The 125,813-nt window shown below is 31.1% G+C and overlaps 5 protein-coding genes and 5 long non-coding RNA genes across 12 annotated transcripts; 7 read left to right on the top strand and 3 right to left on the bottom strand.

Annotated features, from left to right (window-relative positions):
- The first annotated feature begins 693 nt into the window (after positions 1 to 693).
- Positions 694 to 3,887, top strand: LOC112710471 (uncharacterized). The gene is made up of 11 exons (XM_025762707.3): positions 694 to 953; positions 1,147 to 1,243; positions 1,335 to 1,405; positions 1,531 to 1,580; positions 1,673 to 1,746; positions 1,837 to 1,899; positions 2,222 to 2,309; positions 2,971 to 3,033; positions 3,107 to 3,186; positions 3,283 to 3,354; positions 3,448 to 3,887. The coding sequence occupies exons 2-11, from the start codon at positions 1,212 to 1,214 to the stop codon at positions 3,527 to 3,529; spliced, it is 675 nt and encodes a 224-aa protein (XP_025618492.1). The 5' UTR covers positions 694 to 953; positions 1,147 to 1,211; the 3' UTR covers positions 3,530 to 3,887.
- A 9,290-nt stretch (positions 3,888 to 13,177) lies between these two features.
- Positions 13,178 to 14,918, top strand: LOC112710472 (uncharacterized). Its single transcript, XR_003156847.3, has 2 exons — positions 13,178 to 13,548; positions 14,538 to 14,918. It is a non-coding gene; the product is annotated as an uncharacterized lncRNA (long non-coding RNA).
- Positions 14,919 to 37,868: 22,950 nt separating this feature from the next.
- On the bottom strand, positions 37,869 to 40,843 carry LOC112710473 (28 kDa ribonucleoprotein, chloroplastic). Its single transcript, XM_025762708.3, has 4 exons — positions 40,417 to 40,843; positions 40,246 to 40,344; positions 39,057 to 39,341; positions 37,869 to 38,289 (listed from the first exon to the last, which is right to left on the bottom strand). Exons 1-4 carry the CDS (start codon positions 40,726 to 40,728, stop codon positions 38,176 to 38,178), a joined length of 810 nt encoding a protein of 269 aa, XP_025618493.1. The 5' UTR covers positions 40,729 to 40,843; the 3' UTR covers positions 37,869 to 38,175.
- An 8,751-nt stretch (positions 40,844 to 49,594) lies between these two features.
- LOC112710474 (isoleucine--tRNA ligase, chloroplastic/mitochondrial) lies at positions 49,595 to 62,493 on the top strand. The gene is made up of 23 exons (XM_025762709.3): positions 49,595 to 49,679; positions 49,773 to 50,260; positions 50,458 to 50,656; positions 50,773 to 50,927; positions 51,008 to 51,109; positions 51,274 to 51,343; positions 52,591 to 52,703; positions 52,860 to 52,928; positions 53,153 to 53,260; positions 53,830 to 53,977; positions 55,142 to 55,373; positions 55,509 to 55,795; positions 55,907 to 56,043; positions 56,153 to 56,300; positions 56,573 to 56,704; positions 57,087 to 57,215; positions 57,602 to 57,729; positions 57,845 to 58,009; positions 58,937 to 59,062; positions 59,492 to 59,565; positions 59,712 to 59,961; positions 60,592 to 60,771; positions 62,074 to 62,493. The coding sequence occupies exons 2-23, from the start codon at positions 50,102 to 50,104 to the stop codon at positions 62,311 to 62,313; spliced, it is 3,351 nt and encodes a 1,116-aa protein (XP_025618494.1). The 5' UTR covers positions 49,595 to 49,679; positions 49,773 to 50,101; the 3' UTR covers positions 62,314 to 62,493.
- Positions 62,494 to 63,203: 710 nt separating this feature from the next.
- LOC140175280 (uncharacterized) lies at positions 63,204 to 65,603 on the top strand. Its single transcript, XM_072202576.1, has 4 exons — positions 63,204 to 63,343; positions 63,659 to 64,376; positions 64,464 to 65,036; positions 65,123 to 65,603. The coding sequence occupies exon 2, from the start codon at positions 63,659 to 63,661 to the stop codon at positions 64,226 to 64,228; it is 570 nt and encodes a 189-aa protein (XP_072058677.1). The 5' UTR covers positions 63,204 to 63,343; the 3' UTR covers positions 64,229 to 64,376; positions 64,464 to 65,036; positions 65,123 to 65,603.
- An 11,047-nt stretch (positions 65,604 to 76,650) lies between these two features.
- Positions 76,651 to 80,471, top strand: LOC112710477 (uncharacterized). 3 transcript variants are annotated; one of them, XR_011865420.1, is made up of 6 exons: positions 76,651 to 77,209; positions 77,718 to 77,748; positions 77,886 to 77,986; positions 78,562 to 78,595; positions 78,699 to 78,754; positions 79,941 to 80,471. It is a non-coding gene; the product is annotated as an uncharacterized lncRNA (long non-coding RNA). The 3 variants fall into 3 exon arrangements; XR_011865419.1 differs by lacking the exon at positions 78,699 to 78,754; XR_011865418.1 differs by lacking the exon at positions 79,941 to 80,471 and having other exon boundaries at positions 78,699 to 78,839.
- A 141-nt stretch (positions 80,472 to 80,612) lies between these two features.
- On the bottom strand, positions 80,613 to 82,155 carry LOC112710476 (uncharacterized). Its single transcript, XR_003811638.2, has 2 exons — positions 81,921 to 82,155; positions 80,613 to 80,940 (listed from the first exon to the last, which is right to left on the bottom strand). It is a non-coding gene; the product is annotated as an uncharacterized lncRNA (long non-coding RNA).
- Positions 82,156 to 83,044: 889 nt separating this feature from the next.
- On the top strand, positions 83,045 to 83,692 carry LOC112710478 (pectinesterase 3). Its single transcript, XM_025762712.3, has one exon. It carries the CDS (start codon positions 83,045 to 83,047, stop codon positions 83,690 to 83,692), a length of 648 nt encoding a protein of 215 aa, XP_025618497.1.
- Positions 83,693 to 106,756: 23,064 nt separating this feature from the next.
- Positions 106,757 to 110,205, top strand: LOC112710479 (uncharacterized). Its single transcript, XR_003156850.3, has 6 exons — positions 106,757 to 107,017; positions 107,144 to 107,356; positions 107,460 to 107,572; positions 107,839 to 108,051; positions 108,131 to 109,232; positions 109,310 to 110,205. It is a non-coding gene; the product is annotated as an uncharacterized lncRNA (long non-coding RNA).
- A 1,573-nt stretch (positions 110,206 to 111,778) lies between these two features.
- LOC112712918 (uncharacterized) lies at positions 111,779 to 113,806 on the bottom strand. The gene is made up of 3 exons (XR_003157970.2): positions 113,733 to 113,806; positions 112,996 to 113,092; positions 111,779 to 112,015 (listed from the first exon to the last, which is right to left on the bottom strand). It is a non-coding gene; the product is annotated as an uncharacterized lncRNA (long non-coding RNA).
- Between the last annotated feature and the right edge of the window lie 12,007 nt (positions 113,807 to 125,813).

Below are 125,813 nucleotides of genomic sequence, written 5' to 3' on the forward strand. Positions count from 1 at the left end.
ATCAATCCTAAAAATTAACATGAGTGACATTTATAAAATTTAGGAATTAAATAAAAATAATTAAAATTTTAAAGATTAAACTAAAATTTGTGTACAAATTTAGAGATTAAATTACGTATTATCTCTGTTATTATTGTGTAATAATTTATAAATATATATAGGAAACAAAAAATGTTTATCCACAATGTTAGTATTTAATGCAATGATAACTTTATAAAAGAATAAATATTATTATTTTTATTTTGATAATGTTTTTTTTTAATAAATTTATGTAAATATACAATAAAAAGAATTATATGTAAAATGACATCATCAAAACTTAAATAATATTGTTATTTTCTTTTAAAAATTTACATCAAATTAAACAACTTTTTTTTTTTTTGGATCATACACACTCACACACTTATTTATACACACTAAAGGTTCTATTACAATTAAGCTACAGCTGGTATTGCAACCTGGGATGTGGCTAATGGGCTATTATGAGGCTAACATATTGGCTTGGTACAATGTCTCTGCCACATCAAATGAAACTAATTTTGTGCTAAAAGTTTACCCTACCACTAGATGGGCTTTCAAAAAGGATATACAAAAGAAAGCCCAATTAAATCCATGTAATTGGACTTCAAGTGAAATATTAAATTGAGCTGGGCTTTTCTTTACTTTGGCCCATGTATGTTTCTTACAATTTCCGTAGATGTCGTTCTCTCTCTCTCTCTCTCTCTCTTCGAATTGCGGATTCTCCCTCATCCACCAATCCATGTATCTGTATTTATTGACTGTATCTATTTCAAATCTAAAATCAGAATATTCGAATTTCACCGCTTCGAAACCCTTCCGTTTATCACTTTATCCCCAAATTTTGAAATCCAAATAATCTTCGCTGTCCTCAAGTAATCTCTCCTAAGTCTTCATCTCAGCACCAAGCAATCTTCGTCGTCTTCATTTCTCTGGTACACTTCAATTCCTTCTTTCTCTCTTGTTTCTGCATTCCTGCTTCGCTTTCTCTCTTGTTTTCGCTTCAAAATTCTGGTTGTTGACTTGTTTGTAAGAGATCTTCCTGCACTTTTCACGCATTTGTTTTTTGTCATGAATTTTTTCGAATTTGCTTGTGATTTATTATTTTGCTTATCTCTGCTTTCAAAGCCACTAGGCAAAGACGGAATCTAGGGTTTGTAGCTGTAGTTCTCATCATTTGAAGATAATTCACTATGAAGTTCCTCGAGTGTCCTTCCTTGGATCGGTAATTGTGGTTTCAAACGAATTTGAGTTGAATTGTGGGATTTTATTACATAATTTTGGTATATTGTAAGCGTCTCGTGAAACTTGTCCAGGCTTAACGATTTCTTTGGTGATTTGAATTTGGGAGAACGTACTATAAGAGGATGCCTTGAAGCTTATACTTGTAAGGACTAATTAGTGACTTTTAAGTTTCAACAGAATTGATTTTGGATTTGGATTTGGATTTGCTCTCTGGGTTTGGGTTAGTAATAGTAATTAACAACCTATTTTCTTTTAATAATTCCGTAGGCAAACATGCTGGAACAGATAAAAAACTCTCTATCAGTTTGGAGAACGAGGTAAATGACTCTGATAAAGTTGGGTTGTGGTAATAGGATCTTTTTTTACAATTTGTTCATAGAATATTTTTTTAAAACTGCTTCAATTTCAGATGCTTGAACTTATTGAGAAATCATCTAGCCCTGATTCTCCCCCGCCGGATGACATGTTATTAACCAGATCCAGGTGGCCTTTACTGTGTGGAGAGGTTTCATAAATTGTATATACCAATTAAGTGCTTCCTTTTTACATGTTCTAATTATGTTTTCTTTCCAGTCGAAGGACATTGATTTACCTTATTCTTACCCTGTATCACATGTATCCGGACTATGACTTCAGGTATCTCAGTATCTTGTGACGTATAAAAATATGATAAAGGGGTTATGGGTAATGCTACTGTCAGCTTAGTTGGCGACATGGCAACCCACTATATAATCCTTTTGTCATTTTTTTCTTTTTGGGAGTGTTGTCAAAAGGCTTGACAGACAGTTCATAAAACTGTTGCTCTTGGAGCTGAGAGTTCAAGTCTCTCCATTTCCCAAGTCTTTTTTCCGGTCTTTTCTTTGGTTGTTTTTACCTTGTTAAACTTCTAAACTGAGTGTCTCTGTTGTTGCATTCTTTAATTTTTCTTATAATACCATACACCTGTAATGGTTTTTAGTGCAGTCAAAGCTCACCAGTTTTTCACAGAGGAATCATGGGACAGTTTTAAGCTTATCTTTGACACCTACATGTTTGAAGCCTCAAAGGTACTATGATTGATACTGTCTGTTTCTTGTTTTAAGTGTTACTTTTTACTTTTGTATTACTTGCAGCCGTGGTGTTTTGTGTCCCCACATCTTTAATGTCTGGGATTGTGATGTTTGGGCAGGTTGTAAAATATATGGTATCTACAAATTCAAGATTTCATTTTTATGACATTGTAGATCCCAGAGCGTGTTTGATGGGCTTGTCTAGATGCACCTAATGATCTTAATTGTGCAACGTTAAATTTCAAAATATATTCTTTCCTAATTATGTTTATTTATATATCACAATTAACACACTATTTATTCCTAGATTTTAAACATGAACTAATCAACAAAACAGTTTGATCATTAGATAACAACAGTAGTAATTATATCAATAATTTAACACATTGGTATATAGTAATATTTTTTATTGTTCTATATATCATTTCTTCATCAATTTTGAAAATGAAAAAAAACTGAGGTTGAAATTGGAAAGTCATAAATATTGTTAAGTCCCACTGCTTTTTGTTTGGCATCTTAGGATCTCAGGGGTTAGAAAAGGCTAAACATATTAATGCAGACAATGAACATCTTAGCTGTTGTTGTTGTTAGCAATAGTGATTACTTTTGGTATAGTGGTTTCCTTTCCTTGGTTTTGATTAACTTGTCAAAACTGCAGGAATGGGATGAAACTGTTGGGGATGTTTCTCTACTGGACACCTTGTACATGGCTCTTGATGAGGTGAATTACGCTTGTTTCCGAACGTGAATGTTGGTGATCCCAAAAGGCATTTTTTTGATACCTTGTCTTGCAGGTTGTGAAGTTAGGGGATTGTGAAATTTATGGTTATGTTCCTGACTCCGAAGCTGATCCGTTAGTGGAAAAAGGAGCAATGTAAATTATCATCACAAGCGAAAAATTAAAACTGTAACCTCATTCATTTTACCTGTTATATATTATTCTGATAATTTTCTTATCTATTTTCTGTAGATGGTCCTTTAATTTCCTCTTTTACAATAGAAAGCTAAAACGGATCGTGACTTTCCGCTTCAGTTGTTTTAGGTGGGATTTCATATTCTCTTTCAATTGTCTGGAACTACTTTTTACTTTTTGTTTGCATCTTATTCAGCCTTACAACAATGCTGTTTCTGGCAGTAACTTGGTTGCTGATGGATTTCTTATGGATGGAGTACTCAACGAGGATGATGATGAAATATTTGCTGACATGGATATATGAGACAACACTGCACGTGTTATGCTAGTTTATCAAGACCCCCTTGACGTCCCATGTGTTTATCTGATCAGTTTCCAGTTCTCGTGTTTAGTTCTGTAAAATAAAGCAAATCTATGTGAAGCTTGAGTGGTAGATCTAGCATTTGTATCATCTTATGTGCATATTGTAGAGTTAGTATATATGTGTGTCGTCCTCTTATATGCACATAGATTCCGAATCTGAATCGAGTTGTTTGTAGATAACTAATCGTAGTTAGCACATCTCTGGTGTGTAAATAACAGACACTTCCTTGGTTGGAAGTGGAGCAACGATCGTTGGATATTTGTTTATCTTCTTCTGAAAAGGATGCTTTCTTTGTTCACCTTGGATATTTGTTTATATTCTGATAACTTGTATCCGTTTCAAGCATTTTTCATGCACAAGTAAAAGCAGGACAACATTTATTGCACATTGTGGCAGTGGTGCAACTGTGTTTTGTTAGGGGGTAGTGATGTAAAATTATTTTGTTTAATAGAAACCTCTCATATACATTCGGCCATGTTATTTCGTTGAGAAAAGTATATAGGCGATAGTAAACGTGTCCTTCAGCATAGTTTAACTAAAATTATTTTATTTCCTTATACTTATGTTTTTTTCATGTTTAGTGCATCTGAGATGTAGCACGACATTTACGTTGTTTACATTTTCTGATGTCTACTTAGTGGAAAATAACATGCATGCTTTGCTTTATCCCTTTTTCCTTTTTGTCATCTCTTTTCACTATATATGTCCTTAGCGTAGCACTACCATTTACGCATTAAATGAAAAAGATACGATTAAGAACCTTCGACCAATTAGCATAGTTGGTTATGTATAAGGTGATCTCTAAGGTATTAGTCAGGAGAATGAGATTAGTTATGTTAGACCTAGTTATAGAGATGCAAAGTGCATTTGTCAAAGGTTGAAAAATACATGATGGGGTTCTTATTGCAAGTAAAATTATATATTGGCTAAAAATGAAAAAAAAGGAAGCGGCAATAATTAAACTAGACTTTTAAAAGGCTTACAACAGGGTCAAATAGAGCTTTGTAGACATTGTTATGCAGAAAATGGGTTTGAGGCGAAGGTGGAGAGAGTGGGTTATGGAGTGCGTAGGCACAACTTCTATGTTGGTCTTGATAAATGGTTCACCAACTAAGCCGTTCAAGATGGAAAGAGGTATGAGACAAGGTGATCCCTTATCTCCATTCTTGTTTGTACTTGTTGTTGATGTACTACATAGAATGATTGGGGAGACAGTTAGAAATGGCCGGATATTCCCTTTATTTGTTGGGAGAGATAACATAGAATTGTCACACCTTCAGTTTGCCAATGACACTATCTTGTTCTGTCCACCAGAGGAGGAGACTATTAAGAACTACAAGAGGCTCCTACGATGTTTTGAGTTGATGTCGGAGCTTAACATCAACTTCGATAAATCTAGCTTGATCCCAATCAATTATAAACATTAGTGGGTTCGAAGTATATGCAACTTGTTAGGGTGCAAGGAAGCTGCTTAGCCGGTCAGATACTTTGGAATTCTTTTAGTAGAGGAAAAGCTCAGCTTATGAAAATTGAAGGTTCTAAACAACGCGGGAAAGTTGGTGCTCATCAAAGCAGTATTAAATAGCTTACCTGCTTATTATTTAAGCTTATACAAGATGTCGAAAGCTGTGGCAGAAAAACTAATTTCATTACAGAGAAGGTTTTTGTGGAGTAAGAAGGATGGAAGGAAGGGTATGTCTCTAGTTAGTTGGGAAGTAGTCCAAGCTCCAAAGAAGCTAAGGGTTTAGGAGTTGGAGATGTGATGATTCGTAACACCGCACTCTTGTTTTAAGTGGTGGTGGAGGTTCTCTAAGGAGGAGTGTCCGCTATGAAAGAAGGTGGTATGCTCTTGTAATAATCTCTCCCCTAATGAGCTGTTGTCCACCTAGGTTTTACCTACTAGGAGGGTCTCTTGCCTGGTTTGTATTGATAGGTATGGTGAATACAAAGGAGAAGTTGTGTCGGCTAGGAATTGTTAATCAGGGAGATAATTTGTGTGTATTATGTAATAAGGATGTTGAATATGTTCACTGAATTTACTTGACATACAGGTGTGGTGTGCTTAATTAGCTGTTTTTGGCAGACAATGATCCTGTCTAGGTACTTTAAAGGAACATTTTTAAAGCTAGACAGGTGTTACAAGTAGAGAAGAGGAGCATAACAAGTGGTTCATAACTTACTTTGCAGTTGTTTGGAGCGTTTGGTTGAAAAGAAACAGAAAATTGTTTCAGAACATAAAAAAAAGTACTGAAGAAATCTTCAACATGTTTCTAATTCACTATAAGGAGTAGAGGTGTGGGAAAATTCCTTTTGTTGTTGATGACAATATTAAAAATGACATCGAGATAACTATTAATGTGAGATCTTACTAAATATTTTTAAGATGTTGTTTTATTTTTTTTTTTTTTAGTTTTTTTGCTCTATTTGTGTGTTGAGCTTTTCTTCATTTAAAAAAAAAAGTATGTGTCTAATCATCTTGGCTGAGGTTAAGTTTTTTGGATGACATTTGGTATTCTTATGAGTTATGACAACTAATCATATACTTAAACAAAGTCTTATAGGAGGATTGTGCCTACTTGATCTCTATATATATGGCATTTGACATAGGTTAGTGATTTATTTTGCGCCACTTGTTGCAATTTTCCCAAGTTTAGCTTTGATGTAATTGGCTCACACCCCAATTGCCTCGAGTGCTGGCTGCGATTATATTACATGTTCAAATGGCGTATAGAATATGTGCATTCATTATCTAAAAGTAATTTAATCAATATTGAAATAATTTTGTTAGCTTTTATATATGTATGTTAGTAACTCTGCATGTCAGTTCTACTAGCTGGCTAGCAAACTTGTTCTTCATAGCGTGGAGACTAAAGCTTTCATTAGAAAGTGGAAAAGTCGAATAAATTATATATTACTTGCACATTATCGTCACAAAGCCATCTGCTTCCGAAGAGTTTTTACTTTTTAATATTGACGTCATTTTATTCAAGATATAAATATCTAACAGACTTTTTCTTTTAAAGCAATTTCAATGGTATAAAAATGGAGTCTTTTTTCTGACATGAGACTTTGAAACATTGGAGTGAAAAGGAATTGAGTTCTTTTAATACCAAAGAGGAGAGTCTTTTTACAGAGAAACTCTTACAATCCAATGGAACTTTGATACATGATAAATTAATCAAAAAAATAAATTAAAATAATAATTAAATTATATTAAATAATTATATCTTTATTTAATTAAAGATTTATATTAATAAATTAAATATAATTTAATTATTTAATATAATTATTTAATTATTTAATATAATTATTTAATTAATAATTTATATTAATTATTTAAATCATAATTAATATAAATAATTATGTTAAATTAATATTAAATATTATTTATATTGTTATATTAAATTATAATTAATTAAATTTGTTTACATGAAAAAGACCTAATTGAACAAAATATGTAAATTTTACAATGCTTGTCGTCAACTATAGATCTCCATTATGTTTTTCTTTAGGGTTAAGTATGGTTTTGGTCCCAAAGATTTTCAATCAGAATCGAAACCGTCCCTCATCTAATTTTCGATTTAGAATCATCCTTAACATTTTTTTCGAATTAAAATCGTCCTTTTTATTTTTTTTGGACAAAAATACCCTCACTACTACTAACACAATTACCTCCTCCACCACCACCACCACCATCACCAACACCAACACTACCGCCACAACCTCCACCAACGGCACCACCAACAGCACCACCAGCACCACGACCACCACCAACACCACCCCCCAACGCCACCGCCATCCCCCTCCCCCTTTCCCCTTCCCCCTCCCTGCCTCCCCTCCCCCCACCCACCCCCACCCCCACCCCAACCCCAACCCCAACGTCCCTTCCCCCTCCCCGTCTTCCCTTCCCCCCACCCCCACTCCCACCCCCACCCCGCGTCCCCTCCCCCTCCCCGTCTCCCCTTTCCCACTCCCACCTCCACCTCCACACAGAGAAGTAGAAACAGAAAATCAACAAATTCAAACACATTTAATACAAGCAGAATCAACAAATCAACACGAAGCCAAACCAACAAATTCAAGCACAAAACTAAATCAACATAGAAGCACAAAGCCAAATAAGAAATTCAAAGCACAAAGAAGCAGATGCAGAAGGCAGAGACAGCGGCGGACCTCTTCTCCCTTTGCGTTCCCTTCCCCCTTTCCCCGAAGAGCAGAGCAGCAGCGGCAGCGAAGAGCGGCGGTGGTAATGAAGACCGGTAGCGGCGGCGAGGAGAGTAGAAGAAGAAGAAGAAGAACAAGGTGGTGGTGGTACGGTGATGTGGTGCGGTGTCGGAGGGCGGCAAGGCGGCGGTGCAGTGGTGCGGCGGTCCCCTTCCCTCCCCCTCCCCCCTTTTTCTCGCGCCCCCTGCTTTCTTTCTTTCCCCACCCTCTTCTGGTATCCCTTTCTTTTTTTTATTTTATTTTATATTTATTTTATTTTATTTTATTAAAATAGGGGTAGTTTAGGAATTAAATTAAAAATTTTATTAAAAATGACGATTTTAATATGAAAAAAACGTTAAGGATGATTTTACATCGAAAATTAGATGAGGAACGGTTTCGATTCTGATTGAAAACCTTTGGGACCAAAACCATACTTAACCCTTTTCTTTATAGTAAGTAATTTTACGAATTAGTTTAATCTCGAATTATATATTGTGTATTATTGTTATATATGAAGTTATTAATTTTTTTAATATTAATATTTTTAATAGTAAATTATTTTTGAATTTATAAATTTTAATAATATTATTGTAAAAAATAGTAACTATATTAATTTTAATTAATTAATTAATTAATTAAGTGGAGCTATAATAGAGACTAAAGTTAGTTTTTTCTAATAGAAAAAAGAGAGATGCTTTGAATTCCTATTTACTGTTTATGACATGTGAGCCATAAATAGGAATTAGGATGAGTTCCCTATAATATATATATATATATATAAAGTTTTGCATAATTTAAAATTTTTTTCTTTCTCTTCTTTATTTTTTGTTGCTTCTTCTTCTTTTTCATTATAATTAGAATAATTAGAATTTTTTTGTTAGAGTATAATTAGAATTTTTTTATTCATTTTTTCTTCTTATTTACCTTTTCAAATTTCTTCTTATTTTACTCTTTTAACAAGAATAAAAATAAAAAATTAAACAAAGAAGAAGACAAAATACATAATATTGCAAAATTTTAGAAAATGAAGAACCTACATTTATTTAACTAAAAGACAGAAAGAAATAAAAAAAATACAGCATTAAAAAAAATATTTTTGTGCATTTGTAGCAAAATTTCAGTGTAAAAACTACGAAATTTATGTGTTATTATTAAAAAATTTCAGTGTATTTTTATTCTAATTTCAGAGTTAATTGAGGTGCATTCTGAAAACAACCTCAAACCAAAAGTGCACCTTATTTAAATCCAGAATGCACCGAAATTAAATCTAGAATGTACAAAAATTACTTAATAATAACCCTCAATGCACCGAAATTACTTAATGATAACCCTCTTAAAACCTAGTGTCACAATTAAAAAATTTCGGTGTAAAAATTGAAAAGTTTCTGTGTATTGATTAAAAAATTTCAGTGTTATTTCCTGATAAACTCAAAACTTCTTCTCTTCCTTCTTCATCATTATCATCATTTTCTTTTCTTGTTCATCTTCTTCTTCTTATTTTACTCTCTTAATAGGAAGAAAAAAAAGAAGAAAAAATCAAATAAAGAAGAAGAAGAAACACATAATGTTACAAAATTACTAGGAAGAGGATGAACTTACATTCATTCAACTAAAAGAAAAAAAAGAAAAAGATACAGCATTAAAAAACTATTTTTGTGTATTTGTAGCAAAATTAAAATTAAGAAATTTATGTATTATTGTTAAGAATTTTCGATTTATTTTTATTCTGATAAGTTATGCGTAATTCAAAACTCTTTCTCTTTTTCCTTATCTTTTGTTGTTTATTTCAATTTCTCATAATTTTTTTTGGGAGAAAAAATCAAACAAAAAAGAAAAAATACATAATGTTGCAAAATCAACAGAAAGAAGAAGATAAAAAAAATACAGCAACAATAACAGTAATAAAAAACGACGATGAGATGAAACACGCGAAAAAGAAGAAAGAACGTGAAGAAAAACGAAAAGAAACACAATTAGCAGGAGAAGAAGAAGAAGGAGGAGGAGGAAGAATGCGGGATACAAAATGGTGTGATTTCACGCGCGCGAGCTATGTAAGCAGATGTTGTTAGATAGAATTAACTTAGTTGAACTTGTTTAGCAAAAAGGTTTATATGTGTAGGAAGACTGCATTTTTTTTATTGATCTAAAAAAATATCAGAAGTTGGTATAAGTATTCACCCTGGTTAATTTTTATGCCATGCATGAATCTTTAGCATTCTACATCTTACAATGATTATACTTGTGTCATAGATACCTTGTCATCAGCGTGGAAACTGAAATATCAACCAAATGGGGTTGAAATTTACAAGGCAGGGGCCACAAAAAAGTTGATGACTTGAATTTACAGAATCACATTATCAATTATCTTACCAAGAATTTTATTCAAAACTTGGTATCTAAGCAACGGAGACGGATGCTCATTGCCGGCTATGATCTTGACATGACATATATCCCGGGCAGAATATTGGCAATGTCATTTCCTGCAGAACGAATGCAAGCAGTGTATCAAAATCCTCTACGGCAGGTGAAATCTGGGTTTGACATAACACACCATGAACATTATAAGGTGCAACTTTCAATCCATGGCCATGTATAATGTACAATATCATCTGTCTCTTCTCTCCATACTCATGCATATGATTATAGCTAAAGCTTATCAATTTTAAATGTTTTCAGATCTATAATCTCTGTATAGAAGAAAGTTATGATCCGGCAAACTTTCATGGACGTGTCGAAGCATACCCTTTCGATGATAATAATGTACCGCCCCTTGAAATGATCAAAGATTTTTGTGAAAGTGTGCATTCATGGCTATCAAGTGATCCAAAAGATATTGCTGTCATTCATTGCCTGGTATGAGATCTCAGAACTTCACTTTGGAATGATGCCTCAACATCAAATAAATGTTGTTTAGCGTTATACTTATCCTATAGCTTCTTACATTTTAAAACTTAATGTAAAGTTCTTCTACTAAAATTTAAGCATGAAGTTGCACTCCTTTTAGTTATGTATGATGCAGTGAAATCAACCAATGAATGCACATGAGATTCTTTAATTTGATACATAGAAAGGAATTATTAAGAAGTTGAGAATACATACAACATAATTTTTTGTTGCAATTGTGTAGGCAGGGAAGGGTAGAACTGGTTTAATGGTGTGTTCATACCTAACTTATTCTGGCATGCCAGCAAATGAGGCTTTTCAATTGAATGCAGAGAGAAGGACAACAAATAATGAAGGAGTATCTTATGTTAGGTATAATTTCATCAATTTAAAAATATAAATTTGTCTTCAACAACAGAGAAATTTGGATATTGACTCAAAAAAAAAATATTATAACGAATGGACCGAAAAATCTAGACCTTTATGATTTTGATTTAGTTTTCTAAGAATATACTTTCTTAAGTTATTCTTTTACCCTTAACAAATATGAATGGTAAAATTCTATGTGATTTCAGGTATCAATACCAAGCCAACGCCGTTGGACTTATTTGGGTAAACTTTTAAAAAAAATATTTTTTGAGTTATTTGTCAAACACGCTAAAAAATTAAAAATATTTTTTTGTTTTATTTAAAAGTGTACTTTCTACCTTAGGGGCAAAGTGGGCTTGCCTCAACGAACCATGTAGCAGAGAATTGCATATTAAAATAGTTTATCAACTCTCATAGCAATACAACTGTAGACACTTAATGCTTACATAACCATGTAAATTCATTCAACTAAGTATTGTGTTTCAGATCATTTGTTTTTTATTTAACTATTTTGAAATTTAGACTTGAAAATTACTTGTACACTAATGTCATGAAAATAGAAGGAAAAAAGCCAAGAAAGAAAAGAAAATAGAAAATGTGGTAAAAGAATTTCCAATGCAGCAAAAGATTAGGAGTTTTTGACCTAATATCCACTTAATCTATCTATTCTATTATATAAAAATCATATTTCTGCACTTAATGTTAATGATGGAGCTTAATGATGGAGTTGACGTGATATACTTACGAGAGTGTTTAGCAATTTGTTTCTTTTAACTCATTAAATACAACTTATTATGATAAATTAACTATATCAACTAATTGATTTGATTATATATTTAAATATCACCTAATTTATTATAATTTATATCAATTTAATTTGGTAGTATTTTTTAATTTATTTCTTTTAATGTTCTCTTAGTATTTTTTTAATTTATTTTTTTTAATTTATTAAACCAAATTAATTATAATAATTATCTATATTAATTAATTAATTAATTAATTAATTATATTAATTAATCATTAAAATAATAAATCTATGAATAAAATAGGTTCTCGAGATATTTTTCACTAATAATTAAATCAAATCAAATAATATATATTAAACTAAATTTAAATCATGTGAATTACAAACTAAACTAAAATAAGATGATTTTTTACTTATTCAAATTAAATGCAATAAATAAAATTAATTTTGGTAGACAATCATGGTCTTCTGGTCTTCCTTATATAGATAGCCATACAAAATTATAAAAATCATAATTTTTATTGCTTTTGCTATTTTAACTTTTTTTTTTATGTATAAATGTACTCAAAATGAGAAGGTATGGATGAGTATTTCATTAATTGTTTGTTTGACAAATATTATAGTCTGAAGATGTCTCAATTTAGACATTCTACAATTGTTGATGGAAGTTGAACCTGTAATAATTTATGGTGACCATGATATTTTTTTATTATAGTATTACATACAAAAATATTTTTTAAAATGAATATACCCATTATAATTAATTTTCTTTGCCAATGTGTTATCTTTTACCTAACAAACAATATTCATATTGAATATATTATTTTCATCAGAAGCCATACATAATTGATTGATAATTCTATATATAAAAATATTCATGTGGTAACTAAATACCATATTGTTATCTCACTAAAGTTAATTCTCCTATGATTATGTGAATGTATAGCACTATCAGATGAAAATTGATTGGATTACGTTTATTTCCAACGAGGTAGGTGATCTTTTAGACCTAATCACGGTCAGAGTTGAGAAAGGCTTGAAAGGTGCTAACAATACAAATACTTTTTATTTTTAATATCTAATAATAAATATATAAATTAAAATTAATATTGTTTCGTATAAAATCATAAAATGTATAGCATACACAAAACATATCCAATCCATATTAACCATGGTTCTGAAAACTAGACCGGACCGGCCGGTTTGACCAGATTAACCGGAAATCGGTCATTTGGCCGGTCCGGTTGATGCTAAAAACCAACTTGCAAAAAATTGGAGGAAAAACCGGTTAAACTGACGGTTAACCGGCGAACTGTATGAACCGGCCGGGTTTTTGGACTTCCCGGTTCGCTACTATATATATTTAAAAAAAATCAAACGAAACCAAATAGCACCCTCTTCTCAGTTCTCTCTCACAATTCACAAACGAACTTAGGAAACCCTAGCAGAGCTGCAGCCACCTTCAAGTTCCAGAACGCGTGCCGGCCCCCGCCACTCTCGCCGCCGACAGTGACAGCCCTCTGGAAGGTCTGCTCGGCCCTCTCAAATGTCAAGCCAGTCGTCGTCGTCGGCCCTGAGTTGCTGATTTTTCTATTTCGTTAAGTTTGGTTCGTTTATGGCTCTCATCGGCGCGCCTCAACTCAGTCGTGGACTTCTCTCATCGCCGTCGCTCACGCGCGTTCGCTTCTCGTCGGCGTTTTTCTGCTTCGTCTCTGTTCTTTCTCTCTTTCTCGTAGCTTAGTCACTGTCATCGTTGGTAAGCCTCCATTCCTCTACTGCTTTTTCAGTTTCATTTTTGAGGGTTAATTACTATTTTTCTGGATTTAATTATGTTGATTGTTGATTTTTTATGGGTTAATTAGTTGTTTTCTAAGTTAATTGTCTTCGTTGTTCATTGTTGTTAACAGGGATGAATTGTTGTTGTTTTGTTCTGTCCTCTGGGTTAATTATTATTAATTATTGGTAATTTTATGAGTTATTTTTGTGCTATTTTCTTTAAATTCTGATTTAATTTACTCGTTGTTGGCTTGTTTCCGAGTAAAATTAGTTAAACTTAAAAACTTTTGTTATATTGATTCTGATTTCTGAGTTTTGTTAAGTTTTGTTATATTGATTCTGATTTCTAAGTTTTGTTAAGTTTTGTTATATTGACTCTGATTTTTGAGTTGTTGATTGCTGATTTTTTTCTAATTCTGAGTTGTTGATGGTACTTTACTGGGAATGAATGTGTCAATACACAATTGAGATATTTGTGTTCTTGATTTGATACTGGAAGAAGAGTTTTCAGTTGAAATCCCGGATGAGAAAACTGATAAGCTTGCTCGCTATGCCAATGTTGTGAAATACATAGCCTCAGCCATAGCCTGTAGACTAGAAAATTGTTGAAAAACGCTGAAACTTCACTCTATTATTCTTTTGGAGATGTGGAATTCTATGTTATATGAACCTGTGTTCAGTTTGCTTAATAGCATATATGACTTAATGTTAGTTTCTTTAACATTGTGCTTTATATGGTAATGTCTTAATTGGGTTGAAGAATACCAAATAATTGATCTTAGCTAATATTGAACACTTGTGTTAGTTTACTTGGTGCTGATTATGATCTTTGTTTTTTTTTTTTTGGTTTTTGGATTATTTGGCTTTGAATGGCTTTGGATGCTGAGAAGTTTTTGGATTCTATTAAATATACTGATTCCGATTTTTAAGTTGCTGGTTCCTGATTTTTTTAATTCTTCTAATTTTGAGTTATTGGTGGTACTTTGCTGGGAAAGAACGTGTCAATATGCAATTGAGATATTTGTGCTCTTCAACTGGATTTATCTCTGATTTGATATTGGAAGAAGAGTTTTCAATGGATGATCTTGTTATGAATGAATGATCTTGTTTTCAATTGAAGTGTGTGGTTTGTTTGTTACAGAAAGTACAAAAGGCTCTTTTGCAATTTGATGTCTACTCAAAATCTGCTTTTAGTTTTAATTTTTTATTTTAAATGCTATATAGAATGTAATTCTGGATTTTTGAATGTTATATTCAATTTTGTAATATGGGTTATCTTTATGATGGGAACAATGGAATACTTAATGATGATTATGATTACTAATGAGTAGTGTCTTTATTTAGTTGAAATTTTGTTTAATTTTTGAATGCTATATTCAATTTTTGATTATATATTGAATTTTTTTTATAATTTTACTGTATATTTAATTAAACCGGTTCGACTACGATTCGACCCCGGTTGAACCATTGAACCATTAAATCAGTCACTTGACCGGTTCAATGACAAATCTAGTTATTAAAAGAGATTATACATTAAATCTGTCAAAAAAATAATTAATACATTGGATATTAAGTTTATAATTAATTATAACCCAATTTTTAGTAATTAAAATTTAAATGATTGAAATTATTAAATGATGAATATTTTGCATCTATCTAATTTATTTTTTTTATTGAAATTAAAAAAAGAAGAGTTTTTAATCAAATTTAAAATTAAATTTAAATTTGAGTAAGAAAATAAAAAATACTTTAAATTTTATCTCGCTAACTAGAATTAATTTCAAGATAAGAAATTACTTTGTACATCATATATATTGTAGGATAGTATGGTCATTTGCTATTTTTTAATGGTAAATATTGTCAAATAAAATGGTGTAAGAAATTAAAAGAAAATATATTTACAAGTTTAGGAAATATTAATTTATCTTTCAATAGAATAAATTATATATTGAATAAAAAAAATTGTTATTAGTTTCTCTTTACACTGACTAATACTTAACGATGGTGTTTCAGTGTACCATGTTACCAAGAAATATTAATCGATCTAGTAACTTTTGTAATGACATAAGTTTATAAATTTAAAAATTTAAAAATAATTTCATAAAATGTAAAGTTTTAACAAATAATAATATTGATCATATTGTTTTGACTTCAAGAATGAATATGATACCAACAAATAAAATTGTCCCAAGTAAATTTTAACGAAAACAAAAGTCCATAAGTATTGCTATTAATGAAAAATTAATCTATTTTAAAGACAAATACAATTTTTTTCTATGGATTTTCTAATTCGGAAAATCGAGGACTAATTCACCACATATTGATACTCTATTTATTGCTAACTAATGGATTGTTATGCACACAAGACGATATTCGAATTCTAAATACTTAAATAACTTGCTTAAGCAGACAAATAAGATGATCATTCAACCAATTTAAATTGATTAAAATAAATATTAATTATTTTTAATATTTTTAAGTTATAAAATATTTATAATAATAATTACTATATATTTTTCATTTAAATTTTAATTTTAGTAAAAATTTATATATAATTTTATATATTATCTCGTGCAGGACACGAGAACATACACTAGTTAAATAAAAATTCTCTTTTTTTATAAGGCAAAAGTCTCAATCTCCTTAGAACAACATTGGGTTTAGGGCCCAAGTATATGATTTTCATTATTTGGTCATATTGCAATCAAACATTAAATTTTAAGGTGTTATTATTGAAAATGGATCCTTTTCAGTTTTTTTAATACTTGAAAAAATGTAGTGTAATCTCTCACCATTAATTTTATAAATAGGGCCAAAATTAAATATGAGAGAGAAAACAATGAAGGATAAAAAATCACAATTGACATCATCCAGTTTTTTTTTTCACTAGAGAGAATCTACTTCCGTTTTTATACTCCTTTTCAACTATTTAAAAAAATGATCAGAACTCTTACCGCTCTGAGAAACCACATTAAATCTTTGGTGCCCTATAAATACATATACCTAGTAGTGATTTTTTAGAGTTACGCTTCCCACATCATTTCAAAAGACAGCTTTGATAGAAACAAAAACAAAACATACAAAAGCAAGAATTTTGAGTAATTTTATTTCACCATATCTTCTAACACTACAAGAAAAATTTTGAATACTCTTAGATTTATCGACAAATTTTTCGTCAGAATTAATCTGATGGTATAATTTTGTCGATAATAATTACTGTCGGATTCTCCGACAGATTCTTTATTGAATCCACCAGTAATTACTATTAGAAAAGTCCCGGTAATCTTAGCGCTCTACTATTACCGTCGAATTTCGTCCCCAATAAATCCGACGATAAATTTATTTTTTAATTTTTTTTACATAATAGTTGATCAAATTCTGTTTTTATTTATTTATTTATTTAAATTTGTTTCTTTGCACAATTAGTTGTCAAAATCTAAATAATAGAATATATAATGAAACCAAATATAGTAAATTAAATATCAAGTATATAAAAAAATAAAAAATAAAAAAATAGAATATACAATGAAATAATCTACAACAAAACTCTAATAACTAAGATCTTGATAGTCATCATTGTCGTCATCCTCCTGATCCTACTGAGCCGACGAACTATGCAGTGATGTCGGTGCTCCTGTAGCAGTGCTGCTGTCACTGGTCCGTATTTGATCTTGGTATATCGCTATCTGTTCTTTATTTGTTAAAACTATTCCAGCTCCTACCTCCACTCCAATATGAGAGAATCAATATATCTAAGGCGCGTGTAAAGATCTCCTGATACTTCTTCTTAGACTGCTGCACCTGCTGAGTCTGTTGGTAAAAGCTCTGGAATCCGGATGAATTCTAGCATCTGCTCTCTCAAATCAATGTTGTCATCGGAATTGACATGCTGGCTGGTGGAACAACGCTTTTTTTGAACAACGTAAATAATAGATTAAAAAATGAAAGTTAATTTTAATTTTAAAATTTAAATTTTAAATTAATTATATTTTAGTGGACTTAATATGTAACCCATTATTCACAATTTTCGTTGTCTACCTAGTAAAATTGTTATCTAAAAGATGTGCTTTCTTGAATTTTCAACAACAAACTTTGATTTTATATATATTAATTATTGTTATCTCTTAAAATACAAATATACTATTGGAGTTTGGAAATAAACAAAGATGCATGCAACTGTGTAGTTATTGATCTTTCACTAAGAACTTTAAATCTTTAATCTACAAGAGCCACGCTTTTGTAGTTAGCAATTTTATTTATTGGGCAATGCAATTTGCAGCAAATTGTAAACTCTATTTTGTTAGAAATTTAAAAGCATTTTGTTTCTTAGGTATTATAGTTAGAAAGAAGACTTAATACAATGGTTGATGGTGTGAAAGTTTACTATTGTGGTGTTTGGTCTTACAAGCTGAAATCAAAGATGTTGTTGATCCTTTGTTAAGATTTCAATATCTCCTGCACATATATTAGATATAAGTGTTCATATGTAAGATTTGATGCACTAATATTATTTTAATTGGTTATTATTAATTTTGGAATTACTATCTCATCATTTCTAAACTGATTTTGATAATATTTTATTATTTTTAATCAAATTTACTTAAATATTTCTTTGACCGTTAAAAATATGATGAATTTAGGTTGATGGGAATTGGTTCACAATGGCTAAATTGACAATGATAATAAATATTGGTTCACAATTATTAGATCTCAAATAGTAGTTAACATTGCCTAATAAATTAAATACAACTTGTTTGTAAAATAGGATGACCTAACTAACTTTACTCTAATTTTGGTTTAATTACATAGATAGATTTTATAGTTTTATTAAATTTATAAATAAATTATTATTTTTTTACTGAATCTTTACATTATTTTTAATTTTATTATTAAGTCATATTTAATATAAAAGATACTAAAGATAATTGAATATTTTTCTGCAAATTAGGATAAAATATTAAATTGGTCTCCTACATTTAGGCGTAATCTTGTTTTAGTCTTTAAAATTTAAAGTATCCTATTTGAATTTAAAAAAGTTTTACTTAGCTTTAATGTAATCAAAGTTTTTTTTTTGAAATAAAAAGCTCAACACAACAAGGTGGAGCATCAACGGAATGTCCTACATAACAGCAGTACAAGAACAATGTCGATAATTTGGAGAACAAATACAAGCTCCAAAGGTACAAAATCAATCATGGATGTATCAATACATTTATTTATCATTCTCTTTAGTTCTATAGAAAATATTTCATTTAAATTGTAAGAAAAATGATAAATAAATGTATTGACGCATCCACGGTTGATTTTGTGCCTCTGGAACTTGTACTTGTTCTCCGTATTATCGACTTTGTTCTTGTACTGCTGTCAATCTGTCATATAGAACATTCTATTAATTATTTAACTTTGACCTCACGATGGAACTACATTGAAACTAAATAAAACTTTTTTGGATTCAAATAGAACACTTTAAACTTTAAAGACCAAAATAGGATTACGCCCAAACGTAAGGTAGGGTACATATGGTTCAGCCTGGCCTGAAATTCCGGTCCGACACCGAACATTTTAGGGACTAATTTGGTGTGATTTCACCGGGTCTATGACCGAGTAAGAGTCTCAAAAATAGACACTGTCATTATTTCGGACCGGGTCCGGATCAAGACGAACCCGACTTCACCCGACCCATGTGCACCCTAATAGAACTAAAAAATGTATATATGTTTTAAATTAATTTCAATATTATGTCATATTAATTATAAGCTTATTGTTTTATTTTTAATCACACTTATTGAATTAGAAAATAGATCAAAGAAGCATCTAATTAGAATGTATAGACAAATTCAAGTTCAAATATGGATATCAACTTTTCGGTAACAAGTTTCTTCTTTATAAATAAGTGCATTATAAATAAGTTTCTTTATAAATTATTGCTAAAACTTTAAAGACCCGGTTTTCACTCAGTATAGTTGTAGCCTGAAAATGTTTAGATTTCATCGGGTCTAGAGCCGAGTTAGGGTCTAAAAAATAAATCCGGTGTATATTTAGAGTCGATTTGAATATGAACGAACCTAGTTTCACCCAACTCATAAATACTCCTAACAGACCAATTTAATATTTTATTCCTACAAATTAAAAATATTTATAATTAAAAATTTAATTAGATTTTTAAATACATATTTTTTGATATATTAAAAAAATGTTTTATTAAATTTAATATTTTTAATATAAAAAATTTAATTATAAAATAAAAAATAATATACAAATTTAATTAAAAAAATATATTATGAAAACCTAATTACACAAACACTTCTCTACCAATGAATAGTTGTACCTAATATATTATTTCAATTAAAGAAAAATATTAAATAATTTTAATAATTATCTCAAAAAATAATAAAATCTTTAACAAAAAAATATTCAATCTGATCTCTAAGTATCAGTGTTTTTTATTTTTATATAAAAACTAATTAATCTTATACAAAAAAATTAAAGGTTAAATTAAATATTTTTTTATTTAAAAATCTTATAATCCTTTTAAAATAATTATTAGAGACCGAATTGAGAATTCAATCTTTCGATTATATACCAAAAATCAATGCACATCTACGTATAATATCGAATTAGCGCATCGTCGGTGCAATGAGCAAGTCCACTAATTCATTGTTAATGCGATGGTTCCAAACAGGAATGGGTGCACAATCCACTTGTCAAATATATGGTAATGTCTAACTTCAAATTATAGTATTAGTACTTAATTTTTGTCCACTAATAATATAACACGTTTTACACGGTTATCGAATTATTTTCGTACATTAGATTATTACAATATCAATGTAAAATATAATTAATTATTGTTATGTAATGAGATATACAATTAAAACTGTTCTAAACTAAGGCAGTTATTAAATAAATATTCTATATTGGATCAAAACAATACTAACAAATTCTCACAAGAATCTACGCAAATAGATTTATTTATGACTTTGTTAGGTAGGTAATGACTTTTATAAATAATATAAATAATAAATTTTAAAATTAGTCTAATAAAATAAAAATATATTATATTTTTAAATTATTTATTTAAATTTTAATATTAAGATAACTATTTATACATCTAATAAATTAAATATTTGATATATCTATTATTTATATTATTTAATATTTTATTATTTATCTATATTTTTTCTTTATTTTATCATTTTTTGAGGTGAATGTATCTATCTGAACTATTATCTTATCCAATATAAAATATTTGTTTTAATAGCCGCAAAAAACATTCCAAATTTCAGTTTTTAGTGCATCACAAATTCCTAAGATACCGTCTTAATTTTTATTTTTGTTGAGTTTGGCCGGTGTATAGTTCGTCTGTCGATAAATGTCTTTAAATTTCTTGTCGGAATGAGTTATACATCGACAAAAAAAAAAAAACAAGGGAGTGGGTACCTGTAAAAGACACTTTGACACTCAAGTCAGTAATAGTTTAAGAGGTATAAGAATAATTCTATGAATATAGAATGTAAGACATGAAATAGAAGTTATCATGTGTTGTGTGTAATAATTCTATGAATATAAAATGTAAAACATGATATGGAATTTATCATGTTGCTTTATGAGATTAGATATAGAAGATTCCTTTTATAGGTATAGAATTGATGAATGATATTCATGTTATGACTGTTTGGTCATTAAGATTGAAATTAAATGATGGTCATTAAGTCGGGAATGATAATTAACGCCGAGTTATAACTCATAATGCACAGTAAAGACCGAGTTATAAGGTGACGGATCACAGCCCCCCAAACTTTGTCTGCCGATCATATGATCCTGGCAAAGCTTAGAAAATAAAATGAATTATAACTCGGTTAAAGGATAAGTGAATAATGATATGGTGAGCCTCCAAGCTTAATCGAATTATTATGTCAGCAGTTATTCAAAAAATAATTGAGTGATAAGAGTCATTCAATCAAGATAGTCGTGTGGGGGATACTTTTCTGTTTAAGAACAATTTGCATTTGATTGTATGTGAACTGAAAAGTTCATAAATAGTTATCCATTGACGGAATTGATTGTATGATCCGAGGATATAATGGTTAATTGTCTTGAGAATTTTTCCGGCCCACAATAGCTTATTGATGAATTTCTTTCTCAAAGCAATTAATTATTGAATATTTACAATTTATAGTGAATGTCATATGTCATGAATAAGATAAATTGAGAAAATGACTATGTATAAAGTCGCAACATATATTGAATAATATATATTGTAAAAGTAAAAGAGTTCAAAGTAGAAAAATATACCTTAAAAGTTGATAATTGTAAAGAAGAAGACGACATATATGAATGTTATACATGCCAAATATGAATATCTGAATTTTGTTTTATAGAATATGCTTTAATTTGATAATAAAGCAATAAGATAACAGTCATACAATAATATAATAAATTTTGTTTGGCTATGAAGTATATTTTTTGTGCAAAAGTAACAAATTTACATGTTTGTAACTATTTTTTGTTTAATAACTTTCTGCATTAAACAACTAGTAAAATAAAATTTAATAGCATAAAATGAATAGTGTAACAGTTATATACAATTGATATATAATTAATTTTTGATGGAATCCAATTTTAAGATTTGAACTCATCATTACCGTCATTTAATTGTATAAATGAAATCATTAAACAATAAGAATATAATACATAATGAAATAAAAATGCAATTGACATGGTTGTTATATGTCATTATTGTATAGAACATATACTGAGGTCTGAGTATAACTAATAAATCAATAAATATTAGTTACACAAAAAATAAATGCAAAAGAATGTAGAATAAAATATATGCGTATATCAGGTGTAAATAGAGAACTTTAAAAAAACTAAGCAAAATTGATAAGTTTGTGTTTGGATTGATTAAAAATCGAGTTTATTCTCGAATTAATTGATAGCCGAGTTTATTCTCGGATTGGTTCATTGATCGATTATGAGATGTGAAATATTATGATACGTAAAAGTGAAGCAATTTGAAGGTATAAAGTACATACCTTATAAAAAATTACGATAGATTAAAATTTGATAAGAGGTATTAAATAAAATCTTAAACAAGATTGTTGAGATTGGTTAAAAAATTTGAATGTCATTCAAGTTTTATGAACCTGAGGATAGTAAGAATTATTTTACTCGTTCTCACGGTGGGCGCCAATTGTTTTTGCTGAGTTTGGCCGGTGTATAGCTCGTCCGTCGATGAATGTCTTTAAGCTTCTTGGCGGGATGAGTTATACGTCGGTAAGGAGAGAACAAAGGGGTGGGTATATGCAAAAGACACTCCGACGCTCAAGTCAGTAAGTGTTTAAGAATAATTTTATGAATATAGAATGTAAGACATAAAATAGAAGTTATCATGTGTTGTGTGTAATAATTCTATAAATATAGAATGTAAAACATTATATGGAACTTATCATGTTACTCTATGAGATTAGATATAGAAGATTCTTTTTATAGGCATAGAATTGATGAATGATATTCATATTATGACCGTTTGGTCATTAAGATTGAAATGATGGTCATTAAGTCGGCAATGAAAGTATCAGTTACAAGCAAAGAATGAATGATAATTAACGCCGAGTTATAACTCATAATGCACAGTAAAGACCGAGTTATAAGGTGACAGATCAATTTTCTTGTAAAGTTGTTCTCTTCTCTGTGCATCAATTATTCTGTGCCTTAATCGAAAAAAGTATCATTGTTATCTCAATGGCGGCGTTCCAATAATAAGTAGATGAATCACAAAGCGGTATGCAAGTAAATGGGCGAATTCATGTAACTCCATTGTTATCCTGATATATTTTCAAAGAGAAAAGAAAAATAACCGAATAATGATTAGAATTACATGCGGGTTATGATAATGAGTGCCTTGCTGTGTGACTAGCTCTTGCACTACCGGAAAATGACCTTTTCATAGCAATTGGGCCCCTGAATACAGAATGCAATACATGTTTTCTCTTATAGCTGCAGGACTTACTGCTTCTTTGATCTCCACGAGATCTGTATCTGCTCTTTGATGACGAAGACGACGAGGAGAATGAGTGGGGGTCTATAGAAACTGACTTCCTGATAGTTTTATTAATGGACTGATCATCATCATGACCCCCTACTTGAAGTTGATCATCTCTTATTATATCAATTATTCTGTGCAGGCTGTTGTTATCAACATTACCGTTATTATGTATGCTTTCTTCTTCTTCTTCTTCTTCTTCGGTAGTAGTGTCAGTTCCTGCAGGGAGAGGGAGGTCCACCACCACCGCGTATGGGGGAGCTACGGGGGCAGTGGCACGACGACAAAGAGGGCAGGTGGAGTGAGATTTGAGCCATGTCTGAATGCAAAGAGGATGAAAAGCATGGGTGCAGTTCGGCAAAGCCCTAACACTGTCTCCCTCTTCAAATTCATTCAAACAAACACAACAGCTATCGGCTCTGCTTTTACCACTCTTGTACTTCCACACTGCCATCCACTTTAACGCATCCTCATCTAAGTCGCCGCCAATTCTGGTTGTGGTGCTTGTTGAGACGTAGTATTGATGCCACCAAGTTTCGGCTTCATCATCGTTGGGGTTCTCTCTGCGGCGGCTATAGTAGTAACTTGCAAGAATAAAAGCGGTGGCCAAGATCCCCGCCATGGCAATTATAAGAGGGGAAAAATTTGGCCTTGAATTAGGTGGTGCTGTTGACGGTGGAGGATACAATTTATGTTTGTGACACCACTCTAATGAACAATCTTTGCTGTTCATATTTGAAATCCAACTTCTTGGATCTCCAAGAGAACCCATATCATCATATGGTGAATAATAGCACTTTTCAGGGGGTATATATACACACGGTGGAGTTTATGGTCAATATTATGTTTCTACAACGCTTTGTTTTTATTTAAACAAACGTTACTTAAATTTTTTTAAGTATTATTAAAGTTGTATAGCTATAGTTTCGCTTAACTCGACCCGACGTTGGGAATAAGTTAAACGCTAACTACTTTGGTTTATCTTGACGAGGTGTAGTAAATAACTAAATAGGCAACTACTCAAATGAAGATAGCAAAAACATCTTTTTATGAAGATGCTTTGTTCAAAAATGTGATTTATTTATTTAGCCACACTTTAAATAAAGACAACACTTTTATAAATATCAAAATCTAACCATCCAATCTATAATTCAAGGGTCAAAAGAAAATATTTTCACATGAAGACAATTATAAAGTCTTCATTGTAGTATCCACCAACTAAATATCCATTGTTACCACAATGATTGTCTTTGTAGATGATCAAGTCTCATTCCATTATATAACTACTTTTAATACTTCAAATATTTTTCATCCAACTTACACATTAAACTCCTACTAATTTTAAGCATCCAAATTTTTTGTAAGTAATTCTACCACCATTCAGGCGAAAACGAACTCGCAAAGTCGTTTGTTCACGACATCCAAGTCCATTCTCATTATTTTTTGTTGAGAAAGTATAAGTAGCCAATAAAATATTTATACAATGTGTACAATGGAGATTTATGGAGTATTAGAGATATAATTATTAGTGTTACATTTTTCTATCAGTTGAAGTTTTTGGAATGAGTGGTATCATGACATGGTATTAAAGCTCTAGATCCAAAAGGTGGGATGTTCATTTCATAACTCAATAGCCATTGTACACATTGTACAAATAGTCCATTGTCTCCCTAGCGGGATCCTTTTTTGTTTCAGATAACACCTCAGAAAAATATAGGTGTTATTATTATACTAAATTGAAAGCAGATGATACTTTAAACCTACTTAGTTTGTGTTTTGTTTTTTAATGATTTTTGTTTTTAAATTTTATGAAAAAAAATTGCAGCAAAATTTTTACATAATTTATACGAATGATAAATTTGCTAAATCAACAGCTATTTTGATGTTTTTAGTAGTGTACTTTTATCATTTTACGATTTTCTTTTTCGTCCATGAGTTTTTTTTAACAACTTAGAAATAAATATAAAAAATAAAAACACAAATCATACATAACTAAACTTCATAGCTTTTTTTATTTCTAATTTTTTTCCTTGGTTAATTTTCGTTGACGGAAGGACCAGTATTGATGTTGTTGGTTGGGGAATTTATTAATATAATTAGTAGACATAAGCCATTCATGAATTATGATGAACAAGTTATATGCGGAGCAATAATTTGGCCATCAAGTTAGTTGTAGGTGGAGTGATGCTACAAAGTTGATAATGACCACTTTCCGCTTCAATATGTCCCACTTACTTAGGGAATGCATGATCCAATATGATTTTATTTTGTGAAAATCATATGGTTCGTCTTGAGAATTCGTGAAAGTGCTCTTTAAATAAGTCACAGAAGAGAATAGTCAAAGGACGACGCTGGACTTTTGCTATATTCAATGAAGTATGGTGCTCCCATCCATTCTTATCTGTGCATCATAAACTTTTAATATTTTCTACATCCTTGTCTCTTTCTCCTCCCCACAACTTTTATATATATATATATATTCGAAGTAGATGCTATAATACTTAAAAAGTAGTGTTTATTTATTAAAAAAATTAAAAGTTATTATTTAATTTAAAAAATATAAAAATAAATAATTTTTAAAAAATTAAAATTTATTATAAAAAATCAGTTAGATAAAATTTAAATAAAAACTCATAGGAACCTTAGAATTGACCATTTCAAATTTACAAGTTTACTCATCTATCATAGATGGTTTATATGTTGACATTATTTCGAGTTAAAATAAAAAATAAGGGAAAATGTTACCTAGAAAGGTCCAGTAAAGTTAGTAGATATTCAATATCAAAAACTAACTACATGAAGGAGCTCCAATCCTAGAGGAAGAGTGCTTAATTTAAAGCTGTGCAACTTGCTGGTCCATGACCTGATCAACAAGGTTAACATACGATAAAACTACCGGGTAGACTTGGCTATATAAATTAAGTAATGTCATTGTTTGTTTATCATATATTATGTTTATAATAAAATCACATACATATTATATATATATATATATATATATATATATATATATATATATTAATTTTCATCACATTATTACTTTTCTATCTTCTATTTATTCTCTTTAATGTTTTATATTGATCTTCTTTCCATATATCTAGACTACATAGAATAAAATTTTTTACCATTTTTTCAACAAGAAGTAATATTTCAACTTTTTCTCTATTTTATTATCATTTTATAGTCTATCCATATATATTTAGCTACTTATTTATCTATCTACCAATAAGGTTATTTTAACAATTTTTTAAACTGGCTTCTTACGATAAATATTATAAGGCACATATTAAAGTTTGATGAGTTTAAGAAGATGAAGAGTTTTACAAGAAATAATAATGGAGCTGAAAGTATCCATAGAAATAGAATTGAAAATATTCATCCTATACAAAAATAACAAGATTTTATATAAAAAATTTAAACAATAAGAGAATGACATAGAATTAGAGTATAAAGTAATGGACAAAATGAAAATGCACAATAAAAAGGAGAATGGATACGACGACAGAATTGTAGAAAGGAACGCCACAAATATAGAGAACGGCGTAGTGAGAGTGATGGAGGAGTGACAATGCGGTGAGATTGGAGAATGATAAGGTGGTGGCTGTAGAGAGATTGGATGACGCATTAATAGAAATCTATGAATTGAAAAAGGGATATACCATAGAGGCCAACGATAGACAATAACTCCCCCCCGAACACAGCTTACAACTTTCATCGTACTGTGCTCTCCAAAGAGCAACTCTTCTCAAAATCTCGTAACAAGGTAGCCGTACTGGAAGGTGCGGCTGGATCACCTCCTTTTCAGGGAGAGCTAATGCTTATATATATATATATATATATATATATATATATATATATATATATATATATATATATATACGGGGCATGTGAAATGACTAAAAATCATATATGAGAAATAAACTATTAAGGACAATTAAGTAAATTTATAAATTTTGGGATTAGCGGAATGGGACGGAGATCCCCACTTAGGTCTTTGCGCCTGCCTTGGGAGAATTTTGCCCCTGTTCTCATCCCCACGAAGAAAATTCTCCACAGTCGGATCTTCATTTGGGACAGTTCTCGTAAGGATCCTTGTCTCAGGGAATTCTGTCATCCCTAACTTCAAGCACCTTTACTATCCTCTTTGACCTCTTTTGTCTAGCCCCTTCCCTTTTTTTGTTTTACCAAAGATAGGAAAACTCGAACCCGCAACCTCTAAGTAAGTATGGAGAGACTATGTCATTTGAGTTATAGCTTGTTGGCTTCGTCTAGCCCATTTACACACAACCGAAAATGTGTATTTTATAAGAACCGAAAAATAAAAAATGTATATTTTGATTTCTTATTAAAAACACGTGTTTTTGGACGAAAAAAATGTGTCTAATTAATCATATAATTCTTTTTTTTATAATAACATACTTATATATTACGAAATTTATTAAATGTTAAATTATTATTGAAAAAGATATATAATTAAAATTAACATCTTAAAAATATTTTATAAAAGCACATGTATTTAAATGATACGTGAAAAAATAGAATTGAAATTAGTGTATCTAAAGATATTGAAAATTTTGAATTTTTAACAAAAATGAGAAAAAAACTTGTTAAGGAACTAGTTTAGTATACGACATTCAATTTCAAGGACTAAAATGAGTTATTTAATGCAAAATCAGAGACTAATTTAGTGTATATACATTGATGACATAACAGATGACACGAGAGTAAATTCTATTGCGACATGTGGCACAAACTGACGCGTGGTCAAATAGCATTGTGACACGTAGTATAACCATTCATGTTAGCATGCCAAGTGTCACTGGTTATCATATCATTATACTATTACATACAGCTAAATAATAAAATGATACGTGTCACTAACAATCTACATCATCAAACCATATTATTATGTTGTTAACAGAAAATGGATCAAAAATTAATATAATGTACTTTTATTAATTTCATGAATATTATTAATGCAATTAAAATCTTAAAAATAATTTTAATGCACAATACCAATCTCAGAAATTATTTTAAAGTTTAACTCGGTGTAAAACACATATATTTCATGAATATATATGATACCAGTGAGAGACACATATATTTAGTGTTCATAAATAAAATTTAATTATACTGACAAAAAATAATTTGATAAGTCTTTTTTAAAAAAATTGTAAAAGATTCAATTATTTTAGTAATTAATTATTTTATTAAAAATATATAAAATAATATATATAAATTATACAAATATATAACAACTAATTTTTGTATTCATATTTTTGGACTTCAACCTATGAGTCTAGTCATCTTGTGGTCTACAAATATGCACTTCATTGTCGATCATTATTTTGTTTATCTTCCCCTCTTTACTGCATGCAACTTCAAGAATAATATCCCAAATCAATTTCTGTGAAATTTATAGTTAGACAATTTAATTTTCAATAAATTTTGATTACCAAACTAGTTTTTAACTTTGATTTTGTTAATGAAACGTATCTTTACGATCAATTTTGATAAAAAAAAATTAGATAAATTAGTTTCTGTTGTTATTTAATAAAAACATAATAATTTTTAACAATTTTAAAATTGTCAAATCAATTACTCTATATAAATGAACAATTTGATGTAAGAATTAATTTGTCTAACAAAAAAAAAATTAAAGACTAATTTAATAATTAAAATTTATTATAAGATAAAGTGTCTCACTAAAAATCTTTTATGGATCGATTTAAAATATTACTCTTTTTAATATATAAATGGCCCACCTGTTTAAGCATCTGCCAAACTAGTCCGTTTGACACCTTCAGTGGAAGAGAGAGAACCTCCAGATTTTAAGTATACTGGATGTATTATACAAGATAAAAAAAAAATCGAAGAAGAAGTAAAACATAAAAGCCCAAGTTTCTGGTGGTCATGCAGCAACCCATTGGCCAGCGGCAAACCCTTAAATGGAGCTCAGTACCGCGACGGATTAGTCCTTGACCTGCCGGGTTGGGGGATACCGTGGGAAACCAAAAAAAAAAACTAGTGATGGCTATAAAAAGCACCTTTAATAAAATTTAAAGATGTGCTTATGTGACAAAATCAAAACCACACATTCTAAAGTCACACTTTTCACTTAAAACCGTAACTCTTCACAAAGAAAAGCGTCACCTAATGGAAAAAAGTAAATTAGAAGATTTAAGAGAAAAAATAATTAAGTTATCAAAATTAATAGATCAAAAATTAATGATTTTAACTAATGTTAACTGTAATGACACCGAATTTTTAAAATCAATACAAAATAATTTTTCTCAAAATCTTTATTTTACTATAAGTTTTATTGAAGGACTTCAAAAACCTGAAAAAACTTATTTTTCACACGGAATTTCTAAAAAATGTTACCATGAAAATGATTCCCCACATTTATATCATACTTTTAACCCACAATTAAATTTTATAGTAGATATGCTTGAAGAAATATTAACATCCATAAAATTTCAAAGAAATAAGGAAAAAGAGAATCCCAAAGAAGAAAAATTTCAAAACATAATCAACATAACAGATTTAAAAGTAAAACCACCACTAAAATTATGAATATTGAAGAAAAATTAGAAGAAGTTACAATGCTTTTTAAACAATTAAAAATGGCTCAAGAAAATAATATTATGGAACAGGAATTTCAAATAGAAGAAGAATTAGTAAATTCTGAAAATATAGAAAATGAAGAACATATCTTAGATTATTCAAGTGACGAAGAACCAGCAATTCCAATACAAGTTAAAAATGAAGTTGGAACATCTAAGGATAATCAATCTCAATTTAAATGGGAAACAGGTTTTGATAATTATGCTTTTAAAAAAAGGGTTTATAAATAAAGATTCAAAATATACAAAAATACCATCAAAATACGTCCCTAAAATCCAGGAAATGGAAGGAGAAAGAATGCTTGACTTAGACTGTAAAAAGAATGAAAAAGAAATTTTCAAAAATTGGTTGAATTCCTTTTTATTAGAAGCTTTTACTAATCCAAAGCTTAGTGAATTGTCTGGAAGAGATATTTGGAATTACATAGGATTTCATACTAAAGGAACTATAAGAGATTATATGACATCAATAGAAAATCAAATAATAGAAGATTTAGCAACAAAAGCAACAGCTTATGATAAGATATTATATATAATGATGATTCTATATAAAGAATTTTTTGGAAAAAATATTATAGATCATAAACAAGAAGTCTATAATAAAGAATATCAAGAAGCAAAAAACCATTTAGCTAATATTCAGATATATGATCTATGTAATGTGGAATCTTATATATGCGAATATAGAATACATTATTACAAATTAAAAGAAGAAGATAAAAATCATTATCTTAGTATGTATATAACAAAACTTCCATATCCTGCTAATGAATTTATAATGGGAAGATTTATAAGAGAAATAAATAGAGGGACAATTGAAAATAATTTTGGTGGAGCAACCTCTGCAATAAGAGAGGAAATAAAAGAACGTTGTATGCAAGAAGCAACTCAAAAAAGATTTGCGAATATAATTAGAATTTGTTGTCAGGATAATAAAGGGATACCCCAAAAATATGGTCTTAATAAAAATTTTCAAAGGAAAAGAAAATATCAATTTAGAAAAAGAAAATACCATCCAAACTGGAGAAAAAAGAGGTATTTTAGAAAAAGAAATAACGATAAAAACAAAAGACAAAAAAATGACTATTGCCCGAATAAAAAAGAAAATTGTAAGTGTTGGTATTGCCAAGAAGAAGGACACTATGCAAATGAATGCCCAAAAAAGAAGGATAAAAAGGATCTTACTAAACAAATAGAAATTGCTAAGTCTTGTTTCATGGAACCATTAGAGGAATCTGATGATAACTTAGACTATATTTTTGAATATGTCTCGGAAACAGACTCAGAGACTGAGTAATAATGCCACATTTATTACTATAAAAATAACAGAAAAGTTTATAAATGCTTTCATAGATTCTAGAGCAACACAATGCTTTGCTAGTTCAAATATAAAACTTGATTGGAAAAAATTAAAGAAACTATTAAGAGTTAGAATAGCTGACAAATCAATACATAAAATTGACCAAAAAGTAGAGATGATTGAAATTTTTATTCAAAATTATAGGTTCATTATTCCATCAATATATATGTTAGATTTTGGAATGGATTTTATCATAGGAAATAACCTTTTAAAGCTATATCATCCATTCATTCAAGAATTAACATATATAGTTTTAAAAGCTCCACACGATTCTTCAATAAATCAAAAATCAAAACGTATAAAAATACCAACTACTACTATAGACAAGATTCTAAAATTTAAAATATTTTCTATCTTAGAGACATGTTATTTAAATTTATACTTTCAGATAAATATTCTAAAAAATAATCTTGAAATAAAGATAGAAGAACTTTTGGATGAAATTTGTGCTGAAAATCCTTTAGATGTTAAAAATACAAATAACGAATTAATAAGCATTAAATTAAAAGATCCTACAAAAGAGATAAATGTTCCAAATAGAATTCCTTATTCCGCAAGAGATAGAGAAGAGTTCTCGTTAGAATGTAGAGATCTTTTGAAAAAAGGAATTATAAGATTAAGTAAAAGTCCTCATGCGGCTCCAGCCTTTTATGTCGAAAACAATAATGAAATTAAAAGGGGAAAACGAAGAATGGTTATTAACTATAAGAAGATGAACGAAGCAACTATTGGTGATGCTCATAAACTTCCAAGAAAAGATTCTATTTTAGAAAAAATCAAAGGAGCAACTTGGTTTTCATCTCTTGATACAAAATCAGGATATTGGCAACTTCGTTTAGACGAAGAAACAAAGAAATTAACTGCTTTTACTTGCCCAACAAAAGAATCAACAAGTGTGTTGCTCTATGAATGGAATGTATTACCATTCGGATTAAAACAAGCCCCAGATATTTATCAAAGATTTATGGAAGAAAATCTAAAAGAATTAAATGAATTTGTTTTAGTGTACATTGATGATATACTAATTTTTACAAAACAGGATAAAGAAGATCATCTTCAAAAATTATTAATAGTTTTAGAAAGATGTAAAGAAAAAGGATTAGTTCTTAGCAAAAAGAAAGCAAGAATAGCAAAACAAGAAATAAAGTTTCTTGGATTAATTCTATCTACTCAAGGTAAGCTAAAACTTCAACCAAATGTTCTAGAAAATGTAAATTTATTTCCTAATAAAATAGAAGATAGAAAACAATTACAAAGATTTTTAGGGTGTATAAATTATATTTCCGATCAAGGATTTTTAAAGAATATAACAGAATACACTAAAAGCTTATTTCCAAAAATAAGTACTAAAAAAGAATGGAAATGGGATGAAAAAGATAGTATGCAAATTCAAAGAATTAAAGAACTTTGTGAAAAACTTTCAGAACTTTATATTCCAGAAGAAAATGACTACTTAATAGTAGAAACAGATGCTTCAGACATAACTTGGTCAGGATGTCTAAAAGCTAAGAAAGCTATAAAAAGTTTGGAACAAGAAAAAGAATCACTAGATTCTAAATATTCTCCAAAAGAATTACTTTGCAGGTATATTTCAGGGACTTTTACTCCAACAGAACAGAGATATACCACTCATGAAAAGGAAACTCTAGCAGCAATTAAATCTCTTAAGAAATGGAAAATTGATTTACTACCCAGAGATTTTACATTAAGGACAGATTCAAGTTACCTAACAGGTTTCATATGATATAATTTAAAAGTTGATTATAATCATGGACGATTGGTAAGATGGCAATTATTTTTGTTACAATATCCAATAAAAATTGAATATATTAAGGGTGACAAAAATGTTATTGCAGATACATTAACAAGAGAACGGAGTTCGTCTACAACGCATTAGATCAAGAAATTCAGAAATACGAACAAGAACTCGAAAAATGCAAGCATTGTCAGCAAATAAGGACACAGATCCAATCCCTCAAGAAGGCCATCGAAGCAATGAAATCAACACAACAACCAAAACTATCAGAGTTCAGCCAGCTAAGTGTGGTGGACAAATCAGGTGAAGAAAAAATTCCAGAAAATAAAACAATTGCTGAAATTATCAAAAAATCCACCCAAGATAAAAAATATTATGTAATTTACAATGGCCCCATGAAAGGAGTATATGATGCCTGGGAAAAAGCAGCACCATTTACACATCAATCAAGGATAATTCATAAAGGAGGGTTTTTAACACTGGAAGAAGCAAAGGAATCTTTCAGGGAATATGAAGCTCTTCATCCAGAGCAAACCCTAAAAAGAGCAGATAAAGCTCCAATTCAAACCCAGAGAACAGGAATAATAAGAAACATTCCTACAAAGGCTGAAATCAAGGAAAAGAAAAGGGTCTGTAGATCAAATCTCAGAGAAACCCTTAACATAGTCCTAAATTGGACTGAAGAAAAAAGGGCAATCTTGGGATATTATCCTACTGCCAAAGAACAGCTAACAAAGCTGGTTATATTTCCAGATGCTTCCCCATCTGACACCTATCAGTTTTTCCAGTATGGATTAATTGATACAATTTTAATTTTTAATGATTTGAAAATTATTAGTGAGTTTCCTGCAGGATTCATTGATGCAGTAAAGAGATTTAAAAATATGATTGACAACGTAAATCCAAGGGATATATCCCTAAAATTTACGAATAGTCAACCTATTTTTAATGAAGAAGAAGAATGCTTGGTTCCAGCACATCAAGTAATCTTCATGTCCGTCTTCCCAGGAAATTTTCAACCAATTGATCAAGTTCAAGATTTAACAATCTACAGTCATGAAGGAAGACTAGCCAGCACACTAGCAAGGGTCTTCGAAAGAACTCAAAAGATAACAAGGGAATCTCACACAAGAATCAATTATAAAAGCAGAAATACTTTGCTTGTGTCCAGTAAAAGGAATGAAATTGAAGAAAGAGAGATGAGACTCTTAGTGGAATTTGAATCAGCATTCTACAACTTATCTAGACTCTTAGAAAAGCTCCCCGAAGGGATAAAGAGGAATCTCTACTATTTGATAAAAGACAGAGAAGACCACAAGTGCCAGCTATGTGTCTCAGAGTTATCTGAAAAAAGCAATAATGAAACGGAATCAACCCACATGATAAAGGAAGAAGACAACGCATCTGAAGGTCACATAATGAAAGAGGAGGATAGCACATCTGAAGCATCTCTCAACATTATTGTATAGTGACGTAAGCGCTTAGGTCATAGAGCACCAACAATATAGCTGGTGCAAGATAATAAACAATGACGTAAGCAATGACGTCATAAGAAGGGTAAGGATGGGAATTGTCCATCAGACCCAACCATTATAAATAGGTTGCTTAGGTAATTGTAGAAATCATCAGAAAACAGAAAGCAGGAGGCTAAGAGTACTCATATGCTAGGAGAGTAAGGAAGAAGCTGCCGAGGCGATTCTGTAGTCTGAAAAAAGAATTTTCTTAGGAAAAAATAGTTTTGAACTCCCCTCTGGAGTTAATATCTATAATCTCCCCTCTGGAGATAAAAACATCTTATGTAAAATATACTAAATAAAGGAAGTTTTTTCTCCAGAAAGGTACGCCTTTATCCTAATCTCTTAGTTATGAATTATTTAGAAAGCTTAGAATTAATGGAAGAATCTGATTATTATAGATTAACTGCTTTATTAGATAATGAAAAACAGGCTATTCTAAAAACAGAATTAAATCTCAAATCAAATGAAAATTTTAATAAACAAAATCTTTTAAAAGAAGTTTTTAATAGAAAAAATATAATATACTATGGAAAAATTCAACTTGAAACCCCTATAAAGATAAAATCCGCTAATGGAGAACTTGAAATAGCTTTGATAAATGATGAATAATTGAGTAAACAGATTGAGAAAATTAAGGATCAACAAAAAAGATCTAAAATTGGATGGATTCATATTAGTACTATACAAGTCTTAATCAAATCTACATATATGAAGGGAATTAATTCACCAATAAGCTTAGCAATCTGTGATAAAAGAATTACTCATGACCCAATAGATCAAATAATTGGAATTGTTCATGGAAACTTGGCAAACGTAAATGTTAAATTCAATGCCCATCTTGGATACGCTATACCTTTATCAATTGAAAATCTTGGAAGATCTATAAGTTTAGCTTATAAATTTTACAGAAAGAATCTAATGGAACAAGATGATGAACCATTTTCAATTACATATGCAATAAATTACGCTTTAACAAATAGCCATCATAGTATAATATTTAAAAACAGAGAAAGAATTTATGTTGATGAATTATTTCAGAAAATTGTAAAAACAGAAATACCAAAATATAAAGCTATTGAAAATCCAGTTCTATTACTAAAAGAACCATCAGGAAAATTAGTTTCATCGAATTTTCAAATAAGAGAATCTAAAATTAATAGCCCTTTAAGTTTATCTAAGTTAAAAATTAAAGAAGAAAGCTCTGAAATAAAAGAACTAACAAAAAAGGTCGAAAAATTAAATGAGACCCTAAACACTAAACTATGACAATAAATAAAGAAGAAATATATGTAACTTATCAAGACAAGAAACAAGAGCTCTTTGAAAGAGAAAATCGTTTGAATTATTTACAGTTTTCTGAAATAAATCAAAGAGCATTTGAAGCCCTAAAAATAATCTATGACAAATTGAAAAGAGAAGTTGAAGAGTTAGAAAAATTAATAGAATCTCTAGAAAATAGTGATGAATCGATGATAGAGTTTGCGGAAATTTTAAATAATGAAGCATAAAAAGATTGAAAAACCAGAAAATAAAATAAAAAGAAATAGGACGAGAAAATTAAAAAGTAAAATAAAGGAGTATAAAAGGGAATTAAATAATCTTCAGATTGAAATTGATGATCTTATAATAAAAAGGATAGAAATAAGAATAAATATAAACAAGTTGGAATTAAACTTAAAAAATTTATAAATGCCTGGAAAACCATATTATGACTTAAAAGAATTAAAGCTGCTGAAAGAAAAAATGGAGAATGAAATTGAAAAATTAAACAGATATTTAGAAACAAGAGAAAGTGTAGAAATAAAAGAAGTTATTGAGGATTTGAGAAATTATATTAAAGAAAAAGACAAACAGATAAAAGATTTTATATATAGTAATCCATGCAAAAAAGAATATTATAAACTAAAACAAGATTAAAAAGTTAAAAATTTTGAAATGGTCAATACTTTAGAATTTACAAATTATTTTTATTCGAAGTTAAAAGCTAAAAATTTGGTATCAGAGCCAAGTTAACGATTAAGGGTAACACTTTCTCTTTAAGCAACACTTTAAGTGATACGCTTTTAAATTAAAAAAAAAAACCAGATGTCCATAATTAATTGGTAAACTCCTTGTAGGCACTATAGCCACAATAAAACAATGGCTACGATAGAATGCACCAACATAAAATTCAAGGAAATTGGTTAAAGTTGGCAAAGTACGCTAAGTTTATATGGGACAAACAAATACTTTTAAAACTTAAGAATAAAATTTTATTACACTGTCATTAAACCAATTATATTATGTGAAGTGAAATGTTGGAGGGCAAAAAATAGACATAACAAAAAGCTTAGTATGATAGAGATGATGATGCTTAGACGAACGAGGAGTCAAATACGTAAATAGCGTCTACCGTAAAAATGATAGAATTTCGTCTTAAATAGTTTAGACATGTAGGGAGAAAATTAGTAGAGTATCCAATTTGAAGGATAGATCAAATGAAAGAAAAATAAATGACCAAAAATAAAGAAAAACCCAGAAAGTCTATACAGAAAGTAGTCAAAGGAAATGTATGTGTAAATAGTTTTACTAAAGACGTATATGTAGTCAATCTCGTCTAGAGGATAAGACTTTGTTATTGTTATTATAAATGTGAATCAAATTTAATTATGTTGTTTATAATATTTCATTGTATATATGAATTACATTTGGTTATAAAGGTAAACAAGCGATTAATACCTAAAACAATAATGTCACTCCTCTATAATATGTTATTCCTAAACAATAATGTCACTTTGTGAAAAATTTCTATAACGATGCAAGATAATTTGTAAAAATCATATAGCGATATCAAATTTGAAGACTAGAAAATGCAATATTTCAAACAGACATAGTAGTTTGCACTAGTGGAGAGTGCAGTGCTATTTGTTCTGCGCTTACGATTTTGTAAAGCCACTTATCAGAATATCATCATTAAAGCTCTATTTGGACTCCTTTGGTTGTAGAAACATAGATGAAGAAAAAAATTGCATGTTATGTACTTAAAATTGGAGCCAATATTTATCGTTGTCATCTTTCCATGTCTGTATTTCTATCTAAAGAAGTAGAATTAAATGCAACCGACCAAGGTAACAATATTACTTGCTTTACAGTTCGTGGCTTGAAGAATTATGAAACTTTACAACTAACCATATCTTATTGATATCGTAAATGGTTTGGATGCAGCATAATTAAGCGTCCATGGAATACTTTGTTTCTAATTCACCAAGAATAGAAATTGTATTCCATTGCAAAAGATCACTAAGTGAATAATGATTGCACTTATGGTGCTTCCAATTGATCATGATAACCCTGCTCTTCTTTGCCACTATCAGTATCAGCTTCTTCAATGGTCTTTCGGCTAAATTTTAGGCGAACCGCTCGCCCCATTAATTCCTGCATCAAACACCGAAGCATGAACTAATTTTCCTTCAACAGAAATTTTATACAATTGTAATGATGAAGTTAGCAACATAAGCCAAACAAAAAGCTTAAAAGATAAAGGAACAAGGAACACAGAAACTCTTAAGTTCCATGGACCAAAATATTAAAAGCTTAATTGAGAAGAAAGAACTCAAACAAGCAAGAGACATTAGTTAGGTAGTATTCAATTATAACAGTTTAGTATTTATTAGCCAATACATCATACATATCCTGTTTAATTCAATCTCCAACAGCGAGAGAGATATTACAATCTCATTCACTTTGTTCGGTTTCATCATTCTTCTTCCAGTTAGTAGTTCTACGTACATAACCAAAGACACCATAGGACTCCAACATGTCCCTCTGTGACTGTTATCTAAAATCGAATCCAATAATCATTGTATTCTAGCTTTTTTCAAAGCAGTAGATCCCTTGATGGCACAATGTGACAATGTACACATTCCAAATTCTACTTGATGCTCAGACTTAGGGGTTTCACTACAAAGCCCTTTAAGAGGTGTATTGACAGAAAGTTGGCAACAGGAAAAATACATCGGTAAAGATAAATTCATGGAAATTGTTGGACGTTGCACACACCCCATCCCATGTGTCCCATGTAGAGGGGTGTGTGTCAAACAATTTCAGATTTAAGATATTTTCTACAGTTTTTTTCCCCGATAAATCGATATAATGCATATCAAAGATTAATATATTAAACACAACTATAGGTCTATAATCACCTTCCCATCCAAAGAAGAAATGGCATCCTCTGCTTCCTCCTTTGTAACAAAAGAAACAAATCCATACCCAGCACATCTTCCAGAAGAACTATCGAACACAACTCTGGCTGAAACTGGTTCTCTAAAATTCTCAGTGACGAATTCTCTGAGATGGCCAGATCTTACTTTCCAAGCAAGATTGGATGCATAAATTTTATGACGCGTCTCTCCAGCAGGAGGACCTGGAGGACGGGGTTTCTTAAATCTCTTTGCAAGCTCTACTTTAATTGTCCGGCCTGATATTTGCTGCATAGAATAATTTGAGTCAACAACATTGTTTGCAAAACTTTTAGATTTACTTATCATTCACCTTTGATGTGAGAAGAGAGCTAGAAGAGTCATCGGCCATGTGAAAAGAAGACCAATAGATGCTCTAGTTATTTGATTGGATCGAACTGAAGCATATACAATCAAAACAAGAGGAAACTGAAGAAAAACTCTTAGGAGAAACCACCAACAAATACCTGAATTAAAAAAGTTTTCCTATTATTATTGGAAATCTGGATTTTGTAAATTCACTAACAAATAACTTAACCTAAATGGATATTTGTAATATGGCTTTTGATAGAGTTCAAATAGATCATATGATACATGTAACCAAATTCCGCTAGATGAATAAGACTGGTTTTCACTATGTTGTATTTATCTATCATTAACCTCAGACATGTATATGCAAAAGCATTACCCAATAACATTTTAGAATTTATTTGGATTGCCTTTCAATTTTCTGTTTTCAATTTTACATAACACACTTCTTTTTTATTCATAAAAATCCTGAAAATACAAAACTATGAAAATGAAAATAGAAAATAAAGCAACAAACTATGATAAGTTTGGTTCATGTTTTCATTTTCTGTTTCCATTTTCAATATTTTATGTTTTCAGGTTTTTCTTTTCTTCCAAAAATTCTGAATACAGAAAAGCAAACCAAACCTACCCTAAACATACCTGTAGCATGTTCAAAGGACTTTGCCAAAGCAAGGATATGTGAGTCCAAGGCTTTTCAAATATGATATGGTTATAGGATCCATGGGTGAAATCTAAAACCCTAATTGGGAACTTCGCATAACACTACGACACTGATTATACAGATACAAAATTTCGGAGGCAGCATTTACAGAAGATAATCTCTACAATCAAAGCAACTTACAAGAGAGTGGAATTTATGAATAGCAGCCTGAGCCTCTTGGGCAGAAGACATGGTAATGAAGGCGAAGCCAGTCAATCCACCATCCTTGTTCTTTATCATCTACATAACAAAAGCAATTAAAATAAAGAGAGAATGAGAAATTGAAAGCATATGAAGTTAAAAGAAGAGAACCTCAACATCGGTAACCGTTCCGCATTGAGAAAAGAGAGCCTTGACGTCGGCGGGGGAGAGTGACCAGGGCAAGTTAGAGGCGTAAAGCTTCTTGAGGTTTGTGGTGTGCTGGAGAAGTTCATGTTGGAAATGCAAAGGTGTAGGGGTAGTGGCAGTGGAAGTGGAAGTGGAAGAAGCAACAGAGGTGCAGACACGTGTGCGTAGGAGCCTTATGGATATGGTTTGGGGTGCTTTTCTGTTGTTGGTGCACCAAGAAGGATGAACTCCTCCTGCTAACACTCTCAGACTTGATTCTAAAGCTGCCATTTTCATTCCTTTCTCGCGGCAGGGTTGAATTCCTTTGGATAACAGAACAGGGCAGGGCAGCGTGGATTTTATTTTATCTTATTTTATTTGTTTTTTTTGTGACTATTTTATTTGTTTGTTTAAAATTACCATTACTGTAGAGGTTTTTATAATTTAATTTGATTCCATTATTAATTACTAAGGATTGGTTTCGATAAATAGGTTAGTTAAATTTTTTAAAGAAAAATTAAAATATTAAAATTTATATTAAAAATAGTTAATAAATAAATTATTTTATATTTAATTTTTAATTATAAAAATATTTATTTTAACAAGAGAGTGATAGAAAATTTTCATTATAAAAAATTAATTTTATTTATTTTATAAACAATTTAAATAATTTTTTTCAAAAAGTTACACTGTAATTTTAAAGATGATATCAAATATTAATATTATAATTTTTGTAAGTTAAAATTTAAAAATAAAAAATTATTTTTTACTTACCTAAATGAAGTCTAATTTTTTTTACACTTTTAAAATAGTATTTTTAATCAATTTGAATTTATCTAATAGTTAATAATTAATATATTCGTCTATTTAAATAAGTGTGGGTAGTTTGAATTATGATTTATATAGATATCAATTTGTTGTTTAATCATAAATTTTTAAATGAAATTTAGATATAAAATAAATTAATTTTTATTTTATTAAATTAGAGATATTATGAAAAAAATTGTAATTTTAATATAGATGGATATATTTTATACTGAGAATCCGAGATAGCGATAATATATTTTTTTTTCTAAATCATATTTTTAATATTGAAGGTGTTACGATCCAATTTTTAAGTTGGGTCTAAGAATATTTATCCAATTGTTATGGACACTTTGTTCAGTTTTTGCGTCTGCGTTATATTTTGGATACAACACTTATTCGTTTGACACGCGTATCTGCTTTATCCAATCGTATCTTAATAAAAAATATAATAAAAAATTCTTTTGTGGACACACTTAAATATACCTAAATATTATCACGTATCGGTGTGTTCAATTTTATTCTTAATATATAATTTTGAAATAAATTTAAATATAGTATATATTATTATTTATTATTTATTAAAATAAAAAAGTATTTTTAATAATTGATATAATTAAAATAAAATATTAAAAATGATAAAAAAATTAATTTATATTTTAATATCAATAAAATATCAAAATATCATTACAATTTATTTAAAAAGTACTTTATATTTCCGTGTCTTATAACATTTTAAAATATTTCGTGTCCGTATATGTGTGTCAGTGTCCGTGCATCATAGATATAAAGTATAATATTAATATCTAACTTTTTATTGCTCTCTCTCATATTTATTCTTAATTCCACTTACAAAATTAATAATAAAAAATCACATTTTACTCTCTCAATTATTAAAAAAAATTGAAAGAATCCATTCCTTATAAATACTTGTTCTTCCAGGTTTTTTCTTCAATCCTAATATTTGTATGGAAAATTATATGGTACAGATCTAAATCTGTACAGATTTAAAGATATGATTACGTGGCAAAATCTTAACCACACATTCTAAAGTCACACTTTTCATCTAAAACCGTAACTCTTCACAAAGAAAAGCGTCACCTAATGAAAAAAAGTAAATTAGAAGATTTAAGAGAAGAAATAATTAAGTTATCAAAATTAATAGATCAAAAATTAATGATTTTAACTAATGTCAATTGTAATGACACCGAATTCTTAAAATCAATATAAAATAATTTTTCTCAAAATCTTTACTTTACTATAAGTTTTATTGAAGGACTTCAAAAACCTGAAAAAACTTATTTTTCACATGGAATTTCTAAAAAATGTTACCATGGAAATGATTCCCCACATCTTTATCATACTTTTAACCCACAATTAAATTCTATAGTAGATATGCTTGAAGAAATATTAGTATCCATAAAATTTCAAAGAAATAAGGAAAAAGAGAATCCCAAAGAAGAAAAATTTCAAAATATAATCAACATAACAGACTTAAAAGTAAAACCACCATTGAAATTATGAATATTGAAGAAAAATTAGAAGAAGTTACAATGCTTTTTAAACAATTAAAAATAGCTCAAAAAAATAATATTATGGAACATGGTTTTCAAATAGAAGAAGAATTAGTAAATTCTGAAAAAATAGAAAATGAAGAACACATTCTAGATTATTCAAGTGACGAAGAACCAGCAATTCCAATACAAGTAAAAAATGAAGCTGGAACATCTAAGGATAATCAATCTCAATTTAAATAGGAAACAGGTTTTGATAATTATGCCTTCAAAAAAGGGTTTATAAATAAAGATTCAAAATATACAAAAATACCATCAAAATACGTTCCTAAAATCCAAGAAATGGAAGGAGAAAGAATGCTCGACTTAGACTGTAAAAAGAATGAAAAAGAAATTTTCGAAAATTGGTTGAATTCATTTTTATTAGAAGCTTTTACTAATCCAAAGCTTAGTGAATTGTCTGGAAGAGATATTTGGAATTACATAGGGTTTCATACTAAAGGAACTATAAGAGATTATATGACATCAATAGAAAACCAAATAATAGAAGATTTAGCAACAAAAACAACAGCTTATGATAAGATATTATATATAATGATGATTCTATATAAAGAATTTTTTGGAAAAAATATTATAGATCATAGACAAGAAGTCTATAATAAAGAATATCAAGAAGCAAAAAACTATTTAGCTAATATTCAGATATATGATCTATGTAATGTGGAGTCTTATATATGTGAATATAGAATACATTATTACAAATTAAAAGAAGATAAAAATCATTATCTTAGTATGTATATAACAAAACTTCCATATCATGCTAGTGAATTTATAATGGGAAGATTTATAAGAGAAATAAATAGAGGGACAATTGAAAATAATTTTGGTGGAGCAACCTCTGCAATTAGAGAGGAAATAAAAGAACGTTGTATGCAAGAAGCAACTCAAAAAAGATTTGCAAATATAATTAGAATTTACTGTCAGGATAATGAAGAGATACCCCAAAAATATGGGCTTAATAAAAATTTTCAAAGAAAAAGAAAATATCAATTTAGAAAAAGAAAATACTATCCAAACTGGAGAAAAAAGAGGTCTTTTAGAAAAAGAAATAACAATAAAAATAAAAGACAAAAAAGTGACTATTGCCCGAATAAAAAAGAAAACTGTAAGTGTTGGTATTGCCAAGAAGAAGGACACTATGCAAATGAATGTCCGAAAAAGAAGGATAAAAAGGATCTTACTAAACAAATAGAAATTACTAAGTCTTGTTTCATGGAACCTTTAGAGGAATCTGATGATAACTTAGACTATATTTTTGAATATGTCTCAGAAACAGACTCAGAGACTGAGTAATAATGCCATATTTATTACTATAAAAATAACAGAAAAGTTTATAAATGCTTTTATAGATTCTGGAGCAACACAATACTTTGCTAGTTCAAATATAAAATTTGATTGGAAAAAATTAAAGAAACCATTAAGAGTTAGAATAGCTGACAAATCAATACATAAAATTGACCAAAAAGCAGAGATGGCTGAAATTTTTATTCAAAATTATAGGTTCATTGTTCCATCTATATATATGTTAGATTCTGGAATGGATTTTATCATAGGAAATAACTTTTTAAAGCTATATCATCCATTCATTCAAGAATTAACATATATAGTTTTAAAAGCTCCACACGATTCTTCAATAAATCAAAAATCAAAACGTATAAAAATACCAACTACTACTATAGATAAGATCTTAAAATTTAAAATATTTTCTATATTAGAAACATGTTATTTAAATTTATACTTTCAGATAAACATTCCAAAAAATAATCTTGAAATAAAGATAGAACTTTTGGATGAAATTTGTGTTGAAAATCCTTTAGATATTAAAAATACAAATAACGAATTAGTAAGCATTAAATTAAAAGATCCTACAAAAGAGATAAATGTTCCAAATAAAATTCCTTATTCCGCAAGAGATAGAGAAGAGTTCTCATTAGAATGTAGAGATCTTTTGGAAAAAGGAATTATAAGATTAAGTAAAAGTCCTCATGCGGCTCCAGCCTTTTATGTCAAAAACAATAATGAAATTAAAAGGGGAAAACGAAGAATGGTTATTAACTATAAGAAGATAAATGAAGCAACTATTGGTGATGCTCATAAACTTCCAAGAAAAGACTCTATTTTAGAAAAAATCAAAGGAGCAACTTGGTTTTCATCTCTTGATGCAAAATCAGGATATTGGCAACTTCGTTTAGACGAAGAAACAAAGAAATTAACTGCTTTTACTTGCCCAACAAAAGAATCAACAAGTGTGTTGCTCTATGAATGGAATGTATTACCATTCGGATTAAAACAAGCCCCAGGTATTTATCAAAGATTTATGGAAGAAAATCTAAAAGAGTTAAATGAATTTATTTTAGTATACATTGATGATATACTAATTTTTACAAAACAGGATAAAGAAGATCATCTTCAAAAATTATTAATAGTTTTAGAAAAATGTAAGGAAAAAGGATTAGTTCTTAGTAAAAAGAAAGCAAGAATAGCAAAACAAGAAATAGAGTTTCTTGGATTAATTCTATCCACTCAAGGAAAGCTAAAACTTCAACCAAATGTTCTAGAAAAGGTAAATTTATTTCCTAATAAAATAGAAGATAGAAAACAATTACAAAGATTTTTAGGATGTATAAATTATATTTCTGATCAGGGATTTTTAAAGAATATAACAGAATACACTAAAAGCTTATTTCCAAAAATAAGTACTAAAAAAGTATGGAAATGGGATGAAAAAGATAGTATACAAATTCAAAGAATTAAAGAATTATGTGAAAAACTTGCAGAACTTTATATTCCAGAAGAAAATGACTACTTAATAGTAGAAACAGATGCTTCAGACATAACCTGGTCAGGATGTCTAAAAGCTAAGAAAGCTATAAAAAGTTTGGAATAAGAAAAAGAATCACTAGATTCTAAATATCCCCCAAAGGAATTACTTTGCAGGTATATTTCAGGGACTTTTACTCCAACAGAACAGAGATATACTACTCATGAAAGGGAAACTCTAGCAGCAATTAAATCTCTTAAGAAATGAAAAATTAATTTACTACCCAAAGAATTTATATTAAGGACAGATTCAAGTTACTTAACAGGTTTCATACGATATAACTTAAAAGTTGATCATGGACGACTGATACATTAATAAGAGAATGGAGTTCGTCTACAACGCATTAGATCAAGAAATTCAAAAATACGAACAAGAACTCGAAAAATGCAAGCATTGTCAGCAAATAAGGACACAGATCCAATCCCTCAAGAAGGCCATCGAAGCAATGAAATCAACACAACAACTAAAACCATCAGAGTTCAGCCAGCTAAGCGTGGTGAACAAATCAGGTGAAGAAAAAATTACAGAAAATAAAATAATTGCTGAAATTATCAAAAAATCTACCCAAGATAAAAAATATTATGTAATTTATAATGGCCCCATGAAAGGAGTATATGATGCCTGGGAAAAAGTAGCACCATTCACACATCAATCAAGGATAATTCATAAAGGAGGGTTTCTAACAGTGGAAGCAACAAAGGAATCCTTCAGGGAATATGAAGCTCTTCATCGAGAACAAACCCTAAAAAGAGCAGATAAAACTCCAATTCAAACCCAGAGAACAGGGATAATAAGAAACATTCCTACAAGGGCTGAAATAAAGGAAAAGAAAAGGGTCTGTAGATCAAATATCAGAGAAACCCTTAACATAGTCCTGAATTGGACCGAAGAAAAAGGGTAATTTTGGGATATTATCCTATTGCCAAAGAACAGTTAACAAAACTGGTTATATTTCCAGAGGCTTCCCCATCTGATACCTATCAGTTTTTCCAGTATGGACTAATTGATACAATTTTAATTTTTAATGATCTAAAAATTATTAGTGAGTTTCCTGCAGGATTCGTTGATGCAGTAAAGAGATTTAAAAATATGATTGACAACGTAAATCCAAGGGATATATCCCTAAAATTTACAAACAGTCAACCTATTTTTAATGAAGAAGAAGAATGCTTGGTTCCAGCACACCAAGTAATATTCATATCCGTCTTCCCAGAAAATTTTCAACCAATTGATCAGATTCAAGACTTAACAATTTACAGTCATGAAGGAAGGCTAGCCAGTACATTAGCAAGGGTCTTTGAAAGAACAAAAAAAATAACGAAGGAATCTCATACAAGGATTAATTATAAAAGTAGAAATACTTTTCTTGTATCCAGTAAAAGAAATGAAATTGAAGAAAGAGAGATAAGACTCTTGGTGGAATTTGAATCAGCATTCTACAACTTATCCGGACTTTTAGAAAAGCTCCCTGAAGGGATAAAGAGGAATCTCTGCTATTTGATAAAAGACAGAGAAGACCACAAGTGCCAGCTATGTGTCTCAGAGTTATCTGAAGAAAGCAATAATGAAACGGAATCAACTCACATGATGAAAGAAGATGACAATGCATCTGAGGGTCACATGATAAAAGAGAAGGACATCACATCTGAAGCATCTCTCAACATTATTGCGTAGTGAAGTAAGCACTTAGGTCATAAAGCACCAACGATGTAGCTGGTGCAAGATAGCAAACAATGATATAAGCAATGACGTCATAAGAAGGGTAAGGATGGGAATTGTCCATCAAACCCAACTATTATAAATAGGTTGCTTAGGCAATTGTAGACGGCATCAGACAATAGAAAGCAGGAGGCTAAGAGTACTCATATGCTAGGAGAGCAAGGAGGAAGCTGCCGAGGCGATTCTATAGTCTAAAGAAGAATTCCCTTAGGAAAAACCAATTCTAAACTCCCCTCTGGAGTTAGTATCTACAATCTCCCCTCTGGAGATAAAAACATCTTATGTAAAATATTCTAAATAAAGGAAGTTTTTCTCCAGAAAGGTACGCCTTTATCCTAATCTCTTAGTTATGAATTATTTAGAAAGTTTAGAATTAACGGAAGAATCTGACTATTATAGATTATCTGCCTTATTAGATAATGAAAAACAGGCTGTTCTAAAAACAGAATTAAATCTCAAATCAAATGAAAATTTTAATAAACAAAATCTTTTAAAAGAAGTTTTTAATAGAAAAAATATAATATACTATGGAAAAATTCAACTTGAAGCCCCTATAAAGATAAAATCCGCCAATGGAGAACTTGAAATAGCTTTGATAAATGATGAAGAATTGAGTAAACAGATTGAGAAAATTAAGGATCAACAAAAAAGATCTAAAATTGGATGGATCCATATTAGTACTATACAAGTCTTAATCAAATCTACATATATGAAAGGAATTAATTCACCAATAAGCTTAGCAATCTGTGATAAAAGAATTACTGATGACCCAATAGATCAAATAATTGGAATTGTTCATGGAAACTTGGCAAATGTAAATGTTAAATTCAATGGCCATCTTGGATACGCTATACCTTTATCAACTGAAAATCTTGGAAGATCTATAAGCTTAGCTTATAAATTTCACAGAAAGAATCTAATGAAACAAGATGATGAACCATTTTCAATTACATATGCAATAAATTATGCTTTAACAAATAGCCATCATAGTATAATATTTAAAAACAGAGAAAGAATTTATGTTGATAAATTATTTCAGAAAATTGTAAAAACAGAAATACCAAAATATAAAACTATTGAAAACCCAGTTCTATTATTAAAAGAACCATCAGGAAAATTAGTTTCATCGAATTTTCAAATAAGAGAATCTAAAATTAATAGCCCTTTAAGTTTATCTAAGTTAAAAATCAAAGAAGAAAATTCTGAAATAAAAGAACTAACAAAAAAGGTCAAAAAATTAAATGATACCCTAAACACTAAATTATGACAATAAATAAAGAAGAAATATATGTAACTTATCAAGACAAGAAACAATAGCTATTTGAAAGAAAAAATCGTTTGAATTATTTACAGTTTTCTGAAATAAATCAAAGAGCATTTGAAGCCCTAAAAATAATCTATGACAAGTTGAAAAGAGAAGTTGAAGAGCTAGAGAAATTAATAGAATCTCTAGAAAATAGTGATGAATCAATGATAGAGTTTGCAGAAATTTTAAAATAAATAATGAAGTATAAAAAGATTGAAAAACCAGAAAATAAAATTAAAAGAAATAGGAAGAGAAAATTAAAAGGTAAAATAAAGGAGTATAAAAGGGAATTAAACAATCTTCAGATTGAAATTAATGATCTTATAATAGAAAGGATAGAAATAAGAATAAATATAAACAAGTTGGAATTAAACTTAAAAAATTTATAAATGCCTGGAAAACTATGTTATGACTTAAAAGAATTAAAGCTGTTGAAAGAAAAAATGGAGAATGAAATTGAAAAATTAAACAGATATATAGAAACAGGAGAAAGTGTAGAAATAAAAGAAGTTATTGAGGATTTGAGAAATTATATTAAAGAAAAAGACAAACAGATAAAAGATTTTATATACAATAATCCATGCAAAAAAGAATATTATAAACTAAAACAAGATTGAAAAGTTATAAATCAAAACTAGTAAAAATGATCAATATTTTTTTTTTATCAAAATCCTTTAAATAAAGCACCTATACAAATTATAAACTTATTCAAAGTAAAATATGAAGAGTTAATAAAAATTTCGAAAAAGAAATTAAAAGAAAAGTCAAAGTTAAAAAATTGGTATCAGAGCCAAGTTAACGATTAAAGGTAATACTTTCTCTTTAAACAATACTTTTAATGATACGCTTTTAAATCAAAATCTGTAAATCTGTACAAAAATGCATTTGTACAGTAGATGGACCTATTTGTATTGTATTTTTTGGATCTCAAATTTTCTTGGTCGTCAGAGTCAATATACCACTCTCATCTGATTCCGAAGTGACACCTATTGGTGGCTCATCATTCAATTTATCATCCACTGCTGTGAGTAATTCTTGATCAATTTTTTTTTTTTTTTACTGTAATTTTGAATTCAGTGTGTCAAGAACTAATTTACTACAAATTAAAATTTGGCAGACCAAATTGGCATAAAGGGATGAACTAGCCTCTTGGCAGACCAAATTGGTTAGCAGCATCTGTAATATTATCCCTTGCATTTTTTCTTTTTTAATTTTGTTCTCTGCCTCAAACCTTTGACACAAAAATAAGTAAATAACGTAAAAAGGAAAAATCCTTAGCCCCCACCACTATACTGTCTAGTGTCTACACCTCATCCTCTCATTCTCACTCCCTTGTTGCGGCCGTCCACCTCTCTTTCTGCCCGCGGGCTCCATTTGCCCAGTCTCCGAGCTGTGAATGCACAGCGGTCACTCACAGGTCACAGCCCTGCGGCACCGGCCTTCTCCATGACGAAGGGCGTCCTTCTGCCGCGAGCCACGTCACCATTTTCACCTTCCACCATTACCCACTGGCGAACCACCATGCCTTCAGTACCCTTCATGCATAACCGCTGTATCATAGCAACACAACCGCCACTACCGTGCTTCCTTCATGACTTCTCTAAGGTTTCGTTTTTCTTGCATTTCCTTTTCATTCACTTTTTCACTCATTCTTGTGCCTTCGCACTTCAGCGTTTCCTCAAACATTAAGGCTCTTGCGATGCTTAATTTCATGTTTTAATTTGGCAAACCTGTGTTCTATTGACTCTGCTGTTCGATCATGAATTGTGAGCGGTTATTGATATGCTTTAAAATGTATTCAGGTGCTTTCACGAACTACTTGTTCATCCTCCAGGAGAACTAATTCTAATAGCTTGTCTCATTCCTCACGAGTCTCATTAGCTAAAGCAGTATCGATCAACACAAACATTTCAAATTACTGTACTCATTCAGGGGAGGAATTCTGTTCCTCAAAGCGAAGATCAAGAGGCCCAGTTATGGCAGCTAAAAAGGCTGCCGAAGGTACTGAGTTTGTTATATCACAACATGATTTTTTAAATTATTGTTGCTTGTCATGTTAATTAAAGAGAATAAGCATATATATCCAAGGTTAATTACAATACTTGTCATATAATTAGGAGTCACACAAGAAGATGGTAAATACAAGCACACAGTTGATCTTCCCAAGACAACATTTGGCATGAGAGCAAATTCATCACAAAGGGAGCCTGAACTTCAGAAAATATGGGACGAAAATCAAGTATTAAAGAACATTGCTGATAAAAACACTGGTGTAAGTTATCGACACTCGGTTAGCTTTCACCGAGCAATTTTATGAACTTATTGACATACTTTGAATAAAACAATGATCAGGGAAATTTCATTCTCCATGATGGTCCGCCATATGCAAATGGTGATCTGCACATTGGCCATGCCTTAAATAAAATTTTGAAGGATATTATAAATCGTTATAAGGTATCTTTCCTCTTTCTTGCAATTTTTTTTGTCACATTGTATATAAAGTGTATTTTAAATCCACCTGATACTTGTTTATGATGTGTATTGTATCCTAAATTGCTGTCCACTTGCCACTATAAAATATTTTGCTAAGATTTTTTTGTACTTTTATTTCTGGTCAGCTCCTTCAAAACTATAAAGTTCATTTCGTTCCTGGTTGGGATTGTCATGGCCTACCAATTGAATTAAAAGGCAAGTGTTATTTCTCTCAGTACTGTCCCCATGATAGCTGGTCCTAATTCTTGGTTGTGTTCAAGAAAAGTAATGCACTAGTACTTTCTAAACTTATTTACCACTTGTCAACGTATAGAGAGAGTTCTTATTGTAATATGGTATGGACAACAAAATGGCTATGGTTTCTTCCCTTAGAATCTCAATCTCTTTGGCATCAAGTTATCAGAAGACCATTTGTATGGACAGGAATTGGTGGGATCTAATTCTGTTTCCGATGCTACTCATTCTAGCCCTTGTTCTCCTTTACAGTAGGTGATGGGTCTAATTTAACTTTTGGGACGACCATTGGAGGTCTTTTAACCTAGCCTTTCCTCTGACAAGCATGTTTTATGAGATAGGATTAGATGCCTAGCATCTATTTGGTGTAAAGCTCATGATCTTTATAGGGTACTTTCCCTCGCAAACATGTTGAAAAATTAGAAAGCTGTGCATTTTAGATAAATTTTTTGTTTGCTTTGCTTTTGTATTGGGGAACCCTTATCTATGATTATTGATATGACCAGAGCTTGTGAGCTAGTCAGGGTTATAGAAAAATAGCCATAAAAGAATAAATGATTGGATTACATTGACAACTTGGAGTGAGATGATATGACACACCTCTTTTCATGTATCATAGACCTCCCTTATTTTATATCAACATAATCCCACTATTAAGTAGTTGTCTGTTGAGAACTGACTAGATATTTAGGGGTGGAAAAATGATTTGATGCCTGATGTTATTCTTTTGGATTCTAACACAGCCTTAACATTTGCTAAGCTGTATAATAAATCCATTAATAAACTTGACAAACTAGGTGAAATAGAAAAGGACTGAGAAGTAAACTGCATTTGAACTTTAGCTTATTTCATTGAATGGTGGTAAATAATAATTTATATCTAAAAGGTAAAATTAAGTGTACTGCTCTGCTTACTATTTTCACCGTCTTCAATATAGTAAAAATTGATGATTTCTTTATTGGCTTTTTATATAGACTGATATATTTATATTACCAAAACAAATATAGATTGATTTATTCCAAAATAAATAGGTAGGGTTGAAATGATATCGGATAAAAGAATGAATTTTGAATGTACCTAAATTTTCTTCTTGTTTGCTCCTTTTTATTTCATCTGCCTATGTATATTATAAGTTGACATTGGTATACATTTTGACCCATATATCCAATTACATATTTTGGCAGAATGATCGTTTTGAATTATTTCAGTTTTGCAGTCACTGGATCAGGAGGCAAGAAATAATCTTACACCATTGAAATTGAGAGCAAAGGCAACCAAATTTGCCAAAGAAACTGTTAAAAATCAGATGTCATCTTTTAAGGTACCTTCTGTGTTGCCACCTTGCTTTGTCTTTTCCATGGCATTATTTTGCTGTAACTTGCTGCATCATAGACATGTTGCAAATTTTTCAATTTATGTTAAATTGTAATTGTTAAGAAAATGTTTATTCCTTTAACATGGTACTAAATGTTTCCAGCGCTATGGAGTATGGGCAGACTGGAGCAATCCTTATCTTACTCTAGATCCAGAATATGAAGCTGCCCAGGTAGCTGGTACAGCCTTTCTCTTTTACCATTTTAGATGGCTTAAAAGAAATTCTAGAATTCAACACTTTCGAATTTGGATGCTATTATGGTGTATTATTGACCTGAGAATTTAGAGCTTGGATATCAAAACATTCTAACAAGACCATACTAGACTGCTAAGATTGCTTTGATATTTCTGTACACCCAACTTCATGTGATATTGTTTGAATGTTTCTTCTCCTAGATTGAAGTATTTGGTGAGATGGTATTGAAAGGTTATATCTATAGAGGCAGAAAACCTGTTCACTGGAGTCCCTCTTCGCAGACAGCACTTGCTGAGGCCGAATTGGAGGTAATTTTAATGTTAATCTGTTGTCAAAAGATATGTTGAACATTAAAGTACACCTTGAAATATTTTTACATTGATTTGGTCCTTCATATATAAAGTAACCATCAGAGTATCATATTGATTTAAATATATATTAAAGGACTCGATTGATTTACTTAAATATCGAGGAAGCAAGTTGATGTCTAAAATCTTTGAAGGATTTTTTATTTTTGGTGATGAAAGAAGAAATTTTATAACAAGAAGAGAAGAAATCTGGCTTTAAGGACTAACTTGATATCACATATTTCATGGGGGAACTATTTTTGAGTATTTTTACCGTTTGAATGATTATTATGTTGAAAACCTCTGGTCTAATGTCTATCACTAGTGTTCTGTAGAATCCAAAGGCAAGTAAAAGTAAAATGATGTTGTATAGTGTGCGTGGAAGTTGCATAATCCATAGTCAATTAAACATGTTTCCACACAAATTCTGTCTTTCTGTTTACATGGGTTTGATTGTTTGTAGTTTTCTTTAGAACCTGATTTGGTGAGGCTAGTGTATTCTTGTTACCACCTCTTTTGGTTCTTTTTAGTATCCCGAAGGGCATGTTTCAAGAAGTATATACGCCGTTTTCAGAGTTGTCAGTGCTCCTCTTGTGTCAAATGACCTGCTACATGAATTTCCAAATTTATGCATTGCTGTATGGACAACAACTCCTTGGACTATTCCTGCCAATGCAGGTAGATTTTCCATTTCTCATCGCTCATAACTTGTGGATGTATTTATTATTGCTTTCGCTAGTCATAAATATGAAGCATGGATAGTGATTACGTACACTGGACAGGACACAACATGGTACACTAAATTCAAATTTTTGTTAGATACAGGGACATAGCATACGTATAGCATAATTTTTTTTTCAGATAAATTATAGTGATATCTTGATATTTTATTGACTTTAAAATACAAACATACCACTTTCGATACTTTTTTTTGTCTCTTTTAACTATATAAAACATTTTAGATAATTTTTTATATTAATAATCAATAATACATATTATTTCTTAACTCATTTCCTGAATATAATTAAAGAATAAGGTTGGATACGCCTGCATGTGGTTGTAGTTGGGTGAATTGAGGCATGTCCAAAGAAGTTTTCTTTTATGTTTTATTAAGACAGCTGGACGTGGAAGATATGCCCTGTCGGACGAGATGGGTATCATTGATTGTTGTGTATGTAAATGTGTCCGACACGTGGACACAACAACTCAACCAAGTGTCCCTGCTCTATACTCATAATGGCCCCACCCTCAATACTATTTGTATTTATGCTAATTTCTCAGTTCTAAGCTGCAATGTCTTGAATTTGAAAAAGGAGCATAAATATAGTCCAGCTTAGTCAACAACAAAAACGACAACGGTGGCAGCCTAGCTTTTTCTCATTGGAGATGGCATCATGGATTAAATATAACCCTATAATGTCCTACAACAGATTGTGCAGTGCTGCTATATTTGTTTGTATCCGTTTTTAGTTTCATCAAGCCAAGATATGAAAGTAATTCTTTATCTTTCACTTGGGATTTCACTAAAATTAGACTTAAGGGAAAACGGTTGCGCTGTTTCTGCTGGAATTATTGTTACTTCTTCCGATCTAGATTACCTATGGGAAAAAGGTGCAAGAAGAAATTAATAGAATTGTTTGGGTGCACCTTCTCTTTAGAAATATCATCTGAATTTGTTGGTGATACTGTTATTATTGGGTCTTTTCTAGTAATTTTTTGTAGGAACCTTTCAATTGACAGTTACTGGTCAAGTACTCATAATTTTGATTGTCATGTTCATTTAAATTTAATCTATATACCACTCTGTCTCATCTTGATGTCTACTTATTTTTTCATGCTCAGCTGTGGCAATAAATCCCAAGCTTGAATATGCTGTTGTTGAAGTAGAGTCGTTAGATGAATGTGCCTCATCTTCTGGTGAAAATAAAAAGAAAAAGTTTGGAAATATTTTAAAGGATGAGAAGATACCATGTCTCATCGTAGCTTCAGAGCTTGTGTCAAGGTTAGAGGCAAAATGGGGTGTGAAGCTTGTTATCAAGAGAAGGGTTTTGGGTTCTGACTTGGAAAACTACAGGTTGTTAGCATATGAAAATGAACAGTTGATTTCTTTGATTTTATTTTGCACCTGCTACTTGTTTTTCTAATGTATTCTCTTTATTGTTAATGGGGAAAAAATTGCACTAAGGGCATGATTTGACATTGATTTCAGATACATCCATCCGGTAGATAACAGGGAATGTCCAGTTGTAGTTGGGGGAGATTATATTACAACAGAAACAGGAACAGGATTAGTCCATACTGCTCCAGGACATGGTCAAGAGGATTATGTAACTGGTCAGAAGTATGGGCTACCCATTGTTTCACCAGTAGATGAGCATGGGATATTCACTGAAGAAGCTGGACAGTTTAGTGGGCTTGATGTTCTTGGTGAGGGTAACACTGCTGTTGTGAAATATTTGGACGAAAATCTGTCACTTATCCTAGAAGAATCATATGGTAAGTTCTTCCTGTCACTCTTTGCAAACTCTCTTAATGTGCTGAGAATAGTTATTATAGACCTTATCATTTATCATCATCATCTGGTCTCTTCTATGTTTTCTGATTTAGAACACAAGTATCCATATGATTGGCGAACCAAAAAACCGACAATATTTAGAGCAACGGAGCAATGGTTTGCATCAGTAGAGGGATTTCGTGATGCTGCTATGGGTGCTATTGGCCATGTAAAATGGGTTCCAGCTCAGGTACTCTTTTTTAAAGTTTATATTCCTATATAACTCTGCTCCTTTGATATTTGTAAATTCGTTCAGCTGGAAATGTGCTGCTTATCATATTTGTTGCTGTCTTTCTCAGGGGGAAAACAGAATCTCAGCAATGACCTCCAATCGCTCTGATTGGTGTATATCACGACAAAGGACGTGGGGTGTCCCGATTCCTGTTTTTTATCATCTGCAATCTAGAGAACCTCTCATGAATAAAGAAACAATCAATCATGTAAAATGTGCGTTCAAGAGAATGATAAATTCATGTTTTCCTTTTTGTCAACTCTCTAGTTGATGTTTGCACTATTCTTTCTTTATACCCCCCCCCCCCCCCACCAAAAAAAATTTTTTTTGGGTGTAAGTACTATTTCAATAATTAGAAGATATATATAGATGTTATTTTCTTAATGTTTTATATGCAGTAATAAATATTCCGAAGTTGCTTAATTGATATACTCTTATAATGCTTGCTGGCCCTATGAAACTAATGCATCCTAAAATTCATTTTCAGCCATTATTGCCCAAAAGGGTAGTGATGCATGGTGGTACATGACAATTGAGGACCTTCTCCCAACTAAATACCGAGACAGAGCAGCAGAATATGAGAAGGGAACTGACACAATGGATGTATGGTTTGATTCAGGTACAATTTTGGTGTAAAACAATTTTTAACCATGACTGGTGCATTGTTTTATAAGTTCCTCCACATTCCTAATACTTTCCTGTAGGCAAAGTACTGTAACTATAGTAAGTTAGTAATGGCTTGCTAATGTTTGTCAGTGGTGATGTATAACTACTAAACATATTTTTTAAAACTTAGATATTAATCAGATTCATGGCCTTAATGGTATGTTTATTGGGTAATACACCTTTGTTTCTAATAGAGTCTTTGCCCATGATGGCTATCCAAGTTAATTATGCTGGCATTTAGTTGTCCATATTTATGTCAGTATCTACTTTCCTTTGAATTTGGCTCTTGTTTTTTTTTTAATTATTATTTAACTATAATCTTAAATTTACTTCAGGTTCATCCTGGGCTTCAGTCTTGAGAAAACGAGACTGCCTTAGTTTTCCTGCAGATTTGTATCTTGAAGGAACAGACCAGCATCGAGGGTGGTTTCAGAGTTCGTTGTTAACAAGTGTAGCGACAACAGGTAATATATTGCTTTTTCTTTTATGATATGACAATCTACTTCTCTGTTTGATACAACCGGAAGAAACATTATTTCGCTTATTGACATTGTCAAACCCTTGTGACTGCTTATACTTGAATCTAGTTTTTTATAGAGGGTCCTTATAAAGGTGATAAAGCTTTGATAAAGCCTACAAATCAACTAGGAGCTCAAATAATAAGACAATGTGCAATAAATCTAGCATAGTTGTTGGTTTGCAAGAATGCATATACCTTCTTATTATAAAATATGCATGTAGATGTACAAACATTGTTGCATGCTTGTGTAACAAAGGCATGTATAAATCATAATATCTGGTATGTTTGTACCATTTAGGCACTGATTCTGTCATTTCTTTTCTGATACAGGGAAGGCTCCATATTCTTCTGTTATAACACATGGATTTGTATTAGATGAGAAAGGCTTAAAGATGAGCAAGTCTTTAGGTAATGTTGTGGATCCACGTAGTGTGATTGAAGGAGGTAAAAATCAAAAGGTTAGTTATGTGGATTAGTTCTGTGAAATCTTAGTTCTGGAACTGTATTAAACTCTATCATTACCCTTGATCAAAATTGTGGTTCAATTGTTTTTTTATATTACCTTTTTATCAGGAATCACCTGCATATGGTGCTGATGTTCTCCGACTCTGGGTTTCTAGTGTAGATTACACCGGTGATGTGATGATTGGCTCTCAGATTCTTCGTCAAATGTCGGAGATTTACAGGAAGCTGAGGGGTTCCTTAAGATACCTCCTGGCAAATCTTCATGACTGGAAAGTAAGTTCAAATTCTGTGGCTGAAGTGAAATTGTTTCTCACTTGCCTGGAATTACTGCCCACAATAAAATATTATGATGGATGAATCAAAGAATAACAAGAAACATAAGAGAAGTGTGTATTATCATCTGATGGATGTATAATGGGGTATAAGAATGACATCTTAATTCTTGAATGGCTAACTTGTCAACTGGTTCCTTTCGGTCTTATTCATAACCAACTATTCCCTAGTCGATGCCAGTAAAATTGATAATATTTGGTAGGATTGGATTAAAGAATAGCAAGAAAACTAAGAAAAGTAATTGTAATCTAAATAGATGTAGTTTAGGGATATTCTGAGAGAGCCCCTGCTCTCCTAATTCATGAATTTTGTAATTTTTGAATTGATACCTCTTGCCTCTCCTTATACACATTTATAAAACCTATGTAAAGGATGAACCCTGAAATTAAAGGGATTATATATACAATGAAAAGTTTATGTACAGACTACGAGGTTAATATCAGTGAGGTAGTGACCTCTCTGAAATGTGTGTATATTATGATCAAAATGAAAGAAATAGCTCAGGGTGTTTGAGCGACCCTGGTCTCTCCCAAAACCCTGCCCTTCCCCACTGCAACAGAATCATTCTTCATTCTCTCTCCTACCATGATTTTCCACATCAGCTAGTTCAGCTTGGATATTTTTCCTAATGCCACTCATCCCTAGCCCACTCTCATCTACCCTTCTATAAACTTTAACCAAAAGGTAGAATACTAGAGTTGAGAGTATATAAAGCAATAAGAATGCTACAATTACCTCGCTGGTTCCTAACGCAGTGCAAGTAACTAAATGTGTTTTATTATATTAAATTGGAAGACTTATGTATGCCGATAGCTGTATACATCTTTCGCTTCTTCATACTTCTGACATTAATTGTTTTGTTGACAGGCAGATTATACTGTTTCATACCATGAGCTTCCCAGGATAGATAAGCATGCACTCTATCAGCTTGAAAATGTTGTGAAAACCATTCAAGGGAATTATGAAAATTACCAGTTTTTCAAAATATTTCAGGTGATTTATTTTAGATCCTGGTGATACCATTATGCATGCGTGCCTGTGTGAAATATGTTTATGCTAATGCTAAAGCATATATTGGTGTGGGAGAGCATGACAGATTCAGGTCCATCATGTACTCTAATAACTTTAAGTGTCAAATGTGCTGATTGTACATGAAAATGATTGTTGGGTTGATAAGGGCTAATCCAATTAACCAAGAGGCTGGGAGTTTGATCCCACCTTGGGCAAAGAAAGCATTTTATGGCCAGCTGTTTTCCCTTAAGTGGATGATCCGCAAGAAAGGGATTAGTCACTGTGTCTGGAGGTGGATACCCTGGGAAAAAAAAAAGTTTTTTGTAATGTAACCATTCATGTAATTTATCTGTATTTTTCTCATTTCTTTGTTTGATTTGCTAAAAGTTACATATCTTCCTCCCATTACAGATTTTGCAGAGGTTTGTCATTGTTGACCTGTCAAATTTTTACTTTGATGTTGCCAAAGATCGACTTTACGTTGGGTAAATTTTTACTTCTCCCGTTGTGCATATATGCAAGTATCGCAAATTTACAATACAAGATAATAACATAAAGATGTTGCCTGTTTTGCATTTTATTGTGTTTCCATTTTGTCCTATAAAACAATTTGTTTCATGATGATCTGCAGTGGTTCAACAAGTTATACAAGAAGAAGTTGCCAAACAGTTCTTGCAGCTCATCTCCTGTCAATTGTACGACTAATAGCACCAATATTGCCCCATTTATCTGAGGATGTGTGGCAGAATCTTCCGTTTCAGTACACAACTGAGTATGGTTCTGTTGCCAAATATGTATTTGAAGCAAAATGGCCTGCCTTGAATGAAAAATGGCTTGACATCCCCGTTGAAGAAATTGAATTTTGGGGAAAGATTCTTGAGGTCCTCTCTCTCTCTCTCTATATATATATATATATATATATATATAATGAGAATATACTAAAATGAGAATTCAACTTAGTTAAGATTCATTCCAAACTAAAGAACTGAATTCAATTCCACTAATATACTTAAATCATTCCAAACCATAGTATTGAGTTTTAAAAAACAATGAATTTTTTTTCAATAGGATAAAATTCTTTCTCACATTAAAAAAGTGTCCAAACACACAAATATCTCTTCTCATATTTCAACAATACGTATTTACAGTGTGAGTGCATCAAATTCTATTTGCTTTTCAATTTTTTTCTTGCTGATATGATTCTTCTGTTCACTTTTTCCATATACTGAAGTACATAAACTATGGACTAGCACAATTTAGCAAGAAGGAAATAATACATAACCATCGGGTGTATTTAGGACTCTCATATGTCCTGTTTTGATGTTTAAAAAAAAATTATTACTGATTTTGCCTGCAGTTTTGCAAAATAAATGGAAAAGAAATTGAAGAGAGTAGCTCAAAATTTTTTTTTTTTCTTCAATCTTTATAGAATGTTTGAGTTAGTTAATTTGTTTATTAGATATATCTTTATGTTGGTGAATCTATTGGTAAATGGAGTCTTGTTTTACCAGCTAAGAACGGAGGTGAATAGAGTATTGGAGGTTGCTCGAACCGGAAAACTAATTGGTGCTAGTTTAGATGCGAAGGTTTACATTTATTCATCTGATGCCAGCCTGGCATCCCAACTATCTGAACTTTGTGAAGCCACAACTGATGCTGATACATTGCATCGCCTATTCATAACATCTCAGGTATGTCTACAGGCTACAGCTACAAGGCATGTAACTTTAAGTGACTAATTGACTAAGGACCAATGAAAATGCAATTTTTATAGGATGCTGCAGACAACCAACGATATTTTGATGCTTTTCTTAAGATTTTGGTAGTATTAGAAAGCTAGTCCATGCTACATGAGATTAGGGCACTTTTTAATCAAATCCCTTAGGGCAGCCCGGTGCACACCACACAAGCATCTTGCTGTTATGTAGGGTTTGGAGAAAGGTTGCATCCAAAGGGTGTAATGCAGGCAGCCTAATCTTGGAACGAAAATTTTTGGAATTGAATTGAATTGGAAATCAAATATTGTGTTTGGAATAAATGACAAATCAATTTTTATATTTTAATTATAGGATTAATGAGGATTGATTTGAGGGTATATTTTTACATTTTTATTCTTTACTCTCCAATTATATTACACAAATCTCCACTACTATTGAAGTGCCACCACTATTTCGCCGGGGAGTTGGCCAGTGGTCGGCCAGGGACGGCTGTGGATCGGCCGGGCTGTCGGTTTGCTGCGTGCGATCTGCCAGCAGTCAGCCTGAGTTGGGTACAGGCTAGGGGTTTGCTAGCCAGGCTCGACGGGCTACCTCTCAAAGCCCTTCTTTTTAAATAATATTTGAGGGTAAAATTGACTTTTACACTTTCAAAATACTGAATCATTTCAATTCCATTAAAATCATTTAAAAATGGAGGGGATTTTAGTTTTAGTTATAAAGTAAATTCATGATATACAAATCAAATCAAATTCTTTTTTTTTTTTTATCTATTCCAAACAAAGAAATTGATTTACAAATCAAATCAAATCCAATTCCATAAGGTTTCAAAACCAACCTTGATGGTTTCGCCTATAATTTTGCTTTGCTACCTTTATTGACTATCTTTATGGTGTTTGGAGAGAGAAAGGTGGAAAATTACAGTTACTTATAACTTAATCTCCCATGATCTGAGTGATATATTAAAACTCTGCAAGTCTAAACTTGCACATGCCTGCTTACTATTTAGTTTAAAATGGTCATTGATTTATTTTGTATCCGTTAATTTTTACTTGTCCATCAACATGACTAGTTTAAACCTGAAATTGCTCAAGTTTGGCTTCCATGTTCCAAAGGAGATCTGGAATCTCTGGTTATGCAAGATACACCTATTTCTTATCCATATGTTATTCTAGCATTTGCATTAGCATTGTATAGAATCAATGTTTCTCCATTTACATTTCCAAATTCACCCGGTGATTTTTTACCGTTCTTAAATGTTTGATTGTCAATATACAGGCTGAGATTATTCCTTCATTGGATGATGAAAATGTAAAAAATATACCGTATAGTGGTGAATGCCTAATTCAGGGAACTAAAGTATGGATTGGTGTGTCGCGTGCTACCGGTTCAAAGTGTGAAAGATGCTGGAATTATTCAGAGCAGGTTGGTTCAATCTCAGACCACCCTACACTTTGCGGCCGCTGCTATTCTGTTATTGCCGTTCCGATGCCTCCTGAAGTTGCTGCAGTGAGTTAAGATTTCATGGAAGTCGACCTTTTTTTTATTAACAACTTCAATTTTGTTTACTAATTGAAATATTGAATTGAGTTTCCTTGAGGATTTAATTTTTAATAGAATGTAATTGCATGATTTGTTTCTACTATTATTATCATTTGTCATATCATTTAGTTCGAATCCATTATTAAGTTCTTTCAATGATGTGTTAATATTTGTGTTGGTCTAGTGGTCAGCTTAGTAACTTACTCAAACAAGTGTTAGAAGTTCAAATTCCGCTTTGTGCATGCAATAATTTATTGAGTAGTGACAAACAATTAAATGAAACTTTAATTCGCATTGAATTAGTCCTTGACCAGACTAAAAGATATTGTGAAAAACCAAAAAATGAAAGTTAAACTCTTTATAATGAATTTGTAGATTTGCATGTTGCCATGGTTCTTCTTAACCTTGAGATCAAAGTGTGAATTAACAATTGAGTTATTGACAAACTTTGTCACTGAAAATGTCCTAAAAAAAATGTGACGAAAGGACATATATGTTTTATTTTGAGTAAATAGTTAAATTGGTTCCCGAAAGATAGCCCGATCTCCAAACCAGTCCTCGTAAGAAAAAGATAATAAAAATTGTCCTCGAAAAATTTAAAATTGGTAACGTTAGTCCTTCCGTCAAATGTTTGAGTAACGGCGTGAACATTTGCTGACCTGGCCGTTAGTGTGACACCTCAGCAAGAACTTAGACGGCGTCGTTTTAGCAGCTCCCCATTACAACGCTTTCAGCAACACCTTAAACGGCGTCGTTTTCTTTGCTCCCTATTACAACGTTTGGGTTTTCATCCCTGTTTCCTTACACACGTTTCGAGTTACATCCTTCTTCTAAGAAGAAAAAACCTCTGTAATCCTTTCCTCCTACTTGTTTTGTCCAGGTAGATGAAGCTTTGAACGGTGACTACCAGGCTTGACCGAGGACGACATTGTGCTGGAGTTGCAGGTGACCGGTTTGCGACAACGTTGGTCAACAGAAAAGGGCACTCCCTCGCCTTGCGTGAGAGGTATGTTAGCTTTCTTTTGTTATTTTATGAGAGTGATTGTGGTTTTATCTCCTGATCAATGTGTTTGTATTGTCGTTGGAAATCCATTGTTACTGTTTGCAATGTTAGGGTTTAGGAGAATGTGTTCAGGCATAGGGCTTTGGTGATGATCCATGAATGAATGACCCTGTTTTTGGATTGATGAGAACGATGTTTGTGCTCTGTGTAACTGCATGTGTGTATGTTAGATTCATTTTTGTTGTTGATGTTGAATATGCTTTGCCTGTTGATGAAAAAAATTTCCATCAGTTGTGTGTGTTGCTGCTTTGGTTTCAGATGGATGGTCCCCCTATGACTTTTGTATTTCACCATGGTGGGAAGTTCCAAACAGATGAATCAGGCTATCTGTGTTATGAACCAGATAATACTGAAGTATTAATGGGTGTAGATTCAGACACTTTAGACGTTTTCTTTGTGAAGGGATACTATAAGGAGCTGGGGTATGCTGAGATGAACAATTGCTTGTGGAAAGTGCCTGGAACGCTGCTGGATAATGGCTTGAGGAGGCTAGAAACTGACGCTGATCTGTTGGCAATGGTTAAGGATTGCAGGAGGAATCATCACCTCATAAACATCTATTTTGAGCATGTAGTGTCTAAGCCACACGTGGTTGACTGCATGAGCGAGGATGATGATGATGTACTATGTTTGCCAACCATCCCTGAAGAAGCAGAGAAGCTGAACAAGGAGCAGAATGATGCAATGTCCCAAGATTATTGTAAGACAACAAAAAAATCACCTCAGCCAAAAAGAGCTAAAACTCAGCCCACACCTAAAGCCACTCCTCAGTCCACTCATAAGCCCACTCCTAAGCCCACTCATAAGGCCACTCCTCAGCCCACATAAGAATCTCTTATTAAGTTATCCAGAAACTAGGCTCCCTACTGGTCGGGTGATGCGAAAGAGGAAGTCTACGAAGTTCAAGGATGGCCTACTAATATGGTGGTAGATTTGGGGAACCATACTTGCTCCTGCAGGTTTTGGCAGTTGACAGGTTGAATGTATAACTGATTTTTTCTTTCATATGCATACCATGATACATACTTAATTGAATGAAATTTTTCTATGTGCAAAAAATTAGGAATGCCTTGTATGCACGCAATATCAGCCATTCAAGAAAAAAAATGATAAGAGGCTTGAGGAGTATTGCCACGAATGGTTGACCATGGAGGCGTACAGAAGAACATACCAATTCAATGTTAACCCTGTCAAGGGACAAGATCTATGGGAGAAAACTGGTTCTCCTGCACCTGTTCCACCTCCTATCAAACCTAAACCAGGCATATCAACAACAAATAGAAGGAAGGACAAGGATGAAGGACCCAGTGGCATGAAGACAAAAATGAAAAGGAAGTATACTCCAATTCGGTGCATGTACTGTGGAGAGGTGGGCCACAACAAGAGAACTTGCAGCAAGAAAAAGCAAGACGATGCTCAAGAGAAAGCAAGGCTAATGCAGTTGCAGCTTGCAGCTGTTCAACCACCACAATCTGTACCTGGTCCAGAAGCAGAAAAGAAAGATCACACTCAGCCCATATAGACACTACCTGCAGTAGCAGCAGCTGCTCCAGATGACCAGACTGAAATTCCTGTTACTCAGCATGCTCAGCTTCCACTGACACAACAATCCCAGACCTCAACCAATGTCACTCAGGTTATCTTCTAAAGAGTTTTAAATTAAGCATTAGTTACTTGTAGCTGTTTTTTATTTCAGACAATAATGATAACTGTTTGATGCAGACTAGAGGTAGAGGAAGGCCTCCAAAACTCCATATCACTAGGGCCAGGGCAAAAGGAAATGCCTCTCCAGGAGCAGTTGCTGTGTCTGCTGAAACCATCAAGGGTAGCAGCTCTGCAACAGCCAAAAAACTTGCCAGCTTCATGACATTTGTTCCAACTCCGGGTTTCAAACCTCCCAGAAAAAAAGACATGGAATGACTTCAAGACTTGAAGACATAAATTATAGGGCAATTAGTATATGTTGTTTTGTCAGGGCCAAATTTTACCATTTATAAACAATGTGGTAGTTGTGGTATCTTCAATAGCCCTGTTTTTTGTATAGCCCTTTATGGTATACTGCTATTCGACTGTCAACTACTACCTTTTGTGTTATTATCATGTTAAAACAATGTTGTTATTTGAATCTGAGACAATGGAAACTAGTACACCATTGGTGATGTTATGCTATTCCTACTTCACTTAATTTTAATTCTGCTTATTCTGATTTGCTTACATTATATTATGATCAACAACAATGTTGCATGTAAAGGTTTTACTAGTAAAGAAACATGAACATACAAGATTTTCACAACAACAGAAAACTATCAGGGTTCACAATATCATCCTTTTCACAGTAACTGCTTCACTTCCCACTAAAGAACATACACATAATCATAAAAACCACAATCACAACTATTAATCCAAAATACAGTTGCATCCTAAGTGCTTTTACTTTAGCTTCTAAGGTCATCATTCTCCATGATATGTTATGGTTCAAGAAAGCAGCATCACTCTCCATTTCTGCATAAGTTTTAACTTCTCCTAAGTGCTCTAATCCTTCATACTCGTCGTCCTCAGCCCACCTAAAGTAATTGCAGTGGCTGCCCTCTGCACAATATCAGGGTACCAAAATGTCAAGATCCAACTCAAATAATTTGAACTTTCAAGAAGACTACATTCATAACTCACCCGGTATCTTGGACAAGCATGGAACAATCTATCAGGATGTTCTCTTGTCCCAGACTTCTTGATCACTATCTTCAGCCCACAAAAGCAAACATGATCGGAGTTCTTCCTCTGCCACCGCAGCGAAGAGCTCGAAGCATGGCTTCCGTGTGATTGCGACACTTGTCGACTGCGACCCCCACCTATGCTACCCATCGTGCAATTGGTTAAGAATTTTTGGCCTCTGCAGAATCAATCTCAAGCCGTAGCAACAATGGCATTTAACACGAAGAAGGGATTAGGGTTTACAGACCTAGGACTAATTTGACATACATATGAAAACATATCTTGTCACCAGCCACCCTGCGCCAAGCTGGCATGCTGATATGCCACACTGACAGCCACATAAGCAACAGTTAACGGCGTCAATGACGGAATTCATGGAACGTTTACGGAAGGACTAACGTTACCAATTTTAAATTTTTCTGGGACAATTTTTATTATCTTTTTCTTACGGGGACTGGTTTGGAGATCGGGCTATCTTTTGGGGACCAATTTAGCTATTTACTCGTTTTATTTTTGTAAAGTTTAGGGACTTCAACAGTTCAACGTATTAAATTTTTTTGGGGGACAAAAACGTCTGACGCAAAATTTTTTAGGAACTTATTTAGGTATATACTTTTTTATTTTAACAGTAAATATTATTTTTAGGATTATGTGCTTTTTTCTAATTAATTGTAATTAGAATTAATATATATATATATATATATATATATATATATATATATATATATATATATATATATATATATATATATTTTCACAGCCTTGAGGATAAAGTTGTTGTTAAGTTAAGTGGAATGTAATGTAAGGTGTAAACTTGGCCCATAGTCCAATTAAAAAATTCTCATTAGGAGTAGAATTTATTATAATAGAATTGCTACACATCAAAGTATTTTTTCATCCAGGTTTATTCAAATAGGTCCAACACCAACAAAAATCACTCTTATTAAAAGAGCGTCATTACACAGGCTTTTTCTTCTTATCTTCCCCCGTGCTTCTTCTTTTAAATATACTCATACGTCCTCTTCTTCTTTTTTCAAATTTCACGCATCCTCCTCATCCTCCTCCTTCTTTGTGCACGCAGATTTTTTTTCTGCTTCTCCTCTTCCTCCTCCTCTTCTTCTTCTCTTCTTTTGTTATCATCATCACCAACAACGCCAACATTTTGCTAATGGATTATTTTTTCAATTGAATTGAATGGAATGTAATTGTTAAATTGAATTGAATTGAATGGACGCATGTGTTTTGAATTGAATTGAATTGATAATCTCTAAATTGTAGACACGTGTTTTAAATTTGATTTTATATAATAGATAATGTTCCGTTCATTTAGTAATATAAAATTGCTTTACTTTAATAACGTGTTCAGTTCATTATGCAGAAAGCTGTTTTTCATATAATGTTCCGTTCATTTATTACTATACAATTATTTCACCTTACTAACATATTCGGTTCATTATGATTTGAATTGAATTGAATGGATGCAGGTGTTCTAAATTGAATTGAACTGAATTGATAATCTCTAAATTGTAGATACAGGTATTTTGAATTTGATTTTATATAATGGATAATGTTCCATTCATTTAGTACTATACAATTGTTTTACCTTAATAACGTGTTCAGTTTATTATGCAGAAAGTTGTTTTGAATTGGATTTTATATAATGGATAATGTTCCATTCATTTAGTACTATACAATTGTTTCACCTTAATAACGTGTTCGGTTCATTATGAAGAAAGTTGTTTTGAATTGAATGGATGCAGGTGTTCTGAATTGAATTGAATTGAATTGATAATCTTTAAGAGGAAGAGAAGAAAGAGGAGGAGAAGAAGAAGGAAAAAAGAAAACCTGCGTGTGCAAACTTGGAAGAAGAAGAAGAAGAAAGAGGAGGAGAAGAAGAAGAAGGAGAAGAAGAAGGGAAGAAGAAGAACCTGCACGAATTTGGAAGAAGAAATACGAGGAGGAGGAGAAGGAGAAGGAGGAGCACCTAATTTGAAAAGTCGTTACAACAACTTGGATAGACTTGGATAAGGATTTTACTTGGATGTAGAGTTTTATTCTTATTATAAATAAAGTAATAGTAATAGAAACCAACTTGGGTTAGTTGAGTGGCCAGTTCAATATTAATTAAATTCATTTTTTATTTAAATTCTTCGTCTTACAATATTGATGGAATTCCAAAGAAGAAAGGATATAAATTACTCAATTCATGGTTACTTGATTCTATCACAATTACTCTATTTATAGTAAACTCTACTCTTAATGAAAATTTTCTAATTAGGCTATATAGCTCAACTTTACACCTTACATATACCACCGCTCTTCCAATTTCAAACTTTACCACCACTCTCATTCCCCAATTACCATAATCCCTTACTCAAGGTGTAGCAAAGAGCTTGAAATAAGTGTTACTTGGGTCATGGGCCATATTAGCTTAAGTTAAAACCCTAATCCATATTAAAAGGATCGCCACTCTTTTTGAGAATTTGAAATGGCAGTAGCAAAAAATTACCTTTTTAGTTCAGGGGTTATTCTCTCTTTTTTAAAATAGAAACAAAACATTCTATATTTCTATTATCATTACAAGATAGCAAGTAATCTTTGGTCTTCCATTATCATCTCTTATTCTTCTTTCTTCTATAAGTTATTTCTTTTTTTGTTTTTTTGAATAATTTATATATTTATTTATTTATCTAGTTTATAACCTTATAATAATTTAAGTTTTTGAAAGAAATTGAAGATAATAATTATATAATTATAATGTTAACCTAGCATATATTGTTTTTAATTTGTTTTTCTCTCATTATTAATTATTTGTGACATTGATATTATTGATTTACAAAGAATAAAATTAATTGAGTTTAGTTAAGTTGTATAATATTTATCTATGTAAATTCTCAATTGTAGGAATTTAGTTGAATCATGGGCAAGATAAAAATAATAGATCTTTTTTAAAAAAGACTAGCCAGAAGAGTGAAGATGTTTCTAATATTGTTACATCAATATCAATCTCTTCAACACTTGAGTCAACAAACATGAATACTTTAACTCTTCAATAAGATAGTTCAAAGTCAAAGCACTGATGAGTCCATATTTTCTGATATATTTTAGCTTGATTTGGATGGATTTCATCACATAAACTCACAACTTAAGCATCAAAATAGCATACTTTTGTGTTTTGTCCCTAATTTGATCCTAAATGTAAAAACATGCAATTTTGTGCTTAAAATGAGCAATTTAATTCCACTTTTATTCCATTTGATGCCATGACTTATTTGTTGACTGATTTCATGTTATTTAGGCAAGAATGGATGGCCAAAAGTGGAAGAAAGCATGTACAAAGAAGAAAATATGAAGAAAACATGGAAAAGCACACAGCGAAGTGTGCGTACGTACAGCCCTACGTGCGTACGCACAAGTCAATTTCCAGCCAAGTGTGCGGACGCACAGGTCCCTGCACGTGATTCCATTAATAAAGCACGTGTCTCTCGAATTCTAAGGCCTTTTGGGCCATTTCGGAAGACTTGGATGCTGATTTTGAAGTGCTATATAAGGGGAGAATCAACACATTAGCACACATGAGGTTGTAGTTTAGTTTTTTTTTTACAAGTTTCTTATAGTAATAGGAGTAGGAGTAGGAGTAGAGTAGAAAATGCTCTCCTACGGTTTCATTTCCATCTTCATGTAGCATTTTATAGCAAGCTTTTCTTTTGGATTTTGCATCTTTAATTGTAAGTACTCTCACTTTTCTCTTTAATTATAGTACTTTTACTTTCATTTCCTCTTGGTTCAAGTTACTTTATTTATAATTACAATTTTGAGTTTCTTGAAGTTTTGATTGATAAATTTAATGTTTCATGCTCTCTTTATGTTTGATTGCTTATTTATGTTTGGTTTTGTTGATAGTTGGTTATAGTTTTTCATTTTACTTTGTAAATTCCCATGTTTTACTTTTATGCACACAAGGTGTTTGTGAAAATGCCAACTTTAGATTTTGAGTAGATTTTTACACCTTGGCTTGTGGTTTTAGATCCTAGGATACTAGAGTCATAATGTCCGATATTTAGTGTTAATTCTTGGGTAGTTAGTTGATTCTTGTTTCCATTAACGCTAGCCTTTTATCAACTAGTTTGGTAAATTGGTTATGACTTATAGATTAATATCAATTATGCTTGCTTGACTTACTCCTCAATAGTTGGGGTTAACTAGGCGAGATCGACTCATGATAATTACCATAGTTGTGGTTATGGCAATGATAGGATGCCTTGGATCCCCATTCCCAAGTCAAGGCTCTTTTTATGCATTTTCACTAGTTTTGATCTTGTTTCCTTTACTTGCATCAACTCACAATTTTGATCATTGCTTAGTTCTTTTATTTCTTAAGTTCTTTCAATCTTTAGTACTTTAATTGCAAAACCCTCTTTTCCTCACAACCGAAAGCGTATAACATTTCAATTGCATCCTAGGGAAGAACGACCCGAGGTTTAACTACTCTTGGTTTTAATTAGAAATTTTAAACTTTGATCGAGCATCACTTGTTGGTTGAGAGCTATACTTGCAACGAGGTTATATCTCTTCTTTACCGAGAAGGAATTCTTAACCGACGGTTTTGCTCGCGTCAAGCACCCACGAATTAATCCTAAACAAATGGAAGTATATCATTTGGTAAGAGATCTAGGAATTCGACCAATGATTTGGAAGTTTCATCCAAGTAAAAGAGATGAAATTCGTTGAGCTTATCTCAAAGTTGGACCAAATCAACTAATACTTGATAATTATCTATTCTTGAGCAATAAAAGTCATGTCGTTTTTAAGCTTCTTGGTTTGAATTATACCCTTCATGGTTAGAGTATTCTATTGAAGGTGATGTTTTATATTGTTTACCATGTTACCTATTTGCTAAGGAATCTTCAATCAACATAAGTTCAAATTCCTTCATTGAAAACGACTTTAGGAATCGGAAGAAGGTAAATAGTAAAAAAAATGTCCTCTTTTGAATCACATTAGCAAAGGACTTAATTCGTTCCATCACAAGGCAATGAAATCATGCGATGATTCGATGAAGCGATCACAACATGTTGATATATTTATGAAGCGACAAACATCAGAAAAAATTGAGAATAATCAACGTAGACTTGGAGCATCTATTGATTGTATTAGATGGTTGACTTTTTAAGGTTGCGCTAATGAAAGCTCGAGATCAGATAATCGAGGTAACTTTATTATATTGTTAAAGTTTTTGGGGTCTTAGAATAGTAGTGTTCAAAAGCTTATTTTGAAAAATGCCCTTAAATTTGTTAAATATACTTCAAGCGATGTTCAGAAGAAAATTCTACATGTCTTGCTACAATGATGAGAAACTCAAATAGAAAAGATATTGGAGATACCAAATTTTGTATCATCATTGATGAAGCTTGTGATGAATCTAAAAAGGAACAAATGGCTATTGTTTTGAGATTTGTTGATATGGATGGTTTTGTTCGTGAACGCTTCTTCGATCTTGTACATATTAGTGACATTAGTGCATTGACTTTGAAAAAAGAATTGGTGTCTGTGCATTTTATTTATAATTTCTAAATTGAAAACATTCAAGGTCAAGTGTATGATGGTGCTAGTAATATGAGAAGAGAATGGAATGGTTTATAAGCTTTATTTTTTAATGATTGCCAACAAGCATATTTTATCCATTGTTTTGCTCATAAATTGCAGTTAGTGTCAGTGGTTGCTTTAAGGGAAGTACTTTAAATTCATGAGTTTTTCATACAATTAACTGCTATTGTTAATATTTTTAGTGCATCTTGCTAACGACATGATCAACTACAAGAAGCTCAATAAATTGAAAATGCAAAATTGATTGCCAATGATGAGCTAGAAACAGGTCAAGGTGAAAATCAAGTGGTAACTTTACAAAGAGCTGGAGATACAAGATGGAATTTTCACTTTCATTCTATTTATAGCTTGATAAGAATGTTTGCAGCTACTCAAACCGTTCTTAATAACATTATTGATGATGGTACAACTTCTGCTCAAAGAGGTGAGGCTTATGGTGTCAACAAAGTGCTATCTTTGTTTGATTTTTTTTTTTTTTTACATTTGATGAAAGAAATTATGAGAATTACTAACATTTTCACTACAAAAAACAAGGGGTTTAGCCACGAATTTTTCGTGGCTAAAGTCCAAAAAACTGTGGCAATTACGCTTTTGCAACAAATGAACGTCCGTGGCTAAAGAGGGTGACGCATTTTTAATTATCCACGTTTTTTACTCCAATAGCCACAGTTTTAACACCTGTGAAGACATTTTGTTAGCGACAATTTTGGCACATTTAGACACGCTCTTTTCTGTGGCAAAATAAAAGGATGCACAACGAAATAATTGTTTCTACCACACTCTATCCGTGACAAAATCGACCAGGTCGGAATTTTTTGCCACACTTTTTTTCCATGGCTAGCGATAAAAGATAAATTAAAAAATATCATAATAAAAATGCTCCTTAATATAAAATTACATCATATAATATTTAAAAAAATAATTACATTCTTATATATATTATCCACAAATGAAATTAATTAATACTTAGTATTGAAAAACAAATATCCTAGATTAAATGGATTTAATGTTAAAAGATATCCAAATGAAACTATTACAAAATAAATATCAGACTTTGCTAAAATGATATAGAAAACAGAAAGCCTGAAAATACCAAGACAAATCAAATTTATCAAGCTCTGCATTTCTTGTTACACAGACAACCCACATGCAAAAATATTTTCAGGTAAATAACAAAAAGGACACATAACTTCAGCCACGGAATTATACACCCCTTCAATATTTCAGTTGCTTTTGTGTGCTCCAATAAAATCTATTAAGCAAGACAGAGATAAAGAATTAAGGTAAGAAATTAATAGGCCATGATTTGACTCCTTCTCGGATGTAATTTGTAACTGTTTTGCAGCCTTCGGTTGCCAGTTGCATAACAGTTTTTAAAATGTTAATGGGTAGTTTAGAATTTATGTACAACCAGCAACAAAAGAAAGAATGCATATTGGGATAACAAAAAAGAAAAGTCTAAAATTAACTTACATCGTTGACTAAAAGAAATATAAAAAATAAAATGATGCCATGAAAATTAACTTGAAAAAGTGTCACTTTATCCAACTTTAATAAAATTCTAACAGTAACATTAGGATCTCCAGCACAGTCTTCTACATAGTACATAATTTACTATCAATAAAAAACATAATCAGTCAATTTTTTATGATTAAGGCAATTAATCATATTCATATAAATTAATAAAAGATTAAAAAATTAATAGACATAACTTTTCAGGAAGATGTTATTTTACTTTTAAAGTTTTTTGTTAAATAACATAGTATTTACCATAGCATTTAACAATTTAAAACAGATGTAAATTTAAACAAAACATAAAAAATAGAGAAATTCTCCACATACAAGCGTTTTTTATACAAGTTTTTACAAGTGCACATTCTTCTTCTTCTTGCGCACGTTCTTCTTCCTCTTCCTCTTCTTCTTCTTTTCTTTCGTTTCTTGCCTTCTTCTTCTTCTTACTGCATGTTCTTCTTCCTCTTCCTCTTCTTCTTCTTCTTTTCTTTCGTTTCTGCCCTTCTCTTTCTCCTTCTTCAACTGTTACTGCACGTTTTCGCTGCACCTTCTTCTTCTTCTTGCTGCACGTTCTTCTTCCTCTTCCTCTTCTTCTTCTTCTTTTCTTTCGTTTCTTGCCTTCTCTTTCTCCTTCTTCAACCGTTACTGCACGTTTTCTTCTTCTTCTACTACGTGCTTTTCTCTCTGTTTTCTTTCTTTGTTATTCTCGATTTCCATTATTTTTTGACATCAAGCTTTGAAATCGTTTTTGAAGAAGAAGAAGCAGCAGAAGATGAGGAGGAGAAAGAGAAAGAGTTATGAATTATGCATAAGGTGTATTTCAACGAATTTTGGGTGTATTTCTTAAATTCTTTGGGTGTAGTTTTTGTAATCCTTTGGGTGTATTTCTGTAATCCTTTGGGTGTATTTCTATAATCGTTTGGGTGAATTCTTGTAACCGTTTGGGTGTATTTTTGTAATCGTTTGGGTGTATTTCTGTAATCGTTTGGATGTATTTCTGAAGTTACATTATCTTCAAATTTGGCAAGAAACTCGTTTTCATGGAGGAAGAAGAAGAAGAGTCGTTTATAATGCATGGTGAGTAGCGCGCTTTGGAAACATAAAGTGGTTGAATAACATGCGTTTATTTACTCTTGAATGTCGGAGTGTAATGCGTGTTTTTTATTGAGCTTGTACCAACTTGTAAGACTTGTAAGCCAAAAAGATTTGTATGTGTAGCAAGCTTCTAAAAAATATTAATTTTGATTCACTTCACATATCCCAATTCAAATCGTCCTCCCTGTCAAAATAAATTAAACTACACTAACATACCATTTTTGCATAAAATAGTAGTCATCAAAACTAAAAATTAATATTGAAATTAATTAATTGATCTGCAAAACTGTAAAATTGGGGGTAATGGATTGAAAGCAAGGGATAAATGCAAAATAGACATAAATATATTACTTTCAACTATTAGACCTACATGAATTTAATTATTAATTTGTAATTAAATTAGTTAATATTCCAATTAACTATAGTTAATAGTTTATAGAACTAGTTAAAACTATAAACATATACTCTTTTTATACTATTTCAACTCACGCATATTATGAATTAAGCATTGGAATTGCATTTTGATAGAAAGACTACGAATAAAAAAAATGGAAAGAATGAGTTAAATTGTTTGTATATGATTAGTTAGAGGTATAAGTAAATATTCTCTTTGTACTATTCCAACTAATGCATATTGCGAATTAGGCAGTGTAACACTGTAACTGACAGAAAGAACACGTTAAAAAATGTACTTTTTTTTATCATGAATTTTATACTTTTAGTATTCATTCTCAATTAGTTAGAGGTATAAGCATGTACTATTTTTATACTATTCTAACTAATGCATACCTTATCAATTGAAGATGCCACTGGGAAGGAGAGAGAAGAAACCAACTATTAAAAAATTGGGTAATTCTGCACCTAAAAAATTGAATTTATTATTAGAGTTTAAATTTAAAAAAAGTAGAAACTACTTATAAAATTTTTGAAAGGGATAGAGAGAAACACTCGTTCATAGACGTGCCAAAGTCGGAGATAGAGGGATTTAATTTTGCCACAATGAGCATTGGGTCTGTGGCAATTAAAAGAGTGTAGCTCAAGTTGGCTGCTGATAAACAAGAACGTGGAAAACCTTCCCACAATTTAGCTACAGAGATGTAAGATGTTACAAGTGATTACCACGATCATGCAGATTTGCCACTACTTCTCGTTCGTGGGTATCTTCCCGTGGTAAACTTCTGTGTTTCTAGTAATTTTTGTGCCAAGCATTACAACAAAAAATTCTAAGATATTTTGAATGCAATGAAGGTTATTTTCACATCAAAAATACTTTTCAAAAATTGAGGGATAATAGTTGTGCAATTTGCATGAGATTGTTAAGAAGTTTTGTGAGAAGCATGAATTTGACATCCCTCATATGAGTACACAATACACGGTTGGAAGAGGTCGATCTCGTCAACCAAAGATAACAGTTGAGCATCATTATCGAGTAGATGTGTTTTTGGCAGCAATTGACTCCAAATACAAGAGTTAAATAGTAGATTTAATGAGGAAATCATGGACGTTTTGACTTTAAATTCTGCTTTGGGTCCTAAAGATAATTTAAATTGTTTAATATTCAGAATATATGCAAGTTAGCTGAAAAGTTTTATCCTTTAGATTTTTCTAATCATGAAAGGATTCTTTTGAATACTCAATTACAATGTTATGTATTTGATATACCGAATTATTTAAAAAATGTTGGGACACTTTTTGAATTATGTCAAAGATTGAAAGAAATAAGAAAATTAAGAACTTATCATTTGATTGATAGACTGATTCGTAATGTCTTGACTCTTCCAATATCGACAGCAATAATAAAAAGAGTTTTTCCGACAATGAAAATTATTAAAACAAAATTTTGAAGTAAAATGGTAGACAAAATTTTTACAGATAATTTAATCATTTACATTGAAAAAGAAATTACAACTACTGTAAGTGTAAATTCAATAATAGATGACTTTAAATAAAAAAAAAAACGTCAAACTTAATTATTGTCTTTATAAATTGCAAATTCTAATTCATTTCAATTCTAGTAATATTATTATTAATTTTTTATCACATTAGTGAAGGTTGTGATTTAAATTATTTACATAAAATATAATATATTTTTGAATAATTTTGCAGAAAATATATAAAAAAAATTGAATAATAGTTAAAAATTTTAAATACAGGTACGCAACAATCTAGATTTACAACATTTGAAGTTCGTTTTGAGATATTTTTGTTTAACTATTTTAATACATAAAATATTCAATTATCTTATAAAAATAAGTTCTAAATCTTTATTTACAATCTATCTATTAATTCATCTATTAATATATAATAGGAGAATAGTAATAGGTTCGTTACTCTTCATTGTTCACTTCAACGTTTCTGCTGTGCCATTAAGACTACAAAAAATAATAAAAAATTAGTTCTCTTTTCATAACTTTTGATTCTTTCGTTCTTTACTACATGCAGTTCACGCACTGGGTTGTCCACCAGTTCTTATCCAGTGGATGAGGCAGGAAATCAAATTTGAATTGGAAAATTAAATTTCAAAAATTGATTTATTTCTCTCCTCTAATCCCTTTCTCCTTTGATAGCCACTAAGTTCTCTACCCTTTTTTTTTCTCAATTTCTCCTCTCTTACACCAAGGTCTCCTTCCACATTCCCATCGAAGCAAAGAAGAAGAGAACATGACGGTGAAGAGGAAAAGCACGAGGAAGAAGGAAAAGAGGGAGGCAACGACGGCGGTGGTGGTGAGAGGCTGCAACCTTGCCACTGAATCAAATGAAAGAGAGTGAAAGCAGGTGAAGGCGGTGACAGAGGCCGCCGCCGCTGCTGGATACGCCGCCAGAGAAGAAATTCGTTGGACTGAGGGGAGAGAAAAAAATGGAAGAAGAAAAGTAGAGGCTCAGGTTCGTCATGGTCTACAAAGCTTTTACATGATATATTAAATGCTAAAATGTACGAATAAAACTGATGTAAGAATAAAACTATTGGATATGCAAAACCCTAAATTTCATCTTTTTTTTTTGTTATATACTTTTTTAGCATTTGGAGTTGATTATTGTTGTCTTTACTGCAGTCATGCATCATACTATGGGTTGATGAAAATTGATAAAATAGGACTGATTCTATAGTTTGTAGAAAAGACAAAGGGATCTGATATGAAGAAATCGGTATGTTAATGGTATCTAAAGCCTCAAACTTCTAACTTGTTGCCTTGCTAATGCTTGCTTTACAACCGCAGTAAGTTGACACCACTGTCCTAGGGTTATCTACAGAAGAAGCATAGAAACATCCTTAGATTGCATCAATGGGTGGATTAATAATAAAGTCCAAAAATAAAATATTATCATAATTTATTTTTATGTTTAGTAATGGATTGTAGGTTTAATTTTTTTTCCTTTCAATTGATCGCAGGTAAAATCAGCTAAGAAGTGATTTTTTTAAGGTAAGAGTGTTTGGATTGTGTTAAAAAAAATTTCAAGTTACTATCATCATGTTTATCAGTACAAGAATTTAAATTTTCGTTGTTTTCCATTTGTTTCATTAATCAAATTTATGATATGTTGTTTTCTGTTAGTGTAGGTTCTTCCTCTAACTGATGGAAACTCAGCTTACTCTGTCCAGTCAGATGCAGTTGAAAATGAATCATATCAAAACTCCCCAAAGAACTCTAGCAGACAGAGGTATTCTATAATTTCATTTTTAGGTTCTGATTAAATTTTGTTATACTTTTTTGCTATCTTCTTCGATACTCTTGATTTTTTTTATTTATTTGAGTTTGATGCTTGTAATCAGCAGCCCTTATTCTATAACATATAGAGAAGAAAGAATAAACATTTGTATGTTATATCCATTTTATTTTAACAAATTGGATCCAACATTAAAATATATTTGTGTTTTGGATTTGCACCCACCATCATATTGTTAGGAATTCTTTCACTTGGCACGTCAATCCTCTCATCACTAACACTTCACATATGCCAATATAAATTTTCTCGAAAGATATTTTAAGTTCTTAATTTATCAGCTGAAATTGATTTCAGTAAAAAGGATTTGGGTTTTGAAAATTCTATAAGAGATAATTTAGGAGCAATGAAGATAATCAAGTAATGCAAAAAAAAAAAAAAAACTGTAAGAGATAATTTTTTCAAGGTTTTGTAGTATTTGTGTTGTACAACTAATTTAAAATTAGTGTAGCTGAACAGTTTTTCATCTTTTAAATTTGTTCTTTATTTGGTGAAAATTTGTTCTCCTGCAGATCACGCATACACGTATAATATAGCAATGCTCAGGTATTGATTTATAATCTTGCAATGAAGGAATAACCTTACATCTTGCCTTTTTACCTATCACTTATCTTTTGAATTAACTTTGACATCTTGGCCTATGTTGTAGATTTTCCTTGGAGTGGATAAAAGTTATGGTTCTATTCTAGAGTAGTCAAAATTGAGGTTTGCTTTTAGCTTTTAAAATAGATTCCTTTGTTCTTTTAACAAATAGAGAATGATCAGATTTCGTGTTTTCAAAATCAAAACATTTTAAAGTGAGTGCAAGAGTATTAAACCATGCCTTAGGAGCCTGTTTAAGGCCAAAGATAACTTTATGCAAAACTTACAAACTATAGTTGAATCAGATGATGCAAATTGATCTGGCCGATGCATATAAATGTTTTCTTCAAGCATTCCATTAAGAAACGCATTATCAAAATCAAATTATTGCATCTGCCAGCCATTAATAATAGCAAGGGAAAGTATAATTCTTACAATTTGAGGTCCTATAACCGGGCTATAAACTTCCTTAAAGTATATACCTTCATGTTGATGAAATCGTTTTGCTACTATGTGTGTCTTATAGCGCAAAATATCTCCAGCTGAGTTTTTCTTTATTGGAAAAATCCACTTGCAAGGAACAAGTGTTGAATTGGGTAGAGGTTGTTGTAGAGAATATGTCTTGCATCGCATCAAAGTATTGTATTTGGTTTGCATTGCATTTTTCCAATGATCAAACTGCATAGCATACTTAGCATTTTTTGGTATATATTTCAGAAAGTTTGGATCATCTGTAGTAGTGTAGTTATAGAAAGATAGGTTTTAAGTTTAGTAATGCCGCTTTTTGACCGTGTATTCATTAGATGAGTATTTGTGATTTGAGAGGTAGAGAGGGTGGATCTATTAACGGGAGGAACTTCAATTTCACTTATTGGAGTTGTGTGAGAGGATTCCTGTTCTGAAGTGTGTAGAGGTGCAGGAGTGTCATTGGTATTGTTATCGATATGGATGAATTGAAAATTGGGTGAGGTGAATATAAAAGAAGAGGGAAATAAAATAATTTGTTCTGATGGGGAAGGAGTATAAATGACTTTGAATTAATAGAAGGGGTTGGCTTTTCTGTGTAGTGCTCATTGTAAGGAAATAATTTTTCCTTAAAAATCACATGTTTAGCAAAATATAGTTTGCCAGATCTAGTTAGACATTTATATCCGTTGTGTTAACTATCACATATACCCAAGGAATAGGTCTTCCTTTTGTTGTATGGTCTCAAATATGGATAGCAGCCACACTCGAAAATTGTTAAAGAATTATAATATGGTTTTTGATTGAAAATTACCTCAAAATGATGTCTTTGATTGTAATACAGGATTTAGTAGTCTATTGATGAGATGTACAACAGTTGTGAATGCATCTTCCCAAAATTGAAATGGTAGACCAGCTGTTGCCAGCATAGACATGTCTATCTTTGTGATGTGTCTATGTTTGCGTTTAACACTACCTTGTTGCTCTTGTGTGTATGGACACGCCAATCTATGAACAATACCCTGATTTTGAAGAAAATATGTAAAAGCTTGTGACAAGAATTCCAAGCCATGCTCAGCTTGAAGAGATTTTATTTTGAAACCTGTTTGTAATTTCATTAAGTGTTTGAAGTTTTGAAAAGCAAGTAAAGCTTGTAATTTGTTAGTTAAAAGAAAAATACAAGTAAACTTAGAAAAAACATCAACAAAACACATATAGTATTTGAAGCCATTTTTAAAAGATATTAGTGAAGGTCCCCAGCTATTTTTTTATACTAGTTCTAAAGGATGAGTGTAAGTATGTACAGATGAGAGAGAGGGTTGTTTGTGCATTTTAGCAAGGGAACAAAACTCAAATAATACGAGTGTTTGGACTATAGTCAGATTTTATGTCACATTGTTTAAGAACAGCAAGAACACTTTTAATCCCACAATGTCCAGGTCTCTTATGCCATATTTCAAAATTAGTAGGTAAATACAAAATAGAATTAAAGGCAATAGAAGAGAAAATAGCAGTGGAAAAAAGCATCACTATGATGAGCAGTGTTAATATTTGTATGTAAGAATAGTCCATAGTACACATCAGAAGCATTGTTAGATCCAAAATTTAAAGAACTATAGCTTGACATCAGAATTGAAATGATTTACAGACTTGGACTCAGATTTATTCGTATTTATAGAAGATTCATGGGTATTTCTGGATACAACATCTAAATTTGTAAGCAAACAATGATTATTATGACAAGAATTAGACTTAAAATCAACAGAAGAAGACATAACAGTAGTGCCTAAATCTCGAAGCTTGTAAATCCCTCCCTCAGCAATGCCGTGGAGAAGAAGCCTCTCCTGGTTACAGACAGCACAATATTTAGGCTAAAACTCAAAATAAACGTGATTATCCTTGCCAATTTTGACACACTTAAAAAATTGTGTTATAGTTGGTTCATGAAGAAGATTAGTCAATTTATAATACATATTATGAAGACGATCATATAATAAAGAAGAACCGATAGTAAGGACAGGGATGCCCTGACCATTACTCACAAAAAGGTTTGGAGCCTGAGTATTATCACTAGAATTCAGGAGATTAGTATGATCATTAGTGACATCGTGATTGGCACCGAAATCGGGTTACCATGATGATCCTACCACAGATGATGGTGCTTTGTAATAGGCGCGAGGTTGATGGAAACTGGGTGGTGGTTTTGGGGGGGGGGGGTGAATTGCCATAAGGAATCAGTGGCATTTGCAGTTTGAGAAGGATTATTCTAGAGGCTTTGATCAAAGTAGAAGTAGAAGTAGCATGTTTGTACAACATGCCCGAGATAGCCATAGAGTTGGCATTGAGGGCGAGGAGAGGCAAATCTTTCTCCTCTCCCAAAATTTCCACTTCTCCCATGATGAGCAAAAGTGTCTTTGCCATTGTTGTTAAAGAACATAAAGGATTGAGTTAAGTTGGCCATGGGTATACCTGATTTTGATTGCTTGAAGCGATCTAGCATATCTTCATATGCTTTCAAGAATGATTCTGCCTCAACTATAGTAAAGGAAGATAGTCTAGACATTACAGACGAGATATAGCCAGAATATTCCTCTGGAAGCCCATTAAGAATAATCTAGATATGATCATCATTTGAAACTTGATATCCAATGGAAAAAAGAAATCAATAATTTTTTGAATATTCTCAAGATATTCTTTTAGTGAACTGGTTTTTCTCAAAAATCTCAATTGCGCCTTTAGACTTTGAATTCTAGTATTGGATGTGGTGGTGAAGTGAGACTGGATGATGATCCATGCCTCATGAAAATTGAGCGCAATGACTAACCTTATTCTCGAACAAATTGGAGATGGAGACAAGGAGCCAAGTAAGAAGTGCAAGATCCTTCTTCTTTCCATTTTTTGAAAGTCTGAGATTTAGTATTTGCTGCTTTTTCGGTATCGGTGTTGAATCGTGGAGACATTTTGTATCCATCGAGATGATCTTGCATCTCAAGAATCTCTATTGTGAGAAGAACTTGTTGAGACCAGGTAAAAAAATTATTCTGTTCTAATTTATCAACTAGGTACTAGTGAAGCTTAATTAAATTGTCAGCAAGAACTAACTTCGTTGTTGAAGAAACTACCAAAAAAATTTTTGTGCAGGATATAAAGAATAGAAGGGAGAAGAGATAATGACAGCATAGACGAAAAAATAGAGAGAAATTTAGACTCTTGATACCATGCTAGGGTTTGTGTTAAGAAACATGAAGAAAACAGAAAAGAGAAATGAAATTGTGAATTACAAAAATGAATATATCCCTCTTTAATAACGTGTACTCAATCAATATATATATAATACTTTATACATACTTAATCAAACTATGACTAACTTACTAACAAGAGGATAATTAAAAAAATTTATTTAATTTTTTAAGGTTTGAATAATTTTGTTTGTAAAAATTTAAATTTTTTGGTATAATTTTAATTTTTTGTGTTTAAATTTTTAATGGTTAAAAATGACTATTTATTCTAATTATAATTTTTTTATCTAAATTATTTAAGTGTGAGTGTTGAGAGATGTATTTATTATAAGGCAACTATTCTAATAAAGATATTAAAAATATTTTTTTATAATGATCTTAATTTAAAAAGTGTAATTTATTTGTTTTACTATATTTTAATTCATCATCTAATAATAAAAAATATTTTTATATAAAAACAATTGTAAAAATATTCATACCTAAAAATATATATAAATAAGAGTATCCTATCACTTGTTTATCTTGATCCTTTTAAGGAGTAATTTTGGTCACCAAATTTTTGAGTCACATCTTGCCATTTTGGTACTTTAAAGTTTAACCCCTTACCTTACCTCAACACGGTTTCTTTTCCGAACCGACGACTTGGAAGATTAAATAGAGAAGAAGGGTGTGAAGGGCATAGAATAAAATAATAGCAACAAGGCACGGGATGGATTGTGTGAAGATGTTGAAGAACAAAGGATACGGCAAAGTAGAAGAAGAGAATCAGAGTCACTACGTCGAAAATCAGCACAAACATTATTCCAAATTCCTAATCGCTACTCTCTCCACCGTCGCACTCTTCTTTCTCACTCTCCTCTTCGTTCTCGCCTTAGTCCGCCATGAGCCCGCCGACTCAGCCACCGAGTCCATCCGAGTCGCCTGCAACGTAACTCGTTATCCCAACTCCTGCTTCACCAGCTTAACCTCCTTCCTCAGCAACACCACTACCACGAAAGCCATGGATCCACAAGCTATCTTGTCCCTTTCACTCCGAGTCTCCATCCACGAACTCTCTAATCTCGCCTCCTCCTCCTCCCTCTCCGTTGACTGCAGGGAGCTCGTGGATGACGCCGTCTCCCGCCTCAACGACTCCCTCTCGAAGGTGGAAGCGGCACCAAAGGGGCTGACGGAGGCGGAGATGGCGGACGCGCGCACGTGGGTGAGCGCCGCCTTGACGGACCAGCAGACGTGCCTGGATGGACTGGAGGAGATTGGGTCCTCCAACGCTTCGGAGGTGAAGACCAAGATTGAGAGGTGCGGTGAGTACACCAGCAATACCTTGGCCATTCTTGCCAATTTTAAAATCTTAGCTTGATGTTGATTTGATTCATATAGTTGTGTGCAATGTTAAACCAGTAAATGACAGATATGATTAATAATCACTGATCAGGTGAACCTAAAGAAAGTGAAAACTCATGAGTTCATAGTTAAGAATTATTAGATAATTTGACAGGATTAAATTATATCTAAGGCTTCTCACCTCACAACTCGTGAGTTTCTACCTAAGTGGAAAAGAAAAAAAAAAGAACATGAATTAAAGTATGTTGCTGATGGGTTAGGAATTTTGAGCAATGAATGCTGCTGTCTTGTGCCTAAATTTGTAACTGTATGAAAAGTTGGGTATATTATGATAGCTGTGACGAATACAAATGGTTGTGGATCTACGTTATTATTATGTTATGTTTGTATATTTATTCAGACTTCAGATAGTATCCTAAACCCCCCGAATGGCCAAATCCAATATTTGAACATTGGATCAACTTTCTCGGGTAGTGATTAATGTTGTCTTGTAATAGTTACCCAGAATCAGAGGTGGAATATATATCTAATATCTTTGCAGTTGCAGCTAAAGAGGATGTTCTCAATCTCCGCTCATTAAAATTAGTTACCTTTGGGGAAGCCTTCTTTCTCTCAACAAGGGTGGTTATTTTTTTATTGTTGGTTAGCTGTGAATGTATATCAAGATTGGTGGCAGATTACGTTCTATTCGCCATGACTCAGTCTTCATTCTTCAATGGCCCCTTGAATTGGACACGCGCAAAGACATTTCTACTAGTCCTGACGTGTCAAATTTAAAACAAAAAACTGAATAAAGTATGTTTTTCCCCCTAATATTTTTAAAGTATTTTAAGGATATATATTTTAAAAATAGTTATATTAGGTAATTAATAACTTTTTTGAATAACATGAATAATTACCAATCAAATTAAAATACACTATACTTCTAAATTATCCACTTTATGTTTAGTATTTTAATTGTTTACCTATGTTTTCTTTAAAAATATAATATGCTTGTCAAACAGTAATATACTTCATAGAAGATAGAAAAAAAAAAACAAAGAAAGTAGATAAACAGAAAAGTAGAAAAAATAAAAAACAGAACATAAACAGAAAATACAAGAATAAAGCATAACACAAAAAATATGCAACAAAAAATAATAAGCACACAAGAATAATACATGTCAGTCCTAATGCAGGTAATGAATTTACGTGTTAGTTTACATTCTGAAGTTCGATATTTTTTAATATTTTTGATATATTTAATATATTAAAAATGTAAAAAAAATTTAATTTTTACACTATTTTTTGTAAAATAACTTTTTTATGATATGTTTAACTTATGTTTTTATGACATAAGTTAGTAAGATTTTATTTTTAAATACAAATTAGTGTATATTATTTCCGTATGCTGTATGAGATAATACATAAAATTATATAAAATTTTTTATTAAAAAATTAAAAAATATATATATAGTAATTATTATAAATATTTTATGACTTGAAAATATTAAAAATAATTAGTATTTATTTTAATTAATTTATATTGGTTGAATGGTAATCTTATTTGTCCATTTAAATAAATATTTGGAATTCAAATATCGTTTTGTGTGTGTAACAATCCATGTTAGCGATAGATATAACACCTTAACTAATGAACCCATTATGCCTAGGTCATAATCGGCTATCAATAATATTAACAATACATAAATAAGAGCTTGTGAGTCAAATTTTTTTATACCAGAATAAAATTGATAAAATAGAATTAGCATGAATAGATGAATGAAAATATTTAAATAAGAATCTTGAATTCGATTAATACGAATTATACAATGTCACAATACATAATGATTATCCAAAATCGAAATACGTACGTTAGTTGACGATAGTCCTAACCTCTTGAACCTTTTTCTTAGGCTAATTCAAGTCTCAATCAATTTCTCTCCAATCCAAGTTTTAACCAATGCTATTCAATCTAATTTTATTCAATTCGCACAATGTTTATGCTAAGGTTTTGCATAAATTGTAAAAAAATAGAAGGAAAGAGCTCCCTTACCTCAGTCCACATGAACATAGGTTAAAACTTTGCTAGAATTTGAGCTTGACCTTTGCTTAAAGCATCAAAATCACAAACTTAATACCTCACAACCCCAAAACGTGAAAACAGTGAGAAATAGAAAAATAGAGGAAAGTTCTCACAATTACTCACTGCAAAAGTGGTATAGAAACATAGAGGGAGATGAGAGCAACGCGTAGTCACAAACTGATCGTCGATCAAAGCTCCAGTTTGTGAAAAAAGTGGATTTGAAGGTGAATGTGAATAGTATTTTAAGGTTTTTCTTCTCTTCCGCTCCTCACTCTCGAGTTCTCTATCTCTCTTGTGGGGAAAATGAATGAAAAAATGGAATGAAGTCACATTTTTTACTCCTTAAATAAGGGGTATTTTTGTCTTTTTGTCCATTGGCTCTATTTAGGGTCAAAATTTTAAAGATATATGTTCCTACTTGTATTCTAAATATTTTTCTAGTTATTTTTATATTTTTATTTCTTTCATATACAGTACCGAACATACTTAAACGTGTATAGTTAATTATAATGCTGGTACACGTTTTTTCATAAATAATTGTATTTTCACGCTCTAAATAAATTTTTGAGTTCAAATTTTATCTCTAAATTTTTAAATTATAAAATTTAAATTTTTAACTCAGACTATGCGTTTTTAAACACTCAATCTTGTCTCAATTTTAATTATAAAATTGGCTAGTAAATTTCTCGAATCCTACAGTAGACTCTTAATAAATAGAGCATCAATACGTGGTGGATTAGTCTTCGGCCTACAAAGTTAAAAAATCCGTAAAAAAAAATTGTATTTGTCTTTGAAATAGAATAATTTATCATTAACAACAATACTCATGGAGTTTTGTCTTTGTTGAAATTTACCTGAGACAATTTTATTTGATAGTATCGTATTCATTCTTGAAGTCAAATAAAACAATATAATCAACATTGTTACTTATTAAAACTTCACATTTTATGACATGATTTTCAAATTTTCAAACTTATAGACTTTATCGTTATAAAAATTATTAAATTGATTAATATTTCTTGGTAACATGGTGTACCAAAATATCATCATTGAGTATTAGTTACCGTGAAGAGAAACTAATAACAATTGTTGTTATTCAATATATAATTTATTCTATTGAAAAATAAATTAGTATTTTCTGAATTGATAAATACATTTTTTTCTAATTTCTTACAACATGTTATTTGACAATATTTGCCATTAAAAAATAGCAAATGATTACACTATCCTACAATACAATATGATGTACAAAATAATTTCTCATCTTAAAATTAATTCTGGTTAGTGAGATAAAATTTAAATTTAAATTTTATTGATTAACAACTCATTTTTTTAAAATTTCAATAACAAAAATAAATTGGTTAGGTGAAAAAATATTCAACAAATAATTTTAATCATTTAAATTTTAGTTACCAAAAGTTAGATTAAAAATTAATTATAAACTTAAAAAACGATAATATATATTATATTAGTGCGTAAATAATAATATCTAATATATTAACTATTTATTTTTTTGACATGGCTAATGTATAATCTATTGAGTATTAATTTATTATCCAAAGTTTTTATCATAAATTTTGTAGTATGTGAAAATAGTAATCTTATTTTTTATTATTGTTTAAGAAATTATTTATAATTTTTAATTATGTAATTAACTTAATTAATAACCTTTCTTATTGCATTTATACTAAAAAAATATCAATTTATACTATTTACATATTTTTCACTACTAATAAGTAAGTAGGTATTTGCACTATTATATTTATTATCTTAGATGATGACTTAAATTATTTATTTTGTATGTTAAAAAATATCCGTATCTTAAATTTATTAAATATTAAGATAAAAAAAAGTATGCAATAAATTATATAAATAGTTATTATAAAAAAAAGTATTTATCATACATAATAATTTTTGATATATGTAGTATCATGTATATATTAGGATTATCTATTTTAAATATATTAGTGATTATTGTTATTTTTATTTTTTCATTATATTAATAAATAATATTTAGAACTAAAAAAAGATAATTAATTTTTTTAATTTGAATTAAAAAATCTTCTGCAAATATATCTAACTTTTACATATACTAAATACTATAATATTAAATAGTATATTATTTGTTACAACAATGACTCAAAATATTAATTCAAGATATACTTGAATCTAGTAAGACTTCAATAAAAACAAGATCAATCTAGGCCCATTATTAAGAGTCCAAATTTGACTTAGGTTCATTACCTTAAATGTTCAATGCAGATAAAGTTCACATGCCTCTCTCAAATTAGCTCAAGTTGAATCTCCGTTGCTAGTTAGGTATAGTAATCGATACTTAGGAGAGCATAGCAGACCCCTTTTCCATCCTTACTCCCGTTTAAAAAAAATGGCCCCATTCTTTATCCATCTTTACAAGTTTCTGTTTAATTATCCCTTTAGAGAACGCAGATCTACTCGAGTATCTACAAATATTCTTTAAAAATTTTTGAAAAAATTAACACAAAAAGTAAAATATAATAATCATACAATATTCAATTTAATATAATTTAACACAATTCATAACATATTCATTATGAAAAATAACATTTCAAAAGATAAAAACATAAAAATGTATTCTAACATAATATAATTTTTTTGGGATGATATTGAAACATAAAAATGTATTCTAACATAATATAATTTTTTTGGGATGATATTGAGCGATGTAGTGACAGACTTGAAAGGAAGAAAAAATGAGTAAGAGAGAGAGAGAGAGGGAGAACGAGTCTAAAAGAAAAAGAAAAGATTCGAATTGGAGGCAGGAATTAGGGTTACTTAATTTAAAAAATGGATTTATGTATATATAAATCAGGATAAATTAGTAATTTTATATTTGTGTGGATTTAATGGGTCCCATGGGGTGGATACTTATGTCTGTGTCTCCATCTAATTTGCGTGGGTAGGTTGTGGGATTTCACGGGTCCCCATCTAGTCCCAAGACGCGAATAATCCCCGCAAATTTCCGTTTCAGCTGTTTTTGTGATCATCTCTATTACTAGCATTTGATGATTCATGACGTGTAGTTATTCCAGCCACTCAGTAAATTCTCAGATAATAAAAATCTAGGTTATCTCATTCTTGTAAAGTCACATGTATCATTGTTATAACAATATTAATAGAATATAAATAAATAGACAATATCTAAATAAGTCACATTTTTCATATATATAATAATAACTAATATTACATATTATAACTTGTGAAGTCATAATACTTTGAGTAGTTATGTATAGAAAATTTAAATGTTGATAAGTTTAAAAAATTTTAGAAAAAAGTAAAAATATAAAAAGATTGCATGTTGGTCCATAAATTTTTTTTAGAAATTTATTCATAGCCTATGATTAATAACTTTAAAATTATATATATGTTATTTATCTTTTGTATATTTTATTTTATAGAGGCTTATAATTTTTTATCGATAATAATAGTGGTTATAGAGAGATTTGTATTTTTAAATAAATTATAAAAAAAATTAAAAATAAAATTAGTTGTAATTTTTTTGACCATTCATTTAGTTTTTTATTTTAAATTAAAAATAAATTATATATTCAATTCATATTTATTTATTTATCCTAATGATTGTATATAATAGATAATATATTTAAGTATGTTTTAAAAGAAACTATTCAGTTTTATATAATTAAAAGCTAATTATGAAATTGAGACTAAGATGAAGTGAAATATAACAAACATATGAGGAATAAAAGTAAAATAAATAATTAAAAATTAGGTAAAAAATAATTTAAAAAAAATAAAAGAAGATAGAAAAGACTATGCATATAGTCATAAAAACACACTGTAAAAAAATTTTAGTATAATCAATGAATATAAAAAGTGAAAGACGAAAAATCAAGATATCTTTCTTAAAACATTTCAAGAAAAACACTATGAAGAAAAATCTATTAATCAAGTTGTATGAAAATATTATAGAAAATTTGAAATAATAGTAAATAAAATAGTAATTATTTTAAGAACTAATAAGCAAAATACATAAAAGCACATTTTGATTCATATATATATATAAAATAATAAGAGAGTAATTCAAATTAAATTTATTTATTTATTTTATTTATTTATTATTTATTAAATAACTAAATATTTATCTTGGTCAAATTAAATAATATAATTAATTAGTTATAATTAATGTTGTTTATTCTAGTGGTATAATTGAAACATATTAAAATTCTAAAGATAAAATTAAAACTAAATGTTAAAGATAAAATTAAAACAAAATAGCATTTGCTATTTTATAATTTTTTAATAAAAATCTCATTTATACACTTTTAAAATATATCACTTTAATACAATAATATTTTTATTAAAAATAAAAATTATGGTAAATATCACATATATTTGATAGTAAACTATATATAAATATTTTTTTGAAGCATATCACTTTTATTATATGAAAATAACTTAGATACCTTTAAATGTAATTATAATAATTAACTAAATATTATATATTTTTTACTAATTTATATTTAATAATTTACCTCTAATAATATAATAATTAGTTTGTTGTATCTGTAAAATTTTTAATTATAGTAAAAATATAAGATATGATGTAGAAAAAAAGCTAAAGTGACATAAATTTTTTACTAAAAGAATATATTTTTTGTTCAATTTTTAGACACGTGTCTATTTTTTTTCAAATTATAAATTTTAATTGACATAAATTAATGACAGTTAAGTATACCAAAAAAAATTAGTAATCTATAAAGAAATAAAATTTAAGTAAGACAAACATGTTCAAAAAAATTGAAATAAAATAAAGGCTTCCAATTACGATCATTAATTATAATAATATATATTTACTTTAAGATTTATATTTCGAAAACTTAGAATATTAATATCTTATATTTTTTATTTTCTTAACTTTAGATTATCACAAACATTATTTATTTTCCAATAATGACAATCTTTGAAAAAAATAAATATAATTAAATAATCTTAAAAATATTAAAAAATGTACAATTATCAAAAATATAATATTTGTATAGCAACTGAAATTTAATTGTCAATATAAAAGTTATATATAATATGATATCGTATCAAATAAGTATTTAATTAAAGAATTTAATATTTATATAATATGACAAAAAATAAATTGAAATTTGAGCTTAACTATAGTAAACGTTGAAGTTTAAATTTTCATAAATCAAAATTTTTTTTCCAAAGTGAATTATACAATAAAAAATTTCATAAAGGCATTATTGATGCTCAAATAATAAAAATAAGATTATATTAATTATAGTTAAAATATAAAATAATATATTCATAAATAAAAAAATTTAAAAAAAAATTCTTAAAAATTGAATATACAGATAAAAAATAAATTATAATTTATAAAAATTATCTCCAAAATTTATTATATAAATAGTAAAATTGTAAAAGTTATGTATCTATATAAATTAAATTGTATTAAATTACAAGATATCTAGATATTTAATCAAACTAATTAATTAGTTGTAACTGATGTAATTTAATAATTTAAAAAAAATTGAATAACACTTTTTAGAAATATGCCAATCTAAATAATCTAGATTGAAAACAAAAAAATATAACCAATTTATATAATACAACATAATATTTTTAGAAGCTTTTTTTATAGCAGGTCTAATGCCAAGATATTTATCATTATCTGTGGTTTAATCTAATTTTACAATTATTTAAAAGTTTGTTTTTTTATAAAAAAATCGGATTATTTATTTAAAAAATAAAAAAATAGTTACTCACTATTATAATTTAAATAAAAAATAAAATAAATATTAAATCAATTTCTTTTACTAATTACTCAATCACAAATATCCATCAGAAACATAAGATTTAAAAGCATAAAATATAAATATAACACCTACATTATTTACACTAACACCATAAGATGATCATCATAAGCCTCTTTAGCATAAATTAAACAAAACAACATATAATAATAAAGAAACAATCAAATCCAAAAAAATTTATAGAATCCTGTCATGCCCTACGATTGTTAGCATGCATTGAGGAAACTATAATTATTCATTCTTTTATTAGTCATTTTTTATTTATTCTGCACTTCATCTACGAATATGCCAAGGACCAAATTCATGCTTAAGTCTTTTTAAAATCTCATATATTTTTATCAAATACAATATTATTGTGTGTCATCCATATACACCAAAGAACTAAAAATAATAAAATCATCCATCTTTTCTTTATAGAAACTACTGAATGAAAGAACCGTTGGTAAAAAGATAAGGTTCTCTTATAATATATATGACTTTTTATTATGATAAAATAAAAATAAAAAATATGAAATAATACTGTATATATTTAAGTTAATTATAATTTTTTTAATAACTAAATTTGTCATAACATAACCAATAAACAATGACAGTTAATATAGATTGGATATATTTTGTGTATAATATACGTTTTATTATTTTGTACGAAACAATATTAGTTTTAATTTATATATTTATTATTAGATATTAAAAATAAAAGGTATTTGTATTGTTAGTATTTTTCTAACTTTTCTCAACTCCAATTATGATAAACCTAAAAACTTGCCCACTTCATTGAAAATAAATGTTATCTAATTACTTTTCATCTAATAGTGTTATATATTGACATAATTATAGAAAAATTAACTTTAGCAAATTAATAATATAATGTTTAATTATTACATGAGTATTTTATACGAAATTTTTTCTATTGTAAAATAAAAAAACTTTATTTCCCGAAAAAATTATTCAAACTTTAATTTTCTAAAATCAACTTTTTTTTTGTGGGGAAAAGTTTTCTATACTTTCGGCAAACTTTATAAAAATCATAAAGTTTGTGGTGCCCAGCTTCAAATTCATATGCTCCTCAACAGCTTCTAATTCAAAAAAAAAATATATACTCCGCAACTGCTTCTTTGTTTCTAATTTGAAAAAAATATATATCACCATCAAAACTCTTAATTTTGAAAAAATTAGTTTAGTTTAATTTGGGTGAGAAGGAAAGTTGAAAAGTTGAATATGGACAAACAACAAGAAGTATGACTTCTTCAACATCGCCGATAATGGTAACCATTATCGTCGCCGGCGATGTTAAAGAAGTCATACTTGTTGTTTTGTCTAGTATTCAACTCTCCAATTTTTTTTGCCCAAATTAAATTAAACAATTTTTTTTTTCAAAATTAAAGTGATGGAGAGCACTATTTCTACTATACCATTATTAAATACAACTTATTCATGCGTATTCTTGTGTACTCTTATGTACTCCTGGAGATAATAATAATGATTGCCATTACCGTCAGCAATGAAGTCCAATATTCAACTTTTTAACTTTTCTTCTCACCCTTAATAATATTTCTGGAGAGACGAAATGAAGCTCGGCGGCAGGGGATGCCGCGAACTTTATAAAAATATAGAAGTTCTCCGGAGATGTAACGAACCTTGCAGTGAATTCAACCTAAATGTAAAAAGAAGAATGTATTCCAAGAATTAGAGTCTAATTAATTTTTTGAGAAAATAACGATTTTTTTTTAATTTTGAATAGAAAAAAAATTCATTTTTATACATAATATTATCAATCAATTATATATGACTTCTGATAAAAATATTATATTCAACATAATGTTGTTTGTTAGGTAAAAGATAACAGATCGACAAAAAAAATTAATTACAATAGATATATTCATTTTAACAAATATTTTTCTATTCAATAATATAAAAAGTACACTAGTCACCCTGAATTACTACAAGTTCAACTTCCATCGACAGCAGTAAAATGCCTAAATTAAGACATTTTCAAGCTATAGTATTCGTCAAAAATTAATTAATGAAACACTCATCTATGCCTTTTTATTTTAAGTACATTATATATAAAAGAAATTATACATTAAAAAAAAGAAGAAAAGAAGAATTAAAATAGCAAAAACAATAAAAATGATGATTCTTATAATTTTTTGTGGCCATCTATATATAGAAGACTATGATTATTTAACAAAATTAATTTGTATTTATTGCATTCAATTTGAATAAGTAAGAATTTATCTTTTTTCCTCAACGGTAGAATATGATTTTCATTAATGAAAATAGATGGCCCAAAATGGACTACACGCAAGAGTAGAAAATGGATAGATCCACCAAAATTCTAATACATATCTTATTGTAAGAAAAAGAAAAGGAAAAGTGAGGCTTTCATATTCTTCAACGTTCTTCCATAGTCTTCCAAGCTGCTGCCAAGACCTCAGATGGGGGAGGGGGGATTTGACGGCCTTCAAAGATGAAAATGTTTCGAGCTTTCCAAATCTGGCAGGTAATGTTTGCTGCGAGTTCTCTTCTTTCTTTAGTAACTTCATTTCTTCTCAACTCATTTTCCTGTCTCATCCACCATTTTCAAGTTTCTTCTTACTAGTCTGGTGTGGACAAATTTGCTGCGTGCCAAACATCCCTCAATTTTGCGCACTCCCAGAAGTAATGAAAGGTTGATTTCTCAACTTGGTTGCACTGCCGACAAATTGGGTTCACTAATTGAATTTGGGATTGGATCTTCTGAAGAATAGGTAGTCCCTCATGCATAATCTTCCAAAGGCAGTTCTTAATTTTTGGATGATAATTTATTTTTCACAAATTAGACCATAATGCTTTGTGTTGGCACTGTTTTGGTAGGTATTCCAAAGGTGGGTGAAAAAATTGGAAGCTTATCCTGTATGCCGATTTCACAGTGAAACTACCTCCTTTTCCTTTCATCCAGGTAACTCTATCTTCGGTTTCATGTATCTATGTGTTGAGGATCACTGTAGCAATTTATGGGTTGAAGATTGATTGAATTAGTAGTTGATTCCATGACCTATTAGGTAGGATTAGATCTAAGACTCTCTCTGGTCTTTCTTCTGTATGTTGTGAGAGATTAAAAGTGATGGCTACATAGTCTCTGACCCATGAATTCTCCCTAATTTGAATAGATAGACCTCTGCCCACTTTTCAGAGAATTCCTTTCTCTAAGACTTTTCTTCCTTCCATTATACTATGCCAATCCCAGGAGGAATTTATACCTGATTCTGCTTTTAAGAAACCAAAATTTTGATAATACTTACCCTGGTAAATTTTACTGATAAGAGAGTTGGCCTGGTGAGTAGACGCCATTCTTGCTTTGCTAACATTGCCAGATTAAAGGCTTTAAGGTCTCTGAAGTTGAGTCTTCCTTGATTCTTTGGTTTGCAAGTAATTCTCCAACCAATCCAGTGCATTCTCCGTTTAGACTCTTTTTGGCCCCACCAAAATTGTAGGATGTCTCTTTGAATTTTTTCAAAGAGAATTTCTGGTAGTTTGAAACAACTTAGAGTGTAAATAGGAATCACCGTAGCCACAGCCTTAATTAACACTTCTCTGCCACTAGTAGATAAAAGAGCTTGTTTCCAATGACTTAATTTCTGATTTATCGTATCCTTAATGAAGTTGAAAATAGCCTTCTTTGATCTCTAAATCACTGTTGGGAGGGCTAGATATTTGTTCTGATTTTCAATGTGTGGTACCAAAAGAATTTGAGCTACCTGGTCGCGGATGTGAACTGGGGTATTTATGCTAAAAAAGACGGGCGACTTATCAAGATTAATCTTTTGCCCACTTATTTTCTCATAAACCTGTAAAATCCGAAGCAAGTTTTGGCATTTTTCCTCACTTACTTTGCTGAAAAGTATTGAATCATCTGTAAAAAATAAATAGTTGATTCTAGGACACCTCTGATTGAGTCTCAACCCGGATATTTCTAGTATCTGTTCTCCTCTGTGGAGCAGATAGGAGAGTCCCTCTATGCAAAATAAGAATAGATAGGGGGATAAAGGGTCACCTTGTCGTAACCCTCTACATGGCTTGAAAAAACCATGAGGTTGACCTTCCACAATAATAGAATAAGAAACTGTTGTCATAAATTCCTTTATCCAAACCATCCATTTTTCACAAAATCCCAATTTTTGCATTATATTCCACACAAACCTCCATTTAACCCGATCATAGGCCTTGCTCATAACTAACTTCAATGCCATATCATAATCTCCATAATTCTTATTTTTCAGAAAATGCATATATTCATGAGCAATCAATATGTTATCATTAATCAACCTGCCTTTGATGAAAGCACTATGGGAATCACTTATAATTTTGTTCATCATAGTGTGTAGTCTATGGACCAGAATTTTAGAAATTATTTTGTAAAAAACAGTGCTTAAGTTTATAGGGCAAATGCGCTTCATAGATTTAGTATTCAGTATTTTAGGAATAAGACCGATATGTATGTGATTGAAGGCTTTAAGAATTTTACCTCCGGAAAAGAATCTCTTTATTGCCTGAACCATGTCACCTTTGATATTCTCCCAAAAGAATTGAAAAAATCTGGCTATAAAACCATCCTCCCGAAGAGAGAAAAAGGGGTTGATGGAATAAACTGCTGTTTTTATTTCTATTTTAGTAACTGGCCGAATCAAGGACCTGTTTGCGGCTACATTTATCTTGTTTAGTATACCTTGCAACTCGACTTCTGGGTTTCTAGGTTGGCTAGTAGCAAAGAGATCTCCAAAGTATTTTTGTGCTACTGCTGTCATATCCTCTGGATCATTAGCAACTCCACACTCTTCATCCTCCAACTCCACTAACTTATTTTTCCTATTCTTGGCATGAAATTTGGAATGAAAAAATTTAGTGTTTTTGTCTCCCCAATTAAGCCATTGCACTCTCGATTTTTCTCTCCAATATCGTTTCTTCTGCTCCAATGTCTCCTTTAGTTCCACTTCCCATATTTGAATACTACTTCCATTCGCCTCGGAACCTTTATTGAATTCTTGAACAATCTGGTTCTTAAGGTGCTGAATATTGGTTTGTAAGTTAGAGGAAGAAGTTCTTTGCCATTCAACAATCTTATGCCTGCAATATTTTAATTTTCCAGCTAGCTTGTACATTGGTGAGCCTTGAATGTCGACCTTCCAAGACCTTTTGATTAGATTAATAACCTCTTCATTCTCACAACAGCATTTTTGAAGCCTGAAATGACGCTTTCCCCTCCTTTCTTCCATCCCGGAACTAAGAAGTAACGGTCTATGATCAGAGCTTGTGTCCTCTAGATGCTTCACAATAGCCGCTGAAAATTCAGTTTGCCAGCTATTCGTAACTAAGACTCTGTCCAGCCTTTCTCTAATAAAGTTTTTTCTGAATTGTCTGTTGCTCCGTGTGAATTTATCTTCGCTCCATTGCCTTATATTCAAAATATAATTTTTGAAAAGTCAAGGGGCTCCTTTCTCCACTCTGAGTAGCTCAATTTCATCATCAAAGAAAAATTGGAAAAGGTTACTTCCATGATCTTGGACTTTAAAACCCTCTAGCTGTCTCCATATTGATCGAAGTACCGCTTTCTAGAGTACCTGCACTAAATGGTCGATCTGTCAAAAGTTGCCCTACTAGACTTTTAGACCATTTCTCCAGTCCCTCCTTAATGTCTTCATCCCTAAAGTGAATTATTTGTTCTTCTTCTTCCTCTGAACAATTTCTACTCTGTTCATAAAGGCAGATGAGGTTGCCATGGTGGACCTAAGGCACACCACAAGGTTGATTTTAAAAATAAAAATTTATTTGCAAAATCTTAGTAGAACCAAAAACACCCTAGCAGAGCAGGGCACACCTAGGTGGTAGCTGCCTTGAAGGTTACTCTTTTGTAAATAATTGTCTTATTTTAGTTTAGTCTTTAATTCACATAATTTGAATTTGACTTAATATATATTATTTGATTTAATTATTAGTGAAAAATATCTTGGTTGTCTATTATATCCATAGATTTAATAAATTAAAAAATACTAACAAAACATTTAAAAAAATAAATTAGAAAAACTACTAAATCAAATTGATATAAATTATAATAAATTATGTGATATTTAAATATCTAATCTAATCAATTAGTTGATATAGTTAATTTATCGTAATAGATTGCATTTAATAAAATTAAAAGAAATAAATTGCTAAACGCTCTCAGAAGTATGTTACGTCAGCTCCATCATTAAATACAAAAACCTGATTTTTATATAATATAATAGATATAAATAGATAAAATAGATAATAAATAGAATAGATAAAAATATGACATGTGCCATATTTTAATTATAAAATTGATAATATATAGTAAAATTTTTATGAATATTTATTGGTTGTTCGTTATTAATTTTTACGTTATTACTTAATAGTTTCCACTTATGGAACTATCAACTACCTAATATTATGGTTTGGTTAATAAGAATGATAACATCAATATTTTTTTCTAAGTCTTGTTATTATTTATAGTTAGGAAAGAGTCATAAATAAATTTATTTCCTTAATGAATGTTAATTTTATTGTGAAATTCTATATTACCTTTAAAATTTTAGCATAATTGAGTCTGATTCCTATATTTTGAAATGAATTTACTCCAAAAAATTAAAATATAAATCACATTATTATTACAAAGCTAGTGTATATTCACGTGCCCTGCATTACATAATATTAAAATTATATAAAACCTTTTTATTAAAATTTAAATAAAAAATATATATAATAATTATTATTATTATAAATATTTTATAACTTAATAATATTAAAAATAATTAATATTTGTTTTAATCAATTTGGATTGGTTGGATGTTCATTTCATTTGTCCGCTTAAACAAGTATTTGGAGTTTGAATCTCGCCTTGTGTGTATAACAATTCATTAGTTAGCGATAGACCCTTAATAAATTGTATTTGTTTTTAAAATAGATCAATTTTTCATTAATAGCAATGCTTATGGACTTTTGTCTTTGTGGAAATTTACTTGGGACAATTTTATTTGTTGGTATCATATTCATTCTTGAAGTCAAAATAATATGATGATCAACATTGTTACTTGTTAAAACTTCACATTTTATAAAATAATTTTCAAATTTATAAACTTATGTCATTACAAAAGTTATTAGATCGATTAATATTTCTTTGTAACATGGTCTACCAAAACACCATCGTTGAGTATTAGTTAGTGTGAAGAGAAACCAATAACAACTTTTGTTATTCAATATATAATTATTCTATTGAAAAATATAGTAAATTAATATTTTCTAAATTTGTAAATACATTTTCTTCTAATTTCTTACACCATTTTATTTGACAATATTTATCATTAAAAAATAGCAAATGACTATACTATCCTACAATATCTATGATGTACAAAGCAATTTCTTTTCTTGAAATTAGGACAAGTGACAATAATAAACCACAGGGAGCAAAATTTTACACGAATCGGCCAAACGGAAAACTGCTTCATGAATCAACTAAATCACGTTTCTATGTAATTCAAAACAGGTTAATTCGAACTACATTTATACATAATTCAAATCAGCTGAATTCGAAATATACACAAACACACGCACACACTAATTCAAATATACATTATTCGAATTACACTTTGCATAATTCGAATTAGATTAATTCAAATTACACGTTTGCACGAATCCCCAAGTAGTTCGAATCTGGTTGATTTGAATTACTCACATTTTGCCTCTAGTAGAAATTCGAATGGGGTTGATTCGAATTACACTGGATTCGGCTACATAAGAAGTTCGAACCCACCTCATTTGAATCACTTTTCCATTCTCATATCCCACCAAATCCTAGAGAAAACGACCCAGATTCGCTATGACAAAGGCTCGAGCAGGATATCTAGCTTATGGGGGACAAGCCGGAAAGGCTATATCGTTTGGATGGAGTTGCTCATATAACTGGGGTCATCAACGACGAGGTTAGTAGTTTGATTTTTTATTTTTTTCTGGTTTATTTTAGTGATTTTGCATGTGGTTTATGTGAGTGGTTTTGCAAGTGGTTTATTTTAGTGATTTTGGTTGTGGTTTTGTTGATGGTTTATGTTAGTGGTTTATGTTAGCGGTATTGCAAATGGTTTAATTTAGTGTTTTTGTTTGCGATTTTGGTGGTGGTTTATGTCAGTGGTTTACGTTATTAGTATTAGAAGTGGTTTTGTTAGTGGTTTTGCCTGTGGTTTATGTTAGTGGTTTAGGCTTGCGATTTTGCAAGTGGTTTATGCTAGTGGTTTTGCATGTGGTTTTTGTTAGTGGTTTTGCATGTAGTTTATATTAGTGATTTATGTTAGTGGTTTATGGTAGCAGTTTTGCATGTGATTTTTGTTAGTGGTTTTGTGGTTTATGTTAGCGGTTTATGTTAGTGGTTTATGTTAGCGGTTTATGTATGCGGTTTTGCCCGTGGTTTATGCTAGTGGTTTTGCATGTGATTTTCGTTAGTGGCTTATGTTACTTTTTTCTGCTCTCTGCTAGTGGTTTATGTTGTTAGTGGTTTGCGTTAGTGGTTTTGTAATTGGTTGTAATTTTGCGGTCCATCTTATGCGCAGCCCCAGCGATGCATATCGAGCATGTGGCGAAAGCAGGGCATGGTAGTCGACGATAGGTACGTTCCGTACTTGCAGATGGCCGGATTTTACCATCTTGCGAGACTGAACGATAGATGGTTCAGATTGGATGAGCCCATCGTTAGTGCATTCGTCGAGCGGTGGCGATCAGAGACGCACACGTTCCACATGCTGTTCGGCGAGTGCACGATCACACTACAGGACGTGGCGTACCAGTTGGGATTGCCCATCAATGGACGCTATGTCAGTGGTTGCCTGACGGATTTCCACCTCTACATCCAGGATGGCCGTCCAGCCTGGGAGTGGTTCCAGGAGTTGCTTGGTGTGTTACCTCCTGTGAACCAAATTCAAAAGTTCGCAGTGAACTGCACCTGGTTCCAGGAGACTTTTGGATAGTGCCCCGCGGGAGCCGACGAGGAGACACTGAGGCGCTATGCTCGTGCCTATATCATGATGCTGTTGGGCACTCAGCTGTTTGCCGACAAGTCCGGCAACCGTATTCACATCAGATGGCTACCTTATATGGCTAGGCTTGAGGAGATGGATAGCTACAGTTGGGGGTCGGCAGCACTAGCGTGATTGTACCGGTGCATGTGTTGAGTGGCCAACAGACATGTGGTGAAGTTAGCAGGCCCGTTACAGTTACTTTAGTCTTGGATCTTTTGGCGCTTTCCTGGGTTTAGACCTGCTGGGTACGATACGTTCAGCTGGCCCTTGGCCACGAGGTACTGTTGTGAGACACGTATGTAGTCCGTTGTACCGTTTGACCTCCCAAATGCCCTTGCGCTGCCGGAGACTAAGCCGAATCAACCATGTGCACCCACTCCCAAACTCAGAACACTTTCCAACATACCGACGATAGTCAGACTCCACCACCTTGTACTGTATCCCGCGTCGGATGCTGTACGTCTTCACACTTAACACAGCCTCATCTTTATCCTGAAACTGCTGACCAACCTGAAACTCTGTCAGACCTGCAGACCCTTCGACATTTCTAGCTCCAAATCCAGCAGCCTCCCCAGGAACCCCCTCCTGCCTCATGGCCTCCAAGTCCAAAGATGAAAAGTGCGGAGGGTACTGCTGTGTGCCAGAGCTAGAACCACCTCCGGTCCCAGCTGGCTCACTGGCTCCAATATCATTGCCACTGTCATCGGCAATGATATCCGGCTCCACATCATCATCGTCTGGATCATCCAACACTGCATCTCCCAATCCAGCCATTGCATTACAGCACACTGTAAAGAGGTCGACACAAAATCCCCTATTCCAACATCGCCGCCTCCACTACGGTTGAGATCAATAGCGAACGAAGGGGAGGCGACAGGTTCGACCGGAGTTTCATACACAGGTACGGACGAAAATGCGCCAGCAGGTCTGGAGCCAGAGCCTGCTACCATGCCTAAAGTGGGGGTATGTCGGGTGGAACCTCCCAAGCTAAATACCACATCAACCAACTTCGCCAACAGTTCAGGTGTCCTAATTTTGGGAAACTGCCGACGACAATGAAACATGACCTGCAAGTCCTCATCACTCCCGATCGTGAAATAATTATACTTCACGATTTCTTGCAGGACCGAGATTGGAATGCGATACAAAAATTTCTTAACCCATTTCACGCCTACCAGATCAAGTTTCTGTAGTACAGAATTAACAAAGTCATCATAGCTCGTCGTAGGCCTCATGAAAATATTGAGAAGATCCTTATCGGTGAACTTCACACCGGATCGTGTTTTCCTCTTAATCGATCCTCTGTGGTGAACCAAGACTACAAAACTCTCTTCACTAGTCATTTTCCCACTCTAATGAGATCAATTCACGTTCACACCATATATATACACCTTTGGTCCTTTATAATTCAAACCAGTCTAATTCGAACCATACATTGTATAATTCGAATCAACCTATTTCGAATTACTTGGGATTGCGAGTTGGGGAGTAATTTGAATCAACCTAATTCGAATGACTGTGTGAATGTAATTCGAATCAGGTAGATTCGAATTAGTGTGTGTGTGTTTGTGTATAATTCGAATCCAGTTGATTCGAATTATGTAGAAGAGAGGTTCGAATTTAGCTGGTTCGAACTACATATAAACTTGCATTGGTTGATTCTTGAACCATATTTCGGTTTGGCTGATTCCTATAAAATTTTGCTCACCCTGACTTATTTTTGTGATTTGCCCTTGAAATTAATTTTGGTTAGTAAGATAAAATTTAAAATATTTTTTATTTTCTTACTCAAATTTAAATTTAAATTTGATTAAGAACTCATTCTTTTTTAATTTCAATAAAAAAGTAATATATAGTAGACCAGAAAACTATGATTATTTAACAAAATTAATTTGTATTTGTTACATTTAATTTGAATAAATAAGAAATCATCTTATTTTAGTTTAGTCCTTAATTCATATTATTTGAATTTGTCTCAATATATATGATTTTATTTGATTTAATTATTAGTTAAAAATTTAGTTACCTATTTTATTCATAGATTTATCATTTTAATGGCTAATTAATTAATTAATACACATAATAAATTTGGTTTAATAAATAAAAAAATAAATTAAAAAAATACTAACATAACATTTAAAAAAATAAATTAGAAGATACTATCAAAGTAAATTGATATAAATTATAATAAATTGTATGATATTTATCTAATCAAATCAATTAATTGATATAGTTAATTTATCGTAATAAGTTAAAAGAAATGAATCGAAAAATATTCTCAAAAGCATGTCACGTCAATCGTTCTATTATTAAATGTAAAAGTCTAATTTTTATATAATAAAATAAATAGAATAGATATACATCTAACATTTAATTTATTTTAATTTTATCTTTAATGTTAAAATAAATTTTAATTTTATTCTTACCTTACAATTTTTAACAGTGAACTATCAATTAAAATTTATTTTTATCAATTTATCCTTAATAAAAAAATCTAATTCTAATTTATATTCTCCTAATTCCTAACCTATTTCAACTAATACTAACTCCATTAAGGTTTAGTTTAGTAAAACTTTTCAAAAAAATGCTTGTATTTTCAAAAGGATAAGCCATAAGCACCTCATTTTATATTTAGTAAATTATAAAGTTTATGTACTTGTGTTTACCATTTTTAAAAGTTAGGAGTGTTTTTAAAAGCACTTAAGGAAAAACTTTAAAAAATTGGCTTGTGCATTAGTTAATATTCAAATTCAATTTTTACACTAATCAATATTCAAATTCAATTCATACATTAATGTCTATTATAGTATTTTTAAATTTCAACCAAATACACTTGTGTTATTAGTGTTTATCAAATGTCATTTTTAATTTAATTTACCAAATATAAATATTACAATTTATAAGTTACAAAAAAATTATCTTTTAAAAGTTAGTTTATATTAAAAGTAGTTTATAAATAAGTTATTTTGTATTTAGAAAGTTATTATAGAAATATATGTTTTAAAATTATGTAATAAATAGGAGTACTAAAATAGATTTTGAAAATGAGAGAAATCAAATTTTTTAACTTTTCAAAAACTCTTAAACAATTTTTCAAAAAGTTAAAAATATATCTAAAAAATTATACTAAACACAGTTAACAAAACTTTTCATAAATCAAAAATCTCAAAAAAAAAAAAAAAAACTTTAAAAACTTCCAAACAGGCCCTAAGTCCCACCAAGACCAGCATCATCACCCCAACGCCCACTGCCACCCTTCCTCTTCTGTTGACTACACTTCTCGCCATCTACTGCACTCATTTGTCACTCTCATCATTATCGACTCCCTTTTTCCTCCAGCTTCCACCACTCACTGTGATCTCATCTCACACCTCTGAGGCTCTGACCTCATAGTTCTTACCATCGCCTCACCTTTACCATTCATTAAGGACATCATCAACTGTAGGCATAAGAACAATAGCTACTACAATTATTTTCTTCATTTCTTAAAAAAAAAAGACGAGAGAGATGGGGAGGGAAGCAATCCATCCAGAGAGAAGTAGGGAGGAGAACAAAGCCACCACAGTACAGGCGATAGCGGCGAAATCAAAGAAAGAAGGAGAGGACTTGGCCGAGAATACAAGAGGTAGCGGCTGCAAAACCATGTAGCGGTGATGGCAGCTCGCGTTGGCTACTGGCTCGAGGTAGTGGAGGAGGAGTGTTTAGGCTCAATAAAAGCAAGCAACTTTGTTGATTTGGAATTTGTTGATATTGTCTTCTAGTTCAAACAGAATCTCAATTGGATCTTTACTCTATACCTGACTTGAATATATCATTACAGGGTCAGAACTTTTATTCTAATTGTGATTCAATCTGTTAATATAGAAATTAGTTTAAGTGATATTATAATTATTAATTAATTATATTAGTAATTAATTTATTTTTTGATGGAAAAAATTCAATTACTCACAAACTTTATAAAATTTAGGTTCCTAATTCTGATCACATAATAAATAAATACATTTTGATTTCATTTGATTTGATAATTTAAGAATTAGAGGTTTTAAATTAAATCAAAGATTTTATTGACCATAAATAAAAGTACGTAAATTAATAATTTTTATAAAATATCTAACATACAAATCTTTAAAAAAATGAAGAGCAAACTTGAACCTTTAGACAGGGGTTTGGCACGATGAAGATTAGGGGATTTGGGGATGGGTTGAAGATTAGGGGATTTGGGGCTGGGTTTAATTTGATTAGGATTAGGTTAGAATTGTGGCTAAGGTTGGAATTGAGATTGAGTTGAGTTTTGATTAAGGGTAAAGTTGAAAAGAAAATATTGACTAAATAGTTGATTTTATTGACAGTAGGAGTACAATTAAAATTTATTTTAAATATTGAGTGTAAAAAATTAAACATTAAGACTGTTTTTAAAATAATTCAAAATATTAAATACAAAAAATATATTTTATTCAAAAAAATATAAATATAATTAACATAATTAACTAATACTAATATTAATATATACATTTAATATTAAAACACTATTTTTTATCATTCGAATTTAAATATGTTTGTTGTCATGTGGTCAAATTTATACCGACCATCATATACAAGGTTCCACTCTTTAGCCATTTTTTTGTAACCATTGTGCCATTTCCTCGTTCTCAATTAACATGTGCGATTGCATTAGTTTTTTTGTTAACGATATTTTTTAATTTAATAAATTAAAGATTAATCCGCTAATGTGAATCTGAATTCTATTTGAAGTTTTATGGTTGGCCAATGAGATATTATCGTGTTAATAAAATGTTTTTTGAAATCCACATTACCAAACTTATGATTGAAATTGTTAGTAATGCGACTGAGTCAAAACGTATACTGAGCATGTGGCAGCACCATGTTTCGTATGGATTTCTAGCAGACTCAATGATACTTTTACGTGGATTAGATATTACTATATTAGACAAAGTCCATGGCTTTGGGTAACATAAGTTCTAACTTCTAAGGCAAACCAAAAACCAGGACCATACAACCTTGGTTTCACCATCAACAAGAGAAAATGCTAGTGGTAATGAATTTTTGTTCCCATATTAAGTGGTTGCATTGCAATAAACAATTTGAACACCTTGACACTTGTATGTAATGTTATGTGATTAAGAGTTAAATTATGCATATAAAATTGAAAATATATATTTAGTTAATATTTGCGATCAAAATATAAGGTGTATCGATATTGTTAAGTGGAAAGCTAATCATAGTTGTATAACACACAGAAACCAATTAAAACAAAATACCTAAGTGCTACAATATACCTCTATTTAACCAAGGTTACCAAACAAAATTGACATTAGTGACTAGTGAGGGAGATTTGACTCTATGGACAAATATAGGGATTATAGTATTATACTATCATAGAATGAATTAACGAGGCTTAAATAATTATGATAATTTATGTCTATATCTTCTGTTTGACTTTGTTCACGAGGCTTAAATAAAATTTTAGATGGATATTTTGGTAAAAAATTTTCCTCCATATGAGACTGTATAACGTCCCACCACTTCATTTACCTCCCTTGGATTTTTTATTTCGAGAAAGCACAGGAAAAACGCTTTTTTTTTAATCATGTAAATAATAAGTTAAAAAAAGAAAAAATAATTTTAATTTTAAAAGTTAAATTTTTAATTAATTAGATATAATTTTTGTTTTGAATTTGACTTTCAACAACCATAAACTCTTTCCCATGCCTGCACCACGCCCCACCCCTGCTCCCCACAAGGCCACAATTCCCGCTGTCTCTCGCGAACCACTGCACTTTTTCGTGTGTCCCACTACTAAAAAATTAGTTATTACAAACGGATATTTCTGACAGATTTTATCCCACGAAAATATAGACAGAATTTTAGAGAAATTTTTGTCGGAAAACAAAAAAATAAATGAGCATAAATTACAGATGAAAAAGAGAATCAGTCGATAATTCTGTCGGAAAAATTAATTTTTTCGTGAAAAATGGTTACAGACAGAAAATCCGTCTATAATTAAATAAACAAAACGCTGCATTTTATTAAATTATTACAGACGAAAAATCCGTCTGTAATTTAAAATTTTCCGTCGGAAAATATTGATGTAAACCTAACTTAACCCTAGTGTCTCGAGCTTCATTCACAATTCACAAACGTTCATTCACACTTCACACATGAGCTTCTTCCTCACAAGTTGCTTCTTCTCTGGTCGCACGAGCTTCTTCCGCCGTTGCCGTCGTTCGCATTGCACAATTTCTCTGTCATCTCTTACGTCGCACGAGCTCCTTCCGCCGCCGCTCTCGTCGCGTCTGCTCCTTTCATCGCCGTCGTCACAGAGCTCTCTCCGCCACCGCTCTTGTTGCGTTTGCTCCCTTAGTGAATTTCAGGTATAATCTGATTTTGTGATTTTGGTGCTTAAGGCTCAATTTTTCTGTGCCAATTTTAGGTTTATCAATTTTTCTTCACAGTTTCTATCTTCTTGTTGCTGTTGATGCTGATTGAGCTTTTTGTAGGTTTATCAATTATTTTACTATCAGCAAAGAAGAGATTTTTTGTCGGTCATGTCTGCAACTATCCGTGAAAAACTCTGTCCAACTCGGTGGAAACTCGGTGGTTGTTGTTGAATGGCGAAGCTTGAAGCGAAGCTCAGAATGATAGTTGACTCCATTGGTAACTTCTTCTCTGGCAAAGACCAGCATCCCTGGTGTGACCCTGATATCGTCGCTGTGAGCCTTTTCTTTTTCTCGATTCCATTTTCTTTCTTCAGAATTGATATCAACTTGTGATTTCTTGTTATCTATTGGTCGTGATTTCAGTCTTGATGTTTAGGTCAAAATCGAAGTGGCAACCATTTAAGGAGTAGGGATCTTGTGGAGAGGTGCCTAATAGTTGTGCTTCTCCTCTTACTGTTCTCTATGAGGAGTGGAGAAAGTGTAAAAGAGGTGAATTTCATATAATTTATTATGCTGCTTAATTATTGTAGTGTTCAAGAGTTAAATGACTTGTGTGTTCTTCTATAGTTGATGTTTCAGATGGATAGTTTTCTACATTTGATGTTTCAGATGGATTATGTAATATTTTTAATTTTTTATCAAATCAATTTTTGTGAATAGATTTAGTTATGTTCCAGAGGGGTAGTTTTCTATGGTGGTCACTCATTTTTTTTTCTGTGATTTGTTCATGTAAATGATGAATGTAATTGTTGCAGGTTTTTGGAGCTATTCAGCAAGCTGTGCAGCGTTCTCCTCACTATCCCGAATCACATAATTTACATGGTCTAATTTGCGAGTCTTGAAAAGATTATAGATCTGCTGCTATTTCTTACAGGATAGCCCTCCATGCCATTAGCATTGCCTCGTTAGATAATCGAAACTCACAGATGAAAGACGTATCAATTAATTTGGCGAGATCACTTTGTAAGGTACTTACACTACAGATCTCCAGTATTATCTTTTCCAAATAATGTTGCGATGTTTGCTAACTCATACTATTTGATATAGGCTGGAAATAGTGTTGATGCTATACAGGAATGTGAAAATTTGAGGAAAGAAGGTTCACTTCGTATTCACAATTTATCTCTTTTTAGAATTCTTCAAATTTTTTATTTTATTTTGAAGTATAAAGAATTTATTATTGTGCTTGAATATTAACTGATTCTTGTTTGCTATAAGTTATCAAAGCTTCCTTCTGTTTATAATTGGAAGCTTTGAACTCGTGAATTGCCTCATGTAAAGAGGCATTTTTCCTACAATCTTTGTGAAAGGATATTGTGACTGGTCTTGCTTGGAAAGATATTTCAATTTTTCTTTTCTGTTTACACTGTTGCAATTTATCTTGTTTAAGGAATGCTTGACTTTAAAGTTTTTCAAGTATATACAATCTTGTTATGGCAACTTGGTAAAAATGATTTAGCACTCTCAATAGTCATAAGTCTTGCAGTAAGTGTTTCTTCTATGGAAAAGACAGCCATGGAGATCTCTGTTAGTTTCATCTTTAGATTATTATACTACATCAGTGGACTAGATGCAGTCATAACCAACATTATGAAAATGCCAAAGGAGCTTATTCAAAGTTCAAAATTCTTATTGAACATTTCTATGGGAAAGGAACCTTGTTGGCTATCTCTCACTATCTGGTAAAGAGTCGAACAGTTGCCATCTGGCTACAAGGTGTTGTAAACTGGACCATCTTGACCTTTCTGATAAAGAAGGTTTAAAATTAGCTTCTGATATTCATGGTGCTGCAGTAGTTGCCTGCTATGCTAATGGGAACAGCAACCCAAAGTCTACTTTTCAAACTTATATAAATCAGTGTTCTAGAGGTCCTGTAGCGATCCGATACCTACAGAGGTAGTAACTTTATTTTTCTTTTGCTTTATGCCTCATATATTCTCGAAACTTTGGTCCGACTTTCTTGTAGTTTATTTCTCTTCATTAAACACCCCCAAGTCTTAAAGAACCTTTGCCATGGTCTACTCGGATTCAAATAGCTCTGGATTCAGCCAGGGGACTTGAATATATTCATGAACATACAAAGCCTGTATATATCCATCACGATATAAAGTCGGCAAACATATTATTAGACAAATCCTTCCACGAAAAGGTATGAAACATTTTGAAGACTTGTGTGATCTTGTTACTCTTATCTTTGTGCTATAATTCTGAGATACTGTGTATTAGTTAATCTGCAGGATGCAAATTTTGGACTAAGCAAAGCTGATTGATAAACCCCATTTTTAGGGTTTATCATGTGCTTAATCTAGTAGATTTTATCCATTATTCTCACACTTATTCATACAATTCGTATGTTTTACATTTTCCTTCCTAATTTTGTGCCATGATTGATAACATGCTTCTTTGGCCTTATATTTGCTAATTTTAATCCTCTCTTATTACCATTTGATGCCGTAATATGTGTGTTAAGTGTTTTCAGAGATTACAGGGCAAGGATGGTTTAGAGGATGGAAAGGAAGCATGCAAAAGTGGAAGAAATACAAGAAGCTGAAGGAACTGTAAAGCTGTCAGCCCTGACCTCTTCACACTCAATCGACCATAACTTGAGCTACAGAAATCCAAATGAGGCGGTTCTAGTTGCGTTAGAAAGCTAACGTCCGGGACTTCGAAATGATATATAATTTTCATAGTGGCTGTACATCTAGGTGATGCGCACACGTGAAACACACGCACACGTCGTTCCGCAGAAAATTCAGCGACTCAGAAATTGTCCCCAGCGATTTCTGGGCTGTTTTTGACCCAGTTCTCGGCCTAGAAAACATAGATTAGAGGCTGAGAGTGGAGGAATCAAGGGGACTTCTCATTATTCACTTTTCATAATTTAGATGTAGTTTTTAGAGAGAGGATCTCTCCTCTCTCTAGGATTTAGGATTCTTAGTTTTATGCTTTTGGATTGGGTATTTACAGAGTCACTACTTCTATTGAAGACTTCATCATTCTAGTTTGTTTCCTTACTTGTTACTTATTCTTCCATATCCTTAATCCTTGTTCAGAGTTACAATTGGATTGTTTTTATGAATTTAATTTTATTATTTATTTAATTACTTCCAATTTTATTCAAATTATCATGTCTTCTTTCTACTCCCTTTTCATGAATGCGGAATTGGCATCTATGTCAGTGGAGTAGGCTTTTAACTTGACTTTAGAGTTGATTAATATTTGAGACCCTTGAGTTGTTGGAATACTCTAGAGTTAATTGGTAATTGGAAGTTGTTGTCCAGCTCTCTAGTTACTAACGCTAATCCCTCCCAAAGGAGAGGATTAGGACTTGTGAATAGAAATTGGCTTCTAACTTACTTGACTTTTTTTTACTCAGTAAAGGATAACTAAGTAGAACAACAACCTATTACTAATTAATCTTGGGAAATCCAACAAGGATAGAACTTCAGATCAATCTTCTCCTAGTCATGACTTTTTATTGTTATTAATTATTTTCTTTGGAATTTTCTCTTCTTATTTCTCAATCCAAAACCCCAATTTACACAACTCATAACCAATAATAAGGACACTTCCCTGCAATTCCTTGAGAGACGACCCGAGGTTTAAATACTTCGGTTATCAATTTTATTAGGGGTTAGTTACTTGTGACAACCAAAACTTTTGCGCGAAAGGATTCCTTGTCGGTCTAGAAGCTATACTTTCAACGAGAACTTATTTATAAAAATTTTAGACCATGCAAGAATCCGTTCGTCACTGATTGATATTGGAAGTTCATCAGCTCCCACTGCTAATATGGCAGGTACATTTGGTTACATGCCACCAGAGTATGATGAATCATGTTTGTTACTTTAAATTGACACATTCTCATGGCAAAACAGAACATGCACTTAAGGAATCAAATTCAATTATACCATTGAACCATTTTATTCTCTTATTTACAGGTATATATATGGCAGAGTTTCTCCTAAATTAGATGTCTTTGCTTTTGGGGCTTTATGAGCGTATTTCTACTAAAGAAGCTGTGATTAATGGTGGTGCTGAAATCAAGGGACTTATAGCTTTGGTGAATTTTGATACCCTACTATGCATTACTTCTTCTTTTGTATGTGATAAGTGATAACATTAGAGGGCCTAATGGCTTTACATAAGTAATTCAGATTATCTTTATGTTCCTTCTTTTCTAATTTTTCTAGTGATTTTTGTGCCAGTTTTATCAAATTTTTGTCATGCACCACCCTCTTTCACTTCCCTCCTCATCCAACAGTTAAGATATTATTTTCTTCCTCCTCTTCTTTTTTTAATAAGTCTCTCTCTCTCTCTCTCTCTCTCTCTATATATATATATATATATATATATATATATATATATATATATATATATATATATATATCGGGTGTAGAATGCCAGGATTTTATTGCTAGTATTAGAATTGCTACTATTATAATACAAATATAATTAGTGGATCAGAGCCTAAGACTGAGGTTAGATTCTCCATAAAACAAATTGATTGTACACATTCTAAAGGTGGCCTTTGTGTAGATTCTGTATTTATTATACCTAGTGATTTGAGAGAGCGTAAGAGAAGAGGCATTTTGAAATAGCCACACATGCAAATTAGGAAGTTTTTTGTTTAGTAATGTCAGACTCTGTTAGGGTCTAAAAGCTTATATATATACTTCTGAACAAAATTGAGGATTTGGAGAAAATAATCTTCTGCTTATTTTTCACTCAAATTGTGGTCAGTGATAGTATATTTATGGCTGAACAACCTAATTCTGTGTTACTTAGGTGTAAAAAATACACTGTCAGAACTCATGAAATACACTGCCTGAATCGGAGAGAACAGTCCAAGATCTTCTGGTACCTCACTGCTTAGGACTCTCAGAATTCAGTCTTTGGAAAAGCTGAATCCAATTGATTTGAAGTGCTTGTCTTTCCATATGTCACCACCCCACAAGGCAATTCAAAACAAGAAGATTAATTAGGAACCAGACAGAGAAATAGAAGTGGATCACAAAGATGTAAAAGCTGAAAAGGATGTCACACCAGAGTTATAGCCGATAGTTTTAGTATGGTTGAACAATATACTGGAAATTATAGTTGATGATCAATACACTTTGTTTATGTTTTGAATTATATTGATTTGCTTGTTTATAGTACTTTTCTTTTAGTTTGATAATACGATGAATTTGTTTATTTTTTGAAATATTATAAATATTCGAATACAAATTAGATAAAAATTTGTATTAAATTTATATTTATTTTGTATGAAAACAAGTTTATTTAGCAATGGAAAATCTAAAAAAATTATATTTTACCTTACTGACGGATTTACAGACGGCTTTTCTGTCTGTATTTAGAGTTTGGGATGATTTCCCAAGGTTCCAATTACCGACGGAAAATCCATCGAAAAGTTCGACGTTTCAGGAAAATGGATGGAGAATTTACAAAGGAAAAATCCGTCGGTAACTGGTAAAAATTCGTCGGTAATTTTTCGATGGAAAAAAATCCGTCGGTAAATAATTTCTGACGAGGCTTTTACAGAGGGACAAAATCCGTCGGTAATTTCGTCGATAACCAAAAATCCGTCTGTAATAAAGACTAAATCTGTCTGTAAATCTGTCTGTATTAATCCATTTTCTAGTTGTGTCTTTAATTGCCGCACGCATCCGTGCTTCGTCGCGTCTCTCTAACCGCCGCATGCAGCTCAGCCTCATCGCACCTCCATCGCACTGCTGCAAGTAGCTCAGCTTTGTCTTCCATCGCGCCACGGTAATTGCCTCTGCCCTCTTGCCTTCATCGCTCATGCAGATGTTTATTTTTCATACAAATAGGATGTTTGTTCTTAATGTGAATGAGATGTTTATTTTTCATGCAAATAAGATGTTTGTTCTTAATACGAAACGGCTTACCTACACTCAGAGTTGGTGACTGTGGGAGACGACAGCGCTTAGAAGCTTTTTCGCTAGCAAAAAAAACTGCATGTTGGAGTAAGTGACGGACAACTAGCTGTGATAAAAAAAGAAATTTAGATTAAAAAGAGATGTAATTAGGTCAAAATAAAATTAGATAAAAGTAATGAATTTAGAGTATGAAATTAAATGATTAGTGGATTTAAAATGTGATTTATTATTCACGTTATCTATATCTCTTATTGTTCACCAAACGAAATTGTTTTATTTCATTACTGTGAACCTGTGTGATAGGAAATTTAGTGAGTCAGGTTTCTTTTTAGTTCTAATGGATCACTGGCCAGGGTTTTTATTTTGGCTTTAGTCTTGTATCAAATTTAATATGATTATAGACTAAGTATAAATCCAGAATTAATTTACTCAGGAACGGTGATTTATCTAAACACTTTAACAATAATATAATATAATTTTTTTTCACAATAATAATATAAACATATAACAGAAAGATGAATAATAAGACAACAATAAAATATATCTCTACTCTTTATTAGCTCTTCTAATGGAGAGAAAATGAAGACTCTCAATTTAATTTCATATTTTTTATATATTTTAGAAAAAAGGACAAATAAGTTCTAACTTTTTAAATTTTTGACAAATATATTTTTGACAAAATTTAAATACAAAAAAGTCCCTAACTTTAATAAATGGAGGACAATTTAATCCTTCCGTTTATTTACCTCTCAAATATCAAACGGAACTGACTGACGTGGTTACGTTGAAACGGTGTTCAGGTATCTGTTACGGTGCCACGCTGGAAGAGGAATAAAGTTCGAAAGACAAATATGTCATTGACGTCATTTTGCAAATAAAGTTCGAAGGACAAATAGGTCATTGAGAATTTAGTTCATTATGCTTATATATGCATCATATATTACTATCTAATTTAATAATCAAATGTGTCACATGACACTCTTATTAAAATTGAGAGAAAAAAATTTATTTCAAAATTAATAAACTTCCTTTCTAAATTCTCTCATCTATCACTCTCCATTTTTCCATTTCTCTCTACTATTTTTATTCTATATATAATTTATATTTTATATTAGTAATTTGACAAATCAGAATATATCATCCAATTTTTTTTTTTACAATTAAAATATTTTAAATGTAAAAGTATACACGTTAAATTATTTTAAATTTTAGATAACGAATGTTAAAATTAATTATTAATAAAAAATTAGACTTTTTCATATAAAAATAATAACAAAAATCTTATTATTTAATTTTTTATCTACAGATATTTTGGTCTTCTTAATCAGAGACTTTTGTTAACTTACAACTTTTTTATTTTGTAAAAATAGTTTGATTTTATAAATCTTTTGTGCCATGCATAATTTATACTGGAAGAACAAAGTAAACTATAATTTAAAAAAAATTATTTTCGTAATGTTATTACGGATAAAAATACTAATTCTAATATAATACACAAATACACTAATACTAACCTAATACATGAATGATGCACAAGTGAATTAATGCTAACTTGATTTATAAATGAACTGATACTAACTAATGCCACTGGTACGATGAAAACTGAACTAATGCAATTTAACAAATTCCAATATAATACACAAATGCACTAATTCTAATTAATGCTAACTAATGGGAGAAAATTGAACTAATGCAATTTAAAAAAAAAAGTAAAAATAGAACAAGTCTAATTTCTACAATTTTAATATAAATAATTTAAATTACAGAATACAACAAGTTAATTAGATTTTAAAATACAAGCATAATTTTATAAACTAAATTCTCATAATAGAAATATAATAGAAGTATAATAATGAATTAAATTCTCAAGAACCTATTTGTCTTTCGAACTTTATTTGCAAAATGACGTCAAGGATTTATTTGTCCTTTAAACTTTATTCCACTTTCAACGTGACACCGTAACAGACACTTTGATACCGTTTCAACCACGTTAGTCAGTTCCGTTTGGTGTATGAGAGACAAATAGATGGAATGATTAAATTGTCATCTATTTGTTAAAATGAAAGATTTTTTTATTTAAATTTTGTCAGAGATGTATTTGTCAAAAATTTAAAAAGTCAGAACCTATTTATCCTTTTTCCTATATTTTACTTAAATTATATATCATACGTGAACCTTTATTTATAGATAAACAATTATAATTAATTTTAATTATAGATAAATAATTATAATAGTTATATTCTATATTCTACATATGTAAAATGTAATTAAGTATCTTAGACATTAAAGTTAGTTATAATTTCCGGTAGATATAGGTCTTTTAAAAAGCATGAACCAAGAAGATGTCCTTAATATGATCATGCAAACGAAATATAAACAACTTTATAAGTCTACTGTTATTGCCACAATACAAGAACACAAGCGAAAGGGAAGAAGCATCACCAGAAACAATGCACACCTAAACTAACAAGTAATATGGAAGCGAAAGAAGGGCTACGAAAGTCAAGTACTGCATTGCTGGCTCCAACTTTTCGCCGTGATTGTAATCATCGTAATCCTCTCCTTCTACTTCCGGCCCTTCAGGATACAGTGATGGCCGTGGTGGTGGTGGTAGCAGTGGTGGAAGTGGTGGTGATGGTGGTAATATTGGTGGCAATGGTGGCCATGGTGGCCGTGGTGGCCTTGTCGGCCATATCGGCCGTGGTGGCCGAGGTGATGGAAGCCCTGGTGGTGGTGGACTCTCTATCACGGGGACCGGTGGTGGTGGACTCTCTATCACAGGGACCGGTGGTGGTGGACACTCTATCACAGGGACCGGCGGTGGTGGGCACTTTATCTCCGGAGGCGGTGGAGGTGGCAATGGTGGGTTTTCATGACACTCATTGCACATTGTGTGTTGAGGTTGTTCATGATGGCGAGTGATCTCTGAAACAGTTGAGGGTACTGAAAATAAAACCCAGATTATGGACAAGGTGATGAACAACATGGCTAAATTTGTCATTTTCCTTTCACAGAGATGGAAATAGGAGATATAGTTGTGACTGAAAATGGAGAGATATAGTTGTTGTAATATATGGGGATCAGTGACCACACCATTTGTCGGTGTTTTATCTTTAAGGATATTGTCTCATCAAGATCATCGTCATATAGCAGAGCGAGCATATGAAACACACACTTCCTAGCGAAAATCTGCACCAATATAACTTCTTTTATTCAACAAAGCTCGATAATTAATCATTTTGTGTTCAATATATATAATTTTAATGCATTGAATATAAAATAATTTTATATGTGTATCTAATTACATAACGTCATATTATTAAAAATAATTACATTTCAGATTGATGTTAGCAATAATTATTCAAAAAATTAATATAATTAAATAATTATGTAAAGTGCATTAAAATTAAATTTTTTTATTCATAAAATAGAAAGAGATTCTATTATTATTATTATTATTATTATTATTACAGAATTGTTGGTCATATATCATGATAATTGATAATGGTTATTTTTATTTACTAGTGTTGTGATGCATAAGACATCACAAAAAATAAATCAATCTCGCTACTGTGTATATTTTTTATAATAAATACTATCTTAACATTAATTTTTTTAATAAATAAATATATATTTTTTATTTTGTTAATTAAAAACTATTCTAAATACATAATTAATTAATAACAATCATATTTTTATACATATATTATGATATGGTATATTAGAGTTTTATATTCGAAAAATTTAGACTTTGATACCTGATAAATTTTAAAATTAAAAAAAATAACGTAGGACAAATAAAATAAAAATGAAAAAGAAGGTCTATATAAAAATTAAACAAATTCAAAAAAGATACTTAAAGGAAAATGTATGTTAAAAATATAATCATTCATATTGTCTATTTTTATCCGTTTAAATTTTTGAAAAAAGTGATATCATAATTCATGACAAAGTAATAATATTTATAAATAGTTGAATATTTTAATAGTAATTTAAGAACTTATATTTTTAAAACATACATTAAAAATTCTCATTAAATACTGCTTTTATTTTTGTGTAACTAGCAAACCAATAATGATAAAAAAAAAAAAAAAACTAACACAAAAGTTGTGAATAGATTATCTCCAACACAACAAAAGAATTTTTTTTAAGTGTATAGTGATAAATCCATGAAAACATATGATTCGACCAAAGTAGAAGTATGAACTATAACTTTGTAAGGCTATAATTAATCTTAGGTTGTAATGTACACCTTTGACGTCTTATACGTTTTATAATTTTTATACTTCGATATATGTTCTCGAAACCGATGAAAAAAAAAATATTCATAGTGTATTCTAGTTGTCATATTTTCCAACAATATTCTCAAAAATATTCTCGAAAACGTCAAAAAAAAATCTCGCTTTAGGAGGTTACATGTTTTTCTTTTTTAATAACAATTATGGCACTTTTGCATAATTAACAATAAATCATTGAGTTGTATACCCCCCAATGTGAAGAGCCAGTTCTTATTTACAAACTACAACTAACCCATAATTAACTACAAATTTCCTTTAAAAAGTTAACATATTTTTGTGAGGGTTAAACATGTCTTAAATGAATTATTAGTTTTTTGTTTCTTTACAGAGAAATAATGGAAAATATAAAGATATTTTAAAAAATCCAGGTGGATTTCTTACAATTTCTTTGTATATAATTATAACTTACTTAAAAGACAAATGGGTAAATGAAAACGATATCATAGATCTACCCTATTTATAAACCAAAATACAAAAATAGAGTTGATGGTCAAATTACATCACAAAAAATGCATTTAATATATACCGTCGGATTTAGTGTTAGACGTTACCAATCAATTCAACGTCAAATTTTCTAATGGTTACGAAAAAAAATTCATTCCTAGAATAAATCGTCAGATCTATAACTAAATCTGATGGCAAATAGGGAATCGAAAATAAATTTTATTAGTTCCAGGTATAGTATTAGAAATTTTTTGCGGTAATACAAATGAGTGAAACGCAGCGTTTAGATAGCAACGAACACATGACTGTTGATTTTTTTGCCAGTAAATCCGACAATAAATTTGGGATAATATTCAAACGTTGAAGCTCATCCCTCTCACTATTGCAAACTCACTCTCTCTTCTCTTCTTCTTCTTCTTCTTCTTCTTCTTCTTCTTCTTCTTCTTCTTCTTCTTCTTCTTCTTCTTCTTCTTCTTCTTCTTCTTCTTCTTCTCTCTCTCTCTCTCTCTCTCTCTCTCTCTCTCTCTCTCTCTCTCTCTCTCTCTTTCTCTTTCTCTCTCTCTCTCTCTCTCTCTCTATTGTATCTCTCTCGTCTCTCTCCCTCTCTTCCGTTAAAAAAAGGTTGTTGTGCCACCATCCAAAACTGCCGTTGGCCCGTCGCCGTTTCTTACTCCTGTCGTTGTCACAGATCAGCACATTGTCATCACTGTTGTTGGAGTCTCCGTGAAAAGTCTTCGCCGCCGCTGTTGGTGTCCCTTGCTGTCGGAAGTCATCACCACCGCTGAAGTCCACCATGCCAAATGTAAGGTTGTTATCCATTTTTCCTTTTGCTTGTTTGTTATATTACATCTAGGATTTACTAAATTTTAGCTCCACCACGATAGGTTTCACTACTGCCTCCGGTTACTATCACGCTTCCACCATCCTGTAGCTACCATTAAAGATAATTTTTTTATAATTTTATTTTTAATTTTTTTATTTGTTAGGATTTTTTTTAAGTATTTTATTAAATATTGTTAATAAAATATATGATTAGGGTTTGTTATATTAATTTAATTAGTTTAATTAGAAATTATATTAAGTTAGGTTAGGTAAGTGTAATTTATAGTAATTAGTTGAATAAACGGTAAACCCTTCTGTATTGGTCTTACGAAAAGAATTGCTGCTTCTGGATATGTTGCTTATGCTATGGATTACCCAGGTTTTGGCCTTTAATTTCTAAAGGCTTACATGGTTACATTCCAAACTTTGATGATCTCGGTGATGATGTTATAGAACAATACGCGAAAAGAAAAGGAAATGTTACCATTCCAAAATTTCGTTAGAGGCATGGCCTTTGGTGATTTTATTATTGTTTATATCATAGTACAAATGTGATTTGGTGTCATTGTTCGGATGTTAAGATTGCAAAAAAAATATTACCATCTAAAAAAATTTTACTATTCAAAATTAAAAAAATTTAAGTTTATTATCGGTTAAATTTGTCGGAAGTTATTAATTTAATTACTAATAAATAATATATTACCGTCCGCTACAAGCTCAAGAGTTTTGACAATTAAAAGTTTATATCCACTAGTAATTAATTAACAGCGGACGAAAAATTCACCAGTAAACAGTTACTGGCGAAATTTTTACCATCTGATTTAGTCTGCCACTAAATCCGACGATAAATAGATTACTGGCAGATTTTTTCAGTAAATCTAACGGTATTCGGTGACTTTCTTATAGTATTAGTCCCTAAAAGATCGGACATTCTCCAAATTCTTCCTTGAAAAATTTTATGAATCAAATTAGTCTTTAAAAGATTACAAATTAACTATTTTTGTCATTTCGTCACAATTAATAGTTTTCGTCAATGACTGGTGATATAAAATGTTAACTGATAGCATACATGATACCTAGGATATCCAATTGGATGCTGAATAAATATATTTATGGAAATCTATCAATTTAGTATAGTTTTACAATTACACTACAAGAAACAATGTATTTTTCGACGGCTTATTGTCGATATAATTTAAAAAATATAATTAGAACTAAAATATTAAAATCGACAACCAACCCGTCTATTATTTTGGTGATGTTTTTACTATCATCAGATTGTCTACAAAGACAAGGATGAAAGTTTTTTTCTTTAAAATCGACGGATATACCGTTGATTTTAGTATTTAAAATATCGACATCGTGATGCCGTTGATAAATTTGGACGATCTAAATCACTTTTGACAAATAGATGGATGGGGTAGATTTAATGTATAAAATAGACGGTTAAAGTGTTCTTTTTTTTCCTAAATAAAATCGACGACATCGATTTTTATCAAAAAAAAATGATCACAGCGCACACTTCTTGCGCTTCCTAATTTTATCGAAATTCACCATTTCACTCAAATTCCGTCATTTTACCACTTCTCGCACCCCAACCCTCCTTCTCCACTGCCACCGCACCGCCATCACTCCGTCATGCTCCCGCTACCGTCGCTCCAACACGCTTGCGCTACCGTCGCTTTGACATGCTCGCACGTCGTCGCTCCATCATGCTTGCATGCCATCGCTCCGCTGCTGTCATGCTGCCATTGCTCATCAGACACTCGTGCCGCCGTTGCTTTGTTGCTTTTGCACTACCGTTGCTCCACTACTGTCCTATCTCCGTTGCTCCGTCACTCTGCGTAGTTGTTGTCGCTGCCCTAATTGAAGGTACTCAATAAAAATCAGTTACTCTCTCTCTCTTTCTTTCTCCGCAATTTCATTCTTCATTAATGATGTTCATTTCTTTGATGATTTGTTATAATTATATCAACATTGTTATGATTTGTTATGTGTGTTCGCTGTGACCTTGTTTGAATGTTTACATTTACCTGTGTTGCAAATATAAGTGTTAAGAAAATTTGTTGTGACCTTTTTTAATTGATTCAGCTTCAGATTGAAATGGTTGGGAATGCTTCTAAGGTAATTCAAATTTACTTTCTGCTGCTTTTTGCTACTTAATCCATACAAAAAGGAATAAGAGTGATTCTAAGTTTGTCTATGCTTGTCATTGTTATTAATTTATTTCTTATGTCTAATTTGATTTTATTATTTATTTAAAGTTCATAAACCTGGGTGAGTTTATGATTTTTTGCATAATATCCTTTGCTTCTAGCCTCATTCAAACCAACACATATTGTACATACATTCAACCTTTGATGATGAAGGGAACTCATGAACCAAGTATCTCCAAGAACAAAAGGATACCATCATACCAAGTGTTTAGTACTCACATCTTAGGCAACATAAATTTTGTGGGAAGCATAGATTTAAGTTCAAGAAGGATAAAAATAAAGAAGTGCCACATAAAATAATGCATTATTTGTCGTTGATTCCAAGGTTACAAAGGCTATATGCCTAACTGAGCTCTGCCCCTCATATATTGTGGCATCACCAAAATCGTAGAAACGACGGTGTGATGACACATCCTTCCTATGGTGAAGCATGGAAGCATTTTGACGCCAAGCATCCTTGTTTTGCAAGTGAACCACGTAAGTTATTACATTTAGAAGGTATGGGAGTTACGATCCATTCATTCTTGCACAAAACACTAGACAACTGTATTACATGCCCATAAAGTTATAAGTCTAATTAGAAGGTTGTGAATACCTGTAAACCACGAAAAATAATGGAGGAAGCACAAAATGAATCTGAAACTAAGGTGTATTAGAATGATGAGCCTCCACATGCTAAAATCATTTCAGAAACCGAGTTTCTACCATCATTAGCATCTACGTCAGGAGATGTTGATATGATACAACTTCAAGTGGCTGACCCCCAAGTTCCTAATGTAAACAATGAGGAGGACGATGGCAATGAGATCTATGATGATGATGATGATGCTTACATTGATGATGATGGAGGTTCGGAACTCTTGGATTGAGGTTTTAGTTGTAAATTCTTGGTTTGCAAATATATTAATTTACTATAATTCATATTTTGTAATTTCTTGTATCAGTTATGTTATGGATAATAATTTGCTTATTTCAATGTGTACAAGATATGGTTGGTAGAGACAGAGATCGCGTTCGTGGTCGTGGTCGAGGCCGAACGGGTGCGCCAAGATCATGCGTTCAACAAGCCAATGAGCCTCCTAACACTGCTATTTCTCCTCAATGTAGGAGATATTTCAAGAGCGCATGTTTCAGGCTAAACATGAGCGGCAAGCTACTATAGAGGCTGGTGTAATTGATCCACTGCTTATCTCTGAGGAAATAAAGCATATGGATTGAAATAGTAGTGGGTGGAAAATGAAGAGGTATGGTATATGACATGGGTGAGGTAAGAAACTCTTCCATGGTGCGACCTCGGGTTGATAGGCCAACCACAACCACCAACACCGATATTTTGGATCTTAGAGAACGAATCACAATACTCAATAAAGAAATTGAACAACATGCCGCTAAATATAGAGAGCTTGAAGACCACTACCAAAGGGAGAAAAGAGAGTGACAACAGACTGTTGAATCCTTGCATGAGGACCTCAACACCAATAACTCACAAATGGATCAGTTTAGTCATCAACTCAGCAGTGTGACTGAGTATGTGAGGGTCATGAATCCTAGTAGTTCTGGAACACGTGTCTCCCACCTCCTCCTTTTGCTTTTTCAAGCTCCCAGAAAAGCACAGCTCTAGGTAGAAAATTCCCACCTATGCTGCAGCCACAAGGGCAGCCACAGGATTCTCAAATGGAGGATGATTCTGATGATCTCGATGACTTAGATGAGGACTATTTAGACGAGTACAAATAGGGTTATTTATTCTACTTTGAATATTTTGTATTATTAGTGGATTGCAATTTAGAAGAATATAAGTCTGAGTTTAGTTATTTATGTTATCTTAAATTTTTATTTTAGAGGATTATTTATTATTTTGATAAAATTATAAACTCATTATCTAATATTTAATATAAATTTTATTTTTATATTTAAAAATTTATTTGCCTCGTTATCTAATATTTAGTATAAATTTATTTCTATATTTAAAAATTTATTTGCATTAATTGTTTACTATTTTTCAAATAAAAAAATCATTAAAAAATATATGGCTATTAAAATTGACGGCATCCTTGTTGCTTTTTAAATTTAAAATAGATAAATAAAAATAAAAATTGATGACATGTTTGTCGGAATTTTAATAATTAAATCGACGGCTAGTTTGTCAAATTTAATGTATCAAATATTGACAGACGCGTTCTCGATTTTACTAAATAGATAAAAATCTTAATCTCATATTATAGACGGAAATGGTGTCGATTTTATTGAAAAATTATCGACGGTATCCGGCAAGTCGTCGATTTTATTAGAATTTTGAAAAATTGACATATTTAAAAGCAACAACTTATGCCGTTGATTTTGCCATCTACTTTTAATATTATCGACAGTAAAGCCATCAATTTGGTCATTGATTTTAATGGTATTTCTTGTAATGTTATAAAAACCCTAATTCTAATGTAACCTAACGACACTAAATTTATAGATTTTCATAAATATATTTGTTCAGCGTCTAATTGGACATGCTAAGTGTCATATATGATGTGAGTTAATGTTCTGTATCATCAATCATTAACAAAAACTATTAATTGAGTGACTTAAGGACAAAAATAATTAATTTATAATCTTTAAAGAATTAATTTAATTAATGAAATCTTTTAATGACAAATTTAAAGAACAAATAATTTTTTAAAGACTAGTTTAACTTTTAATCTTGAAAAAAATAATGCAACATCAACAACGCTAACAAACAAAGGCTTAAATAGTTATATATCCTAAAGCTATATGTATAGACAATCCCTCTTATATATGACACTTAAATATTTTATTATTCATAATTTATGTATGTTTATTAGTATAACTCGATAAAATACTTATATATTAGATAATTTATTCTCGAGTTGAGAACATGAGTGACGAAATAGTTTATTATACATTCTCAAGATTATTTGCAATTATAGTGACATATTAGTTGAACGTTTTTCCAGTGATTAGTATATAGTAATAGATATGGAATAGTAAATCTCATACTATATAAAATTTGATGCCAATATCAAAATAGATATGCAGATTGTAGACGAATGTTTTTCCGTGAGTAGTATATATACAGTAATAGATATGGAATAGTAAATCTTAATACTATATAAAATTCAACAATACTACACATATAAGTTTTTTTTACAGCTAAATTTAATTAAGTTGGTCAAAGTATAACAAAAACTAGTTTTATTATCCAGTGCGTGTGAATACGCTCTCACTCTCCACACATACGACGTTTTAATGCGAGCTCTTTGACACGAAAGACCATTTCGAAACCTCATTTTAACATTAAACTTGAAAGGACTCTCAAAAATCTCTCAACCAATCTCTCTTTGCTAGGTTGAATCACCAACAATAACACCAAACGAAAAATCTCTCAACGAACCTCTCTGTGCTAGATTTCAAATCATCAACAACAACACCGAACAAAAAAACTCTCAGCGAAGCTCTCTATGCACTTCTAAAAAACAAAAAGACGAAGCATTATTGAAAGTAACTTGATTTTGAATCATGCATTTCTGCTTCTATATAGTTGTAGTGTTTCTTATGTGATTTAAGCCATGTTGATGATCTTCTGGTATATCATTATTTCAAGTTTCGGTGATTTAGATTTGGTGTGATTCTTGTCTATGCTTGTCATAGGCTTGGATTTGGAGTCTCTATGTAGTTGTTTCTTTTATTATTTAAGCCATGTTGATGAGTCTTCTAAGGTCATCATTTCTAATTTTCGGTATCATTTTGATTTAGATTTAGTGTGATTCTTGTCATAAGCTTGGATTTAGAGTCTCTATATAGTTGTATTATTTCTTATATGATTTAAGCCATGTTGATGATTTTTCTGGTGTAATCATTTGCAATTTTCGAATTTTATTATGAGTTACATTCAATATGATACATATCATAGGCTTGGATTTAGAATTTGTATTGTTTCTTCTGTGATTTAAGCCATGTTGATGAGTCTTCTCGTGTCATCATTTCTTATTTTCGGTGTCATTTGGATTTAGATTTAGTGTAATTCTTGTCATAAACTTGGATTTGGAGTCTCTATGTAGTTGTATTGTTTCTTATGTGAGTTAAGCCATGTTAATGAGTCTTCTCATGTCATAATCAAGAATTAATTATCTTTTAGCCACTATGGATGCTACTTTGAGTCTTGTGCAATTCTGTTTATTTTAGGTAGCATTCGGTTGGATTTGATGAAGTTTCTGCAGAAGAAGAGATGAAGGCAAATGATGCTGTCAACCCTGACCTCTCTGCACTCAAACCTGAATAACTCGAGCTACAGAGGTTCAATGAACGTGATTTTAGTGGCGTTGGAAAGCTAATTTCTAGAGCTTTCCAACGATATATAATAGTCTACACTTCTCTCCCACCAATTTGGCCATGGCGGAAGGAGATAGACAGCGAGAATCGACGCGTACGCGTGACATGCGCCACGTGCAGAAAGTGCAGAAAGCGCTGGAGGCGATTTCTGGGTTGTTTTTGACCCAGTTTTTGACCAAAAAAATACAGATTAGAGGCTGCAGAGTGGAGGAATCAAGGGAACACTTGTCATTATTTCCCAAGTTAGGCATGGATCCTACGAAACAAGTGGTCCCCATCCATCAATTGAAGACTTGCTGATTGCTATAATTAATTCTGATTTAAATTTAAATTTTTATTTTAAAAATAGGAAAAGATATTATTTAGTTTTAAAAATTATAATTTAAATTAATTAGGATTAGATATAAAAGAGAAAAGAAACTTCTCTTCTCGAGGATTATCCCATTCCATTTTGATAATGTAAATTATAATTTACTTGAATCCTAGTTTTTCTCTCTGAATCATGAGCAACTAAACCTTCACTGTTAAGGTTAGGAGCTCTGTCTATTTGTATGGATTGTTCTATTTTAATTCATGTACTAATTTATAATTTAAGAATTGTTTTCGTTCTTTATCTTATGAATTTGGGTGGAACGGAAGTATGACTCTCTTTCTAATTGAATTCTTATATAACTTGGAAAAGCTCTTTACTTGAACAACAGCTTAA

This window comes from Arachis hypogaea, chromosome 9 (genome assembly GCF_003086295.3).
Source record: "Arachis hypogaea cultivar Tifrunner chromosome 9, arahy.Tifrunner.gnm2.J5K5, whole genome shotgun sequence".
Taxonomy (NCBI): Eukaryota; Viridiplantae; Streptophyta; class Magnoliopsida; order Fabales; family Fabaceae; genus Arachis; species Arachis hypogaea.

Excerpts from the sequence above, each read along its gene's own strand:
- LOC112710471 (XM_025762707.3), top strand. The coding sequence starts at position 1,212 with ATGAAGTTCCTCGAGTGTCCTTCCTTGGATCG. Across the intron at positions 1,581-1,672 it reads CTATCAGTTTGGAGAACGAG|ATGCTTGAACTTATTGAGAA; the intron begins GTAAATGACTCT and ends CTTCAATTTCAG. Across the intron at positions 3,355-3,447 it reads TTCCGCTTCAGTTGTTTTAG|TAACTTGGTTGCTGATGGAT; the intron begins GTGGGATTTCAT and ends TGTTTCTGGCAG.
- LOC112710473 (XM_025762708.3), bottom strand. The coding sequence starts at position 40,728 with ATGAAAATGGCAGCTTTAGAATCAAGTCTGAGAGTGTTAGCAGGAGGA. Across the intron at positions 39,342-40,245 it reads TTCATAAATTCCACTCTCTT|CAAATATCAGGCCGGACAAT; the intron begins GTAAGTTGCTTT and ends TATTCTATGCAG. Across the intron at positions 38,290-39,056 it reads TTTCTTCTTTGGATGGGAAG|GAATTAATGGGGCGAGCGGT; the intron begins GTGATTATAGAC and ends TGTTTGATGCAG.
- LOC112710474 (XM_025762709.3), top strand. The coding sequence starts at position 50,102 with ATGACGAAGGGCGTCCTTCTGCCGCGAGCCACGTCACCATTTTCACCT. Across the intron at positions 55,374-55,508 it reads TCTGACTTGGAAAACTACAG|ATACATCCATCCGGTAGATA; the intron begins GTTGTTAGCATA and ends CATTGATTTCAG. Across the intron at positions 59,566-59,711 it reads AAAGATCGACTTTACGTTGG|TGGTTCAACAAGTTATACAA; the intron begins GTAAATTTTTAC and ends GATGATCTGCAG.
- LOC140175280 (XM_072202576.1), top strand. The coding sequence starts at position 63,659 with ATGGATGGTCCCCCTATGACTTTTGTATTTCACCATGGTGGGAAGTTC.
- LOC112710478 (XM_025762712.3), top strand. The coding sequence starts at position 83,045 with ATGGATTGTGTGAAGATGTTGAAGAACAAAGGATACGGCAAAGTAGAA.